The 144,179-nt window shown below is 41.5% G+C and overlaps 2 protein-coding genes, 2 long non-coding RNA genes and 1 pseudogene across 6 annotated transcripts; 4 read left to right on the top strand and 1 right to left on the bottom strand.

Moving 5' to 3' along the window:
• Positions 1-32,134: 32,134 nt before the first annotated feature.
• On the bottom strand, positions 32,135-35,078 carry LOC121970262 (transcription factor SCREAM2-like). Its single transcript, XM_042520857.1, has 4 exons — positions 33,796-35,078; positions 32,978-33,208; positions 32,516-32,686; positions 32,135-32,423 (listed from the first exon to the last, which is right to left on the bottom strand). Exons 1-4 carry the CDS (start codon positions 34,990-34,992, stop codon positions 32,340-32,342), a joined length of 1,683 nt encoding a protein of 560 aa, XP_042376791.1. The 5' UTR covers positions 34,993-35,078; the 3' UTR covers positions 32,135-32,339.
• An 11,573-nt stretch (positions 35,079-46,651) lies between these two features.
• LOC121970260 lies at positions 46,652-48,854 on the top strand. 2 transcript variants are annotated; one of them, XR_006108880.1, is made up of 3 exons: positions 46,652-46,956; positions 47,030-47,328; positions 47,536-48,854. It is a non-coding gene; the product is annotated as an uncharacterized LOC121970260 (long non-coding RNA). The 2 variants fall into 2 exon arrangements; XR_006108881.1 differs by having other exon boundaries at positions 47,024-47,328.
• An 8,269-nt stretch (positions 48,855-57,123) lies between these two features.
• Positions 57,124-120,789, top strand: LOC121972521 (annotated as a pseudogene).
• On the top strand, positions 112,783-115,357 carry LOC121970261. Its single transcript, XR_006108882.1, has 2 exons — positions 112,783-113,260; positions 115,107-115,357. It is a non-coding gene; the product is annotated as an uncharacterized LOC121970261 (long non-coding RNA).
• Positions 120,790-122,061: 1,272 nt separating the features above from the next.
• Positions 122,062-125,167, top strand: LOC121970259 (probable serine/threonine-protein kinase At1g54610). Of its 2 annotated transcripts, none has more exons than XM_042520856.1 (7): positions 122,062-122,455; positions 122,547-122,831; positions 123,330-123,647; positions 123,802-124,020; positions 124,108-124,205; positions 124,277-124,397; positions 124,671-125,167. In XM_042520856.1, exons 1-7 carry the CDS (start codon positions 122,243-122,245, stop codon positions 124,959-124,961), a joined length of 1,545 nt encoding a protein of 514 aa, XP_042376790.1. In that variant the 5' UTR covers positions 122,062-122,242; the 3' UTR covers positions 124,962-125,167. The 2 variants fall into 2 exon arrangements, with proteins under 2 accessions (XP_042376790.1, XP_042376789.1); XM_042520855.1 differs by having other exon boundaries at positions 122,063-122,455; positions 123,793-124,020; positions 124,671-125,166.
• The last annotated feature ends 19,012 nt before the right edge of the window (positions 125,168-144,179 follow it).

Here is a 144,179-nt window from a genome sequence, read left to right as displayed (position 1 = left end):
TGTTTTGAAAAATTAAAAAATTTTATTAATAATTAATTTAAAAATTAAAATTTAAGTTTGAATTAAAATTTTAAATTAAAGACAATTTAATAAAAAAATTTAAAATACATAATTTAAAATTAAGTGCTCTTTAATTTTAAAATTAATAAAATAATTTTTAAGTTTAAAATAAATTTTAATTAATTTTAATTTAAAATTAATATATTTGAAATTATTTTTAAAAATATTTTGAAAATTTTAAATTTGGGAACAAATACATAAAATTTAATTTTCAAGTTATAAAATACTAAAATTTTCCGAATGATATCGATTTTATCAATTTAAAAATTTTGATTTAAATTAATTTTTAAGTTTAAAATTAAAATTTTGAAATTAATTTTAAGTTTAAAATTAAAATTTTGAAATTAATTTTAAGTTTAAAATTTTGAAATTAATTTTTAAGTTTAAAATTAAAATTTTTTAAGTTTAAAATTAAAATTTTGAAATTAAATTTTAAGTTTAAAATTAAAATTTTGAAATTAATTTTTAAGTCTTAAAATTAAAATTTTGAAATTAAATTTTTTTTAAGTTTAAAATTAAAATTTTGAAAATAATTTTTAAGTTTAAAATTTTGAAATTAATTTTTAAGTTTAAAATTAAAATTAATTTTAAGTTTAAAATTAAAATTTTGAAATTTTTTTAAGTTTAAAATTAAAATTTTGAAATTAATTTTAAGTTTAAAATTAAAATTTTGAAATTAATTTTTTAAAATTTAAAATTTTAAAATTAAAATTAAAATTTTAAAATTAAGTTTAAAATTTTGAAATTAATTTTTAAGTTTAAAATTAAAATTTTGAAATTAATTTTTAAGTTTAAAATTAAAATTTTGAAATTAATTTTTAAGTTTAAAATTTAAAATTTTGAAAATAAATTTTTAAGTTTAAAATTTAAAATTTTGAAAATAAATTTTTAAGTTTAAAATTAAAATTTTGAAAATAAATTTTTAGGTTTAAAATTAAAATTTTGAAAATAATTTTTAAGCCTTATTCATCTCACCCGATCTATATTATCAATCAGGGAATCCTATGATTTTGTGAGATGAAATTGGTTTGATTACAGAGTTTTGGTTTAACTTGTGTTAGATTCAGACTTAGCTTTGGTTTCCACAAATAGGCATTCTTCGGATAAACTTCTAAGCTTGGTGAGTCACAAGGACATCATTAGAAGTAACCAACCTTTCGAGGTTTTCCGAATAGTCCTATCCACGGAACTTAGTACTAAATCTTGGTCTAACTGGTTAGGATTCGTTTAAGGGTAGCTTCGGTCAGTTCCACTTGGCCAAATGCACCAGATCGAAACCATATCTTTCTAGACATGCGATGCCCAAGTTTCCCTAACGTACTATCATCCAAAAATTTCACCAATACCATGATTCAAGTTAAGATTGGTCTCTAATTCTAATTGCCCTGTCGGGTTTGTTAGTTTTGGGTTACCCTGTCGGGTAAGTTAGTTTTGGAGGTGCCAGCTATTCTGGAGCCTCCCCCTGAATTATTGGCCATTAATTTAAGTTTTGATTTTAGGCTTGTGTCGATTCTTTTTATAGTTATAGTTAACTTGGTGATAATTTTGTTGTTTTTTAAACTGTTTAGATTTTGAATTTGATTTAGGTTTGTATTTTGGATTTTGGTTTGGTTTATTTAATTTTATATAATGTATTTTTTCTTTAGGTATATAATATTGATTAAGTCCTACTTGCGTGGTTAGACACGCTTTCGGAACCCAAGCTAGATTGGTTAACTTGTATTGGGTTATTAATGATTTGAAGGTTTTATTTGAATTCGACTTATATCCTAATCCGGTTTTATTATAACATGCTTTTTGATTATTTAGGATTAAGTTTAAATTTTTTGATCTTGTTGTGAATTTTTCTAACATCTCCTTTAAATTGTTTATTTCATTTTTTAATGATAAATTCTCCTCCTCAAGTGTTAGATCTTGAGTTGGACTTGAATTTTTTAATTGTACCTTGAGGTTTTGATTTTCCTCAAGAAGTAATTTGTTTTCATTTTCTACTTTGGTTAATTTACTATTTAAACAAGAAATGATTCTAAAAAACTTTTTGTTTAAATTAAAATATACCTCATTCGAGCCTTCGGAAACGAGTACGGACTCGTGGCTTGTTTCGGGTTCAGACCCGTCTTCATCTTCCGACTCATTTTCAGTTTCGGCTTCGCGGGCCATCAGTGCGAGGTGGCTTTGATGTTTCTGCTCTTCTTCCTCCGATTCGTCCGAGGGGTCGTCCCACGTTGCTTTGAGTGCCTTCTTTTTGGTTGGCTTTGGTTTTTCAAACTTTAGTTTTGGACATTCGTTCTTGTAATGTCCCTTTTTGTTGCAGCCGTAGCAAGTCACGTTCTTTTGTTCTGAGGGAGAGCTGATCTTTTGAAGATCCTTTTTGCTGAAGCTCCTCTTTCTCCTGGTGAACATTTTTCTTACCAAGTTCACCAGGTGTTCTTGGTCAGATTCTTCTTCAAATTCAGGCTTGCTTTTCTTTTCTTTGGAGGACCCTGCAAATAGAGCTATACCTTTCTCGGCTCCAGCATTAGTTTGTTCGTGTAATTCTAATTCACAAAAAAGCTCATCTAATTTTAAGTTAGAAAGATTCTTAGAGATTTTGTAGGCATCCACTATTGATGCCCACAAACTATTACGTGGAAAGGCGTTTAATGCGTACCTTATTAAGTCTCTGTTCTCCATCTGGTGGCCTATTGCATGAAGCTCGTTGAGGATGTCCTTGATCCTCGCGTGTAGTTGATTCGCCGTTTCACCTTCCTGCATTTTTATATTAAAAATTTTATTTAAGAGAAGGTCTCGTTTTGTTACCTTGGCGTCGCTCGTTCCCTCGTGCAGCTCGATCAACTTGTCCCATAGCTCTTTAGCGTTTTTGTGTGGACCGATCTTCTCTTGTCAATCCACATTGTAGAGTGTTGATCGCCTTATTTTCTGTTGATGCTTTTTCTTCAGATCTGTTGTCCGTCTTGAGGATCTACTAGATTGCGGCGTTGTCCACCGGAATTTTGTAGGGTCTCGTAATGCTCATCCACCGGTGAAGTCTGTTTGAGGTAGACCTCCATGCGCTTCTTCCAGATGGAAAGTCGTCCGGTCGCACCGTGCTAAATCCTTCTTGTTGGGACATTCTGTGCACAGGTAAATAACCGAAAAAAAATATCCCAAGACTTGGTCTTGGATTAGTAGTGCGGGAAGAGAAAAATAGTAAAATAAATCTAGATTGATATTGCAAAAAAAATGATAAACAAGTTTTGAGTGTAAAACTGAAAACAAAAAAAATCACCCCCAGTCTGATTGGTGGTTGCACCTCGCTCTGATACCACTTGTAGGACCGTTAGATTCGATAGAGGGGGGGTGAATATCGATTCAAAAAAGATGAGTATAAATGCAGCGGAAAAGTAAAATAGACACAGTTGTTTTACTTCGTTCGGAGCCTGTGACGACTCCTACTCGAAGGCCCGTGGTCCTTGACCACTTTCGTTGGGCAATCACTAGCAATTCGAAATAATGATTACAAAAGAACCGTACAGTGAATGCTAATGAAAACTAAAAACAAAATACCGACAAGAAGGGAAAAGAATGGAGCGTAGTGTCGGAGCTTTGTTGGCGTCAGATCGAGCGTTGAGTAGCAAGACCAGAGAGAAGAATTCTCACAATTGATTGATTCGAAGCTCTGCCGGGCTTCTTTTATATGCCGCCCAGCGCTGGATCCTTCCGAGCGCCTGGAATGTGACGTAACTGCACAAACCATGATGCTCCACGTGGCGACGACTCGGCTGGATAGAATTCGCCTTCCGGGCGCCCGGATCCCTTCCGGGCGCCCGGAACACCTTGTTCCAGAAAACTCCCTTTTCCTGCAAAACAAAGTTAGTCCGAGGCAAATGTATATCCTGTAAAATAGATTGTCAGCACATTTAAAGTTCAACAGATAAATAAAAAGAGTATGACTTAGATTCCGTCTTTCCGAGACCGGAATCTAGTCACGATCTCGACTTAGACATCCGAAATGGATCTAAGCCGGATCGACGCCTAATGTCCCCTTCCCGGGAACGCGTCCTCACAGTCACTCCCCTCCAGTGACTTACCTCACTTACCTGCCAGACGTCCGGTCAGCCCGTCGACCCGTCTGGACTTCTCGCCAAGCGTCCGGTCAGCCCGTCGACCCGCTTGGACTTCTCGCCAGCTATCCGGTCAGCCCGTCGACCTAGCTGGACTTCTCGCCAAGCGTCCGGTCAGCCCGTCGACCCGCTTGGACTTCTCGCCAGCTATCCGGTCAGCCCGTCGACCTAGCTGGACTTCTCCTGCACACTCGATCAAAGTATCAGACAACAACAAGACTAACTTAACCTATTTGTCATTCATCAAAACCTAGGTTAAATCGTTAGTGCTAGCCGCACCAACATGATATATGTATTCTGGATTCATATTGTCACCCGTACAGGGGAGATATTGCCGAAATTTCTTCGGGCAGGGACTACCTGGGGCGTGACAATATTTTTGGTATCAGAGCAGGTTACGATACTTGCTAGGCATTTTGGATTTTTGGGATTTTATCTGATACCAATTTATTTAGTATCAGAGCAGGTTTGTGATACCTGTTCCGGATTTTTAACTTTATATCAGAGCAGGTTTGTGATGCCTATTTGATGGGTTATGGATTTTTGAGGTTCCGATTTTGGATTTTGTGTTCTGGAGTTGGTGAGTGTATCTGGGCATTTTCGGATCGTACGGATTTCCATCGATTTTTCGATTCAAAATTCTGAGGTATTTTGACAAGGTTCTATTTGGGGGATTAAGCAGCGACAGGACATCTCCAGACGGCAAATAGGTAAATTTAGGTAATTTTATAGTTCTTATACCTGTAGTGATGTCTGGGTAACATTTTGTTTACAGATATGACACATACATGTATTCTAGTAACGAGACATGGTCGATCTCGTAAGAGGGCGATAGATTCTCCGGAGACAAAGCCTTCAGAGAGGTCTGCTAGGGTCGAGCTTGTCCGTCAGGGGCATACTTGTCAGGATATTATAGGCACGTCGGATTATAAGACCTCGACGGTTCTGACTTCAGAGGTACATACTTCGACTGTACCACTAGTGGTATCACCTTTAGTATACCCGACACCCCCTCCAGTCATGCCTACTACTGCGTACTTGAGGTATGAGATGAGGTAGAGATCTAGTGGGACACTCAGCGCTCGATTATAGGCGAGCAGCATATTACTTGGGCGAGATTTAGGGAGGCATTTGAGAGTCAGTATTTTCCCCGAGCGTATCAGATGACATGTCGACAGGATTTTCTGAGTCTTCAGCAAAATAACCGCTCAGTTATGGAATATAATGCCGAATTTAATCGGTTGGCCAGATTCTATCCTAAGTTGGTTGCCGAGGACAGATCTCGTATGCTTCAGTTTGTCTAAGGACTAGACGGGCATCTTCAGGTGAAGATTGTCGGTTTTGGTAGTTCATCATACACAGAGGCACTGGATAGAGCACCTATGATTGAATCTACTCAGCAGAGAGTGAATGCATATAAGAAGAGAAAAGAGACTGATCGGACTTCCGGACAGATCCAACAGCCACAGGCTACTGGACAACAACAGAGCAGTCGGGTCAGGGTACTTCTGGGTCATCTAGCCGACCCCAGAAGTCAGGACGATCTTCATCAGGACGCGCTCGTTCTTCTCAGCAGAATCGAAAACTATTCACTGGTGACTCTCACTGCACCCGATGTGGAACCCGAGATCACATCACCTCTGCATGCACCCTGGGGCAGTCAGTTTGCTATTATTGCAAATTGCCTGGGCACTTGAGCCGAGGCTGTTCGCTGAAGGCTAAGCATGTAGCTTCCGGGATTTTTGTTCCGAGAGGACAGTTTGGTCAGTCCGGGACTCAGCGAGGTGGGTCGAAAGCCCAATCTTTGCATCGTCAGCAGAGGACAGCTCCTCCTGCAGCAGCTGCATATGGCATGCACGGGCAGGAGCATTCCGGTGTCCTTGTGGAGAACCCCATGGTATTCCGCCTTAGTGTTCTCCAGTATTATTCGTCAAGAAGAAGGATAGTACTCTGAGATTGTGCATCGATTACAGGTAGCTGAATGCAGTGACTATCATAAATAAGTACCCCTTATCACGAATTGAGGATTTATTTGATCAACTCAGAGATACATTAGTGTATTCTAAGATTGATCTGCGGTCCGGATATCATCAGTTGAGGGTCAAAGATTCTGATATTTAGAAGACGGCATTCCGCGGACATTATGAGTTTTTTGTGATGCCATTTGGGCTTACCAATGCTCCCGCAATATTTATGGATCTAATGAACCGTATCTTTCTGGAGTATCTAGATCAGTTCGTTATTGTTTTTATCGATGACATATTGATCTATTCACGTTCCGAGGAGGAACATGCACAGCATCTTCGCTTGGTCTTAGAGACTCTTCGACGACATCATCTGTATGCGAAGTTCAACAAGTGTGCATTTTGGATATCCTCAGTTGGTTTTCTAGGACACGTGGTTTCAAGCCAAGGTATTTCAGTAGATTCTTAGAAAATTGAGGCTATCACTAGCTGGGAGCAGCCGAAGTCAGTTTAGGAGATCCGTAGTTTCTTGGGATTGGCTGGCTATTACAGATGATTTATTGAGGGTTTCTCCAGCATTGCTATGCCATTGACACGACTGACCCGGAAAGGCGTGAAGTTCATGTGGTCAGAGGTTTGTGAGACCAGCTTCCAGGAGCTGAAATAGAGATTAATATCAGCACCAGTGTTGGTTTTACCTTCTGGTGATGGCGGATTCGTACTTTACACAGATGCATCTCTTCAGGGCTTGGGCGTTGTTTTGATGCAGCACGGTAGGATAGTCTCTTATGCTTCTCGTCAGTTGAAGGACCATGAGAAAAACTACCCAGTACATGATTTAGAGCTAGCTGCTATTATTTTTGCTTTGAAGATTTGGCGACATCATCTTTATGGTATTACTTTTGAGATTCTTACTGATCATAAGAGTCTCAAATATCTTTTTACACAGAAGGAACTCAATCTCCGACAGAGGAGATAGATGGAGTTCTTGAAGGATTACGACTGTACTATTAGCTACCATCCGGGTAAAGCTAATGTGGTTGCTGATACACTTAGCAGGAAGTCCAGAGGGACTTTAGCTTGCCACCGAGTTGTAGTCACGGACTTGATTCAGGGATTCTCTGAGTTGGGACTTGAGGAGCAGGGACGGACAGAGCAGGGTATTCTTGTTACTATGGTTGCTCAGTCGTCGATCAGGATGAGGATTCGCAAGGCCCAGGCCGGAGATCAGCATTTACAGTTCATTAGCAGCCAGATAGCTTCTAGACAGCAGACCGAGTTTGCACAAGATGACAAGGTATTGTTTATTTCTGGGGTAGATTATGCGTGTCTAGTCTCACCCGGTCATGGAGGAGTTACTTTAGAAGGCTCATCGTTCTAGATTTACTATCCACCCAGGTGGAACTCGTATGTATCGTGATTTGAGACGTTCTTATTGGTGGAACGGTATGAAGAAAGACATCACAGATTTTGTAGCTAGATGTCTTGTTTGTCAGCAGGTGAAGGCCGAGCACTAGAGACCTGCTGGATTACTTCAGAGGATCCCTATTCCAAAGTGGAAGTGGGAGCACATTACTATGGATTTTGTGGTAGGATTTCCTAGGACTCAACGAGGCCATGATGCGATTTGGGTAATTGTTGACCGATTAACCAAATCCGCACATTTTATAGCGATCCGGAAGACTGATTCTCTGGATCGATTAGCAGAGTTATATTGTCGATAGATTATCAAATTGCATGGTGTTCCTTTGAGTATTATATCAGATAGAGACACACGGTTCACGTCCCGATTCTGGCAGAGTCTGCAGCAGGTCTTGGGTACAAAACTTCGTTTCAGTATGGCATTCCATCCGCAGACAGATGGACAGTCAAAGCAGGCCATTCAGACTTTAGAAGACTTGCTGAGGTCTTGCGTTATGGATTTTGGAGGTAGTTGGGAGGACCACCTACCCTTGGTGGAGTTCGCCTACAACAACAGCTATCATTCAGCTATCCAGATGGTACCGTTTGAGGCATTGTATGGTAGACCTTGTCGGACACCCACCCTCTGGGAGGAGGTTGGGGAGGCCCAGCTCATAGGACCTCAGAGAGCTCAGCATGAGGCAGAGTTGGTTCGTACTATCAGACGGAGGATGTCAGAGGCTCAGGACCGTCAGAAGAGTTATGTTGATCGGCGATGAAGACCCCTGGAGTTCTCTATTGGTGATCATGTATTTTTGAGAATTTCACCCATGAAAGGGGTGAAGAGATTTGGTCTTCGAGGTAAGTTAGCTCCAAGATATATTGGGACATTCCAGATCTTGGAGAGGATTGGAGCAGTAGCTTACCGTCTGGCGCTACCACCATCTCTAGCTGGCATTCACGATGTATTCCATGTATCTATGCTGAGGAGATACGTATCCGATCTAGCACATATTCTATCAGATATTTCTATTTCCATTCAGCTTGATGTTACTTACGAGGAGGTTCCGATGCGGATTCTGGACCATAGAGAGTGTCAGCTGCGGAATAAGACTGTCCGGCTGGTTAAAGTCGGATGGCAGTATCATTATGACGAGGAGGCTACAAGGGAGCTCGAAGATACGATTTGAGCTTGATACCCCCATCTTTTTACTTGAAGTATGTGGGTTAGATTTCCTTTCAACATTTATACTGTTTGGTTATATTCTAGTGTTTGTTGTTGGTTATAGTGAAATTTGGGAACCAAATTTTTATTAGTAGGGGAGAATGTGAGATATCAGAAAATTTAAATAAATAGGGTTATTTGAGAAATAGCCTTATAAAATTTTTCAGGAGTTTTTAGAAATTTTCTAGGGATTTTTCGAATCTTGTACGGAGGGTTTTGAGGGAATCAACTAACGGATACGGATTAAGCCTGTTTGGGATACCCATTTAAGTGAGGAAATTTTTATCCATATAAATTCCATTTCTTTTCTTATTCCCAAATGTCGATCCACCCTCTTACCCGAACCCTTCTCTTCTCCGACTCCTCTCCCTCTCATTCCCTCTTGCGGGCGGATCTGTGCTGATCGTCGACATCGCCGGAGGAGCTCATCGTCGGAGCTTGCTGGAGATCAAACCAGGAGTCCCGAATTTCCCGATCTTTTCTTCCCTAACTCCTCTTTCCCTTGTGTCGCCCTCGATCGCCATCAGCCGCCAGCAACGAGTGCCACCCGATCGCCTCTCCTCTCTGCACGACGATCTCTTTTCTGACGCCGATGCCACTAGGGGAGCGGATCATTGGCTGCTGTGCACCTCCTTTCACCGTCGTTCACCAGATCTGGTTGGAGCTGACGTTGTTGGATTGAACGAGATCCACTTGATCGCCGACGTGAAGGGGGGAAATTAGGGCTTCGAAGGGAGCGACTAATTCATTCTTTTCTCTCTCTGGTTGTTGTCGATCTTAGAGGTTAGGGCTTGTTTCTGTTTTGATCCTTGTTGGAATTGTGATCGTCTTCCGGTTCTGGGCTAGGAGGAAAGCATCGGATCAGTGGACCTCCTCCCTGTTGTTGATTGAGGTCCCGGTTGGAGGTGAGTTCTGGTTAGAATTAGGTATTGCTGGATTAGGGTTATCCATTTCTCGTTGATCTGTGATCTTTGCTTGATTCCTTCTTGGTCCGGTTGATCCAGTAGGTTGTTGTTCTGTGGTGTTCTTGATTCAGTTCACTTGGTCCAGCATTACCCCAACCAGTAGCTCCCCTAGTTCCAGCAGATCACCTTGTATTCCAATGGCTAAATTGAGGTACGTGTAGAGGTAGTTGATACATGTTGTATTAGGTATGATTTAGTTGTTATGTGTAGAATTATTTGCTTAAATTAATCTAATGGAATAATTAGGGTTATGATAATTAACCCTAATCAACCATTGGGGTTCTAATCTAATTGGTGATTAGGGATTAGGTAACTAACCCAAATTGACCGTTAGATTTAATTAAGTAGGTTGAGATTGTGTTGATTAGGGTTTTGCCCTAATTTAGTTTAGGGATTTTATTTAGCTATACATTTGGATTTAGCTAAATTTTATATATATATATATATATATATATATATATATATATATATATATATATATATATATATATATATATATATATATATATATATATATATATATATATATATATATATATATATATATTGTTTGACACAGGACTCTGATTCGAGATAGGCATCTCGACTTTGGATCGCTTGAGTGTACCTTCTATTTGAGGCGGGTACCCTTTGACTCATCTCTTGATAGTGTCTTATGATATGTGTAGTTTATATATAATTATTAGTGATTGGTAGATTAGCACTTCCCATGATTTTAGTTAGCTGATACCTGATACATGTTTCTATTGATAGCTGCTATACCTTAGACTTATATATGCTCTTGTTTATTTTTATGCGTACCCATGTGGCAAAAGGCGATTCGCTCGCCCCCAGCGCCCCCGCCAACCCGTCCCTAGGCCAACACGGAGGAGTTAATCACGGGTGACTACTAGCCATTAGTGCAAATGGCCAAGACATGGGGGAGGTTATGCTCGGTCACGCCGAGTTTCGACCCCAAGACCTCATGTGGCAACACCCCATTCCTTAACCATCGCACCGCCCCGAGGGGACTATTTTTATGCGTACCCATGCTCTTAGAGGTGATGATATGTAGTGCTTTTCTTTATACTAGATTAGTTGCTAGACATATTGTTATGTGTTTTTGGATTTGTGTTGCTTATATATATATATATATATATATATATATATGCGTTTGTCTTACTGGCACCGATATATATGGAGGAGGATATGTTCAGGTATGACATACTGTAGCATCATGCATCATTCAACATGATTACATGCTGGACGATTGACGACTCCATTATTGTTGAGCTCGTCGGCCGGCTACATGGACCTGCACACAACGTGACCACTGCATGGGTAGTGGCACAACACACAGGGTGTGTAGGTTGCTCCGTGGTGCTCCGTTGGAGGCTCCACTCATGGGTAGTGTGATAGGCAGTGTGGTAGCACTCTGGGGTGCTTCCCCATCATTGTGTACCAGGAGATGAGAGCATTGCGCTCCCTCACTATAGTTGAGGTAGGAGGGCAGGTGTACTCCGGTGCATTCCGTCCACTCGGTCACTCATCAGGAGTAGTGACAGCAGAGTGCACAGTGTCACAGCCCTACCCACTCGGTCTCACCATCATGTGTGAGATGGCTGACTGGCGTCAGGGGTGACCATGTCATATTGCATCATATGCACAGATTGCATTTATTGTAATTGTTGCATATTGGATGATGCACTTTGGTGACTGCATATGATTGATATGCATACATGATACATGCTTATTTGCTCTGACTATCTTTATCTGTGTATGTTCACAGTCATTTGCTCAAGCCTCGCAGGTGAGTTCTGTTTATTTCAGTATTGCATTTCTTATTATTCTTACAGTAGACTGTATTACATGTCTATTGTTGGTTACTGCAGTTTATTCGGTTATGCATACCTGTTATACTATTAGGAGACTGTACTATATGTTGTACTGTTATGATACTGTACCGTAGGATTGTTGCTGGTAGTTATATGTTGTTGTACATGTCTATTGAATTACCTGCTGAGTTCGTTGGACTCACACCGATATATTACTATTTTTCAGGTTGAGGCAGTCGGGAGATTCCAGTTGCTAACCCCCTTTATCGCGAGGATTCCCTATTGTCGGGATATGATTTGCTTTTACATCTTATATACTTGTGATGTGGGTTTTGTATTGTGGACTTTATGTTGAACATTCGGGTTTGCTATTTATATTTTCCGCTGCGAATAAATTTTCATTACTTCGTGGATTTCGTTTTTCTTTGTTGTAGTAGAGTAGGGTGATTTGCATATATCTCTGATGATTTCTATATCATCTTTCCTTATTTAACTGCGTGGAATGATTATATAAACTGCGTGGTTTGTTTAGTATGTGTATTGTATTGATTTCGACTGTGTGGACCGAGGTATGATATGTATTCTGGATTCATATTGTCACCCGTATAGGAGAGATGTTGCTAAAATTTCTTCGGGCAGGAACTACCTAGGGCGTGACAGGAGGGGAGTGACTGTGAGGACGCATTCCCGGGAAGGGAACTTAGGCATTGATCCAACTTAGAACCATTTCTGAACTCTAAGTTGAGATCCTAACTAGATTCTGTTCTCGACGAGACAGAATCTAATTACTATTTTTTTTTAAAACTGTGCTAACACTTTATTTTGCATGGTAGTTTTGCATTGTATCTCGGACTAACGTTTTCTTGTAGGTTGCTGGAAAACAGAGGTTCGGATGCCCGAAAGGGATCCGGGCACCCGGATTACAAATTCTATCCCTGACGCACGGCGCCATGTGGAGCACTCTGGTTGAACGGTTACATCACACTCCAGGCACCCAGAAGGGATCCGGGCGCCCGGAGCCTCCTATATAAGGATGGCGTGCCCTAGAGCAAAGAATCAACTCACGACTATGTCTTCTGACGCTTGCGATCCTGCGCTGTGCTCCTGCGACGAAGCTTCTCCGACAACTTGCTAATTTCTTTTTCCTTACTTGCTGTCGATATTTCATTTATTTTAGCATTTCTGTACTTCAAATTTTGTAATCATCTTTTTGAACTGCTAGTGGATTGCCCAACGAAAGCACTCGACGAGTGTGGGTCTTGGAGTAGGAGTCGACCAAGGCTCCAAACCAAGTAAAACGGTTTGTGTTAACATTGTGATTCTACTTTTCTGCTGCTTATTCTATGATAATTTTTTTCGATTGATATTCACCCCCCCCCCCTCTATCGACTTTCACGATCCAACAGATAGTACTAGCTACATTAGTGCAACTTCCCTCATCTATAATCATACTACATACCTTGTCTTTGATGTGGAAATGGGTATGAAATATGTTGTCTCACTATTCTTCATCTTCTTCCTTCACTTGCACATTTAGAGCACGCCTAGTGACAAGGGCTTCACCTTCAATGGGATACTCTTCTACATCACTTTCCATCAATAGTGGCAAGGCATTATCATCTTCGGACTCACTCTCAATTTCAATATCATCATTTTCTTTAAAAATCATAATTCTTTTGTTTGGGCATTGTGAAGTAATATGTCCTCTTCCCAAACACTTAAAGCATTTAATATCTCTATTTCTTGAAGATTGGATAGGTTTTTTACCTTTGACCAATGGAGAACTAACATCTTTATTCTTCAAAAACTCGATCTTACTCTTTGATGCAACTTTATCGTCTCTTTTGTTTCAACTAGATTTCAAGTGGATGAATTAAAACTTTGGCCATGCTTGATTGAACCCTTCCTTTTGAGTTGTCTTTCAACTTTCATGGGCATATGCAACATATCTTCCAGCTCCACATAATATTGCAACTCTACTATATTTACAATTTCTAAATTCAAACCTTGTAAAAATCTTGCCATGGTTGCTTCTCGATCCTTCTCCACATTGACTCGAATCATGGAAATCTCCATCTCCTTATGATATTCCTCCATAGTCTTGGATCCTTGGGTTAGACTTTGTAGTCATTGGTACAAATCTTGATAGTAATGTGATGGAATGAACCTCTTTCTCATAATAGATTTCATCTCTTCCCAAGTGCCAATGGGTCTCTCGTGGTTTCTTCTCCTATTTAGAATAATTTGATCCATCAAATAATAGTATAATCAATAAATTCAACAATAGCAAGTTTTACCTTCTTCTCTTTAAAATAGTTGTGGCAATCAAATACTAATTCCACTTTCTTTTTCCACTCTAAATGTACATTTGAATCACTTTTGCCTTGAAATGAAGGAATCTTCATCTTGATATTTCCCAAGTTTCTATCAACATAATCATTCGTCCTTCTTCTACCATTAATTCTAGCATGATGAGATCTGCCACTAGAAATTCTATCATCAATGTCCTTAGATATGCCATCATCATCATCATCATTATCATCATTGCTATCACGATTATATTGCCTTGAATTTCATGTAGGAACTCTACCAGTTTGGCTATTTTGTAATCCAAAAATTACAACATCTTGTCTCTCCTAATCTGTCAAGGATTTGATTGAATCTGATTTCCATGTGTTCCAAGTGTTGTCTCAAAGCACGTTGTTCAAGTATTTCTCTAGGTCTTGCTTCCTCTCCACTTGTCACCATTAATGCAATCTATTGCCACTCAATCATTCAACTCACTAATGTTAGCTCTTTAAAGAACTTAGAATTGTGGCAATTTCCTATAAGCGTTCATTGACTAATTGAAAATTCCAAGGGTATTAGGATAAAAGATAGGGATTGATAGAAGAATGCAAATTACAAAATTGAAAACTTAGATTAAGGATTGAAAGGAAAGTTATCAGAATTAAATCTTGGCAAAAACATAAAAGGAAATGTGGAATTGAAATAAATGCAAGTATACTAGGTAAAACTTTAAAGAAATTACGTAGTATACTAGGCAAGACTTTAAAGGAAATATGAAATTAGAAAATCAAGTATTCTAGGCAAGACCTTAAAGGAAATGCAGAATTGAAAACTGCAAGAATACTAGGCAAAACTTTTAAAGGAAATGCGAAATTGGAAACTATAAGAATACTAGGTAAAACTTTTAAAGGAAATGCAGAATTGGAAAATGCAAGTATAGAAATAACAATTCTCTACACCCACCTTTTTTTTTTCTTATTTCCTTTTTTTTCAAATTTCATCCTTTTTTTTGCTAAAAAATATTTTTAAAAATTTTGACCTCTTTTTTTCAAAAATATTTTTAAAAAATTTTGGCCTTTTTTTGCCAAAAATATTTTTTTTAATTTTGGCCTCCTTTTTTTGCCGATTTTTTTATAGCAACAAGATGACTAAAACTCACTAAGATTGAGATGATAACAATAAGTAGACAATGTTGAATAAAATATCAAAAGATTCAAGAACAAAAGAAAAAAGGATAACCAAATTGATTTTAAAAAACCAAAGCTCTGGTATCAAATGATGCAAACCCAATGAGAAAGATATTTCAAGAACCCACAACGAATTATAGAAGAAAGAAAGAAAGATCTAAATCGATAAGATTGATGAAAAGAACCTCGACCCAATGCTTAGAAAAACATGAACCTTGGTATAGAAGATGGAAATGTCACAACCTTGGGATGGAGTTTGATAAGTATTTGAATGCCACAAGAGAATACCTATAAGTTCTAGTTCAATGAAGAACCAATAAGTGAGAGCCTCACTGTACTTTCGATTAAAAATATGTCAAAAGATACATGTGTGGCCATCACCCCCTTTATTTATAGTTAAAGGATGACCAAAAAACCATAAAAGGCTAAACGAAAGCTCATTTAGTAAAGGCTTATGTAGATTATTTAGCCATTTTAAGCTTATGGTATTATTACAACACAAATAAAAATAAAAATTGAGTCTAAATTGAGCCTACATATCCCTACTATGTAAACATGAGACTTAAGTGCTAATTAAGCTCATCTAAGGCTTGAATTAGGTTGACTAAGCCAGATGAGTTACTCTTGGTCAAACCTTCTTCAATGGTAGGTTTGCCCTTCACATCTTCAATTAGCACATTAAGTGCTTCCTTCATCTTTCTAGTTTTAGCCCTTGTAATTGGACCTCCATTGATACATAATGGATCATCATTAATATCTAGAGTGGGTTGAGCATAATCCATATCATTAGCTTGTTGGGCAACCTATTGTTCTCTTTCTTTGACTCCATCACTTCCACTCGAATTCCTCGCTTGATGTGAGGGTCCATCATCAATACAATCGAGTTGTGTAGTAAAGGACACCCAGCTGCTGATTGTTGTTGCTCCACTAACTTCTGTCCTCAAGTAGTTATTAACAGCTCCAAGTCTTCTTACGACAAAGTAACTATAGTGAATCATCCAGTCTCTTCCATCTTCACATTTTAGATTCAGGTAAAGTTCACACAGATAGTGTCAAATTTGATCCTATCCAAAATTAGGGAAGATGGTGCATTAGCTAGGTGGCTTTGTTGTTGACTATGAGAAAACTCTGAGCTAGAAGGGGATGGTACCGAGCAATCCTTTTTGCACACATCACAAAGAGAGCAAACAAAAATGTTAGAGTAAGAACCAGAGAGGGGGTCCCTGTGCAGGCACTCCGATGCTCAAGTCAGAATTGTGGCCAAATGGAGAAGAAGATGAATAGTAAAACAGTAGTGTCGATGCGTGTGTATGTGTGTGTGAGCATGCGTGAGCATACTTGGCCAACTGAGAGGACCCCCAAAACCTTATCAATAATGAGGCATCAGGGAATATATGGTGTCAGAAGATGTCAAGTAAAGGAGGAGGTACAACCACCTTAAAGGAAGGTTTCGTTGCATATATATGGCAGGGTAGCAGAATATTCCTTGATGAATAACTGTTATTCTCTGACAGATTGTTACGATTCTCTAACACTATTATCTCTTGGACGAAATCTGATTGACCCTTTGGCCAACTGGCTGTATGCTGGGAGCCTTGCCCATGAGAGGAGAGTTGAGAACCAGCGAGGTCCGACTGGCTCTATGGTCTGTCGATTGTCTGCTAAGAGTTGAGCTCATGAAGTGGGGAGATAAGCCCCGAAGGTCCGATCGATGTTAGAGTCGACCAGCTATATGTTTGGAGACTTGCATATGAGAAGTGGAGAGCTAAGCCCCAAAAGTCTGACTGGTGTTAGGGTTGATCGGTTATATGCTAAGAGACACTAAATTCTCTTTCTGAAACATTAGAAGATTAATCCGAATACAAATGAAGAAGAAAAGTGTAACAATCCTACACTCCTCTTTTCCAGGATATAAAAGAAAATGTACAATAAAAGAATTCGTTGTCAATACTTAAAAGGATTGAATTTAATCAAGCTCATGTGTTGGTGCTAGTCTGCTAGTAGTGATCAGACATAGTAAAGTCACAACAATTGGTGAACAAAGCAACAGATTAATTGTTGGAGCTTGTATGAAAGTTATGTTTGAAGTGTTGTTTGAAAAAATCATTTAAAGGATGTTGAACGCACCTCCAAGGTCATTTAAAGTGCCTCTAATGGAAAATCTAATAACATAGTCTTCGGTCACTTATCAGCTCCGACGCATGTGGTTTCTATCCGCTGAAGGCGCCTCCAATGCTCCTCCAAGGCACCTCCAATGCACTCCAAGTCACCTTTACACAACAAACTCTATCTCCGAAGTTTATCTATGGGCGAGCACCTTAGCTGGGCCTAGGGCACCTCTAAGCTCTGCTTCGAGGTACCTCCAGTCAGCTCCGAGGTGCCTTGAGCATTGTTCATTTGAGACTTAACTTTTGCACTTCATTCCTACAAAATCTGTTAGTCCAAATAACAAAAAATAACCTGTAAAAAAAAAGTTAGCACAATTAAAAAATTATTATTAATTAGATCATGTATTCCTAAAACCAGAATCTAGTTAAGATTTCATCTTAGACATCCAAAATGTCTCTAAGATAGACCGCGCCTATAGTCCCACCGGGACTCGTCCTCACTAAATTACTCTCCTCTAGTGACTCACCTGTACTTACCATTTGCAATCACTTGACTTATCTCTTGACCTACCAGGTTTTCTTGCAAAATCGTACATTTAGAGTTCAACCAATCTTCTAGAATCGAACATCCCGACTGGACTTAAGCCTATTGTCTGGTCCTTACAAATCCAGTTGGATTTCTTGCTAGAATCATGCATCTAAACTTCAGCCTGGTGTCTGGTCCTCTTAACCTATCAATTTCTGCGCACTCGATAAAAGTATCAGATAAACATAATATCCAAAAAGTAAGCAAGTAAAGAAAACAAAATAAAATAAGCTAACAAATACACAATGGTTTTCAAGGAGAGTTGCAAATGTTTTTTCAAAGTTTCAAGAAAATTTTCAAAGAAAAATTCTTAAGCAAATAGTTTTCAAAAAAGATTTTAAAGGATTTTTCAAAGAATTTATCAAGAAGTTTTTCTAAGTATTGAAAGGAATTTTATAACATATTTTTCAAGACATTTGTCAAACATGTTTCAATTCTTCAAAGTAATGGTCAAAAGTGTTTTTCAAAACATTTTAAAAGTAATTTTTAGAATAATGTTAAAAGAATTTTTCAAAGTATTTTTATAGTAATTTTTAAAGTATTTTTTAAAATAATTTTCAAAATAATTTTTAGAGTAATTCTCAAAATATTTTTAAAGGATAAAAAAATTTAGTATTTTTCAACACATTTTTCAAACATAAAAAATTTACAAGTATTTTTTAAAATATTTTTCAAAAATAAAAAAATTTACAAGTATTTTTCAAAAATTAAAATTGTAAGTATTTTTTTTTAATTTAAAAGTATCTTTTAAAAGTTTTTTCAAAATATCTTTCAAAAAGGTTTTAAATTTTTCAAAACATTTCCTTCCCCTTAGCTTGATATTACTTTTAAAGATAATTATCTAAAAAATTTGTCCTTAAATATCTAACTTTTAGTTACTAACTAACTATCAAAAGATAATAGCGTTTACCAGGTTAGTCAAGTTAAGTAAAAATGATCCAGTTAATTATTTATTAAGAAGGGTTGCTTAACTTGAGCAATATGTTATGGTATTTTTTGTCTAGACTTATATTGATGTATAGATATAAGCATCTGAAGTCCAGGCAAGATCCTATGCATCTCACATCATTCTATATTTTTGAATGCACAAGGTAAACCTAATGTCCTTGTGAGATGTTGGCTATCTAAAAACTATAGGTACATGCTGCCTAAGGGTAATACCTAGACTAAATCTATAATGAATTTTTTAAACATTAGAAAAAATATTGGATTTTTAGAAAATATAATTAAAGAAGTATCCTATAATTTGAAATTTATTTGAAAGCTATTTGACTTTTAAAAAGTAAATAAAACAGATAAGTCCTAGTCTATTATGCACATTCCTAATTGTAGCCTTATATTACTAAATTCGGATTCTAGAATGGTTTAGTAAAGATGTCAGCCAGATTTGACTTGGACTTAATATAATTGAGTTCAATGTCTCCTCTTGCTACATGGTCTCTTGCAAAATGATATTTGATTTCAATATGTTTTTTCATAAATGGTGAATTATATTTTAAGTTAAGTTAATTGAGCTAATATTATCAATAAATATTTTTACATGTTTAAATTCTAAGTTAAAGTCTTTTAAAATGTGCATCATCTAAAATAATTGATTAGCACACTCACCCAATGCTATATATTCTGCTTCAGTAATAGATAAAGGAATATAATGTTTTCTACTAAACCAGCTAACAAGTGATGGTCGAAGGAGTTGACATCCACCACTTGTACTTTTTCAATCTAATTTACAATCGGCATAATCTGAGTTAGAGTAACTTATAAGTTCAAAATTAGTTATTCTAGGGTACCACATTCCTACATTAGGTGTACCTTTTAGATATATAAAGATCCTTTTTACATTAGTTAAATGAGATTCCTTATCACAGGTTTGGTATCTAGCACATATACTAACTGCAAATAAAATATCAGATCGACTTGTAGTTAAGTATAACAAACTACCTATGATACTGTTGGTGCAACCTTAGGTCAAGGTTGACCAGGTTGACCCGACTCGAGTTGACCTGACTCGAGTTGTATTTTGATGTTTGACGAGAATAGAAAAGTTGTATCTTGATGTTTGACAAGAATACAAACTTGGGAGATTGTGGGTGCAACCTTCGGTCAAGGTTGACCTGTTTGACACTACTTGAGTTGACTTGGCACGAGAAAAGTACAAGTATGGAGACTTGGCACGGAAAAGTCCAAGCAGGGAGCTTGGCACGGGGAAAAGTCCAAGTATGGAGACTTGGCACGAAAAAGTCCAAGCAGGGAGCTTGGCACGGGAAAAGTCTAAGTATGGAGACTTGGCACGGAAAAGTCCAAGCAGGGAGCTTGGCACGGGAAAAGTTCAAGTATGGAGACTTGGCACGGAAAAGTCCAAGCAGGGAGCTTGGCACGGGAAAAGTCCAAAGTATGGAAGCTTGGCATGGGAAGTCGGAGAGGGCTCGGTAGCTCGTTCTCCGGACTAAGTCAGAGAGGGCTCGGGAGCTCGTTCTCTAGACCAGACGAAGTCGGAGAGGGCTCGGCAGCTCGTTCTCCGAACTAGGTCAAAGAGGACTCGGGAGCTCGTTCTCTGGACCAGATGAGGAAGTCGGAGAGGGCTCGGTAGCTCGTTCTCCGGACTATGTCAGAAAGGGCTCGGTAGCTCATTCTCTAGACCGGACGAAGTCGGAGAGGGCTCGGTAGCTCGTTCTCCGGACTAAGTCAGAGAGGGCTCGGTAGCTCGTTCTCCGGACTAAGTCAGAGAGGGCTCGGTAGCTCGTTCTCTAGACCGAACGTGGAAGTCGGAGAGGGCTCGGTAGCTCATTCTCCGGACTAGGTCAGAGAGGGCTCGGTAGCTCGTTCTCTAGACCGGGAAGGCTTTAGGGTTTAGGGCTGGGAAGCTCTAAGGCATTGGATCGGTCTGGTGACCGATCCAGTGATACTCTGATTGTCTGGATCGGTCTGGTGACCGATCAGTAACCAAACAAAAGCGTACTGTGGGTTATCTGATCGGTCTGTAGACCGATCAGGAAGCGATGTTATCTGAGGAAGCGAGGGGATTCAGAGAAGGGGGGATCGATGTGTGGACCGATCCATCTGTATCCTGATCGGTCCACAGACCGATCAGGGATACAGGACCGATGCCTGATCGGTCTGTGGACCGATCAGGTACCTCCTGGACCGATCAGGATGAAGCCTGATCGGTCCAGGCTTAGCCGTTGTGACTCAACGGCTAGATTTCTGGATTCTTCTGTGTCTTCTTCGCAGTGCTGTTTATAAGCCTCTACAGTGAAGGTGGAAAGGAGGTTCTGGATAGTTCTTCTTGTTCCTCACTCTTGCGATCTGAGCTTTGCTGAGCTCTGTGTTTCTGAAGCTTCGTGTGAGCTTCCCTCGGCTGGTTTGCTGATCAGTTGCTGCTGGCATTGTGAAGTTGTTGCTTCATCGAATTCCAGTCGACAAGAAGGCAAGCAAAGTATTGTTACATTCATATTCTTCTTGTTTTCTTGCTCTATCTTGTACTCCTTTATTGTTGTTGCAAAAGAGTTTGTGGCGAGGTTTCTCCACCCAGAAGGAGTTGTTGTTAGCCGGTTTTCCGGGGTCTCATCCACCGACGGATTGATAGGCTTCGTCCACCTTACGGACACGCCGAGGAGTAGGAGTATCATCTCCGAACCTCGTTACATCATCGTGTTTGAGGTTTGATCTTCTCCACTTTCGTTTCTACATTATATTTCCGCTGCGCTAACCTAAATTGTAGGAAGAAACGAAAATTTGGGGTCGGCTATTCACACCCCCCCCCCCTCTCTAGCCGCTATCCGAAGGTCCTAACAAGTGGTATCAGAGCAAGGTTGCTCTTCGTCGGATTAACACCCGAGGGAGCACAAGCTAGAGAATGGATCTACTTGGAGAAGACATCACGATTCCACCCTTCTATGATCGCGACGACTTCGCGTATTGGAAGGTAAGAATGAAGTATTTTCTTATGACTAACTTAGTGAATTGGAATTGTGTACGAGTAGGTTTTACTCCTCCGGTGGATAAAAAGGGAGAACCTCTCGAGAAGAAGAAGTGGACGAAGGAACAAATCCACCAATCCACAATCAACGACGAGGTAACGAAAATCCTTGAATTTTCATTACCTAATGATATCTTGTGTAAGATAGGTGGATACAACAATGCCAAGGAGTTTTGGAACAACTTGGCTAAGTGCCATGAGGAGAGCTCCAATTCAAGTCATGAAGAGGAGTCAAGTGAGCCCAGTAGCTCACATCATGGAGGTATGGAATTAGAAGTTGAGGGCTACTCAACATCTAAGGAAGAAGAGGAGAAGAGTTCTTCTTCAAGATTGGAGCAAGAAGAAGAAGTCTCTACCTCCGGAAGGGATGAAGAAGAGAGCGTATATCCATCCTCAACCCTAGGTAACTCAAGCAACTTAATTTCAAATAAATTACATATAATGTGCTTTGAGTGTAGGGAATATGGGCATTACAAGAGTAAATGTCCAAATAGGATTAGGAAGACTCCACCGGCGCCAAAGGTCAAGGAAGCCGGAGTCCCGATACGCAAGGGCAAGGAGCACGTGGTGTGCTTCCAATGCAAGCAAAGGGGACATTATAGGAGCCAATGTTCGAGGGGGAGGCAACCTCACAAGGACAAGAGACCAAGCACATCTATAGGGGGAGCTAAGGCAAACCTTAAGGTACCCTTTAAGGCACATTATTGCAATTCTAATAAGAAACATGCTAGTAGCTTTATTGCAATTGCCAATAATGATAAGCATGATAACCATAGAATCCGATACATGTGCTTAGATGCCAAACATGTTAGTCTAGATAAGGACAATACTAGAAATGTCAACCCTAGAATTAACTCATCTAAGGTTAAGGAAAACCTAGATAGGAATCCCAAAACAACTAGACATATGCCTAGGAATACCTCAAAGAAAAATGACAAATTAAAACTTGAGGTATTAGAGAAGGAAAATCAAGTCTTGAGGTCAAGACTTGACACCTTAGAAAAGACTCTTAAGAATTTGGAGAAATCAACTCTAGGGTCTAAGGGTCAAAAGCAAAAGCCCAAGGACATGAGAGGTTTGAGTCACAAACCTAAGTCTCAAGTGGTCAAGCCCACTTACCATAATATTCCATTCGATTATGGAACAAGACCTAGGGCTAGGAAGAAAATCACCAAGGTCACAAGGGGAGTCACCCCTAGAGTTGATCTTGATGAGTCCCAAATGACCAAGGCTTTAAAGCCTAGGAGGGTCATTAGGAGGGTTGCTAGGGAAGTCATCCCTAGTGAATATTTAGTGAACCCAATGAGCTCAAATAGGTTTTGGGTTCCTAGAAGCGTGATTCCATCACGCTAGATGGGTTAGGGTGTGCCAACCTTAATTGGATAGGTAGTTAACCTAATCATGGTAAAAGGTGGCATTTTAGGAATTTTCAAGGTGTAATCAAGCCTTGAAAATGAAATTTAAAATTTTACTCATTCCTAAGGTGATTAGGATGTGCCAACCACACTTGAGGAATTTTCTAGGGTCAATCTAATTGGCACATAGTGATCTAAAAATCTTTAGTATATGATTTTAGATCTATTACACTTAGGAATATAGAATTTATGGCAAAATTATCAAAATTATCAAAAATGGCAACTAAAGCTAGAATTAGGTATTTTCTATACCTTTATATGTTATTTGTCATATATTGTTTGCCATATGCCATGTCATGACATCGTATCTAATTTACTATCATTTGAAATGTCATGATAATGCTTAGGTTAGTTATATGTCATGCCTTATTTAAGTTTCATACTTTATGCCATGACATCATGACATTAGCACATGTTTCCACTTATGATATTATTTTATGCCATGTCATCATCTCTTGCATTTATGATCAATTAAATTCATTTAAGGATAAAAACACAATTTGATATGGAGATCAAATTGTTGTTTAGAAAATGCATGAGAACTTAGCTTAAGATGACCTAAACTCATATCTCACATCAAAATTGACTTGGATGTGTTTGATACACCTTAGATGTGTGTGAGATATTAGGATTATGAGTTAGGATCAAGGTGCATAGTTCTTGTACATAGATGAGCCTAATTCGAAATTGAGGATCATAGGGAAAGCTTGAGTACAAGTCATGTACACTTAGCCCTAAGATTGTGGTCCTAAATTAAACGGTTTAAAATCATTTCAAAATTGATTTGAAAAACCTTGATGAAGCTTTTCTAGTGATAGCATTCATCATTGAGCAAGTTGATACAAAGATGGATTAACCTTGAGCTATTCAAAATTTTTCGAACTTTGTATCAAGATTTGAAAATGGAAGTTATTTTCATAGAAACTATTTTTTCATGATAATATATGTTATGAGGAATGTATCCTCAAAATTTTACAATTTTTGGAATTTTCTGTAAATTTTTAGGGGTTTCTGAATTTCGGGAGAAAAATCAGAAATTCCTATCAGAGCTTTGTGGACCGATCAGAGGGGATGCTGATCGGTCTAGGGAGGTCTGGATCAGTCACTGGACCGATCCAGGGAAGTGTGGATCGGTCTGGTGACCGATCCAGTAAAGGGCTGAGCGTGCCAAAATGCTGATTTTCGACTGATTGTCTAAAATTTCAGCTGGAAGTTGGTATTTTAGATTTCTAAAGGATTGAAACTCTCCAAGACATTGTTGGTGCAATGGTCAAGGGGGAGTTGACCTTTAGGGGGAGTTTTACCTATTGGTCAAGAAGGAGTTGACTTTTAGGGGGAGTTTTTACTCGTCAAGATGAGTGATATGGGAAGGTCACTATGTTGATTATTGTCTTTAGTACCAAGGGGGAAATTAAGGGTTTCAATGAAAGGTATGAGACTTTCATTAGGAAGAAACTCTTAACCTTGATTCACTCTTTTTGATGTGTGTCAAAAAGGGGGAGAAATATCTAGAGAATGTTCAAGGAAGAACATTGGAGTTTGGGGAGAATGTTCAAGGAAGAACATTGATTGGAGAACCATTGGAAAACCTACGTTAGGTTATCGGGTTAACCTAACTTGATTATGGTTTTTTGTCAAACATCAAAAAGGGGGAGATTGTTTGTGCAACCTTAGGTCAAGGTTGACCAGGTTGACCCGACTTGAGTTGACCTGACTCGAGTTGTATTTTGATGTTTGACGAGAATAGAAAAGTTGTATCTTGATGTTTGACAAGAATACAAACTTGGGAGATTGTGGGTGCAACCTTCGGTCAAGGTTGACCTGTTTAACCCGACTTGAGTTGACTTGGCACGGGAAAAGTCCAAGTATGGAGACTTGGCACGGAAAAGTCCAAGCAGGGAGCTTGGCACGGGGAAAAGTCCAAGTATGGAGACTTGGCATGGAAAAGTCCAAGCAGGGAGCTTGGCACGGGAAAAGTCCAAGTATGGAGACTTGGCACGGAAAAGTCCAAGCAGGGAGCTTGGCACGGGAAAAGTCCAAGTATGGAGACTTGGCACGGAAAAGTCCAAGCAGGGAGCTTGGCACGAGAAAAGTCCAAAGTATGGAAGCTTGGCATGGGAAGTCGGAGAGGGTTCGGCAGCTTGTTCTCCGGACTAAGTCAGAGAGGGCTCGGGAGCTCGTTCTCTGGACCAGACGAAGTCGGAGAGGGCTCGGCAGCTCGTTCTCCGAACTAGGTCAGAGAGGGCTCGGGAGCTCGTTCTCTGGACCAGATGAGGAAGTCGGAGAGGGCTCGGTAGCTCGTTCTCCGGACTAGGTCAGAGAGGGCTCGGTAGCTCATTCTCTGGACCGGACGAAGTCGGAGAGGGCTCGGTAGCTCGTTCTCCGGACTAAGTCAGAGAGGGCTCGGTAGCTCGTTCTCTAGACTGAACGTTGAAGTCGGAGAGGGCTCGGTAGCTCATTCTCCGGACTAGGTCAGAGAGGGCTCGATAGCTCGTTCTCTAGACTGGGAAGGCTTTAGGGTTTAGGGCTGGGAAGCTCTAAGGCATTGGATCGGTCTGGTGACCGATCCAGTGATACTCTGATTGTCTGGATCGGTCTGGTGACCGATCAGTAACCAAACAGAAGCGTACTGTGGGTTATCTGATCGGTCTGTAGACCGATCAGGAAGCGATGTTATCTGAGGAAGCGAGGGGATTCAGAGAAGGGGGGATCGGTCTGTGGACCGATCCATCTGTATCCTGATCGGTCCACAGACCGATCAGGGATACAGGACCGATGCCTGATCGGTCTGTGGACCGATCAGGATGGAGCCTGATCGGTCCAGGCTTAGCCGTTGTGACTCAACGGCTAGATTTCTGGATTCTTCTGTGTCTTCTTCGCAGTGCTGTTTATAAGCCTCTATAGTGAAGGTGGAAAGGAGGTTCTGGATAGTTCTTCTTGTTCCTCACTCTTGCGATCTGAGCTTTGCTGAGCTCTGTGTTTCTGAAGCTTCGTGTGAGCTTCCCTCGGCTGGTTTGCTGATCAGTTGCTGCTGGCATCGTGAAGTTGTTGCTTCATCGAACTCCAGTCGACAAGAAGGCAAGCAAAGTGTTGTTACATTCATATTCTTCTTGTTTTCTTGCTCTATCTTGTACTCCTTTATTGCTGTTGCAAAAGAGTTTGTGGCGAGGTTTCTCCACCCAGAAGGAGTTGTTGTTAGCCGATTTTCCGGGGTCTCATCCACCGACGGATTGATAGGCTTCGTCCATCTTACGGACACGTCGAGGAGTAGGAGTATCATCTCTGAACCTCGTTACATCATCGTGTTTGAGGTTTGATCTTCTCCACTTTCGTTTCTACATTGTATTTCCGCTGCGCTAACCTAAATTGTAGGAAGAAACGAAAATTTGGGGTCGGCTATTCACACCCCCCCCTCTCTAGCCGCTATCCGAAGGTCCTAACAGATACTTCTATAATATTTTAACTTTACTGGTTTTCCATTTGGATCACTATCTAATGTTATGTTAGTTGTCATTGGAGCTTTTATTTCTTTATCATTTTCTATTATAAAATTTTCAAATAATTCTTTTATATATTTTTGTTGATATACATAATTTCTTTTGTAGACCTAAGAAAAATATTAGTTTATCTACAAGACTCATTTCAAATTTGTGTTCCATTAAGTTTGTAAATTCTTGAAAAACTTTTGAGTTAGTTAAACCAAAGATTATATCATCTACGTAGACTTTAGCTACAAAAATATCAAACTCAAGGGTCTTTACAAAAAGAGTCGAGTCAACTTGTCCTTGATTAAATCCTTAGATATTAGGTAAGTGGATAATCTTTTATACCATGCTCTAGGTGCTTGTTTTAGACCATATAAGGCTTTTTAAAAAAAAAAATTAAATACATAGTCAGGATGGTTAAGTCTTCAAACCTAGGTGGTTGACCTTTATAAATTTCTTCCTTAATTAACCCATTTAGGAAAGTTGATTTTACATCTATTTAGTGAAGTTTAAATCATTTATGGGTTGTATAGTTTAGTAGCATCCTGATAGACTCAAGTCTACATAACTAAACCCTTTATTTACTAAGCTAACTTTGTTTCTAACAATTTTTCCTTTTTCATTTAGTTTGTTTCTAATACCCCATTTTATTTCTATGAATTTTTTTATGTTTGGGCAATGGTACTAAATTCTAGACTTAATTTCTTTCAATTTTTTCTAGTTCTTCTTGCATGGTTATAACCTAGTTTGAGTTAAGTAAGGATTCTTTTACTATTTTGGGTTCAATCTTAGAAATTAAGGCTATTAACTTAGTTTCTAAATGATGATCTAGTTTGAACCCTCAGATCTGGGTCACCTATTATTTGTTCAACTGTGTGGTCTAAACTAGCTCTTATTATTCTAGACTCAGTTTATGTTTGTTGATTTTCTTCTAGGTGAGTTAGTTTATTTTCTTATTCTTCTATTTGATTTAGGGTTTCACTATCTCCCTCTTAATTAGAGCTAGAGCTGACAAAGTCTATTGGTTCAAATTAGGTTTGACTTTAATCAGGTTCTTTAAGATTATAGTTTTCATTAAATTTTATATTTGTTGTTTCCTCAATTCTTAGGGTACTTTTATTGTATACTCTATAGTCTCTATTATTCAGTGAGTACTCTACAAAGATTTAATTTTTAAATTTTGATATAAATTTTTCTAAGTGTTCTCTTGTATTTAAAATATAGATATTACATCCAAATACCTTAAAATAATTGATCTTATGTTTTTTATTATAATAAATTTCATAAGAAATTTTATTATGTATTTTATGAATTGTTATACCAATTTTGAGTAATCTGAAGAATTCACAATGAAAAACTTATCTGAAAAAGGTAATTGTACCAATTCAGATAGATTTGAAAAACTTAAAACTGAATAGCGAAGTAAAAGAAAACAAACCTTTGCTGAATTGGCGGTTGCACCAATTCAGAGCGAACCTGACTTTGATACAACTTATAGGATTAATGCATGTGAGAGGGGGGTGAATTACGTGTATTTTAAAAATTTATCTTTTTTAGGTTTTTAAAACAAAGTGTGTAGAGGAAGAAAATAAAACACGAGAGGAGAAACGAAAACACGATCAATTTACTTGGTTCGGAGCCTTCGAAAACTCCTACTCCAAGACTCATGCCCCTCAAACTTATTAATGGACAATCCACTAAATTCTCTTCTAGAAATGTTGGAAGAGTAATCCGAATACACAAATGAAGAAGAAAAGTGTAACAATCCTACACTTATTTTTTGCAAGCATATAAAGGAAAATGCACAATAAAAAAATTCATTAATAACACTTAGAAAGATTGAATTTGATTGAGCTCGTGTGTTGGTGTTGGTCTGCAGGCAGCGATCGGACATAGTAGAGTAGTAATAGTTGGTGAACCGAATAGCAGATTGATTGTTAGAGCTTGTATGGAAGTTATGTTTGAAGTGATGGTCGAACATATCATTTAAAGGGTGTTAAAGGCGCCTCCAACCTCATCAGAGGTGCCTCCAATAGACAATTTACTAAATTCTCTTCCAGAAATATTGTAAGAGTAATCTGAATACAAATGAAGAAAAAAAGTGTAACAATCCTATACCTCTCTTTTGCAAGTATATAAAAGAAAATGCACAATAAAAAAATTTGTTACCAACACTTAGAAAGATTGAATTTGATCGAGCTCGTGTGTTGGTGCTGCTCTGCAGGTGGCGATCGGGCGTAGTAGAGTTGCGTCAGTTGGTGAACGGAGCGGCGGATTAATTGTTGGAGCTTGTATGGAAGTCATGTTTGAAGTGATGGTCGAACAGATCATTTAAAGTGTGTTGAAGGCGCCTCCAACCTCATCTGAGATGCCTTTGATGGCAATTTGATCGCGTAGTCTTTTGGCCCTTATTAGCTCCGACGGCTACAATTTCTATCTGCGCGAGGGTGCCTCTATGGGCTCCAATGCTCTTCCAAGATGCCACCAGCGCACTCTAGGGCACTTTCGTGCAACAAACTCTATCTCCGAAGTTTATCTACACGCGGGCGCCTTCGCTGGTTCCAGGGCGCTTCCAAGAGCTGCTCTGAGGAGCCTCCAATCAACTCCAAGGCGCCTTTAGCATTGTTCATCCGAGACTTAATTTTTGCACTTCACTCCTACAAAATGCGTTAGTCCAAATATTAAAAAAAATAACCTGTAAAATAGAGTTATCACAATTAAAAACCATTATTAATTAGATCATGTTTTTCCAAGACCATGATCTAGTCAAGATCTCAGCTTAACTCATCTTCACTAAATCTCTTGTTCAGGTTGGTCTCCTGTTTCTCGTTCGACTTTCACTCAGAACCATACCTACCTTTGCAAACTTTTCCAGTTTCATTAATCATTGATTAATGCATTCTTTATTTGAGCAACAAGCATGGGTTCAACATTCATCTTGCGCAGCTTGGTTCAATACATTTTGAGTCCTAAATTTGCACTCTTTCAGGCTCATGCATCAAAGAGAGTCTCTCTCTATGCATTTGTTCACAACATTAATACTTGTGAATCAATTTAAACCAACAAAAGTGTCTTAAAACTTTTAATTTAAGACTAAAGTCTTATTCATAATGGAGTTTCTTTTTTTTTCGTCTATTTTCCATTTACATATCAACAAAAAGGCGAAGCAAGCCCATACATTATGGAACTACAATGTTTGGTAGAGCAAGCCAAACAACAGGCTTCTTCCATGGGAAGGTCTGTTAATGATGCTATTCCTGAGAATGAAGTCACAGCTGATGATACTAATGAAGAAAATGTCAATGGAATTCAGAACCCGCTAACATCTGCACAGAGACTTAGCTTGCAGCCTCTTCTTCATCATTTGCTGAATTTGCACTAGATCCATTTAGGAGGGAAGCCAAACTTTTTACTGAAATTCGTGTCTTGAACGGAGACGAATGTTCTTTTGTAATTCAGTTTATGAAATTCTCCATTTGGTTTATGCCGTCGATCTTAATCTTCAAAGCTACTGCAGGTGAGAATTGTTCTTGAAGGTGTAGATAAATTCAGCAATCTAATTGGCTCAGTTTATTATCCAGATGGTGGCACTGCCAAAGACCTTGCTAGATCTGGAGCTTGTACAGAATGTATGTATGGTTATATAGTTGTATGGTAAACATCGTTCTTATTATGGAGGCTAAAACAAGTTAGCAAGGTAATACTGGTTGATTTATTGTAGTTGAATAAACATTTTTCATCACAATTAATGAATTTCAACATGATGCTGGATAGATTGAGATTGAAACTGTCGATAGGACTGGGACAACCAGAAGGTGGCTGCTATGCAGCAGCAACTTGCTGCACTAAACATAAAGGAAGCTCCGGTCATCGGTTCATTTAATCCGGCAAAGGGTGGTATGGTCCTAGCTCAGTTCAGCATGGATAATTCCTGGAACAGGACCATGGTATGTATGAACATCTACTTTTGTTTACTTTTGTGATACTCTATTTAGTGGGATAAAACACTCAGAGCAATAATAAGATTAAAATTCGAAAAATATTCTACTTTTGTCTAGTGCCAGTATAACTAGCTAGGCGGTGGACAGGAGTTCAGATCTTTTGTCCCGAAATACACTGTATCCTTGAGATGTGATCTAATTCGTCTGATCAACAAAGTGATATGGGAACATAGGAATCTCGGGACAGAGGATCTAAACTCGGTGGGTAGGCGGGCGTGCAGCAATCGTATAGTGGCGGACGATGAGGCGCACGGCACGGTGAGCAGTTTGGCCGAGAATAGAGCAAAAAAAGAGAAAAAGTAGCATTTAAATTTTTTTTTTAAAAAAAATGATATGGACTTTCCACGTTATATAATTGATATCTCAATATGAATATAAATGAATTTCATTTATAATCAGCAAGGATTAATATTATATTATGATAGTGTTTCATAATAACTACCGTTCATATGATTATAAAATTTTGTAATATGGACTCTCATCTTTAATCAATACTAATCAATATTAATCAAACATTATCAACATCATAATCAATATTAATCAACATTGATCAACATCATATTAGAACTATTAGAGTAAACGTAACAAGTGTAGTTGTCACTTTAGATGTCCCTCCACAATAACCTCATATTATATGTAATGGAGTAAATTATGGGGCATTTGCTCTGACATAGAGACATTTTTAATGAGAAAGGTTTATAACTGGTATGATAAATAGTTTATTTTTATTAATATTAGTTAATATATCATAACTATTGAAGGGGAGCTTTGGTGCAACGATAAAATTGTTACTATGTGATCAAAAGGTTACGGATTCGAATCTTGAAAATAATTTTTTACAAAAAACAGAGAAGGTAAGACTGCGTACAATGAATTTTTTCCCAGATTTTACAAGATGGGAATTTCGTACACCAGACTACCCTTAATATATCATAATTATTACAAGTAAGGGGAAAGTCATCGTTATTATAATTATATAGTAACTATAATAATATAAGAAAGTTTCAAAAAAAAAATTATATCAACCACCCTAGAGTCATATGCACTATAATTAACAAAGCAGGGATTATCTACTGTCACTACCAGTCTCTCACACCAATTGTTCCAAAGTCACATAAATAATTATGAATCTGATATCATAGTACCTGTCAATCAAAGAATATTAAAGTAACTTTCTTGATGCGGAGGAACCACCCAATGATGCCAATCCCTGGAAACACATTATTTCTTTATTCAATTCCATCAATCTCCATCGTTGTGAATAAATCCCAGCAGAAGAAGCCAATTAAACAGTTTTTTTGCAATCATGATGTCTCTACGTGAAGCCTCCGTGATGCAACGCCCAGAGGGGAAAAGGAGAGTTCTGAACTTCATTTGTTTTTGTTCCTGATTCTCACTTTTGTGTCTGAGTGTGTCCAAGCAAAAGAAGCCAATCAGGCCTTTGCAGCATTAAATTAAAAAAGAGTTTTGCAACTGGAGCAACGTAAAATCTTGCATGGGACTGTGAAAGAACTAAGTTGATGATCTACTACTGTTGAATCTGATTCAGGTATTTAAATGAAATCTAGCCACAAATGCCATTCAATCTGAAGCATAGTCTGATTACAAAATAATATATTACTTGCAAGCTAAAACAACAATAAGAACGAACATTGAATTGTACATGATTATTGCACGACGAGAAAGACCGGCAGTGTTATAAGGAGAGTGTAGCTTTGGAAACTCAAGATTCCATGTTATCGCTGTTATGCTACCGCTCACAACATTGTGCTGTCAAACCCTGCAGAATGCAAGAGCACTGCTTTGATATCTTCTGGCAGAATACTAGGGTCTTTGCATTGCTGGAAGAGGCAAAACGACATGAATATTAGGCGACATGGCCAAGAGAAGGGAATCGATTTTTGCCTTTATATACAATGAGAAGAAAGCTTGCCTCGGCTCGGAAAACATCCAAGGCAAATCCATTGAAACAGCTTATGACAGCTTGTTGGATGTCAAGCCCTAGACCATCGAGCGCCCTCATGGTCGAAAGCAATAGGCCAGGTTGACGGGCACAGAACATATGGATGTTCACTGCTCGGCCTTCTCGTAGCCTAACCTCTACCTGAAAAATTGCAACAACATTAGATACACTGAAAAATTCTAACCGGTAATCATGCTTTTGCTAGAGGAACTCCTTTTTCAATCCTAAGTTCCACATCATGATTGTTAAAGAAGAATAGGAAAGAGACATGATTTTAACATATACGGTTTATCTGGAAGCCACCCAAAAGAACTTCAAATGGTTGCTCAGTTGCATCAAATTGCAACTGTTAAAGAGAATTGCTGATAAAAATCAGGATCTTTATTGTAAGCTTTGACGAAAGAAAGGAAAGATTTGGATGAAGACACAAACCCTTGCTGGTTGATTAGTTGGGCTCGGTAAAGAGCTTGGGCAAAGCTCCTCCTTCACACGACGCGGTAGAGAGGGCAGTGTTGGAGTCAAAGGGTGAAAGCTTGCACCACTAGTACCAGGAATTGAAGAACTTGAAGGAGTAGACTCTAGTTCAGTATGAAGATCGTTGATCCTTTGCAAAAGCTCTTTTAAGTACTCAATTGCATCACCAAGTATCGAAGCTCTGTCCATCTACAAGGACGAGATGGAATTATATACATCGAAATCAGAAAAGATCCATATAGCAAAACATATTAGTTGAGTATGTAACAACGAACTATTTATCCATCCCAAAATATCAAGTCACTTAGGCGAGGGGCATCTTGTTACGTAAGCATGCTCAGCCTCACTTATCGACATATGACTAGAAGTGAAGATTGATGCCCTCTTCACTTCCTACTCCTTTCGATATCTAATTTGGCAACCATCATTAGTATAACAAAGAATTCCACAGATATATGAACAAGGTAACTTAAAACTAAAACTATAAACATAATTATGGGAATAATTGAAATTGATTGATAATAAGATAGCCGCAGTATTTCTAGTCTACATCATCCCCAAAGAACAATCTGCCATATTGCATATAAATTATCGAGCAGCTGGAAGATTTGGGTTTGGCGTGCAGAAGTGAAGTCTTTTGCTTGACAATGACTAACTACAAAATTTGAGCAGCTATCATAAAACATGTAATCACCTAAGAAGAATGCAAAATTAGATAATTTGAAGGAAATAGAACTTATTGATTGAAACCATCAAGTGAAGAATGTTCATGTCACCTTGCTGATCTTGGGAACCACAGATCTTAGCATGTAAAGCCGGTCGTTGAGCTTCTTTCTCCTTCTCCTTTCAGCCATTAAGTTCTTGGCAGGGAGGCCCTTCTTCTTCCCCTTCCGGTCTCCACCACCAGTTACCGTGCTGTGGGCAATCGAGTTGCTCCCTATGCCGCCATCCTTTGTTGTCTCATCGCCTTTGGCGTCCTCTGCTGCACCGTCATCCGTGTCATAGTTCAACCCCGACGCATCCATGCTTCCATCGTCCATCTCGTACTCCTCATCCCCTTTGCTAATCTTCTCGATCTCTTCTTCCAAAGTGAATTTCCCACGGTCGCCCTGCCCCACTCCTTCCGGGATCCACGGCCCCCAAAAGGCACCATTTTCGCCACCCACGCCCGAATTCTGCCGGACAGCAGCGGCGGTGGCGGCCCGCTTCTGAAACAGAGTCGGCGGCGCTCCCATCGAAGGGAAGATCTCCAATGGCCTCAAAACTTTGGACCCATTGAGAAATGGAGAATTTTCAAAACAGTCGAAGCCCATGGGACTGAAGGCAGCAGTGGAGATGGAACCGGAACATTGCTCGGACGTTGGAAGCAGACGGCCACCGGAGAACTCGGCCGCTGAGCTCAGATCAGCACAGTCAAGTTGGTTGCCCGGTCCGACTCCAGCGAAACCCATGATTGCTTCCCCTTCACCGCCGCCGCCGCCGCCACCACCGGCTCTATTCATCATGACAGAAGAAGCGGAGACGTGGGGAGCCGAATGAAACCCCGGAGCGTCGCACCCAAGATCAAGCCCGGTGTCGAATGGGCTCGAACAAACCGCACCAAAAAGAGAGGAAAAGCCAGATTTCGGAGTGAAAAAGGGCGGCATGTTTTGATCTAGGTCATCGACGGGTGGGAGCAGCAAGGTCTCATGCGGCTTAAGTTTCGAGGGAAAGCTCACGTCTTTGAGCTCCGGATGCTGCTGGAAGGCGTCGAAGGGGTGGTGGTGACCGGCGGCCGCGGCAGGCACCAGGTTGGAGGCGGATGCCGCGGTGGTGGCGCCAAAGTACCATTCATCGTCGAGCATGGTCTTGAAGCTCGGGAGGCCGAGCTCGTCCTTGCCATCCCCCATTACTCCGCCGGAGGCGCTTGCTCTCGTCCACGACTCGGCGTCCTCTTCGACGCCGGCCTCATCCGCCCACACGACGCCGTTCATCCTCGAGAGCACGGCCTGGCTTGGAGTCGGAGGCTCTGCTTCTTAGTAGTCCTACAGATGGCTCTCCTTCCTCTGCCACTTGTAAGAGAGGGATGGGTCGGAAACGTTACGTTTTCTTCAAAAAAGAGCGACGCGTGGCGTGCCGTTTTCCTCTGTAACTTGCCATAATTAATTACTGAGCTGTTAAAGTTCCAAAATGCCCATGGCTGTCTAATCATGCAACAAACTACCCAATTTCTTCAATTTTTCATTGTTTTATTAAAAAGGCAACCCACTTATATAAATCATCAAAAGACCCTCCTCAAAAAAAACGTCCAGTCATATATTGTATTTTTAAAATAGTTTTCTATTTTAGAATAAGAGATATTATAAGGATAAAATATTTGATAGATTTTTTTTTACTTCTTAGGGCCATTTAATATTTCGTTTAATTTGGGTACCTTTTGATTTTTTGCTTTAAAAAAATTGTGTGGCTCTGTTGCTTTATAATTTAGAAAATTTAGAGGAGCAAAAATTAAAAGAGCTTTCTGCTTTTTATTCTCCTCTTAAAAAAGGAAGGCATTTCACGTTTTTAAAAAAAAATACTTTTCCTAACTTTTTTATTATACTCACCAAAATTCTCTGAATTATAACCTTCTAAATTTTAGGAGATTCCACTTTTATACATTTTAATGACTCTAAAACTCTAAAAACATTTTTAAAATAGATATATATTATAAGGGCAAAAATATATCTTCAATCATCGTGATTATCTAGACATAATGATGTTAATATTGGAGTAAAATGAAACAATTTAATAGAGATCTAGCTAGAGGTAAAATATAAAAGCGACTTATCTTTATAATTTAAAGATAAGTAAATTAGAATTTAAAGACTTTTGCTAATAGCTGAAGGTTTCGATTCATAGAATATATTATTTGGATAAATTTAACTTTTTTTTGCTATTTTTAAATGGAAAATAATTCCACATTTAATATGATCAAAATATATTTCATGACAAAGATATAAAAAAAAAAAATATACACACAAAATATAAATATAAGTGCAATAAAAAAAATCTAAAGATAAACTCAAAATAACAACATTGCTTACAGATAAACATGTAATGCAGAGATAAAACTGAAAAACAAACAAATAAATAAAGATCCAAAAATCCGAATACACTTTAAGTTTGGTTTTGAGCTTCCAATTCACTTCATCTCACCTCGTACAATATCACAGTGATCACAGTGGTTGCATAATTGTAATAGCTATAATCTTACCATCATTGCGTTTTCATAACTACTATACTATAAGTATACAATTATAACTATTATAATTTTGTAGCTACTAGAACGTAATATTAATTGATATTACATATAAATAAACATCTATATTGTAACGGATATGATTTATAATTATTATAATATAATATTAATAAGCATTAATGAGATGGCATGTTCATAGTAAAGTGCTCATATTGTAAAAAATATTGAAATAGGTAACACTCAATTTAAGATGATCGATCTTGCTCTATAGAAATTTTTTATAGATCATTGATGATCCCGTCCAGAAGCTGAGTCGGATGGACCGCCGAGTGAGGTAGATGGAATATTGACCAAGTCATGGTGTCCCGGAGGGGGTGTGTTGAGATGGCTTCCGTGTTGACCAAGTCTTCAGAAGTCCTCTGGTCAACGCTACATGCAGCCAGCGACCGGGTTAACTCAGTCCCCGGTACTTCGGTGTTCGAAACAGATCCCACGAATATATGAGTAACAGGCTAATAATATAATAATGAAATAAATGAAGGGTGAGTCCGAAAAACGTACCCTGGCCCAGGGACGCCCTCGGATGGGACGCGGCTCGAGTTGTCGCAAGCGACTGTAGCATTATATTCCTCTTAACAAATGTCGACAGTAGCATTATTCTCGAGTTGTCGCGACCCGGAAGAGTAGCTGACTCTGATCAGGCTGGATCTAACGGTGAGGAGTCGAACATAGCACGGCATTGGAAGACAACATGCAGCCCGGGATAAGACATCGGCACGCAGGCCGAGAAGTACTAACGGGACGCAGGACGGGACACGAGGTCGGCAAGCAGGCCGGGACCCGAGATCGGCACGCAGGCCGGGAAACGAGATCGGCGCGCAGGTCGGAAAATAAGATCGGCACGCTGGTCAAGACACGAGATCGACACGTAGGTCAGGACACGAGATCGGCACGCAGGCCGGGATACAAGATCGGCACGCAGGCCGGTCGGACACAAGATCAGCACGCATGCCGGGAGAGGACACTGGCACGCAGGCCAGGATAAAATATCGACGTACAGGCCGAGAAATAATAACACCAAAGAGGCTAGGTACAAATCACATACTAAAACACAATCGCGGCTCGTAGTTCGAGATACAACGAGGCACACCCAAATAGGACCACGATGCGAGGATCGGAATGTAGCCTCAACTCGAAGGCCAGAACACAACAAAGATGGAGCATAATCTGATCGGAGTCCATTGGCGGCGAGGGCCCGGAGGCCCAACCCACATCGAAGGCCTACAACCAGGCGTACGATCCGGAGGTGGCCTACGATGAGGCGAAAAGGGAGGCAGCGCTGCAGCGTCCTGGAGGAGACTGCTGGCGAGGCTGCGTTTGGCGGTTCGGCAGTCCAAAGGGCGACGGGCGGAGGCTATGAGTGTCGGCTGCTAGCGTCGGCGGCGGTATGCACGAGTGAGAGAGGAAACAGCGACGTCATAGGAGGAGGAGTGCAGCGTCGCGAGGCTGTTCGGTGGCGGTGTCGCGGGGAGGAGAGTAGGGGTCGGTCTCTCCGGCGATGGCGTCGCAAGAAGGAAGAGTCTCTCCGGCGGCAGTGTTGTAAGGAGGAGGGAGAAAGGATGAGCTGTGGTTGTCGCCGGGAGGAACTTCACGTGAGGGAAGGGGGTTGTGGCTGTCGTCGGGAGGAGAAGGAGGAAGAAGGGAGTGGTGGCCGTCGCCGGCAAGGCGTTGCCCGAAGGTGGCAGCGAGAGAGGGAGAAGAAGACTTCTTGCCTTCACTGTGCGTCGAGCGACAGAGGAGAAGGAGAGAAGAAAGGGAGTCACCGGCGTCGGGTCTGTCTGACGACGTCACGAGGAGGAGAGGGAGAGAGGGCTTTGGCCAGCGTTCGAAGGTGGCGGCGAAGGAGGTAGACGTCGTGACGGCGCAGTGCACGCACGAAGTAGAAAAGCTCCCTCCACTCACCTTAAAACCTTACACAGTGGAATGACAATATTGCCCCTCCTCCCTCTCCTAATTACTACTTTGCCATCAGCCATCAAAGTCTATCCGTATCACAAGCCTCCCCCTCAAGTCTAGTCGAAGGAGGCGCAAGTCCGACTGACTAGACCAAGCCAACGTAAAACAGAATTGCTATTCAACGCAAACTCATATCACTAGGCTTGTTTTATAACATTGAACAATTAGCTGCAAACGATGAGCGCCCGACAGAGCGACGAAAAGAATAAGTGCCGACCGAGCGACAGAAGCAATACCAAGCGAGTGTCGAAAGAGCGATCTGGCGAATGCCGAGCGATATCGAGCAGACGATCGAGAGATGCTGAGTAAAACGATCGAGCGATAATAAATCAATTCTGAGCAACCGAAAAGTTGTCGACCGAGCGATAGTAAATCTCCCCCGAGCAATAGAGGGAATGATGGACGAGTAGAGCTGCGAGCACGAACTAGAAAGAAATTCCGATCGAGCGACCATAAATTGTGACCGAGCAATAGAGAGACGAATCAACGAGCAAAGCCGTGAGCGCGACTGAGAAAAATGTCAACCGAGCGACAGTAAACCGCGACTAGGACGTGTAAATCCATAAGTGCGATCGAAAAAATGTCGTCCGAGTACTAGAGAGAATGCGGGTCGGGCGGAATAAGAACAGGTGAGCAATGTCGAGCGCGCAACCGAGAAAATACTGACCAGGAAATAAAGACAATGCCGATCGAGCGGAATGAGAATGGGCGAGCGATGTCGAGCGCACGACCGAGAAAATATCGACCCAACGATAGTAAAATCGTGACCGGGTAATAGAGAGACGGATTGACAAGTAAAACTCTGAGCGCGACCGAGAAAATACCGACCCAGCGACCATAAAATCACGACCGGGAAATAGAGAGACGGATAGATGAGCGAAGTCGTGAGCGCGACCGGGGAGTTATCAACCGAGCAATAGTAAATCGCGACCTAGCAATAAAGAGAATGATGAGCGAGCCAAATCATGAGTGTGACCGAAAAAGTATCGACCGAGCGATAGTAAATCGTGACCTGACAATAAAGAGAGTGATCGAGCGAGTGCCGAACGAGCGACATCGGTGAGCGAAACGCGAACTGAGAATGCCGGGTCGGGCAGCAAGTGAGTCAAGCGTAATGAGTGCCGGGCAGAACGACGAGTGAAGCGGTGAGCGCCGATCGGGCAACAACGATGAGCGAAACGTGAATGATAAGTGTCAAGCAGAGCGGCGAGTGAAGGGGTGAGCGCCGATCGGGCAACAGCGATGAGCGAAACGCGAATGATAAGTGTCGAGCAGAGCAGCAAGTGAAGCGATGAGCGCCGATCGGACAACAGCGATGAGTGAAACGCGAATAATAAGTGCCAAGCAAAGCGGCGAGTGAAGCGATGAACGCCGATCGGGTAACAGCGATGAGCGAAATGCGGATGATGAGTCCTGACAAGAGCGGCGAGTGGGCGGTGAGTATGATGAGTGCCGGGCATAGCGGCCAGTGAAGCGGGTGTGATGAGTGTCAAGCAGAGCAGTAAGTGGAGTGATGAGTGCCGACCGAGAGGTCGTTGGGCGTGAGAGCATGCTCACTTATAACTCGCACTGAGGCGAGAGTCTGGGACAACCGACTAGGAAGGTCATTGGGCGTGAGAGTCATGCTCACTTATAACTCGCACTGGGGCGAGAGTCTGGGACAGCCGACCGGGAAGGTCGTTGGGCGTGAGAGCCTTGCTCACTTATAACTCGCACTGGGGCGAGAGTCTGGATGCGTGAGAGCAGAGCTCACTTATAACTCGCACTGAGGTGAGTGTCAGGGACAGCCGACCAAGAAGGTCGTTGGGCGTGAGAGTCTTGCTCACTTATAACTCGTACTGGGGTGAGAGTCAGGGATAGCCGACCGGGAAGGTCGTTGGGCGTGAGAGCATTGCTCACTTATAACTCGCACTAGGGCGAGAGTCTAGATGCGTGAGAGCAGAGCTCACTTATAACTCGCACTGAGGCGAGAGTTTGGGACAGCCGACCAGGAAGGTCGTTGGGCGTGAGAGTCTTGCTCACTTATAACTCGCACTAGGGCGAGAGTTTGGGACAGCCGACCAGGAAGGTCGTTGGGCGTGAGAGTCTGGCTCACTTATAACTCGCACTAGGGAGAGAGTCTGGATGCGTGAGAGCAGAGCTCACTTATAACTCGCACTGAGACGAGAATCTGAGACAGCCGACCAGGAAGGTCGTTGGGGGATTGGGCGTGAGAGCAGTGCTCACTTATAACTCGCACTGGGGCGAGAGTCTGGAATCCCGACCGGGAGATGATTAGGAGGCCTGACCAGTATTTGATCTGGAAACCTGACCAAGAATTGATCTGAAGGTCTGACCAGGACCTGATCTGGAGACCTGACAGGGAAAACATTCTGAATGCCTGACAAAGAAGCAATCTGAATGCCTGACAAAAAAGTAATCTGAAGGCCTGACCCGAAATTGATCTGGAGATCTAACCAGGACTTGATCTGGAGACCTGATCGAGAAACAATCTTAAGGCCTGACAAAAAAGCAATCTGAAGGCCTGACCCGGAATTGATCTGGAAATCTGACCAGGACTTGATCTGGAGACCTGATCGGGAAACAATCTTAAGGCCTGACAAAAAAACAATCTGAAGGCCTGATCCGGAATTGATCTAGAGATCTAACCAGGACTTGATCTGGAGACCTGATCGGGAAACAATCTTAAGGCCTGACAAAAAAGCAATATGAAGGCCTGACCCAGAATTGATCTGGAGATCTGACCAGGACTCGATCTGGAGACCTGATCGGGAAACAATCTTAAGGCCTGACAAAAAAATAATCTGAAGGTCTGACCCGAAATTGCTCTGGAGGCCCGACCGGGAATTGGTCTGGAAGACCGGCCGGGAATTGGTCTGGAAGCCCAACCGGGAATTGGTCTGAAAGACCGACCGGGAATTGGTCTGAAAGACCGACCGGGAATTGGTCTGAAAGATCGACCGAGAATTGGTCTGGAAGCCCGACCGAGAGATCGTTAGCGATACTCCGATCTGAGACCAGTGGTGATACTCTGGTTCGAGACTAGTGGTGATATCTCGACCCCGAATGAGGGAGGATAAGCCTTGAAGCCCCTAGAAGCAAAGCATGTAGCAACATGAGGGAATAAAGCCTTTGTCATACCTGATCGCGTATCATACCTGATCGCAGAGTGGTGTCAGCCGACTAAGGATCTATCTCGGCTCCTCAACTCTCGAATACCCGTGGAGCGAGGGGGGAGGATAAAAGGCGTGAAGCCGATATAAGGGAACAGAATCCATAACCATAGAAGGAAGCAGAGCACTATGGATGCAGGTAGCAACACCTGTAGATGAAAGAGACTGCAAAACAGGTGAAGGATGCAGGGCATATAATAATAATAGAGTGAAGCACCTATAGTAGCAAGAGGATGTAGAGCATCCTGACGAAGAGTGCAGAGCCTGTAGCAATAAGAGGATGCAGAGCCTCATGGTAAAGGGTGCAGAGCTTGTAGCAATAAGAGGATACAGAGCCTCATGGTGAAGGGTGTAGAGCCTGTAGCACACCTGATCGGGGAGCTGGACCCCTGGCCCCTGATCGGAGAGTAAGGCCCCTAGCCTGTAATCAAAGAGCAAGAACCCTAGATCCTGATCGGGAAGTGATACTGCAAGTCAATGATCAGGGAGCTGTGTCCCTAGTGTATGAGCGGAGAGCTGTGTCCCTAGTGTATGAGCGGGGAGCTGGGCCCCTAGTGTCCGATCAAAAATCGAAGGCCCTAGTCTTTGATCAAGGAATTAGGATCTTACTCTCTTATCAGGGAGTTATAACAGCTCCTATAACCGTAAAAAGAGAGCAGTGCTGGTAATCGTACCTGATCGGGGAGCCGTGCCCACCGGCTAAGGGTTTTGTCTCGGTCCCTTAAATTCCAGAATACCCGTGGAGTCAGGAAAAAACACAACGGAAAAACTAACCTATCAATCAGCTGAAGCTCCACTCGATCCCTCGACTCCCGAATACCGGTGGAGTGAGGGTAGAATATAATATATGCGTCGAGATCCTCCGGGATTGTGATAATAGCAGAGAACCTCCCAACGTCGTCCATCTTCACGTTCCAGAACAGGTGAAGGATGTTCCCACAGACGGTGCTAAATTTGATCCCGTCTGGAAGCTGAGTCGGATGGACCGCCGGGTGAGATGGATGGAATGTTGACTGAGTCGCGGTGTCCCGGAGGGGGAAATGCTGAGATGACTTTCGTGTTGACCAAGTCTTCAAAAGTCCTCTGGTCAACGCTACCTGCAGCCAACGACCGGGTTGACCCGGTCCCCGGTACCTCGGTGTTCGAAGCAGATCCCACGAATATATGAGTAACAGGCTAATAATGTAATAATGAAATAAATGAAGGGTGAGTCCGAAAAACGTACCCTGGCCCAGGGGGCGCCCTCGGATGGGACGTAGCTCGAGTTGTCGTGACTCGAAAGAGTAGCTGATTCTGATCAGGCTGGATCTAACGGTGAGGAGTCGAACGTAGCATGACATTGGAAGACAACATGCAACCCGGGATAAGACACCATCACGCAGGCCGAGAGGTACTAACGGCACGCAGGCCAGGACACGAGGTCGGCAAGCAGGCCAGAACCCAAGATCGGCACGCAGGCCGGGAAATGAGATCGGCGCGCAGGTCGGGAAATAAGATCAGCACTCAAGTCAGGACACGAGATCGGCACGTAGGTCAGGACATGAGATCAGCATGCAGGCCGGGACACAAGATCGGCACGCAGGCCGCCCGGACACAAGATCAGCACGCATGCCGGGAGATGACATTGGCACGCATGCCAGGATAAAATATCAACGTACAGGCCGAGAAATAATAACACCAAAGAGCCTAGATACAAATCACATACTAAAACACAACTGCACCTCGCAGACCGGGATACAACGAGGCACACCCAAATAGGACCACGATGCGAGGATCGAAATATAGCCTCAGCTCGAAGGCCGGAACACAACAAAGATGGAACATAATCCGATCGGAGTCCATTGCCAATGAGGTCCCAGAGGCCCAACCCACATCGAAGGCCTACAACCAGGCGTACGATCCGGAGGTGACCTACGATGAGGCGAAAAGGGAGGCATGGGAAAAGTCCAAGCAGGGAGTTTAGCATGGTGAAAAGTCCAAGCAGGGAGTTTGGCATGGTGAAGAGTCCAAGCAGGGAGCTTGGCAGGGGAAAAGTCCAAGTATGGAGACTTGGCACGGAGAAGTCCAAGTATGGAAGCTTGGCACATGGGAAGTCGGAGAGGGCTCGGTAGCTCGTTCTCTGAACTGTGGTCAGAGATGGCTTGGGAGCTCGTTCTCTGGACCGGATGGAAGTCGGAGAGGGCTCGGTAGCTCGTTCCCCGAACTGTGGTCAGAGAGGGCTCGGTAGCTCATTCTCTGGACCGGATGTGGAAAGTCCTGGTGAGTGAAGCCAGGCAGACGGATAAGTCCTGGTGAGTGAAGCCAAGCAGTGGGAAAGTCCTGGTGAGTGAAGCGGGCGGTGGGAAAGTCCCGTGAGTGGAAGCGGAGCAGATTGGAAATCCCGGTGAGGAAGCGGTGAAAATCCTAGTGAGTGAAGCTAGGTGAAAGTCCCGTGAGTGAAGCCGGGCAGGGAAAATCCGGATGGATCAAGGGTGATCGGACATCCGGTGTTGAGAAGGTCAAGTAGGTCAAGGAGTGACCGGACATCTCAAGAGAAAAGTCCAAGTGGGTCAGGATTGACCGGACACTTGGTGGGAGTCTTAGCAGTCAAGGAGTGACCGGATGCTAAGCATGATGTCAACAGTCAAGGTTGACCAATGTTGGTTTGGAAGGCTTGGGACTTGGTTTGGGCAAAAACAACCGGATCGATCGATGGATCGATCCGGTGATGATTGGTATCCGGATCGATCCGGTGACCGTCGAATCAAACAAGAGCTCTTGAGGTTATCGATCGGTCTGACCGATCAGCTTGATCGAAGGCAAGAAGTTCGGAGAAAAGGAAGGGACATGCATGCCGATCGGTCCCGACCGATCGGGGTCTTCGACCGACAGACATAGCCTCGATCGGTCCAGCTCGATCGGTCCCGGGACCGATCGAGATATGGACCGATCAGGTTGGAGCTTGATCGGTCCAGAACTATCCGCTAGTCTTCTGTCTTCTCTTCTTCGCAGGTGGATGCGGTATAAAAGAGGCCGAGGGCTTCTACAGAGGACTCTCTCTTTTTCTTCAAAAAATTTGAGCTCGAGCTCGAGCTCGAGTGAGCTTCTTCGACTGAGTTGCTTGTTGGCATTCGTCCGTGAAGTTGGCGCTTCATCCGGGACTTCAGTCGACGAGAAGGCAAGCGAGTATTTGTACATTCATTGTGTATTTTGTTCTTACTCTTCTTTGTATTTCCATATTGTTGTTGCAAGCTATTGTGGCGAGGTTTCTCCACCCACAAGGAGTATTTATTAGCCGGTTCTCCTGGGACTCATCCACCGACGGATTGATAGGGCTTGTCCACCTTACGGACACGCCGAGGAGTAGGAGTATCACCTCCGAACCTCATTACATCCATCGAGTTTGAGGTTTGTCTTCTTCCTTTTCGTTTCTACGGTTTCATTTCTGCTGCGCTAACCCTAATCGTAGGAAGAAACGAGCAATTTGGGGTCGGTTATTCACACCCCCCCTCTCTAGCCGAGTACGACGATCCTAACAAGAGTCTCTTTGGCGGCAGTGTTGTGAGGAGGAGGGAGAAAGGATGGGCTGTGGCTATCGCGGGAGGAACTTCACGTGAGGGAAGGGGGTTATGGCCGTCGTCGGGAGGAGAAGGAGGAAGAAGGGAGCGATGGCCATCGCCGGTGAGGCGTTGCTCGAAGGTGGCAGCGAGAGAGGGAGAAGAAGACTTCCTGCCTTCACTGTGCGTCGAGCGACAGAGGAGAAGGAGAGAGGAAAGGGAGTCGCCGGCATCGGGTCTGTCTGACGACGTCGCGAGGAGGAGAGGGAGAGAGGGCTTTGGCCGGCGTTCGAAGGTGGCAGCGAAGGAGGTAGACGCCGTGACGGCGAAGTGCACGCACGAAGCAGAAAAGCTCCCTCCACTCACCTTAAAAACCTTACACAGTGGAATGACAATATCGCCCCTCCTTCCTCTCCTAATTACTACTTTGCCATCAACCATCAAAGCCTTATCCGTATCAATCGGGATAAATCAGGAAACGCTTATGACGAACTATCTAAAAGTCCAATATCCCATGATTGAGTATTTCATTTGGAGAAAAAATTTCTACAAATATGTTGTACGATCCAACCGTAGATATCTAGTTGACAACTTAATATCGTTCTACTTTGTGCTTATATTGTAAAAATAATAATAATTAATTAGGTAGCATATAAGTGGTTCAATCTTACGAATTTTTTTTACTGACCATGGATAAATTAGAAAAATACATGTAAAAGTCCATCCTAATAATCATCACTCTCAAGTTAACTACGGAGAAAATTTGTTAATAATACGTTATAAATGAATCTTGAAAAAAAAAATTTAGGAGTACCGAGTACGTATATACGTTAGTGCCTGAGAGGGCAAATAATGCTTCCATGCAGCGGCATGTATATGGCAACAAATTGAGGCCAGTCGTATTCATGCCCAGTCCCTTTCATTAGGCTGTGCTCTACATACATAGCTCGCTAACCTATCAATATGGCAACACTCGAGGAAGCCTAACCCACAGTCACTCCCTTGTATTCGATCTGCACTGTACTCTCTGCAATTCCGATTAATGAAGTCACTTCACTTTAACCGATTGAATTACAATTTCTCATGAATTACTACTACCGTACGTCTTCTTAATTCCCTGGTAAATGGGGCAACAGCGACGGCACTGGAGTCTGAAAGTGAGAGTGACGACGACTGTTCTTTAACGACCGGCTGAAAAGAAGAGAAGAGAAGACTCCCTTATTAATGGCAGAATCAGACAAACGAGGAGACAGAGCAGAGAAGAGAAAGGCAGCCCAAGACTCTCGTGACTGCTTCTTCCATTCAACCTCCCTCGCTATTCCGATGCCTTCGCCCTCATGCAACGCACAGTCGTCGCAGCCGCCTCCTCCTCCTCCTCCTCCCTCAGCTTAATTATTGTTCATCATAACTCGTTTTGTCGCTGTCCCCCGGCTGGCTTAATTATACTGCCGCACACGTTACAGCGTTGAACTGGATATTCCTTTTCATAACCAGTGAGATCAGATTGCGTATCCGAGGAGGTTTAATTTGCAAGCCCAACAAGTTTGAAAATTAATCACTCTGTTTCACATTGGCAAAGAATTAATGTTCCATCATCATCCAGAAAACCAATTAATCGACGATCGACGATGCATCGATCATTCATTTAAAGCATCAGCATGAATGAGTACGAGTAGTCATAAATTCATCATGCATCAATCTGGTTAAGACCTGCAGACGGAGCCAGAAGAAGTTACCAATGGGACAATATAATCACAGAAAGCATGAATGAAACTTCTGTACATCCCTCTTTATAGTTTCCAAAGCAGCCAGTACGTACGACTACCTACTCGGCGTAAGGTTCATCAATATTGGTGTTCCTTCACTCTTCATGCCCTGCAAATCTGGGCAGCATCAGTGGAGTCATGGAGAACCGTCACTGAATGTTATGCTGAAACAAGGAACGAGGAGTAAGTACTTCAGACCTTGCTGTAGGGCAGGAGAAAGAACCAGGTCAGGAGAGGACCGTTTAGTAATTTTTTAAACTTATAGCACTTTTTTAGTAAAATATTTATTCTAGGACCAGCCCAACGCCAATTCCAGCCCAATCCGGCCCAACATTGCATTAGTCCGCCACTGAAACTACCAAACGACTTTGGTGATCGTGACGAGGCGTGGGCTTCTTTTACAAACCAATTACCGGGAGGGTAAAGCTCTGGTAGATTGAAAAGAATTAGCCAGGCCTCCGTAGGTAGCTGTTATAGTTCCAAAGTCTGCCCTTTTCTCGTTTGTACTTGTCCCTCCAACTCCTCCTCCATCACCGCCGCCGCCGCAGCCGCCCCCGCCGCCGCCGCAGCCGCCCCCGCCCCCGCCGCTTCATCGCAGGTAGATCTATCTCGTTGCTCTTCCTAATCGTGTTGAATTCTCTTTCTGTCGAAACCGTGGAAAGTTTGAGGGGTTTGTGCCCGTTTTGGGTAGTTGTTCTTCCCTCATCTTTTATAGATCGTTTCCTTAATTAACGTCCTTGAATGAATTGTGAATTAAAGTTCCAGGTTTCGATTTGAATAAAAGAATTTATTGTTCTATGTATAGTATGCCCCATGAGATGAAGATCAAATGGGATGAAAAATGCGCATTGAACTTCAATTATTGGATGGGTGTTCTGACCTAATATGAGAAACTGAGACAGCTGATTCAGAGTGGGACGGCTCTTTTATGCAGCGGATTTTGAGTATACCTAGAGTTCTTCCGCTGTTGTTGTCTCTACCAAATAAGTAGAAGGTTACATAAGATGATTCAGTGAACTATGTTTTCTATCTTGATTACTGTTTTCATTTTAGAAGCATAACCTCTTGAACTTATTTATTTCTAAGATTATGGCCAAACTGTTGACACTTTCTCAATGCCCAAGGCAAATATGGAGAGAGGAAGACATGGAGCAGAGGGAGGAGACCTCTCTGGGCTGTGGAAATTGGTGGCCTCCGCCAATGGGGAGTATTATTGAAGAAAATATCTTAACTCTAGGAAAGAAACTTTGATACCATGGAAAATTTGGAGAAGAAATATTGTATTGCCTTGAGATAATAAATTCAGTACAAATTCCTAAACCTAGAAGTAATAATAGGACACTAAACCCACTACACATAAATGCCTAATAATTATAACACCATCAACAATATGAACTCAGATGATCATGTTACCTTTTTTTGTCTTCCATGTATCACAAAAGCTCAATTAACTGATAATCTATCTTTTTCTTGTTCAAGTTATCTGTGTCCTCTTGGAGTTACACCATGCCGTGCCATGCTTGCTAACTTGTAATCTTCCAATTGATTCATTTTTGATAGTACAAATTTTCTCTTACGTATGGATTTCTTGAATCCTGAGGGTTATATTACCATAGTCGAAAATTATCTGAATTAACAATCTCTGGACATTGGCGTCCTCATACATGTGTTTCACAATGTTAAGAGATGGTTGGTTCTTTGGTTAAGTCAGCGATTCTTCCTACTGTTACAGTGAACAGGTGTCAAATTCACCTTCAAGTTTCTGGAAATGCTAAAAGGAGTGTCCAAATGATGTGTTATCAGAGAAGAGATCTTCTTCCATTGCAAGTCTTTGAAGGCTTGAGAAGAATAGATATCCTAGGCACCTCACCAAGATACAAATGTGATTTTTGTTTGGTGGTTTCAAGATATATATCTCATTCGCAGGGGGAAAGACCATGTTCGATCGTTTTACAGAGAAGGCAATGAAAGCAATAATGCTTACTCACGAAGCGGCAAAACTCCTAGGCCACAACTTTGTTGGGACAGAACAAATATTGTTGGGCCTTCTTGGTGAAGGGACACGTACTGCTGCAAAAGTTTTAGAATCAGTGGGAATTAATCTTAAAGATGCCAGGGTGGAAGTGGAAAAGATCATTGGAAGGGGAAGTGGAGTTGTTGCTGTAGAGATACGTTCGGAATGCAATTAAAATCTTATATGGGAAAGATATGAAAAAAATTATATATTTAAAAGATAAAAATATTTTTTTATTGGTACGAGACATTTTAAATAAAATTTAAAAATAAAATTATGAGGATGTATTTAGTTTAAGTTATAATGTATAATATTAATTAATTATAGTAATCATATAATCAGATAATCACATAATCAAGTTACAAAGAATAAAATAAAATCTTAGTTATGTTTGATTCAATCTAAGTAATATTATAATCTAGTTTAACATTTACTCTATTATCTTTCATTAAATTTAATATTTAATTATTTTTTAAAAATAAATTAAATTATAATAATAATATTATTATTAATTAATAAGTTGATAATATATATATAATAAATAAATATAATTGATTTATAATTTTTAAAATTAAAAAAATTATATATATTTCAAAATATAATTAAAATAAATTTATATATTTGTAGTTACTATGCTTCTCCTCCATTTGTTGGCGTTGCCTCCTCTGCAAGCTATCGGCATGTCACCTCCTCCACGAACCATCGATGTTGTCTCCCTCCTCTGCAAATTGTCAACCCCTCCTTCGTGAACTGCTAGCATCGTGCGCCTTGAGTTGTTGCTCCCTCCATCGGCGTGCCACCTCCTTCGCGAACGGCTGGCGTCGTCTCCCTCCTCCACGAACCGTCGGTGCCTCCTTTGTGAACTATCGGCACTTGTCCCTCCTCCATGAACTGCCAGCGCCTCCTCTGTGAACTGCCAGTACCGTGCGCCTTGGGCCACTGCTCCCTCCTTTGTGAACTGTCAGCATCTTGGGTTGCTACTCCCTCCGTCGGCGTGCCGCCTCCTCCGTGAACCATCGACACCGTCTCTCTCCTCCGTGAACCGTCGACATTGTGCGTCACTGCTCCCTCTTCCGCAAATCGCCGACACCTTGGGTCATTGTTCCCTCCGCCGGCATGCTGCCTCCTCCACTAACCGCCGGCGCGGTCTCCCTCCTTTGTGAATCGTTGACGCCTCCTTCGCGAATTGCCTGCTCATAGTCACCATTTGCTTGTGATCATTGCATGCTCGCCATCGCCTGCCTCGAGGATAATTTTGGAAAAAAAAAACTATTCTTAACTACAGGATCGTGAAAAACCTAAGGTTTTTAAGGTTTTCTAATTCCAGGATCGATTCCCTGATTGTTAGCATGGCGGGGATGTTACATTACCAGGAATCATTGATTATTTAAACCAAACAAGATTATCGTTGATAACCTACGAAGGTTATCAACGATAACCCCCAACCAAACGTGCTCTGAAAGTTTAGGTCCAAAGTGAATAATATTATATTATTATAGATATATGTGAATTCTTTTGGTCTCAATAAATAGTATGGGAGTCATAGTCCAGACTAGATGTCATGTGGGTGACCTTGAATAAAGTTGAGGGGAGATTTGAAGCAGGTCAGGGTGATCAGATGCTTACGGGAGGCCTGAAGTATGCCAAAAGTACTGGATGCTTACGAAAAAGTCTGAACCATGAGAGTAATAGTAATCGTTCGTTTGAGAGAAGGATTATTAGAAATATAATTAAAGTTTTATATTGGAAAGATTTGAAAAATGTCATCCTTCTAAATGGATAAAGATGCCTTTATTTGTATAAAACTTTTAGATAGAATTAAAAAAATAAAATGATAAGAAGTTATGTCTAATGTGAATAATATTATATCACATTACTGTAAAAATATATGAATTCTTTTATGCCCGAGAAGTTAGAGGAAGCTCGACAACTTGATAAGTTTGGGATCTTCAGTTATAGAGCTGTAGTAATGATCTTAATTCCAGAACTTGTTTTCATCATATTTAACTACATCTATGCTATTTTCAACTATCTGCTAACTCGTTTACCCGGTAAATCACTTGTTCAACAGATTTGGACCTTTTATATCATGTAACTTTATATGTTCTAGAAATGTAGTTTTTGAAGTGAATCGAATCGTGGCCAAAAGCATAATGTGTCGGATATGTGTGAATAGAGAAGTGGATGAGGAAAGAAGTTTTATTGTGATTAAGATTTTAGTTTTACATTGAATATTTTATGATATGTTGGTTGCTTTATATTGATTCATATGTATTGATGATGTGAATAAATGTATGGGGAGAGACTCTTTCTCATGCGTGGTGTATAGGGGATGCAAATTCAGGGCCGGATTACACTAAACTAAGTTGACTCATGTGCGAGCACGATGTACGCACGTCGAATACCGGACTGGTCTGAATAAAATTTACCTAGGTAGAACAACTAACATAAATTTAAAAATTAATGCAGAATTTAAATGACCGAGTGAAATGTTAGCATTTCACAGCTCGACGAGTAATGATCATTAATCGATTATTAACGTTGCTCATTGGCTTGAACTCATATATAAAGAGGCTATGATCACAGACAAAATACATATAAGAAGAAAGCAAAAGCTCTCCACCTTCGTTCCCCTCCTCTGTCATACATCTCTTCCTCGGTGGAGTACCCGCAATCGCAGTTGGGTACTTCTTAGTTCACTGTGACCACCAGTGCTTGGTGGGAATCACAGTTTATCGTTATATCTTGAAAAACATATGATCCGAGAAAACCTTGAAGAACAGTTGGAGGTCAAGCAAATCTGTTTCAAGGAAACTGTAACCATAGCAGGCCTTGATCCAGTCACCCACTCGGTAGCTTAGCTCGCTCGGTCTCTCTACCCGCTCGGGCCTCTCTGTCACTCGGGTAGCTCTGTTTGTAGGTCGTTCTGCCTTCTATTGTTAAGCTGCTTTGCCTGGTCAGCCACTCGGCTTGGTCGGTGTGATTTGCTGCTCTGCCCACTCGACCGCACTACCCAGCCAGTCGATTTGCCATATCAGTCACTCGGTCTGATCTGCGACTCGGTCTGATCTGCGACTCGATCACCCTGCTCACTCGACTGCTCTGCGCCACTCAGTTTGATCAGCCACTCTGTTGTACTGTTCGCTCGGAAGCTACAATCGATTGGCGACTCTGCTCCACTTGTCCACTAAGACTCAGCGTTCGACAGTCTCCACTCCTCGACCTCTCAGCCGCTTGGATGTTGGGCTCACTCGGCCAATCTGCCAACTTTGCCACTTGGTTGCTCTGCCCGCTCGGTCAATCTGCTCGCTAGCCCTAAGGTGCCTACCATATGAGAAATATGATCCCAAACAACCTAATTTTTATCTGCAACGAAGTCTGAAATTTATCCTGTGAAGGCGCTTTCCATAGCACCGAAGGTGCCTTCCATGAACAGTGTGAAGGTGCCTTCAATGCTTGAAGGCGCCTCAAGCACTATTCAACCGAAGCTTTTGTTGGAACCCCAAGGTGTTTTGATGTGATCAAATAAGCTAAGTTAGGTCCTGCGTTTGTTTAACCCTTGTGTCTAAGTGTGCAGGAGCTTAGGAACACAGGAAGTCGAGTGGAAGACGCGGCTAGCGAGAAGGACGGCACGGGGAGAGAGCCGACGGGCTCGGTGCGTCCGAGGGACGAAGTGTCTGTGGAAGAGTACACCGGTGGACGAGAAGAGCGTGTGCGACGCTCGAGGGACGAGAAACCGGGAAGGAAGGCTGCTCGAGGAGAAAGCCGGAACATGGGTTCGGGTGAGCTCTATTCCGGATGGCCGAGATCACCCAAGCTAGTGGAGCCGGAACAGAAGACCCGGACCGAGACGAGCTGAACCGAAGCGGAGCGACAGGACGGAAAAAGTCAACCAGAGTTGACTTTTGGGGTCCGGGGCGCCCGGAACGAGGTTTTTGACCAGATCGAGTCAAACTCGATCTGAACGTTGGGGGATAAAGTTTTATCCCCCCAGGGCGGCCGGAACCCCTTCGGGGCGCCCCGACCAGTACTATAAATATAGCACTGGTTTGCACAGATCAAGAACAACGAACTTGTAATCAATTCCTTCTGTGCTTTCAATTCTGTTCTTTTCATTTGTGCTGTCAACGTTGTAAAGAGGCTACTCCGCCCAGAGGAGAATCAGATAGTGCGCTTACATTGCAATCCCCTGATTGTAAACCAAGTAAAACTCTGGTGTATGCTTTTCTTTACTTAGTCTCTTCTATTTATTTATTACAAGTGTTTATTATATAGTTGAAATCCGAGAAAGGTTCGAGTTTTATTTTGTAGGGCAATTCACCCCTCCCCTCTTGCCGGCCTCCAAAGGGACCAACAAGTGGTATCAGAGCAAGGCGCTTCAGGAGGACTAACCGCCGATCGAAGCAACAAGATGACCGGACCGAGCATCGTTCCACCAAAATTCGAGGGGAACTTCGCAGACTGGAAGCGTCGTATGGAGGTATTCCTAAAAACAGATTTTGAAATTCGGTTTATTATGAAATATGGTTTTGTAGCTCCAATAGATAAAGATGGAAAAGAAAAAGAAGAGAGCGATTAGACAAAGAAGGAGCAGAATGAGTCGGTAGCAAACAGCCGTGCGGAACATCACCTGCTGAGCGTGTTATCGCCTCAAGAGGTCAACCGCATCGGAAACTACTTATCTGCTAAAGAACTTTGGGAGAAGTTCTTGGAACTCCACGAATGCACGTCCGAAGCAAAGCTCGCTAGAAGGGACATCCTCCGCAACAAACTGATGAACATCCGTCTGGAGAAAGGTGAGAAAGTAGCCGGTCTACATGCAAAGGTAAAAGAACTAGTTACTGGTCTCGAAAATCTTGGTGAAATGGTAACAAACTGGGACACTATACGCTACGCGCTCAATGCGTTTCCAAGAACTCCGGAATGGACATCAATCGTCGATACTTACTACATCTCAAAAGACCTGAAGGTAAGTACTTTGGAAGAGTTGTTTTCTACCCTTGAATTACACGAAACTAGATGTGCAGAGATATCAAAGGACACAACCAAGACTATGGCGCTGAACGCAACCAATAAGGATGAACCCGAGTCAGACTCCGAAGACGATCAAGAAGCGTACATGGTAAGAAACTTTAAAAAGTTTTTTAGATCTAATAAATTTAAAATGCAGAATAACAAGAATCAAAAAGGTAGAAGAAAGGTACGGTGCTACCAGTGTCGGAAGGAGGGACACCTAAGGGAAGATTGCCCAGAACTCAAGAAGGTCAAAATGAAGACACCCAAGAAACACAACCTAAAAGCAACTTGGGACGACACTTCTTCATCTGAATCAGAAGCTCAAGAATATGCGGGGATTGCACTGATGGCAAGCCACGAAGGACAAAGTATATCAGAACCCAGCATCGATGAAGGGGGAGCGACCTCAGATGGAAGTATCGAAGCAGGGGGAGATTCAGGCTTCAAGTCTGATATGGTAAGTGAGGTATGCCTCTTACCCCCTGATGAACTTTACTTTGGTATCAAAGCTATGACTAAATCCATGTATAAATTAGAAAATAAAAATGCCAAATTAGAAAATGAAATTTTAGAAATAAAGAGAATTTTGGCAAAATCATGTCTTATAGAGGAGTTTGAAAAATTAAAAATTGAGAATGAAAAACTAAAAGAAGAAATAGAAAGATTGAAAAAATCTAATGGTTCAAATATTTCTACTTTTAGAAATTATGGAGGTTTAAATTGGTATTATAGATTTCATCAAAATCAAATTAGAAATATATCAAAAATCTATATACCTAGGAAATACTTGGTTAATCTTGTAGGTAGGAACCTCTATTGGGTTCCAAAAACTTATTTAATTTAAAATTAAAAATTAGACTTAGCATTTTCAGCAAGGAAATTAAACAACTAATTTCTTTATGAGGCTTTGTCTAAGGAAGTAGTTGTTGCTCCAATAACCAAGAATGCCTAGTGCCTCGCCACGACCTGGAAGCCAAGTATCGAAATGAAAAGTTTAATTGACTAACTGAAAAAGCATTAAATTAAATTACTTAATGTTTTAAAAGAGTTATTCAATTTGTGTTAGAAAATATTTTTAACTTAACTTAGAAATTTTTTTTCTTAGAAATTTTAATGAAAATTGACTTAGAATTTTTTATATAAAAGTTAACTTAGAGTTTTTTTTTTATATACTATTGCCTTATCATTTTAAAAAAAAAATTTAAAAATTTTTTTAGGGGATCAAAAATTTTTTTTTAGGGGAATTTTTCGAAAGAAAAATTTTGAAGAGTGTCTTTAAATTGAATTTTACTTAGACATTATTAAATATTTTACACTTAAAGTTTTTGTTTGAATTTACCTTAGACTTATTTATAACCCCAATTTTTATGTGATCAAAGGGGGAGAAGTATGTTAAGTCTAGGGGGGGTTATATAATTTTTCAATTGAAAAATATTTGGACTTATTTGAATATAAATCGTTTTTATTGCATATGGTTACCCTAACTTAACTTGGGTTGCTCACATCAAAAAGAGGGAGATTGTTGGAACCCCAAGGTGTTTTGATGTGATCAAACAAGCTAAATTAGGTCCTGCGTTTGTTTAACCCTTGTGTCTAAGTGTGCAGGAGCTTAGGAACACAGGAAGTCGAGCGGAAGACGCGGCTAGCGAGAAGGACGGCACGGGGAGAGAGCCGACGGGCTCGGTGCGTCCGAGGGACGAAGTGTCCGCGGAAGAGTACACCGGTGGACGAGAAGAGCGTGCGCAACGCTCGAGGGACGAGAAACCGGGAAGGAAGGCTGCTCGAGGAGAAGGCCGGAACATGGGTTCGGGTGAGCCCTATTCCGGATGGCCGAGATGACCCGGACCGAGACGAGCTGAACCGAAGCGGAGCGATCGGACGAAAAAAGTCAACCAGAGTTGACTTTTGGGGTCCGGGGCGCCCGGAACCATCCGGGGCACCCGGAACCATCCGGGGCGCCCGGAACGAGGTTTTTGACCAGATCGAGTCAAACTCGATCTGAACGTTGGGGGATAAAGTTTTATCCCCCCAGGGCGCCCGGAACCCCTTCGGGGCGCCCCGACCAGTGCTATAAATATAGCACTGGTTTGCACAGATCAAGAACAACGAACTTGTAATCAATTCCTTCTGTGCTTTCAATTCTGTTCTTTTCATTTGTGCTGTCAACGTTGTAAAGAGGCTACTCCGTCCAGAGGAGAATCAGATAGTGCGCTTACATTCCTTGGATTAGCAATCCCCTGATTGCAAACCAAGTAAAACTCTGGTGTATGCTTTTCTTTACTTAGACTCTTCTATTTATTTATTACAAGTGTTTATTATTTAGTTGAAATCTGAGAAAGGTTCGAGTTTTATTTTGTAGGGCAATTCACCCCTCCCCTCTTGCCGGCCTCCAAAGGGACCAACAGCTTTTTGTGCTTCTTTTGTCCTGTAAAAAATGTTAGTCCAATAACATACAAGACAAGTGTTAGCACAGTAATAATAATAAGTAGTAATTAGATGTTGTCTCCCCCGAGACCAGGATCTAGTTAAGGTCTTAATTTAGATTTTCGAAATGGACATAAATTGGACCGACGCCTACTGTCCCTTCGAACGGGGACACGTCCTCACTTGGTCGCTCTTCTCCAATGACGTACCTCTACTTACCAGGTGTAGAGATACCTTCTAGAATCAAACATCCAGACTTCGAGAATCAAACATCCTGAGCTACCAGAATCGCACATCCAGTCTTCTCCAATCAAGAATCACACATCCTGACCCTTGCCAGAATCCTACATCTAAACTTCTCGAATCGGGAATTGTACATCCCGATCCTTGCTAGAATCCCACATCTGGACTTTAACCTATCAGGAATCGAATATCCCAACTTGTCGAAATCACACATCTGGTCTTCAACCAATCAGAAATCGAACATCTTAACTAGGTTTAGTCAACCTTGTTGGATCGAAAGCGCTAGAGGGGAGGGGGTGAATAACGCTCGTGGCTTTCACTTATGTTTCGGAAGACTTTCGAGTAAACGCAGGGGAAAAGTAAACAATACAAACGCAAACACCAAGGATTTTTTACTTGGTTCGGAGTCTGGGGCGACTCCTACTCCAAGGCCCACACTCGTTGAGCGTTTACTTTGGGCAATCACTATAAGTTCGCAAGAGTACAATTTTAGAGTACAACAATTAAGTTCAGTAAGAAAATATACCAACAACTTTAAGAATAGGAAATTCGACACTTCAGGTTGTCAGTGTCTTGCTACAACTTTATCGGGTGGTTCTTTGAGCAGTGCACGGAAGATGGATCGCATTTTTGTTGTTGTTCCTTACTGCTGCTTGAGATTGCCTTTTATAGTTTGTGGAGGGCGCCTCCAACACCATGGAGGGCTCCCTCAACCCTTCCAAAAACACAACGTCGATAAGCCTTGACTTCTTCACGGCTTATCCTCCTGAGGACGCCTCCAACTGCATGGAGGGCACCCTCAAGCTCCATGATGGTGTCCTCTGCTTAGCATCCAGGGTGCCCTCTAGCTCCATGAGGGTGCCCTTAGCCCTGTTGCACGGAGGTCTTCAGCCAGTGACCTGAGGTGCCTCCAAGCTTCATAGAGGGCACCTCAGGACTGTTCATCCGAGGCTTTTGTTTCTTTTTCACCCCCTGTAAGATGGATTAGTCCAAAATATAAAACACATCCTGTAAGATAGAGTTTAGCATAACAAAATAAATTAAACATAAGAATTTGACAGACACCGGATTATCCGGTTCTGACTTTGGATTTCTGACCGGAAACCCTAGGTCGATCCGACGCCTACTGTTCCCTCACTGGGGAACGTGTCCTCACCTACTTCACTCAGGAGAGTTTACCCGTTGCCAGTTGATCCTCCAGACCAACTGGACTTTTGCTCAGCGCCCGAGACTCTGGGACTTTCCGCTGGACGTCCGCTTCATGACCTGCCCAGTCTTTTACCTGGTTCGCGACACCAGGACTTTCCACCTAGAGTCCTCGACTCTGGGACCTTTTCCCAAAGTTCTCGACCTGCCAAGACTTTCCGCCTAGGGTTACCACCCCCTAGGATCTAGGGTTATCTCCCCCTAGGGTTTTCCACCTGCCTAACCGTAACTAGAACTTTTGCCTAAGTACACTTAGGACTTTCCTGCAAACTCATTCAAATCCATTAGATCACAAATAACCTTAACTTTAAACCCTTTGCCATTATCAAAACTTAGGTTCGATCGTCGGATGCTTCCCGCACCAACAAACCCTGTACACTCGATAACAAGGTTAGATTATGGGAACACCTAACTTAACTCATTTGTCATTCATCAAAACTTGAGTTAGACCATTAATGCAAATTGCACAACAGTTCCCGTGTCCCGTGTATTCCCCCGATCGTCAAAGGCCTATATTGGCGCGATAACTGGCCATCGAGGATCTCCTAGGAGAACTATCGGTTAATCCGTTCGGTAGAGGTATCGAGCCGAGGCACTTTCCCTTTTCGCTCATCCCGGACGGGCACGTCATCTGACAAGGAGCTGGGCTCCACTCGACCCTATTCTTCTGATGGTGTGCGGAACAACACACGGTGGTAAGGGATGGGCGTGTTTAGCGCGTCTCGGGAGACGTCGGTTGGCTAGTTGCTTTGCTTCCGACATGCTTGATCTTCCACTCGGGCTCTGGGTTCAGCGTATTAACCTGTACTCGACATAGTGGGGTCGTCCGCTCGGCGGTCATCCACTATCTACTGCTGCTCCATCATTTTCGTCGCTCGGGCTTGTATCAGCAACTCCAAGTTTTCTTGTGTTAGTGTTACCGTAGTAAGTCATCCAACGTCCTCCATCTTCACGCTTCGGATTCAGGTAAAGATTCCCACATACGACGCCAAATATGATCCTGTTCAAAAATGATGAAGATGACAAGTTGGGGATGTGATTTCAAAGTTGACGCGACGAAGACTCCACGTAACTCTGCATCACAGAAGCGTCAGTGCCGGATCAGGAAGGGGTTCCAGACGTTAATCCTCCAACACTCAAGTCACTCTCCAGTGATCTCAAGAAATGAAGAATTGTAGCTAAAAGATGTAGAAAGCGAAGTCGTACACACCTCTTCCTGTAGATGGGAACTCTCTTTTATAGCGTCACTATAGTGTTTGTGCATGCGCCCCAAAGTGTGGTATCCTAGGAAAAGACAAGTCAAAATGTGTCTCAGATGTCATTCCTTAAACAACCATGCAGTTCTCTGATGTGACAGTCTGGAAGCTTCTAAAGTACGGTTGCTTGCTAGACATGCCTTACTATTAGCGGTACAAATTTCCAAAAGGATACGATAAGATATTTGGTAGAGTCATGCGTAGCCGGTCGGAGTCCGCTCAGCTGGGCTACCTCCACTCGACAGTATCCTTAAGGTCGGCCGACCTGTCTCTTTCCTTGCTTCCTGACCCTTGTCGGTTATCCCTCTCTGACCGAACGCAAAGCCCGGTCGGTGAGACCGCCTACTGCTTAGCACTCTTTATTATCGGAGGACAATCGATCTTCTTTACTTTAACCTATCTTTAATAGAATGCCATTACCGGATTATACCCCAAATCATTACTAAACTTTGTTCTAGTGCATTGGAGCCACTACACTTGATGAATACAGAAAACACATAGAGCCAGGATCTTACTTTGTAAAGACTTTCAACCCGTCAAAGGTAGATCCACTATCTTAGCGGCTCCTTTAGTGTCGACCCCATGGATATAGAGAAAGATACATGCAGGTACACAAGTTATAGGCATATGGTGGGGTAAACCTCAGGGCGTTAATTCTTGAGAATCAACCCTTGACTATTATGCTAGAGATATCATGCGCCCACCATTTACACTACATCCTGAGGCAACTTTCAACCCATCAAAGATCCAGAGCCAATGGTGCATAAGACAAGACATACTGTTAAGGAGTATTTCTAAATATTTCATACTTTAGCTTCCACGTTAACATTATATATAGTATGAAATATTTAGCAATAAAAGTTAAAAGTTAATATAAGGTAAAATTTAAGTATTTAATGAATAATTATTTTTAAAATTATTTTTTAGTTAAATAATAATAATATTTTTAAACTATATAAATTAATATTTTTTAATTATCTAAATATAATTTTAATATATATATATATATATATATATATATATAAAATTTATATAAATACATAAAATATGTATATTTTTTAAAAAATACAAATTATTTAAAAATATAAAATACTATTTGAAAAATAAATATTTATAATAAAATATGATTACCGAAATAAAAAAAATAGTTTCATTTATTAAGGACTTAAATGTTAACTTTTAATTTTATACTTAAAAATAAAAAAATAAAAGTAAAAAAAATATCAAAATTTTTCCTTTAGCTTTTAAATAAAAATTATAGAAGCTAAAATAAAATTCAACATTTATAAACATTCAAAACTACTTCTGTAGTTACAATCTAAGAAACATTAGTAGAAGCTCGAGATTCATCACAAACTTCATTATTCAGATGAGGTTTTAGTTGTTGCTGAGTTGTCACATCAGTCCATTGGGTTTGCGAATTGTATTTTAATGCCATCTTCTTTTTTTTTTTTTAATCGTAGACGCTACATTATAATACTACTCCCTCATTCTGTATTGAGCATCATTCAAGATCTGTTTTAGAAAGTTTTATTGTTTAACTAGGCTATTTTATACGACCTAACTTGAACAGAAACTCTTGTTTTCATTGTCCATTATCTTGTTATCTCTCTATTCTGTCCTATTTGATTTGCATTAGCTTTTTTCTTACCAAAGGAATGACTATGAAAAGTATAAACATTATTATTTCCAAGTGATTCTTTGTATCCTGCTATTAGCTATCGTTGCAGTTATTCATTCCCGTTTGCATTTATTTCATACACATTCCGCTTTCTTTTTAGTGATCGCTTCCTCCCTGACAAAGCAATCGACTTGATTGATGAAGCTGGATCGCATGTCAGGCTTCTCCATGCTATCATGGTGTTCTGTAGAAAATGCGACCATGTCTATGTAGACAGTGTCTCAACGTCTCAACAGGAGTCAAATTGGATGGATCCCACTGCCCTTCGAGCGGGTCCACTAAACCCCTTAAATCATGTTGGGATATTATTTGCATAGGTAGGGGTCAAATCTTCCTTTGAGAAAAATTCGATCATGCCTGTATAGGCACTGCCCCAATAATCCTTCATGTAGACTCCATCGACCCTCGAGTGGGCCTCATTGATCCCTTTAAATTACATTGGGACATTATGTGTACAGACATGTTCGAATCTTCCTCCACCAAAAATTCAACCTGTGTAGGTAATGTCCCAACGTGACTCAAGTTGGGTGGATCCTATTAACCGCAAATGGATTCCACTAACCCCTCAAGTCACGTTGGGGCACTAGCTTAGTCGAATCTTCGTCTACAGAAAATTTGACCTGTCTGTGCAGATAGTACCCCAATATGACTTAAAGTTGGGTGAGCCCTAAGTCACGACTTTACCAGTACCTATAGTGTCCCAACGTGACTCAAATTGGGTGAGCCCCACTAACCTCGGATGGACTCCATTGACTCCTTAAATCACGTTGGGACACTGTAGGATCGAATCTTCCGTGTTCTTCCATCTTCCCTTCAATTTAATATTTCGAACAGCTTCCAGTCCCAGAGGAGGCCAACGAAACAAAGAACTCTGGCAGATCACCATAGAAAAGGATGAGACAGTCAGCGACCAAGATTTCGAAAAGGTACATTCATTCCAATTGAAGTTTGAGTCTATAGCTTTTTGATGATCTTTAATAGGCAGGAGAACAGCGTGATCGAGAAATGGAATTGTAGGGTCAGATATCAGCGCTGATTGACAAGAGCAAAGAGATAAGAAAAGCAAAGTGTGAAGCTGGCGGTGCTTGTTATAAGTATCCTGGATAAAATTTAATATGATCAAACGGATAAGTTAGATCCAATTGTATTTGATCTTTGTATGTAAGTATATAAGCACTAGTGAAAAGAATGGTATGAGAAGGAAGTCGACGGACTCGGTGCATTCGAGGGACAAAGTATTACGAAAGAATATATTGACGGACAAAAAAGACGTGCACGATGTTCGAGAGATGAGAAATCTAGGAGGAAGTCTACTTGAGGAGAAGGTCGGAATTGGGTTCGGATAACCTCAACTCCGATTGGCTGGATAACCACCCACTCGAAAATCAGCTTGGAGTAAAGGCACCTCCAACGGTCGACAGCGAAGTTGTTGTTTACGGGACCGAAGATGCCTTAGAGGAGTACGAAGGCACCCTCGCATCATATGATGGAGGCGGCTTGGACAAAGCTGGAGGCGCCCTCAAGGAAGTCGGAGGTACCTTCAAACGTAGAAAGTCGTTGGCTAACTGTTGTGCAGTGGATAAGATTCTATTCACTTGGATGCGTCTTGGAGTGTTCTTGAGACACCTCAAACCAACGATAACTTTTTTTAGGAGGTTATAAAAAATCCCCTGGGAATTCAACAACTTTTGTAAATAATTCCTAATTATTTAACCAAATAATTTATAAGTTTCTTACTTTATATTTTTAAATAGTTATTTATTTAATTAATATTTTTTATATTTTTAAATAGTTATTTATTTAATTAATATTGTATCTGATGTGGTGATGATAAGAGGCCCCGCCTCGCTGCCACGGAGGATGTCAATGGAGGTCAAAGTCAAGATGGTCAACAGTCGGATGGTCTTGGCCGGTCGGGCGGGGCGTATCCTGACCGTAGGTTAAGCACCAACCCACCATCTCCGACACGAAATAATCAAACCGACGCTCAAGGGATGCATAGAAGTCGAGCCAAGTGGCTCTTCCACTCGGCACGACGTCGGACGACATGGACCGAGGACTTTCAATAGAGCGGCTCTCCCACTCAGCGCGACAGTGGGCTTTCGGCCAAGTAGCCATCCCGCTCGGCCCAACAACGGACGACACTTGGAGAGGGGACTTTCAACCGAGCGGCCATTCCGTTCGTCCAAGCAACATACACAGTAGGATATCCTTCAACATCCTTTTGGGAGTTAGTGTCGTCGACAGGCAACATGGTTAGACAGAGGATAGTACGGCGGAAGCTTCCACTGTCACTTCAGAGATATGCTCAGCCCGTTAAGGTACTGTGTCAGAGACACTTTACTGACATGTCTTTTCAACGAAAGTTTGGGATAGCGTGCCCATTTTGAGAAGCGTGCATACACGCTACAGGAGCCCTATATAAAGGGGGGTCCAGGCATTGGCGGAGGTATGCTTTTCTCATGATTTCTACTATTGCGCTATAGTTCTCTTTGCTTATTGCCTCGCCGAAGACTGACTTGAGCATCGGAGGGTCATCGTCGGGGACCCCTTCCTTGGCTCAGCACTGACGCTGCTTGTGTTGCAGGCGGGAGCGAAGTCCATCGAAGGTCAGCAAGAGCGCCACATCCCCAGCATCCATCTCTCCGAATTTCGAACAGGATCATATTAGGCGCCGTCTGTGGGAATGTCACCTGAATCTGAGCTGAGGAAATGGAAGACGCTGGACGGCTAACCACCGTGACGCTCACTCAAGAGGAGTTGGAGATGCTTGTACAAGCACGGGCAGCAAAAATGATGGAGCAGTAACAACAACAAGCGATAGCCGATCAGCTAGCATCGGAACCTGCCACCTCGGCGGCCGATAGGTAAGCGGGGCAATAAGACCGAGCGGAGCAACTCTCCGTATGGGGGCAGAACCGAAGGTCGACCGACACTCAAGGGGAAGCGTCGCCTGCGCCGATCCCCTTCCATCGGGCTCTGTTCCAAACCCCTTCGGAGATAGCCCAAACGCATCAGGAGCGGGGATCATCTTCCGACGAGACCCTCATTCGGGATGCGCGGAAAGGAAAATCACCCCGAAACACCGCGCCCCCGAACGGATCAATAGGCAGTTCTCAGAGGAGATCTTACAAGACCTTCTATCTCGACACTACATCTCGTTGGTGATCAGAACGTACAACGGGATGACCGACCCAGACGATCATCTGGATCGGTTCGACAATGAAGCTACGCTGCACTAGTATACAGATGGAGTAAAGTGTAGAGTCTTTCTCACAATCTCTCTGAATTGGCGCAGCGCTAGTTCAGAAGACTGCCGGATGGCTCGATACGAAGTTTCAAAGACTTTCGAGCCGCCTTCCAGCACCACTTCGCCAGCAGCCGACACTACCAGACAACTAGCGTCAGCCTCTTCACCCTGAAACAAGGGCCCAAGGAAGCGCTCTGAGTGTACATCCAGCGCTTCAACCAAGTGGCTATGGATATACCCATGGTCTCGTCCGAGGCCATGATGAATGCCTTCATCTAGGGGCTCGCCGAAGGAGACTTTTTTCGGTCACTCATCAGGAAGCTGCCCTGGGACTTCGACCACATGATAAAAAAGGCCAACGAATACATCAACGTGGAAGAGGCTCAGGCGGCCAGAAGAAAGGAGGCACCAACAGAGCATTCAGCGCCGACTAAGAGTCGACCGGCTAGCAGCCATCTGCCGCCCAAGGGGCCGAGGGCTGAAGGAGCACGACTACACCAAGAGACCAGGGTGCATGCCGTATAACATGTGGCGTTCAGTCAGCCCAAGGCGTCAAAGGGAAAGGTATGGACGACCATGTTTTGTTCATTCCACCAGTCGGTGACGCACAACACATAGGATTACCGAGAACTGACACCAATCGTCAGCCGACTAGCCCCCAGGGGATATCACCATCGCTCTCCATCTCCTGATCGGCGGGATCGTTGCCGCTCGACCGAGCGACGAGAAGAGAGAAGGGAGCCCGAGCGCCATCACCATCATCAAAGGGAGGAAACAAATCCCTCCAAGATCCCGACAGAACGAAATAGGCCATCTGCTCGGGAAGAGGAAAATAGAAACAACGTTTTCCGGGGAGAGATAGGCATGATCGCTAGAGGGCCGACCGACAGGGCCTCCAACCGAGCCAGGAAATCATACGCTCAACGGTTGGAGATCCATGCCGTCGGATGCAACAAGGAGAAGGCTAAAGGGTCTCAGATCAGCTTCGACCCCATAGATCTAGAAGGGGTCGAAATCCCTCATGATGATGCTTTGATCATCCGAGCGGTGATCGTCAACTACACCATTCACTGTACCTTCGTCGACATGGGGAGTTTGGTGAACATCATTTTTAAGAAGACGTACGATCAATTGCAGATCAATCGCAGTGAGCTGCTGCCCATGGCGACCATGCTCTACGAGTTCACAGGCAATGAAGTATTGCCGATCGGCCAGGCAAGATTGGTCATCTCTCTGGGAGAAGAGCCGTTGAGGAGGACCCAGACCACCAACTTCATAATTATGGACGCACCATCGACCTATAACGTTATTTTGAGCCGACCGACCCTCAACAAATTCCAAGCGGTAGTATCCACTTACTGCCAAAAAATAAAGCTCCCAGTGGACGACTAGGTGGGCGAGGTCAAGGGCGACCAACTGGCCGCTCGACACTGCTACATGGAAATGGTCAAGACCGAGGCCAAGGCCGCTCAGAAGACTCCACGGCTAGAGGTAAATGCTATCATAAAAAAACCTCCCACTTTGGTATATGAAGAAAAGGAGGAGGTTCAGATCCACCCGAGTCGGTCAAAAGCCACGACCTTCGTTGTCGCCGACCTGGAAGAAGAGAATAAGGGAGAGTTGATCGCCTACCTCAAACAGAATCACGATGTGTTCACTTGGTCGACACATGAGCTGCTTGGCATCTCCCCAAGCATGGCCCAACATGAGCTTCACGTCCGACCGGACGCTCGGCCGGTCAAACAAAGAAAAAGGGCTTTCAGCGTAGAGCAAAACATGATCATCCGGGCGGAGATAGAAAAGCTATTGGAAGTCGGCCACATCAGAGAGGTCCAGTTCCTGAGCTGGCTAGCCAATGTGGTACTAGTCTCTAGGCCGGGCAATAAATGGCGGGCCTACATTGACTTTTGTGACTTAAATAAGGCGTGCTCAAAGGACTTCTATCCGCTGCCCAGGATAGATCAATTGGTGGACTCGACGGCGGGCTGCGAGCTGATCTGTATGCTCGACGCATATCAAGGATACCATCAAGTGCCGCTCACCCACGAGTATTAAGAGAAGGTCAGCTTCATCACGATCGACGGAACATACTAATACAACTTCATGCCGTTTGAACTAAAGAACACCAAAGCCACTTACCAAAGGCTAATGAAAAAAGTGTTCTGATGGCGGATCGGTCGTAATATGAAGGTGTACGTCTATGACATACTCATCAAATCCCTCTGATCTGCTGACCTATGCGTAGATATCAATGAAACTTGCCGAACATTAAGAGCATATGGAATAAAGCTGAACCTGAGCAAGTATCTGTTCGTCACAAAGAGTGGTCGCTTCCTAGGCTACATCGTTACCGAGCGGGCCATCGAAGCCAATCCTAGCAAGGTCCACGCTTTACAAAATATGCCTCCGCCTCAGAATTTGAAGAAAGCTCAGAGGCTGGCCAGTCAGATCATGACATTATCCTGGTTCATATCTAAGTCATCCGATCGAAGCCTGCTATTTTTTAAGATACTCTGCCAAGCCATAAAATTCCAATAGGATGCCGAGTGTGACCGAGCGCTGGAAGAGATGAAAGAGTATCTGAGCTCACAACCTGTGTTAGCCAAGCCAGTCGCGGGTGAGCCACTCTGGATATATTTGTTATCCAACGAACATGTCGTTGGATCGACTTTAGTCAAGCAGAACGGCCAGGATCAGCATCCTATATATTTTCTGAGTCATATATTAAAGGTTGTTGAATCTCACTACACCGGTCTCGAAAAGTTAGCCTATGCACTGGTACTCACCGCACGGAGGGTCCACCCGTACTTCCTAGCGCGCTCAATAATAGTGATGACTAACAACGCTCTTGGAAGAGTCCTCCTCAATCCAGAAACATCCGGACGGTTAATCAAGTGGACGACCGAACTTAGTGAGTTTGACATCCAATATCAACCTTGAGTGGCGATCAAAGCTCAAGTCCTAGCGGATTTTTATCATAGAAGTCCAAAGTGACGAGCCAACGTCGACATGGAATATATATATGGACGACTCGTCCACTCGATAGGGCGGCGGGATTGGTTTCATCCTCATCTCACCTCGGGAAGACCGAATGCAGCTGTCCGTCCGGCTGGACTACCGAGCTACTAACAACAAAGTAGAGTATGAGGCATTAATAGCTAGCCTGCAAGCAGCTCATCACCTGGGTGTGGATAAAGTCCTCATTCACTCAGACTCCCAACTCGCTACCCAGCAACTATCCAGAGCCTTTGAAATAAGCAACACACGGCTAAGGCTTTATGCAGAGGCTTTTGAAAAGCTGAAGGCCAACTTCCAAGAAGTGGTTATATAGAAGATCCCTTGATCAGAGAACCAAGCGGCAGATGAGCTAGCGAAACTGGCCAGTTCGTTAACGCCGATCGTCATAGGTCAGCCGATCGAGCAAGTCTCACTAGTGGCCCACATCGACCGTATGGAGGAAATCACCTTCCCAAAAGACTAGAGGCCGACCCTAACAGAGTTCTTGCGTTCGGGAAATGCACCTGTCGATCCGAAGGATGCTCGCCTGATAAAGAAGAGGTAGGTGTTGGAACCCCAAGGTTGTTTTGGTGTAATCAACAAGTTAAGTTAGGTCCTATGTGTTTTTAACCTTGTGTCTAAGTGTGTAGAAACTTAGGAGCACAGGTAGTCGAGCAGAAAACGCAGCTAGCGAGAAGGACGGCACGCGGTGCGTCAGAGGGACGAGGTGCTACTGAAGAGTACACCGGCGGACGAGAAGGAACGTGTGGTGGTTCCGAGGGACGAGATGTAGGTCCCTTTGGAGGCCAGCAAGAGGGGAGGGGTGAATTGCCCTACAAAAATAAATCACAAACCTTTCTCGGATATTCAACTAATTTAAAAGAACTTGTAATAATAAACAAAAGAGACTAATTAGAAATAAACTCAAACACAGAGGGTTTACTTGGTTTGCAATCAGAGGATTGCTAATCCAAGGCAAAGATGGCGCACTATCTGATTCTCCTCTGGGCGGAGTAGTCTCTTACAACGTTGACAGTACAAAAGAATAGAAAGCACAAAGAAAATGAATTACAAGTTAGTTAAATGATCTGTGCAAACTAGTGCTATATTTATAGCACTGGTCGGGGCGCCTTGGGGGGGGGGGGGATAAAACTTTATCTCCCAACGTTCAGATCACGTTAGAATCGATCTGGTCAACATCTTCATTCCGGGCGCCCGGAAGGGTTTCAGGCGCCCCGGGCTGCTCCGGGCGCCCGGAATGGTTCCGGGCACCCTAAGCCTTAAAGTCAATAGAAGTTGACTTTTTCGTCTCCGGTTCAGCTCGTCTCGGTCCGGGTCTTGTTCGCTCCAGCTCCAATAGCTTGGGCGATCTCGGCCATCCGGAATAGGGCTCGCCCGAACCCAAGTTCCGACCTTCTCCTCGAGCAGCCTTCCTTCCTGGTTTCTCGTCCCTCGAACGCCGCACACGTTCTTCTCGTCCACCGGTGTACTCTTCAGCGGTCACCTCGTCCCTCGGACGCACCAAGCCCGTCGGCTCTCTCCCCGTGCCGTCCTTCTCGCTAGCTGCGTCTTCCACTCGATTTCCTGTGTTCCTAAGCTCCTGTACACTTAGACATAAGGGTTAGACAAAACATGACCTAACTTAACTTGTTTGAATACATCAAAACACCTTGGGGTTCCAACAATCTCCCCCTTTTGATGTGAGCAACCCAAGTTAATTTGCAAGTAATTTGCAAATAAGTCTAAAGATTTTTTAATTTAAAAAAAATGTACCTCCCCCTAGACTTAACATTTGTCTCCCCCTTTAATCACATAAAAAATGGGGTTCCTTTTAACAAGTCTAAGGTAAAAAAAAAATTCTTCCGGAAAAAAATTTCTAAGTTAAAAACATGGGAAAAAAATTTAATTTCAAATAATAATAATAATATATATATATTTTTTAAACTGAATATTTTTGAAAATATTTTCTAAAACAAATTGAATAACCCTTTAAAGCATATTTGCATCAGAAATATTTTCTAAGTTAAACAAAAATTTTCAAAACAAATGTTTAACAACTTTTAAGCATTATTTAATTCTAAGTTTAATACTTTTTCTAGAAAGTTAATTAAACATTTGATTTCAGTATTTTGGCTTCCAGGTCTTGGCGAGGCACTAGGCCTTTTTGGTTATTGGAACAACAACCACTTCCTTAGACAAAGTCTCATAAAGAAACTATCTGTTTAACTTTCTTGCTGAAAAATGCTAAGTTTAATTTAAAATTCAAGTTAAACATGTTTTCAGAACCCAATAGAGGTTCCTTCCTACAGGGTTAATTAAATATTTTTTAGGTACATAGGCCTTTGACATTTTTCTAATTTGCTTTTGGTGAAACCTATAATACCAGTTTAGTCCTCTATAATTTTTAAAAGCAGAACCATTTGAACTATTAGACTTTTTCAACCTTACTATTTCTTCTTTTAATTTATCATTTTCAAATTTTATTTTATCAAAGTCTTCTATTAAACAAGATTTTGCCAAAGTTCTTTTTATTTCCAAAATTTCATTTTTAAATTTGGTATTTTCATTCTCTAATTTATACATGGATTTAGCCATTGCCTTAATACCAAAGTAAAGTTGATCAGGGGGTAAGAGGCATACCTCACTTACCATATCAGACTTGAAGCCTGAGTCTCCCCCTGCTTCGCTGCTTTCATCTGAGGTCGCTTCCCCTTCATCGATGTTGTGTTCTGATATGCTTTGTCCTTCGTATCTTGCCACCAGCGCTAGCCCGACATATTCTTGAATCTCAGACTCGGATGAAGAAGTGTCGTCCCAAGTAGCTTTTAGGTTCTTGTGCTTCTTGGGAATCTTGCCTTTGTCCTTCTTTAGTTCTGGGCAATCTTCTTTTAGGTGTCCTTCCTTTTGACACTGGTAACAATGCATCCTTCTTCTATTCCTTGAATTATTTTTATTCTGCATTTCTTTAAATTTATTAGATCTAAAAAACTTTTTAAAGTTTCTTACCATGTATGCTTCCTGATCATCTTCTGAGTCTGACTCGGGTTCATCTCTTTTGGTTGCGTTTAGTGCGATCATCTGGCTTGATTCCTTTGTTCCTGCACACCTGGTTTCATGCAATTCAAGAGTGGAGAACAGTTCTTCTAAAGTACTTACCTCCAGGTCTTTCGAAATGTAGTAGGCGTTGACGATTGATGTCCATTCTGAAGTTCTGGGAAATGCGTTGAGTGCGTAGCGTATAGTGTCCTGATTTGTTACCATTTCTCTGAGGTTCTCAAGACCAGTAATCAGTTCTTTTACCTTCGCGTGTAGATTGGCTACCTTCTCACCTTTTTCTAGACGGATGTTCATCAGCTTGTTCCGGAGGATGTCTCTTCTAGCGATCTTCGCTTCGGACGTGCCTTCGTGGAGTTCTAGGAACTTTTCCCAGAGTTCTTTAGCAGATGAATAGCTTTCGATGCGGTTGACCTCTTGAGACGGCAACACGCCCAACAGGTGATATTCCGCACGGCTGTTCGCTACAGACTCATTCTGCTCCTTCTTTGTCCAATGACTCTCTTCTTTTTCTTCTCCATCTTGATTCATCGGAGCTACAAAACCATACTTCATAATAAACCGAATTTTGAAATCAATTTTTAGGAATACCTCCATACGTCGCTTCTAGTCTGCGAAGTCCCCCTCGAATTTTGGTGGAATGATGCTTGGTTCGGCCATCTCGTTGCTTCAATCGACGGTTAGTCCTCCTGAAGCGCCTTGCTCTGATACCACTTGTAGGTCCCTTTGGAGGCTGGCAAGAGGGGAGGGGTGAATTTCCCTACAAAAATAAGCCACAAACCTTTCTCGGATATTCAACTAATTTAAAAGAACTTGTAATAATAAACAAAAGAGACTAATTAGAAATAAACTCAGACACAGAGGGTTTACTTGGTTTGCAATCAGAGGATTGCTAATCCAAGGCAAAGATGGCGCACTATCTGATTCTCCTCTAGGTGGAGTAGCCTCTTACAGCGTTGACAGTACAAAAGAATAGAAATCACAGAGAAAATGAATTACAAGTTAGTTAAAAGATCTGTGCAAACCAGTATTATATTTATAGCACTGGTCGGGGCACCCCGAAGGGTTCCGGGCGCTCTGAGGGGATAAAACTTTATCCCCCAACGTTCAGATCGCGTTAGAATCGATCTGGTCAACATCTTCATTCCGGGTGCCCGGAAGGGTTCCGGGCGCCCCGGGCTGCTCCGAGCGCCCGGAATGGTTCCGGGCGCCCCGAGCCTTAAAGTCAACAGAAGTTGACTTTTTTGTCTCCGATTCAGCTTGTCTCGGTCCGGGTCTTGTTCGCTCCGGCTCCGCTAGCTTGGGTGATCTCGGTCATCCAGAATAGGGCTCGCCCGAACCCAAGTTCCGGCCTTCTCCTTGAGCAGCCTTCCTTCCCGGTTTCTCGTCCCTCGAACGTCGTGCACGTTCTTCTCGTCCACCGATGTACTCTTCCGCGGCCACCTCGTCCCTCGGACGCACCGAGCCCGTCGGCTCTCTCACCGTGCCGTCCTTCTCACTAACCGCGTCTTCTGCTCGACTTCCTGTGTTCCTAAGCTCCTGTACACTTAGACACAAGGGTTAGACAAAACAGAACCTAACTTAACTTGTTTGAACACATCAAAACACCTTGGGGTTCCAACAAGAGAAGCCAGAGCGGAAGACTGCTCGAGGAGCAAGAGACGCAGCTAGCGAGAAGGTCAGCACGGGGTGTGACAGAGGGACGAAGACTGCGGATGAGTACGCTGGTGGACGAGAAGGAAGCACGCGGGGATTCCGAGGGACGAGAAGCCGGAGCGGAAGCCTGCTCGAGAAGACCGGAAGTTGGGTTCGGGTGAGCCCTATTCTGGATGACAGAGATCACCCAAGCGAGCGGAAGACTCGGTCTGAGGCGAACGTAGCCGGAGTAGAAGACAATGGCTAGAAAAAGTCAACGACGTTGACTTTTCCCTCCGGGGCACCCAGAGCTGTCTAGGGCACCTGGAACCCTTACGAGCGCCCAGAGTTGACTTTTTGATCGGATCGAGTTTTGACTCGATTTGAATGTTGGGGGATAAAGTTTATCCCCCCCAGGACGCCCGGAACCCTCAGGACGCCCCGACCAAGGCTATAAATATAGCCTTGGTCCAGAAGCTTTTTCAATAACTCAAGCAATTCATTCTTTCTACACTTGTATGCTTTCTCCATAGTTAAGCTTCTGTTTTCTGCGCTTCATCGTTGTAAGAGGCTTCTCTGCCTGAAGGAGTTTTTAGTACGATCATTCTCCTTCGATTAACAACCTCCGCGGTCGTAACCAAGTCAACTCCGGTGCCTCGTATTTTCTATTTTAAGTTATTGATTTTCGATTTTATGCAAGTGTCAGTTTAACAGTTCGAGAAGGGTTTACATTTTATTTTCAAGCTATTCAACCCCCCTTCCAGCCGGCCACCACGGTCCATCAAGTAGTATCAGAGCCAAGGCGCTTCAGGAGGACTAGCCGCCAATCGAAGCAAAGATAATGGCCGGACCAAGCATCTATCAGCCGAAATTCGAAGAGGATTTCGCTACCTGGAAAAAGCGAATGTAGGTATTCTTTACAACTGATTTTGAATTAATTTTAATAATGGAATTTGGCTTTGTAGCTCCAGAGGGCAAAGAAAAATATCAATGGACGAAAAAGGAACAGGTCGACTACGTGGCGAACGGCAAAGCAAAATACCATCTGCTAAGCATTCTTCCGCCACAAGAAGTCAACCGGATCGGGAACTACGACTCGGCAAAGGAACTTTAGGAGAAGTTCTTTGAGTTGCACGAAGGAACGTCCGAAGCTAAGCTCGCTAGACGGGATCTACTTCGCAATCAGCTCACCAGCCTGCGACTTGGGGAAGACGAGACAGTTGCGCATCTACAGTCGAGAATCAAAGAGATCATCACCGGACTGTCAAATCTTGGAGAAAAGATAAGTAACCGAGATTCGCTAAGGTACGCTTTAAATTCTTTTCCGAGAAATTCAAAATGGGCATCACTAGTAGATTCCTTTTACATTTCGAAAGATGTAGAAAAAATTACACTAGAAGAATTTTTCTCGACATTTGAAGTGCATGAATCAAGATGTGCAGGTATGAAGGAGCCCAAGAACAACGCCACCCTCAAAGCATTGAGAGACGAACCTGAGTCGGAATCTTCTCTCGACGACGAGGAAATGGTGATGATGGTAAGACGATTTAAAAAGCTTTGTAAATCTAGAACTACTAACCATCCGCTGGGCAGAAAGAAAAGGATCATCCGCTGCTACCACTGCGATGAAGAAGGGCACGTCAAGGACAACTACCCCAAGCTGAGGAACAAGGACAAGTAAGAAGCCTGTCTAAAAGTGCAAGGTCCTAAAGGCGACGTGGGACGATACGTCGTCCGAATCGGAAGTCGAGGCATTCTCCGGACTCGCATTAATGGCGAGTCATCAAGACTACGACTGCAATTCAAGCTCTTCCGAGATGAGCATCGAGAGCATCAATGAAGGGGGAGCTACGTCGGAAGAAAGCAGTAGTTCAGGGGGAGACACAGACAACGAGATCGACAAGGTAAGTGAGGTACGATCTCTTCCTCCCGATAAACTTTTTAAGTTTGTTAACTTTCTAACTAAAGACTGCTGTAAGTTAGAAAAAGAAATTAAGAATTTAAAAATAATATTAGTTAAATCTTGCCCTTTAGAAGAATTAGATAAAGTTAAATTAGAAAATGAGAAATTAAAATCAAAAAATGAAAATTTTAAAATTCAAGTAGATAACTTGAAAAACCGTGCATGTTCATCTAATACAAATTTTAGAAAGTTTAATAATTTAAATTGGTATTATAGATATCATCAGGGACAAATTAGGAATATTTCAAGAAAATATGTCCCTAAAAAATTTTTTGTTAATCTAGTAGGCTGGAACCTATATTCGGTTCCTAAATCTTGCTTAGCCTAAATTTTAATCAAAATTAGCGCTTTCAGCGAGAAAAATTAAAAAGTAAATTTCTTTATGAGGCTTTGTCTAAGGAAGTGGTTATTGCTCTAATAACCAAGAAGGCCTAGTGCCTCGCCACGACCTGGAACCCAAAATACTGAAATTAAATGTTTAATTAACTTTCTGGTAAAGCATTAAAATAAGAATTTAATAATGCTTTAAAAAGTCTATTTTTTTAAAAAAAATCAAAAATATTTTTTAGATTTTTTTTTAAAAAAAGTTAAAGGTTCTTCTGAAATTAAAAATTTTTGCTTAAATTTTCACTTAGAAATCTTTGTTGCAAAATTTCCTAAGTCAGAATTTCTTAAAATTCTCTTTAGAGTTTTTCCTTAAGAAAATTTTCTTACCTAAAGTTTTTTAAACTTAAAATGTTTTTTGCTAAAAATTATTACAAATTCTTTAACTTAGAATTTTTTTAGAAAGTTAGAAACTTTTTTTAAAAACCCTTAGATTTTTTTCAGAATCCCAATTTTTTATGTGATTAAAGAGGGAGAAGGAAAAGTAAAAGTCTAGAGGGAGGTAGACCCAAATTTAAATTTTCTATATTTTTCACTTTATTGAAAAATTAGTTAGTTTATTTTTTATGTCTATTTTACCCTAGCTTAACTTGGGTTGCTCACATCAAAAAGGGAGAAATTGTTGGAACCCCAAAGTTGTTTTGGTGTGATCAACAAGTTAAGTTAGGCCCTGTGTGTTTTTAACCTTGTGTCTAAGTGTGCAGGAACTTAGGAGCACAGGTAGTCGAGCAGAAAACACAGTTAGCGAGAAGGGTGGCACGCGGTGCGTCCGAGGGACGAGGCGCTGCGGAAGAGTACACCGGCGGACGAGAAGGAAGCGTGCGATAGTTCTGAGCGACGAGAAGCCGGAGCGGAAGACTGCTCGAGGAGAAAGAGACACAACTAGCGAGAAGGTCGACACGGGTGCGACCGAGGGATGAAGACTACGAATGAGTACGCTGGCGGATGAGAAGGAAGCACACGGCGATTCCGAGGGACGAGAAGCTGGAGCGGAAGCCTGCTCCAGAAGACCGGAAGTTGGGTTCGGGTGAACCCTATTCCGGATGACAGAGATCACCCAAGCTAGCGGAAGACTCGGTCTGAGGTGAACGGAGCCGGAGCAGAAGACCCGGGTTAGAAAAAGTCAATGGGGTTGGCTTTTCCCTTCGGGCGCTCGAAGTTGACTTTTTGACCGGATTGAGTTTTGACTCGATTTGAACGTTGGGAGATAAAGTTTATCCCCCCCTAGGGCGCTCGGAACCCTCAGGGCGCTCCGACCAAGGCTATAAATATAGCCTTGGTACAGAAGCTTTTTCAACAGCTCAAGCAATTCATTCTTTCTACACTTGTATGCTTTCTCTGTAGTTAAGCTTCTGTTTTCTGCGCTTCATCGTTGTAAGAGGCTTCTCCGCCTGAAGGAGTTTTTAGTACGATCATTCTCCTTCGATTAACAACCTCCCTGGTTGTAACCAAGTCAACTCCGGTGCCTCGTATTTTCTGTTTTAAGTTATTGCATGTGTTAGTTTAAGAGTTCGAGAAGGGTTTGCATTTTATTTTCAGGCTATTCAACCCCCCTTCTAGCCGGCCGCCACGGTCCATCAATAGGTTCACATTGATCAGTGACCAGCTCTATAAGAAAGCCTTCTCCCAACCCCTACTCAAATGTGTTGGACCAAAAGACGTCGATTACATCCTGAATGAGTTGCACCAAGGCTCCTACGGAGGTCATCCGGGCGCCTGTGCATTCGCCCGAAAAATACTGTTGGCTGGGTACTTCATGTTGGTTAAACCTAGGAAAACGTACCGGTTCCACTGTACAAAATTTTTGTACAAGTGTCGAACCTTTCCTTAAATAACCTATTGTGTTCTTTAGAAGTTAAATAAGGAATCGCAGACGGAACTTAACATCATTGATTCCAAATTTAACTTATCTGTTCTTAATGGTTTAGATTTGAATCACAAGCGGAACATAACACTATTGATTCAATTCTACCTAGGTTATTAATTCCATAAATATTAATTTCCAAAATTAGCTTCCAGGACTGCATGGCGAGGCACATGGCCTTCTTGGATATGGGAGCAACCACCACCGCCTAGGCAAAGCCTTTTAAGGAAAGCTAATATTTATTTCCTTAAATAACTCTAGGTTAACCAAAAGGAACAATCGAATCACAAATTCGAAAAAGAAGAAAACACAAAATCAAAAAATAAATTCGATAAACTAGATCTAATTGCCTCTTGTATTTAGAATTCACACAAAGAAAAATAACTAGTATGATGCGGAAGAAAACTACTAGTTATACCTTCTCTTTGTAAGCTAACGACCTCGAGATCTTCTGCCGTATTCCTCGCCTCGCCTTGGACGTCGTGTGGGCGACGATCCTCCAAGATGAACACCACCCAAAAGCTTCCTCCTTCTTCTTCTAAAATCTGGCCACCACCACCACCAAGGAGAAGAGAGCAAAGGGAGAGGAAGAAGGGAGAGGGTCGGCCACCAAGAGATCACCCAAGTAAAAGAATAAGAGTTGTGTCTCATGAAGCCCCCTCACCCTTTCTTTTATATTACTTGCCCAAGGCAAATAAGGAAAAACCTTTTACAAAAAATAAAATCATCCAAGAGTTTTTCCTTTTTCCTTTTTATTTTTTCTTTTCTTTCCTCTTGATTGAATCAATCACCAATCAATGGTTGAGATCAATCCAATTTGGTTTAGGATTGGGATTGGTTTAATCCTATTGGCCGACCCTTGCTTGGGCACTAAGCAAGGTGGCCGGCCACAATTAAAAAAGAAAGGAAAAATAATTTTTTAAAAATTTTACAAGAAGAAATCCTCTTATAAAATTTACAAGCTCTCTTTCCTAAAGTATGAGTTAAAAAAGGAAAGTTTCTAAAAATTAAAACCATGTTTTAAAATTTAAAAACTCTCTTATAAAATTTCCTTTTTTAACATGGTGATAGAAAATTTAAATTTTAAAACTTCTTTTCCCTTTTTTCTTAAACCATAAGGATGGTTAAAAAAGGAAAGTTTTAAAATCTTTTAAACTCTCTATTTAAACATGTGGCCTAATTCAAATAAGGAAAGTTTTAAAAAATAAAATCTCTCTTTTAAAACTTATAGTTTTCTACAAAGAGAAGATTTTAAAAATTCAAAACAACCCTCCCTTTTTGAATTATTATGGCCGGCCTCTACAAGCTTGGTCACCAAGCTATAGGGCCGGCCCCTTTCAAGAGGATGTGGCCGGCCATTGCTTGGTCACCAAGCAATGGTTCGACTCCCTTCTTGGACACCAAGAAGAGCCTTACATTTGGATGGACTTGAGGCTATAATGAGGCTACGACAGGGACCTAGAGGAGAAATTGGTTTTGACCTTCCGATGAACTTGAGTATCCTGTGTTCGCCCCGAACACACAACTCAAGTTCATCGATAATAACTCATTCCACTAGAGAGTTATTACCGCACTACCGCACCAATCCCAAATTACATTATGGGCTCCTTCTTATCATGAGTGTGTTAGTCTCCCTGTGTTTAAGATTATGAATGTCCACTAATTAAGTAGGTTACTGACAACTCACTTAATTAATATCTAGCTCCAAGAGTAGTACCACTCAACTTTATTGTCATGTCGAACTAGGTCCACCTGCAGGGTTTAACATGGCAATCCTTATGAGCTCATCTTGGGGACATTCTCAACCTAGATAACTAGGACACAGATTCCTTCTATAATCAACAACACACACTATAAGTAATATCATTTCCCAACTTATCGGGCATATTGATTTATCGAGCTAAACCTCACCCTTTGATAAATCAAAGAAATAAATATTAAATATATGTGCTTGTTATTATATTAGGATTAAGAGTACACACTTCCATAATAACTAAGGTTTAGTTCTTTTACTAAGTCAGTACAAAAAGAACATACCTAAATGATCATACTCAATACACTTAAAGTGTATTAGTGTAATTTATTAGTCAAGATAAACTAATACTTAATTACACTACGACTATACTGATAGTTTGTTCCTTTCTATCTTAGTCGCGAGCAACTGTTTATAATTTATAGAGAACCGACAACATGATCTTCTGAGTGTGACACCACACTCCATGTTGTCTACTATATAAATTAATTGAACAATTACATTTAATAAATAAATGCAGATATTGACCAATGTGATTCTTTTATTTTAACAAATAAATGTTTACAAAAGCTAGGCTTTTAGTATACACTCCAACACTTCGGGCCGACCCTCCAGGAGGATGCCGCTCGAACGGTGGCGACTTGCTTATCTTGCCAGAAGTACCACAACATGCCGCACCGACCGACCAAGGAGATGAAAGCATCCACGGTATCGTGCTCATTCGATCAATAGGGCATGGACATCGTGGGTCGTTCCCCATGGCAACCGATCAGCGAAAGTTTCTACTAGTGGTGGTGGACTACTTCTCAAAGTGGGTAGAGGCCGAGCCGCTTGCAAGAATCACCGAGCGGATGGTTACCAAATTTATTTGGTAGAACATTATCTGTCGGTTCGGAATCCTGCGCCGTCTCGTGTCCAACAATGAGAGGCAATTCATCGGTCAGGAGCTCAAAGAATGGTGTGAAGGTTATGGCATCCAACAATCCTTCACCTCGGTGGCCTACCCTCAAGGCAATGGGCAAGCAGAAATCGCCAATCAGGAGATCCTCAGAGTCTTGCACGCTCAGCTTGACCACAAGGGAGGCAGCTGGGTCGAGGAGCTCCCCAGTGTGTTATGGGCTCTCCGTATGACTCTGAAAGAGGTGACCGGCATAACCCCATTTCAGTTGGTATACAGCGGCGAAGAGGTTGCCCCCGTGGAGGTCGGGGTAGAATCCAATCGAGTGTATCACTACGATGAAGGGAACGTCAAACGGAGGTTGATGGAGCTCGACTAGGTAGACAAAGCAAGGGCAAAAGCTGTTGTTTGGAAAATGGCCTACCGACAGCAAATGAAGCAGAATTACAATCGACGAGTGATCCCAAGGTCCTTCCAGGTTGGTGACCTCATCTGGAAGAAAGTGAAACCAGTTGGCAACGTCGCCAAGCTCGAGGGACCATGGGTGGGACCATTTAAGGTCATGTAGAAGCTCCATTCAGGCGCCTACTATTTGGAGGACGAAGAAAGGAGGCAGTTCGAGAGGCCCTGGAGCGTGAACCACTTTCAACCCTACAGGGCTAGATGAGAGGTGTGCAAGTAAATCCTGTATTTTGTAGCTGTTGTATGTTTGCCGAATGCAGGGTAAAGTTTGAATAAAAAAGCAAAAGCCGCTTAAGGGCATCTCCCCCAATGGTTGAGCGGCGACCTTAAACTCGAGTCCTCATCGAATCGTCGAGCGACGACGTTAAAACCTTGTCTCCACCAATGGTCGAGCAACGACCTTAAACCTGGGTGCGAGTGCATACCAACCGTCGAGCGGCGATGTTAAACGCGTGTCTCCACCAACGGTCGAGTGGCAACCTTAAACGCGTGTCTCCACCAACGATCGAGCGTCGACCTTAAACGCGTATCTCCATCAACGGTCGAGTGGCAACCTTAAACGCATATCTCCACCAACAGTTGAGCGATAACCTTAAACCCCCATCTCCACCAACAGTTGAGCGGCGACCTTAAACCCTCATCTCCATCAACGGTCGAGTGGTGACCTTAAACCCCTGTCTCTTCCAACGGTCGAGTGACGACCTTAAACTTGGGTCTTCACCAAATCGTCGAGCGGCGACGTTAAACGCGGGTGATATGGGTTAGGTTTTAAGGGTCTTCAGAGGAGGAAAGAAAAGGAAGAGAGAGTCAAAGGAGGAAGGCCAATATCGGCCGATACATTCCTGCCGAACGAAGATAGGTCAATATCGGTCGATACATGCTTGCCGTATGAAGGTAAGTCAATATCGGTCGATACATGCTTGCCGTATGAAGGTAAGTTAATAACGACCGATGCACACTCCAGAGAAAAAATAGACCAATATCGGCCGATACATTCCTGCCGAACGAAGGTAGGTCAATATCGGTCGATACATGCTTGCCGTATGAAGGTAAGTCAATATCGGTCGATACATGCTTGCCGTATGAAGGTAAGTTAATAACGACCGATGCACACTCCAGAGCAAAGATAGACCAATATCGGTCGATACATGCCTGCCGAACGAAGGTAGGTCAATATCGGTCGATACATGCCTGCCGAACGAAGGTAGGTCAATATCGGTCATACATGCCTGCCGAACGAAGGTAGGCCAATATCGGTCGATACATGCCTGCCGAACGAAGGTAGGCCAATATCGATCGATACACGCTTGTCGTATGAAAGTAAGTCAATATTGGTCGGGACATACCTTCAGAACAAAGGTAAACCAATAACGGCCGATACATGCCTGCCGAACGAAGATAGACCAATATCGGCCAAAAGGGTAAATGAATACTTTAGAAACATGTTGGATAAAATATTATTTCGACACAGTAAAGATACAAATAGAAGTCACGTGAAGAAGAATCATACATGAATACATAGAATAGAATAATTCATGATAAAGAATATATATTTTGGCGGGAAATATGCTTTCAGCTTGTCTTGCAGGCACTAAACGACAAAGAAGGTACATCTGGGGTACAAAAAAGATTCCTTAAAAATCATCTTCCCGAAGTACGCAGCTGATGTCATAACGAACTCTAACAAACCGGGGTCCACTTCATGACTACGGAGGTTATATGAAGTGGTATAAAAGGGGGAATCCTCTTCGTTGGCTAGGTAAGTTGACATCCCTAATTTTCTGGCTACGGTTCATCTTCTTTCTTCTTCCCTTCGGGACATCGAGAGAGATCACTAACTTGAGCATCGGAGGGCCTAGCCAGGGATTCCCACCCCGGTCTTAGGTCACTGACGATAGTGTTGGTTGGTCTCTTGTGCGCAGGGAGCTTCGGGAGCTTGAAAGTTCGGTTTTCTCCCATTTGGACAGGGATTTCTTCCTACTTATCAGATTTCCTTCGGTGATTCTAGTTTTCTTCCGATCCGCTTTGGGTTTCTCGGGTCGAGATTTCACCGGCATTATTCTTCGTCATTACAGGGGGTTTCCTTCTTCCGGATCTCCTTCACGGTCAGCTTCTCAGACAGGATCAAATTTGGCGCCGTCTGTGGGAAATTCACCTGAATCTGAGACTACGTGATGGAAGAAGCTGGGAAGTCGAACCTACTTACTATCAGTCGCGAGGATTTGGATCTCCTCATTAATTCTCATGTTCAGAAAGCCCTACAACAACAGCAGCAACAACTGCAAGCTCATACTGGGGCCACTTTGCCGACGGCTCATCATCCGGCGATATCAACCACTGAGCATCAGAAAGGAAAAGAGATGGAAGAAGAAGAACCTTTGTATTTTCCTCCAGCTACTGTTTCTCCAACCAGGCATCCACGAGCCTTCCTTCGCACTCCCTTGGATCCAGGGGGTAAGAGGCCTGTGTTCCAAGAGTCCTCTGGTGAGGCGCCTGACAGAGAGAAGCGTAAACTTAAAATGATAACTAGTGATAGTTCACCAGAAAAGGTCATCTCCCCATTCTCACAAAGTGTATTAGATGACCCACTTCCTAAGCGATATCAGAATCTGCAAATTGGAGAATATACCGGAACCACAGATCCGGAAGATCACTTGTTAAAATTTGAAAATGTAGCCTTGTTGCAACAATTCTCCGATGGGGTGAAGTGTCGGATGTTTCTCACTACTCTTGGGGGAGCAGCGCAGCGCTGGTTCAAGAGATTACCTGAAAAGTCTATTCGAAAATTTAAAGATTTCAAGAAAGTCTTTCTACATCATTTCTCCAGCAACAAAAGGTATCATAAGACCCCGTGGAGCCTATTTTCAATTAAGTAGACGTCTAAAGAATCCATTCGGGCATATATTAAAAGGTTCAATCAGGTAGCTATAGATGTACCTAATGCTACTACTGAAATATTAGTAAGTGCTTTCTCTCAGGGTCTAAATGATAATGACTTCTTTAAAGATTTGGTAAGAAATCCTCCTGTTAACTTTGATTCCCTGATTGAACGTGCCACTGAGTTCATTAACGTAGAAGAAGCTCAAGCTGCTCGTAGGAAAGAAGGTGTTCCCTCTTCTCCTACTCATGCGAAGGAGAAGGCTCCGACCTCGGTACCCCCACCAAGAGGACCTAGAACCACTCATCCACCTCATCGGCAACCAGATTATCGTCCACAAGCTGTACAACATGTAGAGATGCAGCCGGAGGCACCGAGGAGATGGTGCACTTATCATAAAACTAGCAGTCATCACTCTGATGACTGTTTTGTTTTGAGAAATAGGCGAGTCAATAAAGAGCGCTATCAGAGGCAGAACTATTACCGGCAATAGTACCCCAGGCAGCAAAGTCCGCTCAAACCGGAATATCACCCGGATGGAACCCGGCAAGAAGCAATGCCGGTCCCAGCTGGTACCAGCCAAGTATCAGATAAAGCACCTTCCGAAACTACAATGACTCGGCAGGAGGAGAATAGAAACAATGCTGCTCGGGGTAATATTAACATGATTACGGGTGGACCCACCGATGGGGATTCTAACAGAGCCAGAAAAGCACATGCCCGAAGATTGGAGATTTATGCAGTAGGATGCAGCATGGAACGAGCAGCCGGTCCTGAAATAAGTTTTGGGCCCAAAGATCTAGAGGGGGTAGAAATACCTCATGACGATGCATTGATCATCAAAGCTGTGATAGCCAACTACGCCATCGCTCGTACCTTCATAGACACTGGCAGCTCAGTCAACATTATATTCAAAAAGGCTTTTGATCAGCTGCAAATTGATCCAATGGAACTTCAACCGATTGCAACTCCTCTGTATGGATTCACAGGCAATGAAGTGCAACCTCTGGGGCAAATAAAGTTGGCCCTTTCTTTGGGGGAGGAACCCCTGATGAGAACCAGGAGATCTTATTTTATGGTGGTAGATGCTCCATCCTCTTATAATGTGATATTGGGTCGGCCCGCCCTGAATGAGTTCAGGGCGGTCGTTTCTACTTTCTGTCAGAAGATTAAGTTTCCCGTGGAGGATCAGGTCGGAGAAGTACGGGGCGATCAAAAGACAGTCCGAAAATGTTACGTAGAAATCATTCGAACTGAAGCCAACACCGCTCGGAAGATTCAAAGAATGGAAGTTAATGCCATTCATGAAAAGCAGCCCGTCTTGGTTTATGAAGAAAAGGAAGAAGTTCAAATCCAAACTGGGCGGCCAGAAGCTACCACCTACGTTGCAGCCGATCTTGATCCTGATCTTAAAGCTGAGTTGGTGCAATGTTTGAAGAAGAATAATGATGTGTTCGCCTAGACTCCCAAAGAAGTTTCAGGCATTTCTCCTGCCGTCATGGAACATTCCTTGCATGTCTTCCCGGATGCCCACCCAGTCATGCAAAGAAAGAGGAGTTTTAGTGCGGAACAGAATCAGATTATCAAGGAAGAAATAGCCAAGCTTATGGAGGCCGGATACATCAGGGAAGTGCAATTCCCAAGCTGGTTGGCTAATGTGGTGTTAGTCTCTAAACCTGGGAATAAATGGCGAGTGTGCATTGACTTTCGAGATCTCAACGAAGCTTGCCCGAAGGATTACTATCCCTTACCCAGGATTGATCAACTGGTTGATTCTACTGCCGGATGCGAATATATTTCCATGCTGGATGCGTATCAAGGTTATCATCAAGTCCCCTTGGCCAAAGAGGATCAAGAAAAGGTTAGTTTTATAACATCTGAAGGCACTTATTGTTATAATGTTATGCCCTTTGGACTAAAGAATGCAGGAGCAACTTATCAAAGGCTTATGAATAAGGTCTTTCAGAAGCAGATTGGTAGGAATATGGAAGTATATGTTGATGACATCTTAATTAAGTCTCTTCAAGCTGCTGATTTGTGCAGGGATATAGAGGAGACTTGCAAGACATTAAGACAGTATGAGCTCAAGTTGAACCCAAGCAAATGTTTGTTCGGCGCAAAGGGAGGAAAATTCCTGGGATATATGGTGTCCGAACGGGAGATAGAGGCTAACCCGAGCAAGGTCAAGGCATTGTAGAGCATGGAGCCACCCCGCAACCTGAGGGAAGCTCAAAGATTGACAGGCCGAATCACAGCCTTGTCTAGATTTATTTCTAGATCAGCTGATCGTAGTTTCCATTTCTTTAAAATACTCAGAAAAGCTAATAAGTTTCAATGGAATGAGGAATGTGATAAGGCTTTCCAAGAATTGAAAGATTATTTTGCTACCCTCCTTGTATTGGCTAAACCTATAGCAGGAGAAACTCTGTGGGTATATTTGTCGGCTAATGAAAACGCCGTAGGCTCTGTATTAGTCAGACAGGAAGGAAAAGAGCAACAACCTGTATATTTTTCTAGTCATTTATTAAAAGGAGCGGAGTGTAGATACACTACACTAGAAAAACTGGCCTATGCTCTAATATTGACTGCTCGGAGGTTGCGCCCATATTTCTTGGCGCATGATATTATTTTCTTAACCAATAGCACTCTCGGACGGGTATTGCTCAACCCAGAGGCATCAGGACGGTTAGTCAAATGGACAACCGAGCTTGGGGAATATGACATCCAATATCAACCCCGCTCGGTCATCAAGGCACAAGCTCTAGCAGATTTCATCATAGAGGTTCAAGGCCCAGAAGAAGATACCTAGAAAGTTTATGTGGATGGCTCTGCAACTAGACAAGGCAGTGGAATTGGTATTCTTCTTATATCCCCAAGAGAAGACAGACTTCAACTCTCCATTAGATTAAATTACAGAGCTACCAACAATGAGGTTGAATATGAAGCTCTAATAGCTGGTTTACAGGCTGCTCGGCATGTAGGAGCAGCTCGAGTCCTTATATATTCTGATTCTCAGCTAGCAGCTCAACAATTATCAGGTAATTTTGAAATCAATAATGACAGGCTCAAGTTATATGCTGAGGCATTCGATAAGTTGAAATCTCAATTTCAAGATGTGAGCATACAAAAAATTCCCCGATCGGAGAATCAGGTGGCAGATGAATTAGCTAAACTAGCCTCTGCTGTAGTACCATGGAGTCTTGATCGACTAGTGGAACAGACCCTGTTAATTTCTTGTATTGAAAGACAGACTGATATAGAAATTCAGGGTGATTGGCGAGCTCAAATTATATTATATTTACAGCAAGGTATTCTTCCGAGAGATACAGAGCAAGCCAGGGTATTTAAGAAACGAGCTGCTCAATATACCATGGTGGGGGAGCAATTATATAAAAGGGCTTTTTCTAGACCTTTGCTCAAGTGTGTAGGCACAGAAGATACCCAATTTATTTTACAGGAGGTGCATCAAGGCTCTTGTGGTAGTCATATAGGAGGAAGATCTTTGGCTCGTAAAATCCTCTTAGCGCGATATTTCTGGCCCACTTTACATGAAAATGCCGCTAAACTGGTAAGAACTTGTATTTCTTGTCAAAAGCATCAGAATATATTACATCACCCTACCCAGTTATTAAGAACCTCTATAGTCTCGTGTCCCTTTGATCAGTGGGGTATGGACATAGTAGGTCCATTTCGTATGGCTGCTGCACAGAGGAGGTTCCTGTTGGTGGCCGTGGATTATTTCTCTAAATGGGTGGAAGCAGAACCACTTGCTAGAATTACAGAAGACGCGGTCATTAAATTCTTATGGAAAAATATAATCTGCAGGTTTGACATTTCTCATAAGTTGGTCTCTGATAATGGAAGGCAGTTTCAAGGCGATAGAATCCTAGACTGGTGTCAGAGTTATGGGATTACCCATGCCTTTACCTCTGTAGCTTACCCGCAGAGCAATGGTCAAGCAGAAGTAACTAATAGGGAGATTATTAGAGGACTAAAAACTAAGTTAGATCATGTCGGAGGTAGCTGGGTAGACGAGTTACCCAGTGTTCTCTGGGCATATCGTACTACGCCTCGTGAAGCTACAGGAATCACTCCTTTCCAGTTAGTCTATGGAGGAGAAGCAGTAATCCCCATTGAGGTAGGAGTAGAGTCTGACAGAAGACAATTGTATGATGAGGATAATAGAGACCGACGACTTATGGAACTGGACCTGATCGAGGAAATAAGGGATAAAGCTGCTACTCGTCTTATATCATATCGACAAAGGATGAGACAGAATTATAACAAAAGGGTCATCCCCAGATTCTTCCAAGTAGGGGATTTGGTACGGAAACGAGTTAAGCCTGTGGGAGATGTTAGCAAGTTGGCACCACAATGGGGAGGGCCTTATAAAGTGATAGAAAAGCTCGCGTCAGGCTCATACTATCTCCAAAATGCCGAAGGAAGAATGTTGGAACGCCCTTGGAGCGCTAATCATTTGCAACCCTATCGAGCTTGATTTGATAATATTATTTTAAATATATTCACAGTTATTGGAATTCACAGGCGAATTAAGATACTTGCAGTTTATGTACTTTGTTTCTTTGATGAAAGTCAAGCAAGATAAATATTGACACAGGAAATAAATGTGGTTCATATAAATTGATAAGTATCAGGAGAAGCCTCCTTTCTATTTTTTAAGCAGTAAAATAAGGGGAAATCATAAAGGCCTATTCAGCTCCCCTCAAGGAATTACAAGCCAACACAAGGTTAGCCCAAGTATTATACTTTTGTATGAGTCAAAGTCGATCGGGAAGGTTCTATGAAGTAACCCGGCGGGCCTTCATAGGAAAAACCGGAGACTATAAACCAAGACAGATCAAAGTCGATCGAGAAAAGCCTATGAAGTAACCCGGTCGGGCCTTCATAGGAAGACTCGGAGACTATAAACCAAAGTCGATCGGGAAGATTCTATGAAGTAACCCGGCGGGCCTTCATAGGAAAAATCGGAGACTATAAACTAAGACAGATCAAAGTCGATCGAGAAAAGCCTATGAAGTAACCCGGTCAAGCCTTCATAGGAAGACTCGGAGACTATAAACCAAAGTCGATCGGAAAGATTCTATGAAGTAACCCGGCGGGTCTTCATAGGAAAAATCGGAGACTATAAACCAAGACAGATCAAAGTCGATCGAGAAAAGCCTATGAAGTAACCCGGTCGGGCCTTCATAGGAAGACTCGGAGACTATAAACCAAAGTCGATCGGGAAGATTCTATGAAGTAACCCGACAGGCCTTCATAGGAAAAACCGGAGACTATAAACCAAGACAGATCAAAGTCGATCGAGAAAAGACTATGAAGTAACCCGGTCGGGCCTTCATAGGAAGACTCGGAGACTATAAACCAAAGTCGATCGGGAAGATTCTATGAAGTAACCCGGCGGGCCTTCATAGGAAAAACCGGAGACTATAAACCAAGACAGATCAAAGTCGATCGAGAAAAGCCTATGAAGTAACCCGGTCGGGCCTTCATAGGAAGACTCAGAGACTATAAACCAAAGTCGATCGGGAAGATTCTATGAAGTAACCCGGCGAGCCTTCATAGGAAAAATCGGAGACTATAAACCAAGACAGATCAAAGTCGATCGAGAAAAGCCTATGAAGTAACCCGGTCGGGCCTTCATAGGAAGACTCGGAGACTATAAACCAAAGTCGATCGGGAAGATTCTATGAAGTTACCCGGCGTGCCTTCATAAGAAAAACCGGAGACTATAAACCAAGACAGATCAAAGTCGATCGAGAAAAGCCTATGAAGTAACCCGGTTGGGCCTTCATAGGAAGACTCGGAGACTATAAACCAAAGTCGATCGAGAAAAGCCTATGAAGTAACCCGGTCGGGCCTTCATAGGGAGACTCGGAGACTATAAACCAAAGTCAATCGGGAAGATTCTATGAAGTAACCCGGCGGGCCTTCATAGGAGAAGCCGGAGACTATAAACCAATACGAAGCAGAACCATCGGGAAATTATATGACACACATCAGATGAGTCTTCACAAAAGAGATCAAAGATTCTAAACCCGTGCAAGATATAAATAATCAGAGAATCTCCTGGCTTCGAAGCCTAATTTCGAGAGGGGATTCCATAGAAGAGCCCAGATATGTGAAAGTGAAAGTCTTTACTCAAAAGTCGTCCGGGATATTATATTCAGCTCGGAGGCCAATAGTTTTATACAATTTCATATCCAGTCTCAACCGAGACTATTCATCCTCGGGGAGATACGAAGCACGCGGGAGGTTACTGGAAAAAAGAATCCATCAAGATAAGGCTCCGCTTTGAAGGATGAACAAGGAATTTTTTAATAAAGTTTATATTCAGCAAGCAATAGCATTCCAAAAGGGGTATTCCCAAACTAGCATGAAGAAGAAGCAAGTAAGTGTTAAAATTTCCTTATACCTTGCAAATACTTAGTTACTCAGTACCAACTGCACCTTTTTTTTTCTCATTGCCAATTCTTACTTTACAAGTTTTTATGAATACATTCTTTAAACATTCGGGAAAGGGCCTTTCAACTCTGAGGGTAGTTCTTCATTAAGCCTGCGGCGATTTATGAAAGAGAGGGGAGGTTCCCTGGGTAGATATCCACCCTCTTTTAGTTGTTGAAGAACCCCCGATACGGAATGATTTAGCGCACCCACTATCCTGCGAACAAATTCCCTGGCAAATGCCGGTGACTTTAAGAAAGCTTGCCGCCATTCTTCCCATCGACTCTTTTCCTGCTCCTTATAACGCTGGAAATCAGCTTGCAGTTTTGAGTTTTGTTCTTTTAAAACATCCTTCTCCGATCTTAGCTGTTCCAATTCCTTCTGGAGCAGTGATAATTCGTTATCTTGAGCCTTCCTCAGCTCTTGTTCCTGTAGAATAGTGAAATCATGAGAAGACAGGTCCTGAGCTTGGTCAGAAAGACAGGCATTATGAAGCTGCTCTACTTTCTCTAAGATAAGACTTTTCTGAGAAGCATCTAAGAGAGCTTTCTCTTTTAAAGCGATCTCCAATCGAAGACCTGAATGCAGTCGATCCACCTGTAATTCTAAGGTTTTTCTAGCAAGCTCTTTGTCTTTCAACAGTTGTTGACATTCCTCCAATTCTTGCTTCAGGGTTCCCAATTGTTGATTTTGCAAGGCCACCTGCTCTTGCAACTGAGCCCTATCACTACTAGAAGAGGGCGAGGCAGCCTTCAATGTCTCTAGTTGAGCTTTCAACTTAGTGTTCTCATGATCTTTAGCTGTGAGTAGCTGATCGATATGCAGACTTGTGGCTAGGAACTAAATAAAAGGATAATGTAGGTTAAAGATAAAGGTACAAAGCTAATAAACACATAACTGGGGACACTTACAGCCACTGCCTGACGACTATGGCGATCCGCTCGATGTGGGAGACTAAGGCCTCGTAATTGTTCATAACCTTGCAACCAAGATTCAGCCAATAAACCTTGCAGTTGCAAAGTGTCATAGCCAGGAGGACTAGAAGGCTGTCCCAATTGAGAAGGTAAGCCCGCGGCCACTCTAAATAAAGGAGGGGGATTAGAGGAAGCCGGAGATGGAGAAGAAGAGGAGGCAATGGAAGGAAAAGGGATAGTAGAAGCAGGAGGAGCAGAGTAGGAACTAGATGGAATAGAAAGTAGTAGTGTGGGAGGGGTTATTGCAATTGTGGAAACACTAACGGTTGAAGGGCTGACAATGGGAGAAGATCTCCGGTAAGGTGTTCATTTTGCTCGAGGCCTATAAGCCAAGGGAGGCAAGGCCAATGCCAAGGATGTAGAAGGCACAGGAGAGATAGCGGCCATCTCAGAGGCAGAAGCAGGAGAAGTTGAAACAATAGAAGAAGAAGAGATAAGCAGACCAGACCTCATCAATCGAAGAGCAGGATTGGAGATGATATTGGTGGGAGTCATCGGTGCCTTACCTCTTTCAAAAGAAATAGGCGCCGGAACAAGAGGAGTTTGTACAAAAGTACCAAAGAAATCACCAAAGGGAGAATCCTTGGTAAGATTTGGCTTTTTAACTAAAGTAACAGAAGGCTCTTCTTCTTCCTCTTCCATGAGTGCGACACCCTCTGCTTGTCGTTCTTCTTCGGAAAGCAAGCCCAAGGTAGAGGGATTGGGATCGGATCGGCGAGCCAACAACCATTGTTCTCCAAGATTATTGATAAAGGACTTGGTCATAGCAGAATTCCTGTACATAAAAGTCGGAAGAATAGCATCGGCTGAAAAACAGAGGATAAACATCATTATTATAGAGATATACTAATCAACAAAGGCGAAGTAAAATAATTATACTCACCAAAGGAACTATCCAAAGGAGTGTTAATGTTGCCTATCCCGAAGGGAAACATTAAGCCCTCTTCAATTAGATGTGGCAAACTGAATTTCGCTCCCCGCAGTTTAGGTAAGGCAGAGGCAACAGAGGGATCATTGAGGAGACCTTGAGTGTCAGGAAGCGGGGGCAGATCATGTATCCATTGAATTGGAGATGGAGGTGGAGAAGGTAGACGCATATAGAAAAATTTACGATACCATTCGCCTTGAGGAGGAATGCTGTTAAATAGAATGGCCTTAGGACGAGACTGAAATTTAAAAACGCCCACATCTACTCGGCGAGGAATGAAGAAGTGATGAAAAAGACGGGGAGACAAGGGGAAATCCAATAGTTTCGATACCCCAATGAAACCCATTAGAATAGAAAAAGATTGAGGAACAAGTTGGTTCAGCGGGATAGCAAAATAACGGCTGACATTACAGAAAAAAGGATGAAGGGGAAATCTAAAACCTTGTAAGACTTGGTCCCTGAATATGGAAATGCATCCTAGGGGGGGAAGATGCGGACCCTCATGAGAAGCAGGACGAGTGATATAGGAAGGAAAACCATAAGTTGCCTGTAAATCCACTTCTTCTGTATCCGTGAGGTCAGAAGAGCATGAAAGAAACCATGCAGGAGAAGAAACTGCCATGGGGAGAAGCAATCATAGAAAAAGGAATCAAGGAAGAAGACGAAAGATGAAGAAAAACAAGAGAAAACCTTGTAAGCCCTTATCTTTCTTTTTGCCTTGAGCTAAACCCTTAAGATGAAACAACAAAAGGGGGAAAAAGGTGCTTGGAGTATCAATCGTTATAAATAGGTAATAATATTAAAGAATAAAATCAAGAGGAAAAAGCTACCTCGGAAACAGGTGTGAGTTTCCTCAGAAGTGTTCTTAGGAAATCCTGACAAGGACAGATAGAAATTAGTATGATGAACTATAAGGAAGTCATGCATCGGATAGTAGTTAATAAAATGGAAGTCAAGCGTCAGATAATAGTTAATAGACAAAACCCGTAGACGAAAATCGGACGATTTTGACAAACCGGCCGAACTAAAGATCGTTCAAAATTTATTGACCAAAGGCTTATTATAGTGAGGCAAATAATATACGTTATGATAAAACCCAGTGAGACTCAATTACTATGCGAAAAAAGACATATGAAGATACAATGATAAACCAGTCTAGCAGAACAAATCGACCAATATCAAGGATAGCATGACGAAGCCGTGTTAAATCGGATGGGATGTAACTAAGCTATAAAATATCGGGCGGTATCTATCAATCTTAATATATATCGGGCGATCATTAAGAAAAGACTCATAGGGAAATCTCGCGTCGTAACATTAGATACATTTACAGAAAACAGATATTTATCCTAAGAAAGAGTAAAATTTACAACCCAAGAAGAGTAATCAAAGTCACACAAGCTTATCAGTACTGAATTGCAATAACTCGAACCTAAGTTAGAGTCAGCTTGGGGTACAGATCAGGAGGTTTGTTTTCAATCAGTTTACATTTGTTTAAGAAATTAGGAGGAGGATCGCGAGATAAATAATGCTCTTCTTTTAATTGTTGAATCGCCCCTTGAGCTCCTGCAGTAAAAGCAGATAGAATGGACCTCACGATCGGTCTGTTGAACTCGGGAGATTCAATCATGGCTGTGGCTCGCTCCTTATAACGAACATCCTCACCCCCTTTGTAGACTACCAGCGCCATCTGAGAGGTTTTTAATTCATCTTTTCTGGCAGAAGCCTCGGCTTTAGCCGAATCAAGGGAGGTGGTCAAAGAGGCTACCTCGTCCTCTTTCAGCTGTAAGGCTTTGAGTTCCTCAGTCAGTTCTGCTTCATAATTCTCTTTTAGTTCGCCAAGTTTTGAGGTCAGCTCTTGATTGAGGTCCGTAACCAATTTGAATTGGGCTTCGAGGCTCTCAATTTGAGTTTCAAATTACTTCTTGGCGGCAGCAGAAAACTCGGCAGAAGACAATTCGATAACCTGCTGTCGCAACCCCTTGTTCTCCGATTTCAATTTCTCGTTCTCAGTGTACAGATTGTGCAATAGTCGGGAGAAACCCATGTTCTCTAGCCACCGCTGGGAGCATATTCAAAACCGTAAGATGATACTTCATAAACAGAAAGCAGGAGTATGTAAACATACCTTATTCTCTTTATTAGAAAAGCGGTCAATCGCTTCAGGAATGGAAAGCCCCTCAAAAAGGGGACGAACCTCGTCCCAGGAACTAGCAAAAGAACCCCCCAGTAATATGGGGAGGACAGGAATGGCAGAAGAGCCAACTGAGAAGGAAGAAGTAGGGATAGATGGTGGAGCAAAAACCAAGTAAGAAGAAGACGAAGAGGGTATAGATCCTGAAGTCGGAATAGACAAAGGAAAAGTAAAAGAAACGTCATCAGAAGTGCTAGTTTTAGGAAAAGGAGAGGTAGGAAAATTCAAGGAAGGATAAAGTTCTGCTAATGTGGGCTCATCGGAAAGAAGGTCAGTTGACACAAAATCTTCTGAAGCAAGCTCATCAGCAGAAAGAATGAGCCTCCTTTTTGGAGGAGGAGCCCTGGTTAGCTTGCGTCCAGGACGCTTGCCCGCAGAAATCTCAGTTATGGGTTTATCGGAGCTACCAGGGGATGTATGCTCGATAAGAGGAATAGAGGAAGATGGGGAGACAGTAACAGCTGCAGGAGATGTAATAGCGGGAGCAAGATCAGGGAGGATCTGCGCAGCAGGATCCCTAGAAGAACCTCCTGGAATCTCATGAAGCCCAGAAGAGCTAGGTATTTCGGCTAAGGGAGCCGGCTCTTCAATTGACGGTGGAGGGGCGATAGCGGCCAGAAATTCGGCCTCCTTGGCGCGAAGCAATTCTTCTTCCACGCGTATTTCTTCGTCAATCAAAGCATCATAAAAACTCTCCACTGTATAGAGCAGAAAAATAATTTAGCCAATTATAAGCAAAAATAAAAGAACAAGACGTTACCTAAGGAAATGTGAGTATCGGGTTTGACGGGGCTTAAACCAAATAGGTATAAAAGCTCGACCTTCAACCATTTCGGGATCGAAAGCCGGTGACCTAATAACTTCTCACAATAAATAGGAAAAGTAGGAAGGAGATGAAACTCTCTAGCATCGGGCAAGGGAGGCAAGAAAGATTTCCAAGCATGAGACCAAGGAATAGGTCCCGGAAACTTCAAAAAGAAAAAACGAGATTTCCAGGCTTTGAGAGACGATGGCATATCTCCAAAAAGGACCATTTTAGTTCTCGACTGGAATAAGAAGACACCAGGTTCCGAGAGCTTGGGGTAGGAAAACATGAAGAAATTTTGAGGAGTAGGAGGAATATCTCGTAGACGAAACAACATATAAGTACCGCATAGATAACGAAATGCATTAGGACCAAATTATTGCAAAGGAATATCAAAATATCGACTTATTTCAATTAAGAAAGGAGGAATGGGGAACCTTAAGCCCCCTATCAACTGGTACCTGAAAAAAGTCACGCAGTTATCAGGGGGATGATGAGGTCGATCATTTGGTGCTGGAAGTATGATTTTATATTCCTTAGGAATTTCTGTTGGATCGAGACGTGCTAGAGGGGGGGTGAATAGCACTCGTGGCTAAATCGTTCGATTTGTAAAACACTCGAGTAATTAAAACGCAACGGAATAAAAAGGCAAACACACAAACACAGAGGAATTTACTTCGTTCGGAGCCTAAGGCGACTCCTACTCGAAGGCCCGCGATCCTTGATCGCTTCCGGTGGGCAACAACTATAAGCTCGATTATTACAATCTAAGTATTACAAAAGATGCGATAAAAGAAATCTATACCGACGACGAAAAAGAGGAATCTTGGAGCTCTGGGTCGTCGTAGACTTGTAGCAGCACTTCCAGGAGTCTTTCGGAGCAGCACGTTGAGTAAAGAAGACTTGGAACTCGTTGGTTGGAGCTGCTGGTCGAACCCCCTTTATAAACAGTGTTCAAGGCGCCTCCAAGCTGTCTAAGGCGCCTTAAACCCCTCCAAGGCGCCTTAAGCCTGCTCCTCGCGCCAGCTCAGGATTTTGAACCCGAGGAGCCTCCAAGCCTCATGGAGGCGCCTCGGACACTGTTCATCCGAGTTCTTCTTTGTGTTTTTGGTACCTGCAAGTATGTTAATCCAAAAATACCTGCAACACAAAGTTAACACAAAATAATAGTGTGAATATGAAATTATGACAGTCTCCGGACTGTCCGGGTCTGACTTCGGATTTCCGACCGGAAACCCTATTCCCTCTACAGGGAACGCGTCCTCACCTACTCCACTCATGAGATTTACCTGCTGCCAGTGCGATCCTCCAGATCGACTGGACTTTTGCTCAGCACTCGATACTTCCGGACTTTCTGCTGGACATCCGCTTCCCGGCTAGTCCAGTCTTTCACCTGGTTCGCGACACCAGGACTTTCCACCTAGGGTTACCACCCCCTAGGACTTTTTGCCTGAAGCCATCGACCTGCCAAGACTTTCCGCATAGGGTTACCACCCCCTATGACCTAGGGTTACCACCCCCTAGGGTTTTTCCCTTTGCCTAACCGCAGCTAGGACTTTTCTCCACCTAGGGTTACCACCCCCTAGGACCTAGGGTTACCACCCCCTAGGGTTTTTCACCTGCCTAACCGCAGTTAGGACTTTTTCTGAAATACTCATTCAACATGTTAGATCACAACACACCTTAACTTTGAATCCTTTGCCATTATCAAAACTTGGGTTCGATCGTTAGATGCTTCCCGCACCAACAATCTCCCCCTTTTTGATTATGGCAACCCAAATTCAAAGTTAAGTAAAAATAACTACATAAAAGGTTTTAAGTGAGCAAGCTTAAGTATATAAAATCAAATCAACGCCTAACTTAAGCTAACACTTAAACTCTTTGTGAAGCTCCCCCTTAATACAGGGTTTCCTTTTTAAAATAAAGTTTCTCCCCCTTAATAGAACACTTTTTACTTTTGATTTTGAATTTCCTTATTCTCCCCCTTAATGCAGGGTTTCCTTTTTAAAATAAAGTTTCTCCCCCTTAATAGAACACTTTTTACTTTTGATTTTGAATTTCCTTATTCTCCCCCTTTGCCCTTATCAAAAATAAGCCAGTTTCAATTTTTCTTTTTGAAAAATAAATTAGACTTAAAAAACAGGATAAGTGCTAAGTTGAAAGACAACTTTTCACCTAAAACTTTGAAAACACTGAGTTAAAATTTTGCAAAACTATCTGAAAGGTAACCTAGAAAATATCTTAGCAATAATATATAACGTTAGGTTTCCAGGTTGGCTAAGTTTGAAAAAATTTGAAAGTTGCTCTATGAACCACTTAGCTAAGCCTTTTGCAAACATTGAACTTTGAAAATTTATCTTAAGTGAAAAAGTGACTTAGCTTAATTAAAAAACTTGTTAATTTTTAAGTTGAAGAGAGAGAGTAGCTAAAAATTTAATTTAGGTTATTTATTCACTTGGTCCTTAAGTCCAAGCATGAGTCAAGTTGAATAGCAATGTAATTGTTGTTGATCAGGTATCAGAGCCCTAAAGTATAGGCATTTTTTAACTAAAAGATTGAGTATCCTTTGCCAACTGTCTAACCTTGAGTTACTTGCTGAATGTCTACAGGACAATAGCTTTCACTTGGTTAGTCAAGTTAAGTTATTTTGGTCCAGATAGACTTGACTAGAGCTGGAGAACTTAACTTGATTAATGTTTATTGCATATTTAACGCCCAAACTCATATCGATGCACAGATATAAGCATTCTTGAGTCCAGGCTGTACCCTATGCATCTCACGCCGTTCTATATTTTACAAACACAATCAAGGTAAATCTAGGTGTTTGTGAGATGCTCTGGCTGAGTCCTAGGGGAACATGATTTCTAGGAGAAAATTCTAGGCTAAGTCCAATTTTTGAAATTCTAGAAAAGTAGGGATTTTGACACAATCAAGATTTTACCTAGAATTTATAAAAAAATGTAAGAATATAATGTTATAGTATCTATTCTACCCAACACATACCTATTTGTCTTCTAAGAGAGCTGAACTCAAGTTCAGGTAAGGGTTTTGTGAAAATGTCAGCTAGGTTTGATTTTGACTCAACATAGTTGAGTATAATATTACCCTTAGCTACATGATCCCTTACAAAATGATGCTTCACCTCTATATGTTTAGTCCTTGAGTGATGAATTAGGTTTTTTGTTAAATTTATTGAACTTATATTATCAATTGAAATTTTTGTTTTATGATATTCTAGTTGATAGTCTTTAAGAGTATGCATCATCCATAGCAATTGAGATGCGCATTCACCTAAGGCTATATATTCAGCTTCAGTGGTAGATAAAGCAACACAATGTTGCTTTCTACTTGACCAACTGACAAGGCATTGCCTTATAAATTGACAACTTCCACTTGTGCTTTTTCTATCTAACTTGCATCCAGCGTAATCTGAGTCAGAATAGCCATGAAGGTCAAGAGTGCAAGTTCTAGGGTACCAGAGTCCTATATTTAGAGTACCTTTAATGTACCTAAGTATTCTTTTAACATAGGTTAAGTGTGACTCTTTTGCACAGGATTGGTATCTTGCGCACATACCTACAGCAAATAATATATCAGGTCGGCTTGCAGTTAGATACAGTAAACTACCTATTATACTTCTATAATATTTTGGGTCTACTGGTTTTCCAACTGGGTCAGAGTCAATGTTGATGTTGGTTGCTATTGGAGTATTTATTATTTTTGAATTTTCCATACAGAATTTTTTAATTAACTCCTTAGCATATTTAGTTTGATAAACATAACTTCCATCTTTAGTTTGTTTTATTTGTAGGCCTAAGAAAAAATTAAGTTCACCAACCATACTCATTTCAAATTCATTTTCCATTAGTCTAACAAATTCTTTTAGAAATTTAGAGTTAGTAGATCCAAAAATTATATCATCAACATAGATTTGGGCTATGAAGATGTCTTTATCTACAGTTTTTACAAATAGAGTTGGATCTATTTGACCTTGGTTGAAGCCTTTGGATATAAGGTGATTGGATAACCGTTCGTACCATGCCCTAGGGGCTTGTTTAAGTCCATACAAGGCCTTTTTTAACTTAAATACATGATTAGGATTGTCTAAGTCTTCAAATCCTAGGGGTTGGCTTACATAGACCTCTTCTTTGATGAAACCATTTAAAAAGGCTGACTTAACATCCATTTGGAATAATTTAAACCCTTTATTTGCTGCATAGGCTAATAGCATTCGAATGGATTCGAGTCTAGCTACTGGTGCGTAGGTTTCATCGTAGTCTAATCCTTCAACTTGACTAAACCCTTTGGCTACTAGTCTGGCTTTGTTTCTTATGATATCACCCTGATCATCCAACTTATTTCTAAAAACCCATTTGGTGTCGATTATTGATTTATCTATGGGTTTAGGTACAAGGTCCCAGACTTGGTTTCTCTCAAATTGGGCTAATTCTTCCTGCATTGCAATAATCCAGTCTGGATCAGGCAGGGCTTCTTCTATAGTTTTAGGTTCAATTTTAGAAATTAGAGCGATCTGACTAAGGTTTCTATAGGATGATCTTGTTCTGACTCCAAGGTTTGGGTCACCCAAAATTTGGTCAGGTGGGTGAGAAGTGCTTTTTCTAGTTGGTCTTATCTGTGAGTCAGAACCTTGTTCTTTAGACTCATTAAGATTAGGTTGGATTTCATCATCGTCTACTACTCTTGAATTAGTGTCAATATTTTCATTAGTTAAATTATTTTCTTCATCAAATATTACATTAGTTGTTTCTTCAACTTTCAAGGTATTTTGATTATATACTCTAAAGGCTCTACTGGTAGAGGAGTATCCTAAGAATATTCCTTGGCTAGATTTGGGTGTAAATTTTCCTAAGTAATCTTTAGTATTTAAAATGTGAACTTTACAACCAAATACTTTTAAATAATTTAAGTTAGGAATTTTATGATAATATAGTTCATAAGGAGTTTTCTTGTGATATTTATTGATTAAAATTCTGTTTTGAATATGATTTGCAGTATTTATGGCTTCAGCCCAAAATTGGTGATTTAAATTATATTCATTTAACATAGTTCTGGCGGCTTCTTGTAGTGTTCTATTTTTACGTTCCACCAGGCCATTTTGCTGAGGGGTTCTAGGATATGAAAATTCATGTAGATATCCATTTATTTTACAAAATTGAGTAAATCTATGATTTTCAAATTCTCCCCCGTGATCACTTCTTATTCTTTTAATTTTAGTATCTTTTTCATTTTCTATTAATTTGCAAAAATTACTAAATGTTTCATAGGTTTCATCTTTTGTTTTTAGGAATCTTACCCATGTAAACCTGGAATAGTCATCAATTATTACTAAGCAATACTGGTTCTTGCTTAATGACTTGGCTCCATGTGAATCAAATAGGTCAAGGTGAAGGAGCTCAAGTAATGAGTTGGTTCTTTCTAGATTTGTTGGTTTGTGTGTTGACTTAGTTTGTTTTCCTTGTTGACAAGCATTACAGATTGAGGTTTCAATGAATTTTAGTTTGGGCAGACCTTTAATTAGACCGTTATGACTCATTCTTGAAATGAGTCTAGTGTGAGTGTGACCCAGTCTTCTGTGCCACAAGTCAGTCTCCTCTTCTTGTGTTATTAAACACTTTATTGAGGATGTGGGTAGATTAATTGAGTACATATTATTTTTCCTAAGTCCCTTAAGTGTAATTTCAGGATTTTCAATATTTTTGACTAAACACCTAGTTTTGTCAAAAGTGACTAAGTATCCGCTATCACATAATTGGCTTATACTTAGTAAGTTGAAATTGAAATTATCAACTAACAGAACTTTTCTAATAATAAACTCGGAGCTGAGTTCGATATTACCTCTTCCGATTACTTTAAGTTGACCATTGTTGCCGAATGCAACCGATCCTAAATTTTTTAATTTGAGCTTTGAAAACTTCAATTTATCTCCAGTCATATGTCTGGAGCATCCACTATCCAACATCCATTGATCCAACTCCTACACATGAAGTAGTTGAATTGGTTTAATGGATTAAAGATAGCGTGATTGAAGCAGGCACTATGTTTTCTAATCCATTGTAAAAAAAATTACTTTGCATTTTAAGTTTTAAAATAAATTTTTAAAATAAGTTTTGAAAAGATTTTTCAAATAATTTTGAAATAGATTTTGAAAGGATTTTTAAAATGATTTTGAAATTAATTTTAAAAGATTTTTTAAATACTTTTGAAATAAATTTTGAGTTAATTACTTTGATGATAATTTAAGATAATTAACTTGATTAATTTAAATTCAATTCAATTTTACTTTTAATTTTTAGTCATCTCACCCAATCTAAATTTTCAATCAGGGAACCCTATAATTGTTGTGAGATGAATTATGGTTGAATTTTAGGGTAAGGTTTAACTTTATGTTAGATTCAGGTTTAGCTTTGGGTTCAACAAGTAAGCATTCTTTGGATAAACTTCTGGGCTATGGTGAGTCACAAGGAACTCATTAAAGTAACCATGCCTTCGAGGTTTTCCAAATAGTCCTACCCACTAAACTTAATACTGAACCTTGGTCTAACTAGTTAGGATCCATTTAAGGGTAGCTTCGGTCAGTTCCACTTGGCCAAATGCACCAGGTCGAAGCTATATCTTCCTAGACATGCGATGCCCAAGCTTCCCTAACGTACTATCATCCAAAAACTTCACAAGTACCGTAGGTCAAGTTAAACCTCGCCCATTTATCTAACCTTAATTACCCTGCCGGGTAGTCTATTCTTGTTTACCCATTCCGGGTAGATTAAGTTTGGTTACCCAGTCGGGTAATTTAGTTGGGGGTGCCAGCTATTCTGGATCCTTCTTCTATTGACTTTTGAATTTTTGAATTTTAAATTTTGAATTTTAATTTAATTTCGAATTTAGAATTTATAATTTGAATTTTAAATTTTAATTTAATTTCGAATTTAGAATTTATAATTTTGAATTTTGAAATTTAATTTCGAATTTAGAATTTATAATTTTGAATTTTGAAATTTAATTTCGAATTTAGAATTAGAATTTTGAATTTTGAATTTTTGAAGTTTAATTTAATTTCAAATTTAGAATTTGTAATTTGATTTTTGAATTTTATTTTAATTTTGAATTTAGAATTTGTAATTTGAATTTTGAATTTTAATTTCGAATTTAGAATTTATAATTTTGAATTTTGAAATTTAATTTCGAATTTAGAATTTGAATTTTGAATTTTGAATTTTTAAAGTTTAATTTAATTTCGAATTTAGAATTTGTAATTTGATTTTTGAATTTTATTTTAATTTAATTTCGAATTTAGAATTTGTAATTTGATTTTTGAATTTTATTTTAATTTTGAATTTAGAATTTGTAATTTGAATTTTGAAATTTGAATTTTAATTTAATTTCGAATTTAGAATTTAGAATTTTAATTTTAATTTGGTTTGATTAATATCGTTTTTCTTTTTGCTCCCCCTGGATCATGGCCTCGATGTGGTCTATCGAGGTAGTATATTTGATCCTTCGGGACCCAGTATTGACCAGATCCAACTTGATTGATCAATTTGGACTTGGGGACCCATGCTTGGACTGATTTACTACTTTGTTTGTTTATTAAAGATAAATAGGATTTATATTTCTTTTTACTTTTGTATCCTAGCTCAGTTCTATTGTAGACAGCTCTTTGTGTCCCAAGAATTAGATCCAAATTCTTGGAACCCAGAGAGAACTTTTCTAGAGTAATTTCTAACTTGTTTAACTGATTTTTCAGATTTGAATTTTCTTTCTCAAGTCATTGTACTTGAGTTGAATCTTCAGTTAAAGATTTTGAGTTAGTTACTCCTTTAAGAGTGGTTATTTCTCTTAAAAGTGACTTAATTTTCAAATTTGACTTAGCTAATTTGCGAAGTAAATAATTGACTAAATTATTGAGTCTAGGAATACTTACAGCGGAGTCTGGTCCTTCGGAAACGGATGCGGATCCGTGGCTTTGCTCAGAGTCGGCTTCTGACTCGCTCTCGGATTCGCTGATCTGGTCCCGGGCCATCAATGCGAGTAAACTTGTTTGGTTGAGTTCGTCGTCTTCGTCCTCCGAAGAAGATTCGTCCCAGGTTGCCTTTAGAGCCTTCTTTCTTCTTTGCTTCTTGGCTTCCTTTTGATTAAGGCAGTTGGCCTTGATATGGCCCTTCTAGTTGCACCCGTAACATGTGACTTCAAATTTTGTCTTTGATTGGGCCTCCTTGGATTGAACTGCCTTCTTCAGATCTTTCTTGTTGAATCCCTTCTTCTTCTTGTAGAGTTTCTTTACAAGATTCACAAATTCGCCGGCCAGTTCATCTTCTGAATCTTCTGAATCGGATTCATCTTCTGATTCCGATTCAACTTTTCACCGTCCTCTTGATTCCCGTGTTCGACTCGTTCCTGCAACCAAAGCAATCCCTTTCTCGGATGGCCGTGCATTAGTCTGTTCATGGAGTTCGAATTCACTAAACAATTCATCTAATTTTAAGGAAGACAAATCCTTAGAGACTTTATAGGCATCTACCATTGATGCCCATAGTGTACTCCTAGGGAATGAGTTAAGGGCATACCTTATTATATCTCTGTTTTCTACCTTCTGCCCGATTCCATGTAGAGAATTCAGGATATCTTGAATTCGAGCGTGCAAAGAGCTTGTCGTCTCGCCTTCCTGCATTTTCAAATTGTATAGTTTATTTAATAACAAATCACGCTTACTTACCTTGGTTTCCGAGGTGCCCTCGTGTAGTTCGATCAGTTTCTCCCATAGTTCGCTGCGGAGGAGAATGGACCGACTCTGTTGAGCTCTTCTTTGGTTAGACCGCATTGGATGGTGCAGGTGGCTTTAGCGTCGGCTTCACCTTCTTGATAAATCACGGGCTCCCGGTTTCACGGGATGTAGGCTTACCATCGGTACGGTTGGTAGTTGTAGTCTGTTACGGCGATCATCCAGGTGTCGAACTGGATCTTTAGATATATTTCCATTCGCCCCTTCCAATATCCGAAGTCTTCTCCGGAAAATAGTGGGGGGCGAACGGTGCTATATCCTTCTTGTTGGGCCATTTAGATCTAAAAGAACAAAAGACAACAAGATCTATTCCAAGACTGAGTCTTGGATTAGTAGTGTGGGAAGAGTATAGTAATAATTACGAGCTCGAGTGGTGTTGCACCAACTTCGGGCAAAAAAAAAAAAAATCGATTCGTAAAAAGGAATTAGAATATAGCTATGAGGCTAAATTCTAATTGACTCCGAACAAAACCACGAAAAGAAAATTGTCTTGAATAGTGGTTGCACTGATTCAAGACGACCCCGCTCTGATACCAATTGTTGGATCGAGACGTGCTAGGGGGTGAATAGCACTCGTGGCTAAATCGTTCGATTTGTAAAACACTCGAGTAATTAAAACGTAGCGGAATAAAAAGGCAAACACACAAACACAGAGGAATTTACTTCGTTCGGAGCCTAAGGCGACTCCTACTCGAAGGCCCGCGATCCTTGATCGCTTCCGGTGGGCAACAACTATAAGCTCGATTATTACAGTCTAAGTATTACAAAAGATGCGATAAAAGAAATCTATATCGACGACGAAAAAGAGGAATCTTGGAGCTCTGGGTCGTCGTAGACTTGTAGCAGCACTTCCAGGAGTCTTTCGGAGCAGCACGTTGAGTAAAGAAGACTTGGAACTCGTTGGTTGGAGCTGCTGGTCGAACCCCCTTTATAAACAGTGTTCAAGGCGCCTTAAACCCTTTCAAGGCACCTTAAGCCTGAATTTTATCCCGTTCTGCTCGCTGGGATAATCCTTTGACTGCCGCGACCTGAAGGCGCCTTAAACCCATTCAAGGCGCCTCCAAGCTGTCTAAGGCGCCTTAAACCTCTCCAAGGCGCCTTAAGCTCCTCGCGCCTTGCTCGAGATTTTGAACCGAGGCGCCTCAAGCCTCATGGGCGCCTCGGACACTATTCATCAAGTTCTTCTTTGTGTTTTGGTACTGCAAGTATGTTAATCCAAAATACCTACAACACAAAGTTAACACAAAATAATAGTGTGAATATGAAATTATGCGATCTCGGATGTCAGATCGACAGTTTCGGCAGGAAACCCTAGGTCGACCGCGCCTCTGTTCCCTCTACGGGGCAGCGTCCTCCTACTCCACTCAGGAGATTTACCTGCTGCCAGTGCGATCCTCCAAATCGACTGGACTTTTGCTCAGCACTCGATACTTCTGGACTTTCTGCTGGACATCCGCTTCCCGGCTAGTCCAGTCTTTCACCTGGTTCGCGACACCAGGACTTTCCACCTAGGGTTACCACCCCCTAGGACTTTTTGCCTGAAGTCATCGACCTGCCAAGACTTTTCGCATAGGGTTACCACCCCCTATGACCTAGGGTTACCACCCCCTAGGATTTTTCCCTTTGCCTAACCGCAGCTAGGACTTTTCTCCACCTAGGGTTACCACCCCCTAGGACCTAGGGTTACCACCCCCTAGGGTTTTTCACCTGCCTAACCGCAGTTAGAACTTTTCCTGAAATACTCATTCAACATGTTAGATCACAACACACCTTAACTTTGAATCCTTTGCCATTATCAAAACTTGGGTTCGCTCGTTAGATGCTTCCCGCACCAACAATTTCATATTGATGACGGATGGATAATCTAGCATTCTTATCAAAAATAGAAGACATATGGACATACCAAGGAGCAATTGCTTCTTCAGCCATGGACAAAGGTATGGGCTAGAGCAATAATGGATTACTTACTGAAGACAAGAAAGGGGATCGTCGTGAAACGGCGAGCACGAGGACTGGTTGAAGACAGCAACAGGAAAAGAACTCTAGAGAAGGAAAAAGGAAGGACGAGGTTTAAAGAGGAGACGAAAGGTTTAGGGTTTGAAAAACGCAAGACGGTCGTCAGATTAGGACGTTGGTAGCTCAGCAGACGCTGAGGATCGCAATAGAAAGACAAAAGGCCTATGTGACGTGGTAATCAGAAAAGGCATGTGTCAGGTCATCATAAAAAAAAAAAAGGGGGGGGGGGCATTTATATCAGACGTGACGAATCGGATCGCGATGGGGTTGGTAGTGCTTCGAACATTCTCTCACCCGAGGGAAAGCCAATCACCAGTTAGAAAATTTTGAGAGAAGACGTGATCGGCTGGGCCTAATGAAATAGAAAGGACAGAACTTGTTGACCATACCCAGGCTAAAGACAAGAATATTTTAAGAGTAAAAGTTTAGAAGAATGACAAATGTTAATTTGTCTGTGCAGAATATGACTTAGTATTTATTGAAAATATTTTTATTAACGAGGGCAATTGTGGTTATGTTGGATAAATATGATATTGACTTCAGTCAATAAGATAACATCAGTTGATATAACATCGGTTATAATATCAAACTATACTAATAGTTAAGATAACCTTAGCTATAATAAATGATACATAGGATACATGAAGAAATGATGAACACAACACCACATTGTAAATGATAGAGGGATTCAATAAAAGTCTTTGATTAGATACAAAAATTTATCTTTACACTTAGAATCTGATCAAATACATAGTGTCACATTTCCTCAGGAACAGCAAACCCCAAATAGATAACAAATATTACAAGCATAAACTCTTAGGGCACTCGGAAAGTTTTAGTCCCACTGGATTCAAACTTACCATGGAGCAGAGATAGAAATAGCCCACTTCGTCCGAGCTTGCCAAGGCTCATAAGAGGCAATATTTTGCCCTGGATGAAGAAAGCAACAAAAAACAAAAAAGCTCAAGGGCGACGAGACAGGGGAACGTTGATTCATTCCATGATGGCAAAGTAAATACCACTTCCCCTCTCAAGCCGTGTGAGCTCAGCGAATGGAGCAATCAAATTCGGCCCAAGGGTGACATGTGTTGTGCCCTTCACACAACACCCATGGGTCATTTGGCTGGCCCTCTATAAGTAGAAAAAATTTCTCTGAAGTTTCTTGGGTCCTTCAGAGCACCTGCATCTTTGGATAGAAGATTTGAACTGTGAAGCTTCCTCTCTTAAGACGATCCCTTGTACCCCTGGAGTAACCGAAGCAAAAATCCCAATAAACTCATACATAGATCTCACCTGGTCCAACAAAAGTTGCCTCCAAAGAGGAGGATCCACGACCATGGCCTTAGCAACAAAAAGTGGCAAGGAAGAAAAAGAACTGAGAAGAGTTGTGGGTGAAGAGAAGGTTGTAGGCTGGTAGCCCTATTTAAAGGAGAAAAAGGCTCACAGGATTGCTGTACTTAATTTATTAAGACAATGGCACACAAAATCTGTGAGGTCATTTCAAAATCTGGAGCAGAGGCACGGGTAGGAAAAGACAAGACCATACTTATGTCTAGTCAGTCGTCTACACCTCCTTCGACTAGACTTAAGGGGAAGGCTAGTGATATGGGTTAGGTTTTAAGGGTCTTCAGAGGAGGAAAGAAAAGGAAGAGAGAGTCAAAGGAGGAAGGCCAATATCGGCCGATACATTCCTGCCGAACGAAGATAGGTCAATATCGGTCGATACATGCATGCCGTATGAAGGTAAGTCAATATCGGTCGATACATGCTTGCCGTATGAAGGTAAGTTAATAACGACGGCACACTCCTCTAGAAAAAAGGTAGACCAATATCGGCCGATACATTCCTGCCGAACGAAGGTAGGTCAATATCGGTCGATACATGCTTGTCGTATGAAGGTAAGTCAATATCGGTCGATACATGCTTGCCGTATGAAGGTAAGTTAATAACGACCGATGCACACTCCAGAGCAAAGATAGACCAATATCGGTTGATACATGCCTGCCGAACGAAGGTAGGTCAATATCGGTCGATACATGCCTTCCGAACGAAGGTAGGTCAATATCGGTCGATACATGCCTGCCGAACGAAGGTAGGCCAATATCGGTCGATACATGCTTGCCGAACGAAGGTAGGCCAATATCAGTCGATACACGCTTGCCGTATGAAAGTAAGTCAATATTGGTCGGGACATACCTTCAGAACAAAGGTAAACTAATAACGGCCGATACATGCCTGCCGAACGAAGATATACCAATATCGGCCAAAAGGGTTAATGAATACTTTAGAAACATGTTGGATAAAATATTATTTCGACACAGTAAAGATACAAATAGAAGTCACGTGAAGAAGAATCATACATGAATACATCGAATAGAATAATTCATGATAAAGAATATATATTTTGGCGGGAAATATGCTTTCAGCTTGTCTTGCAGGCACTAAACGACAAAGAAGGTACATCTGGGGTACAAAAAAGATTCCTTAAAAATCATCTTCCCGAAGTACGCAGCTGATGTCATAACGAACTCTAACAAACCGGGGTCCACTTCATGACTACGGAGGTTATATGAAGTGGTATAAAAGGGGGAATCCTCTTCGTTGGCTAGGTAAGTTGACATCCCTAATTTTCTGGCTACGGTTCATCTTCTTTCTTCTTCCCTTCGGGACATCGAGAGAGATCACTAACTTGAGCGTCGGAGGGCCTAGCCAGGGATTCCCACCCCGGTCTTAGGTCACTGACGATAGTGTTGGTTGGTCTCTTGTGCGCAGGGAGCTTCGGGAGCTTGAAAGTTCGGTTTTCTCCCATTTGGACGGGGATTTCTTCCTACTTATCAGATTTCCTTCGATGATTCTGGTTTTCTTCCGATCTGCTTTGGGTTTCTCTGGTCGAGGTTTCACCGGCATTATTCTTCGTCATTACAGGGGGTTTCCTTCTTCCGGATCTCCTTCACGGTCAGCTTCTCAGACAGGATCAGCGGGTTTACTCCAAATCATTTAGCGGCGACGTTAAACTCGAGTCTTCACTAAATCATTGAGCGACAACGTTAAACGCAGGTTTACTCCAAATCGTCGAGCGACGACGTTAAACTCGAGTCTTCACTAAATCGTCAAGTGGTAACGTTAAACGCATGCCTGCTTCGAATCATTGAGTGGCGACATTAAACCCGGGGCTTCATCAAATAGCCAAGCATCAACGATAGACCTGAGTCTATGTGGGTTGTCAAACGGTTGACTGTGAATAAGGGTTACCCAAGCCCCCGAATTTGCAGAGGAACGACCCATTCAAGAGAGTGTACCAAAGTACTTCAAGCTTCGCGACATGAAAAGAAAGGCAAATTGAGCAAACATGCATACAAACCACGACCGAGTGAAGGAGTCATAAGGCTACAATACGACCAAAGGAAGACCAAAAAGCAAACACAATAAGAAAAAGACATGCCAAACGGCCTGGTATGCATTAATACTTCAAAAGTCGGAGGTTACAAGCATGCATTGATACTTCAAAATTTACAAGGAGAAGATTACAGAGATAAAGCCCTTAGCTTCACTCTAGATAATCTAGTACGTCATCGGGCAGAGCGGCTATGAGCTTATCCTGGCTTATGACTTTACTAGTCACAGCAGCCGGCAGGTGGCCCCCCTCACGAAGCTAATCGATCATCCCTTCGATCGCCAAGTCAAACAATCGAAGGGTCCGATCGGTGAATTTGTCGCAGAATGTGTCTTAACGGAGATAGGCTTGCTTCAGGGTTTCAAACCTACTCCCTTCGGAATCCTGGTAAATCCTCAATGCCGCACGAGATCCTTGGAGGTGATTTGATCATGGAGGGGCTTTTCTTCACTCGAGTGGCTGTTCCGCTCGACCACAAAAAATCTTCGGCCTCCTTGTGCTTCTGGGCAAGGCCCCGGGCCTCCTTCTTCTACAATTCCAGGTCGTCGATGGCCCGTTGCTTCCTGGTAGTAACCGACTCTATCTTCTTGTCGAAGGTGGTGACCTGCTTGTTGAGCTGAGCCAACATCACCTTCTGATCTACAGATTTTTTTTGCTCGGCTTCCAGCAGTTTATTGCTCTTCTCTAGGTCGACCTTAAGCTTCTCGACCTCAGAGGTTGATGGCCCTTTGGAGGAAGAGGCGCTGCTTGAGACTTTGAGTTTCTTGAACTCATCCTTTAAGAATGCGAGCCTGTGGCACATGACCAGGCTCTCCACCCAGTATTGCGGGTAAACAAGAAAAGGTTATAGCCGAACGGAGGTAAGCCATGAGTTTACATTAAAAAATTTACTCTGGTGGCCATTTGGGTATGACTGTTGGCCAGGGCGATGCAACAATGGTCCCCTGCGGTAGCTCGGCCAGGGAGGGTGTCCGGTCGGATGAGGAAGCATCCATAGTTTCTGGGAGTAGAGCAGGAGTCGAATTTCCAACCCTCTCGGTCGGTTGCCGCTCGAGGTAGCAGAACGTGAAGATGGTTCTATTGGTCCCTTTGGAGGCTGGCAATAGGGGAGGGATGAATTGCACTGAAAAATAAATTAACCCTTTCTCGACTTATAGCTAAATTAAGAATACTTATAATTAAAAAATAACGAGACTAATTAAACAGGAAATAGACATAAAGGAGTTACTTGGTTTGCAATCAGAAGATTGCTAATCCAAGGAGAATGAAGCGCACTATCTGAAGATCTCCTTCGGGTGGAGTAGCCTCTTACAGCGTTAACATCACACAAAGAGAAACAGAGCAAATAGAAATGGATTATAAGTTGTTGTTTAGCTTCTTGTACCAAGGCCATATTTATAGCCTTGGTCGGGGTGCCTAGAAGGGTTCTTGGATCATCAACTACTTCTAGAAAAAGCCTTTTAATGAATTCAAATATTCAATTTTCTACCTGAAAGCCCTTAGTTTTTTAATTTAAACATGTTTTTGGAATCCAATAGAGATCCCTTCCTACAGGGTTAATCAGGTATTTTCTAGGTACATAAGCTTTTGATATTTTTCTAATATGACTTTCGTGAAACCTATAGTACCAATTTAATTCTCTATAGTTTCTATGAGCAAAAATATTTGAATAAGTAGAATTTTTCAATTTTTCAATTTCTTCTTTTAATTTATTATTTTCAAATCTTACTTTATCAAAATCTTCTATCAGACATGATTTTCCTAAAATTCTTTTTATTTCTAAGTTTTCATTCTTTAATTTATTATTTTTACTTTTAAATTTGTACATAGATTTTGCCATAGATTTAATACCATAATAAAGCTGATCAGGAGGTAAGAGGCATACCTCACTTACCATATCAGACTTGAAGTCTGACTCTCCTCCTGCTTCGCTGCATTCATCTGAAGTCGCTCCCCCTTCATCGATGCTAGCTTATGATGTACTTTGCCCTTCATAGCTCGCCATCAGTGCTAGCCCGACATATTCTTGTATTTCGGACTCAGATGATGAACTGTCGTCCCAAGTAGCTTTCAGATTCTTATGCTTCTTGAGTATCTTGACTTTATCCTTCTTGAGTTTTGGGCAATCCTCTTTTAGGTGTCCTTCCTTTTGACATTGGTAGCAACGAACCCTTTTTCTATTTCTTGGGTTTTTCTTATTCTACATTTCTTTAAATTTGTTACATCTAAAGAATTTTTTGAAATTTCTTACCATATAAGCTTCTTGATCTTCTTCTAAGTCTGACTCAGGTTCATCTTTCTTGGTTGCAGTTAGCGTCATAATCTGACTTGATTCTTTCATTGTCCCTGCACATTTGGTTTCATGTAATTCAAGAATAGAAAAAAATTCCTCTAGGGTACTTACCTCCAGGTCCTTTGAAATGTAGTAGGCGTCGATTATTGAGGTCCAATCTGGAGTCCTGGGAAAGGCATTGAGTGTATAGCATATCGTGTCCCGGTTGGTTACCGCTTCTCTGATGTTTTCAAGTCTGGTGATTAGTTCTTCTACCTTTACGTGTAGGTCGGCTACCTTCTCATCATTTTCCAGATGGATGTTTATCAGTTTGTTCCGAAGTATATCTCTCCTTGCAAGTTTGGCTTCGGATGTGCCTTCGTGGAGTTCCAGAAATTTTTTCCAGAGTTCTTTGGCCGACAAATAACTTCCGATGCGGTTGACTTCTTGAGGTGGCATCATGCTCAACAAGTGATATTCCGCTCGGTTATTTGCTATGGAATCGTTTTGTTCTTTCTTCGTCCAAAGACTTTCTTCTTTTTCCTCTCCATTTTGATTCATAGGAGCTACAAAATCATATTTTATTATTAAACGAATTTCAAAATATGTTTTCAGAAGTTACTCCATACGACGTAACCAGTGTGCGAAGTCTCCCTTGAATTTTGGTGGAACGATGCTTGGTCCGGGCATTGGTTACTTTACTTCGGTCGGCGGTTAGTCCTTCTGAAGCGTTCTCGCTCTGATACCACTTGTTGGTCCCCTTGGAGGCCGGCAAAAGGGGAGGGGTGAATTGCCCTGAAAAATAAATTAACCCTTTCTCGACTTATAGCTAAATTAAGAATACTTATAATTAAAAAATAACGTGACTAATTAAACAGGAAATAGACACAAAGGAGTTACTTGGTTTATAATCAGAAGATTGCTAATCCAAGGAGAATGAAGTGCACTATCTGAAGATCTCCTTCGGGCGGAGTAACCTCTTACAATGTTAACAACACACAAAGAGAAATAGAGCAAACAGAAATGGATTACAAGTTGTTGTTCAGCTTCTTAGACCAAGGCTATATTTATAGCCTTGGTAGGGGTGCCTGGAAGGGTTTCAGATACCTAGGAGGGGATAAAACTTTATCCCTTTTTGCATAGATCGTGTTTGCCCGCGATCTGGATAGAATCCTGATCCGGGCGCTTGGGCCAAGAAAATCAATAGAGTTGACTTTTTTGGTTCGGACCCTCTACTTCGGTTCAGCTCGCCTTGGTCCGGGTCTTCCACTCCGGCTCTGCTAGCTTGGGTGATCTCGGCCATCCGGAATAGGGCTCACCCGAACCCAAGTTCCGGCCTTCTCCTCGAGCGGCCTTCCTCCCTGATTTCTCGTCCCTCGAACGTTGTGTATGTTCTTCTCGTCCACTGGTGTACTCTTCCGTGGCACCTCATCCCTCGGACGCACCGAGCCAGTCAGCTCTCTCCCCGTGAGTCCTTCTCGCTAGCCGCATTTTTTGCTCGACTTCTTGTGCTCCTAAGCTCCTGCACACTTAGACACAAGGGTTAAAGCAAACAGAACCTAACTTAACTTGTTTGATCACATCAAAACACCTTGGGGTTCCAACAATCTCCCCCTTTTTGATGTAAGCACCCAAGTTAAGTTAGGGTAAACTAATGCAATGTAAAAACAATTAATTTTACAAATAAGTGCTAAAACGATTTTTCAATTGGATTATACCATACCTCCCCCTAGACTTAATATATATCCTTCTCCCCCTTTGATCACATAAAAAATGAGGTTTCTTAACAAGTCTAAGGTTAACTCTAACACTTAAAAAAAATTGCAATAAATTAGAAAATTTTAAGTGTTAAAAAAAAATTAAAAAAATTTTAAAGCAGAAATAATTTCTAATTAAGAAAATTACTAAGTAAGAACAATTTAATTTTCTAAGTTAAAGATAAAATTTTTGTGCAACGGAATTAATAATTTTTAAAAAAATATTTTTAACAGAAATAATTAAATATTGAATTTTTTCTAAGTGAAAATTTTTTAAAGAAATTTCAATAAGTGTTAAATCATTGACAAATATTGAAAGCAATTAATTATTTTATGCTTATCAGTTTGTCAATTAAATATTTTAATTCAGAAATCGGCTTCCAGGCTATGGCAAGGTACTAGGCCTTCTTGGTTATTAGATCATCAACCACTTCTAGATAAAGTCTTTTAATGAATTCAAATATTCAATTTTCTACCTGAAAGCCCTTAGTTTTTTAATTTAAACATGTTTTTGGAATCCAATAGAGATTCTTTCCTACAGAATTAATCAGGTATTTTCTAGGTACATAAGCTTTTGATATTTTTCTGATCTGACTTTTGTGAAACTTATAGTACCAGTTTAATCCTCTATAGTTTCTATGAGCAGAAATATTTGAATAAGTAGAATTTTTCAATTTTTAAAATTTTCTATTTCTTATTTTAATTTATTATTTTCAGGTATTACTTTATCAAAATCTTCTATCAAAGATGATTTTGCTAAAATTCTTTTTATTTCTATGTTTTCATTCTTTAATTTATTATTTTTACTTTTTAATTTGTACATAGATTTTGCCATAGATTTAATACCATAATAAAGCTGATCAGGAGGTAAGAGATATACCTCATTTACCATATCAGACTTGAAGTCTGACTCTCCCCGTACTTCGCTGCATTCATCTGAAGTCGCTCCCCCTTCATTGATGATGGCTTCTAATGTACTTTGCCCTTCATAGCTCACCATCAGTACTAGTCCGTCATATTCTTGTATTTCGGACTCAGATGATGAACTGTCGTCCCAAGTAGCTTTCAGATTCTTGTGCTTCTTGAGTATCTTGACTTTATCCTTCTTAAGTTCTAGGCAATCCTCTTTTAGGTGTCTTTCCTTTTGACACTGGTAGCAACAAACCCTTCTTCTACTTTTTGATCTTCTTCTGAGTCTGAGTCAGGTTCATCCTTCTTGGTTGCGGTTAGTGCCATTGTAAAATACGATAATAAATAATAATTAAATAATAAGGTTTAATAGACGAAAAGCCTTAACGGAATTTTTAGAAATTTTCTGGGATTTAATTGGAACTCATATGACGCATTTAGAGGAGATGCACTAATGGGCCCGATAAAAGTCTGTTTAGAATACCCGGAGGTGGGAATTGATTGATAGGTTTATCTAGGGTTTAATTTTAAAAGTCCTAAGTTATAAAGGTTGATTTCCCGATTTTTCTTTTCCCCACTCGATCGAAGCAGATCTTCTCCCCTAAACCCTCGGCGCTGAACCCTTTGCCCCTGCCCGTGCCCTAGCTCCCCACACGGCGCCGAGTTTCTTCTTCTCCGCCGATCTCTCCCTCACGCGAGCCACGCGTGCTGACTCCTCCCCGAGCCCTCTCACGACGCTGCCTCCTTCACCGAGCCTCTTCTCCCCAGGCTGTTGCCGGTTCTCTTCTCCGTCGAGCCATAGCCGCTAAGTTCCCACACCTGAGCCGACCTTTCTTCCTCGCTCAAGCACCACATACAGCCGCCGACCTCTCCTCACACGAGCGTCGCGGCCGACGATCTTCCTCCTCTTCTCCCTCGAGCCACGGCCGCAGCTCCCTTTCCCTCAGGCGAGCACCAGAGCCGCGACCCTCCCCTCTCCTCCATCTCTCTCGGATCAGCCCAGGCAGAGCCCTGTCGCCAACAGAGTTGTGCCCTAACTGACCAGTAGGTTTGGGTTTCAGAAAAAGGAATAGGAGTAGGCATATACACAGTTTTCTTTGATGAAGTTCTAGTTCTTTATGATGTTTCGTGTTGGTTTTCGATTTCGGATTTGGGGAGGTCGTGATTATTTCTTTTCCAATGTTGTTTCATTCTTCTGTAGTGGATTTTAATTGCTAGAACAGATTTGAGAGCTTGTAATTGATTGTGGGATTTTTGAATAGATTTTTGGTGTTTAAAGATGGTTTTACAGTGTGTTACACCTCTTGGCTTAGCTGTGGTAGTTTCAGAAAGAATCAAGGGGCTTAGACGGGCTATTCATTGAGCATTGCTATCTTGTGTTGGCTTCAGATTTTTGGGATAGATTTTGGTGGATTTTGAATCAGTTTGGAGATGGTCTTTGCCTTTTCATGTTAGTTCAATGTCTTAGACACATTTGGAGCGGTTACAGTGACTTTTCATTGTGCTTTTATTTCTTGTGTTGATAGTGGAATTTTCGGACATATTCGAAGGGTTTAAAGATGGCTTTTCGTTGTTCTTTTTCTTTGGAGGTTATGAGATCTTGATTAGATTTCAGGGGTTTGTGTAGTTTTCTCTCGATGCAGCTGATTCTTTGAACAGAACCGAGGTGTTTGGGTTTGGTCATTTTGTGCATCTATTTCGAGATAGGCTGATGGTTTTGAGGGTTGTTCTAGGAGTGGGTTATATATGGTTGAGAGTTGGTATTAGCTATTTGATTCATGTGAAGATAGCTAATTTGTGTGCACCGGTGCGGGACGTTGATTGAGACGGTTGACGTGACAGGACGTGATTTGGTTCAGAATACATATTAGAGGCGGGTACTTCTTACCTTGATTCTGTAGTTCTTTGAACTTAGTGCATGAACTATTTTGGATAAGGACTGTTTTACCTTGACTCCACTCTCATTTTTCCTACGCTTGATACTTCCACGTGATCTTTGAGATATTCATTTCCATATCTATACAGTCTCTTGTTGTTGTCCATGATAAGTAGCAGATATTAGATACCATGTTTGTATGTTTTAACTATTGTTTATTTATGTACTATATTGAGCATGCTGGCTTCATGTAGCATACCTAATTTCTGCTTATATTTTATGATAACTGTTGCATTTAGCGCATCATGTCATGACATGTATGTCAACGACCAATTCTCCCTTGAGGTCGAGAGAGTCGTTGACCAGGACCGCATCTTCGGCCACTCGAGAGAGTGGTAGCTGGAGTTGATGTCGCTTGTCCTGTCGTGTCGCACTCGCCCACTAATGGGAGTGGTAGCTGGAGTTATGAGCAGCAGGGATCCCGTCGCAAATGTAGCTAGTTAGCTACTATCCAACTGTCCCCTCGGCCACTCAAGTGGAGTGGTGTATAGTCTGTCACTGACCCGGCCTCTCGACCATACAGGGGTCATGGTGTAGAGAGGTGGGCGGGAGTGACCATCCGTACATACGCTGTTATTATACTTGTTTTGGCTGCTGCTGTTTACATATGCTATTATTGCTTACTTATGTTGCCATCGCTTACTGTTGTTGTTCACTTATGCTGATATGCTTACTTATGTTGAGATATACATCTCACATGTTATCCTTGTAGTTATAAGTAGCTCTATAGCAGAGTTGTATTACTTCTGATCTTCTATTACCTAACCTAGGATATGGTTTCAGGTATGAGCACATATTATGATTTTATTTTAGTATCTGTTATTTCCCTCATGAGACTATATATCTTTGGCCTACTCTTTATTTATATGTTATGTTCATGCACTATCTTTCCTTTACCCGTTGAGTTCCAATACTCACCACCTCGCAAATTGATTTTCTTTCGCCAAATAACAGGTAGATGAGTCATGGATGCTTGGAGAGTTCCGGCTGCCAGTCCCACATCACACTCGAGGATAGTTTTCTTTTTGGTTTTGTTATCGTTCGGGTGGTATGTTGATTTTGTGTATTTTGCTTTTCAATAAGTCGATGTGAGTTTTGGAGTCAAGTCTGGTGATTGTAGGTATTTTGTTAGTGTCGTTGTTGGTCTTACGTTCATATTATTTTGTATTTTCCGCTGCGTTTACTAATAGTCGTGTGGGCTGTTATTATATATTGCGTGGTTGTGTGTTTACTTCGTTGTTGTCCAGCCGGGTAGGCTGAGTATATTAAATTGCATAGTTATGTTGTTTCTATTGTGTGTATATTCCAGCCGTATGTGGCTGATGTATTTTGTATGTATATATACCTCAGATTGTCTCTGGTATAGGGTAGATGTTGTAGAAATTTTTTTCGGTAGAGACTCCTTTGGGCGTGACAGTCATAATCTGACTTGATTCTTTTGTTGTCCTTGCACATCTGGTTTCATATAATTCAAGAGTAGAAAAAAATTCCTCTAGGGTACTTACCTCCAGGTCCTTTGAAATGTAGTAGGCGTCGATTATTGAGGTCCAATCTGGAGTCCTGGGAAAGACATTGAGTGCGTAGTGTATCGTGTCCCAGTTGTTTACTGCTTCTCTGAGGTTTTCAAGTCCGGTGATTAGTTCTTTTACCTTTACGTATAGGTCGGCTACCTTCTCACCTTTTTCCAGACGGATGTTTATCAATTTGTTCCGAAGTATATCTCTCCTTGCAAGTTTGGCTTCGGATGTGCCTTCGTGGTGTTCCAGGAATTTTTCCTAGAGTTCTTTGGCCGACAAATAGCTTCCGATGCGGTTGACTTCTTGAGGTGGCAACCTGCTCAGTAAGTGATATTCCGCCCGGTTATTTGCTACGGAATCATTTTGTTCTTTCTTCGTCCAAAGACTTTCTTCTTTTTCTTCTCCATTTTGATTCGTAGGAGCTACAAAATCATATTTTATTATTAAACGAATTTCAAAATATGTTTTCAGAAATACCTCCATACGACGTTTCCAGTGTGCAAAGTATCCCTCGAATTTTGGTGGAACGATGCTTGGTCCGACCATTGGTTGCATTACTTCGATCGACGGTGAGTCCTTCTGAAGCGTCCTCGCTCTGATACCACTTGTTGGTCCCTTTGGAGGTCGGCAAGAGGGGAGGAGTGAATTGCCCTGAAAAATAAATTAACCCTTTCTCGACTTATAGGTAAATTAAGAATACTTGTAATTAAAAAATAACGAGACTGATTAAACAAGAAATAGACACAAAGGAGTTATTTGGTTTACAATCAGAAGATTGCTAATCCAAGGAGAATGAAGCGCACTATCTGAAGATCTCCTTCGGGTGGAGTAGTCTCTTACAGTGTTAACAGTACACAAAGAGAAACAGAGCAAACAGAAATGGATTACAAGTTGTTGTTCAACTTCTTGGACCAAGGCCATATTTATAGCCTTGGTCGGGGTGCCTGGAAGAGTTCCAGGCGCCTGAGAGGTGATAAAACTTTATCCCTTTTCGCATAGTTCGCATTTGATCGCAATCTGGATAGAATCCTGGTCCGGGCGTCCGGACCAAGAAAGTCAATAGAGTTGACTTTTTTTTTATCCGGGCCCTCTGCTCCAGCTCAACTCGCCTCGGTCCGGGTCTTCCGCTCCGGCTCTGCTAGTTTGGGTGATCTCGGTCATCCGAAATAGGGCTCACTCGAACCCAAGTTTCGGCCTTCTCCTCGAGCAGCCTTCCTCCCTGGTTTCTCGTCTCTCGAACGTCGCATACGTTCTTCTCGTCCATCGGTGTACTCTTCCATGGCACCTCGTCCCTCGGACGCACCGAGCCGTCGACTCTCTCCCCGTGTCGTCCTTCTCACTAGCCGTATTTTTCGCTCGACTTCCTGTGCTCCTAAGTTCCTGCACACTTAGACACAAGGGTTAAATCAAACAAGACCTAACTTAACTTGTTTGATCACATCAAAACACCTTGGGATTCCAACAGGTTCCGCTCGGCGCCTCTTACTCATGGTCAGCGGCACATCAGAGGAGGTCGAACTCGATGGCTCCTCAAAAGGAATGATGGGGCGTTGTACGGGCGGAGGCTGTGAGCCCGGGGTGGCTCCGCCGCTTGGCGCATGGCTGGCCTCGCCTTCGCCCACCATCACGGGCGTTTCCTTGCTCAGGCTGAGCGGATCTTCATGTGAGCCGAGCGGTTACAGACCTCGGCTCGTCAGCTCTTCGATAGTCGTCACCTTGATCGTAGAGTCCGTAAGCTTCGCCTTACCGGTCATTCGCGCTCGCATCATGACTTCGACTGCAGGAGAAAAAGAAAATTCAGTTAGCATCATAGGAAAAGGGTAAAGTAGTTGCATACCTAGGCTGGTCGGGAGGCGGGTGTGGATCGGATTGAGGCCAAAGATGTAGAGGACACCCTCAAGCAGCAGCTTGTGAATGTCGTACTTCTGACAGGTCAGCATCGCCGCAGCAACCAAGTAGTCCGATCGGCTCTTGTAGCTTTTCAGTGGGGGTTGAGGTGCTACTTCAAGCTGCCAACGGGTCGAGAATTCTAGCCGCTCGGGAAGACGCATGAAAAAAAAGTACTCCCTCCAATGTTTATTGGAAGTTGGTATTTTATCAAAGAACACTAAGCCGACCCTATATTGGAAAAGGAAGGTCCCCGGCTTAGATAGCTTCGGGTAGTAAAAATAATGGAAGATTCGAGGGACAAGAGGGATGTTGTGCAGCCGAAACAAAATGATGACACCGCACAGAAGACAGAAGGAAAACGCACAAGTTGAGGGAGGAATATGCGGAAGTATTTACAAACTGTGATAATGAAAGGATGGATAGAGAACCGCAGACCGACGGAGAAATGGTCCCTGAACAAACAGTTGCATCCGATCGACGGGGTATTTGACCGATCGGACGTGGAAGGCAAAACAATCTCGTAGTCAAGTGGAATTTCATAGGCATTTCTAAGGCCCTCAACGTCACCCTCGTCAAACCTAGAATCCATGGTGGTATTCCAAGGTCCAGGGACCGGGGCCGACGACTGTGAAGAGCTGGTCATTGCGAAAACACAGGAAAAAAGGGGGCAGTCGGAGGAAAGAAATACAACCGATGGAGGAAAGAACTGCTAGAGGTTTCACCGGAACCTGAAGACGAGTCAAAATGCCCAAAAGCAGACACGAGGGGAAGAGAGCTTACTGGAAAGCAAAGGAGGTCGCCGGAGAAAAGGGAACGAAGGATTGCTGGGAAAGGTCACCGGGAAAACACCGAAGTAGCGCAGCCGGAGAGCACGAGAACAAGGATGCGCAAAGAAGCGGCGACGAAGCGGGTTTATTAACCCCGAGCTCGGCCAACTAGAGTCGTCGGATCTAGGTCGCAGAAACCTAGGCCAGGATCTGACCATCGAATTTAAACCGCCAAACATCGTAATTAATGTCTATCGTGTCAGGCGTGTGACGGCGGTGGGCGTGACACGTGGCATGCTACCACGGGTCGACAGTTAGTTCAGGCGTGGGAACCTGTTTTGCCTTAATGAGAGGGGATTTGCATGATTCCCAAGAAATCAGGATGACGTCAACATAGTCCACGCTCGCCCGAGACAACCCGAGGAAAAAGTTCTACAAGTGCAAACCTTTGTCCCTCCGATCGGATCGAGGGAGCATGCTTGTGACCGAACGACAAGCTTCAGAAGGCTGATCGACGAGGATCGGACCCACCCTGAGCAGAGTCCATACAGTGACGAAGGTCGATCAGGAGGAAATCCGCTCACACTTGTCCAGTCAGTCGAACTACAACTTCCTTCGAGTAGAATTGAAGAGGATGCTTGTGATGTGGTAATGATAAGGGGCCCCGCGCCGTTGCTACGGCGGAGGTCAATGGAGGTCAAAGTCAAGACGGTCAATGGATGGATGGTCTTGGCCGGTCGGGCGGGGCATATCCTGACCGTAGGTTAAGCACCGACCCACCGTCTTCGACACAGAGTAATCAAACCGACGCTTAAGGGACGCGTAGAAGCCGAGCCGAGCGGCTCTTCCGCTCGTCGCGACGACAGACGATACGGACCGAGGATTTTCAACCGAGCGGCTCGCTCGCTCGGTGCGACAATGGGCTTTCGGCCGAGCGACCATCCCACTCGGCCCAGCAGCGGACGACACATGGATAGGGGACTTTCAGCCGAGCGGCCATCCCGCTCGGTGTGGCACCAGACGCAAGGATATCAGAATCTTGGCCGAGCGGTCATTCCGTTCAGTCAAGCAACAAACACAGCAGGATATCATTCGACATCCTTTTGGGAGTTAATGCTGCCGACGGGGGCGGCATGGTAAGACAGAGGATCGTACGGCGGAAGTTTCCACTATCACTTCAGAGATATGTTTGACTCGTTAAAGTACTGTGCCAGGGACAATTTATTGACATGTCTCTTCAGGGAAAGTTTGGGATAGCGTGCCCGCTTTGAGAAGCGTGCACACACGCTACAGGAGCCCTATATAAAGGGGAGGTCCAAGCATCAGTGAAGGGGGGTCTCGTCGGAGACTGACTTGAACGTCAGAGGACCATCGCCGGGGACCCCTTCCCTGGCTCGGGATTGACGCTGCTTGTGTTGTAGACGGGAGGAAAGTCCACCGAAGATCAAAAGTGCTATATCCCCAGTATCCATCTCCCCGACTGTTGGACAGTATCCATGTTAACAAGTTAGCTCGAGATTATTAATTTTAATTATAATTTATTCATCCCTTTACCGGACCATCAACACTCATTCCGTTGTGAGTAACTTCATGGACTGGAATTCCCGTGGAGAAAGTCTCGAGTGACGAGACCGACCGTCTTCTCAAAATGGAGGAAACTCTCAATGCGCGTGTTATTGGCCAGGATGATAAGAGCCATAAGCCGTGTAGGTCTGAAGGATCCCAGTCGCCCTGTCGCCAGCTTCATCTTTTCTGGTCCAACTGGCGTTGGCAAATCAGAATTGGCAAAGGCACTGGCCTCTTACTATTTTGGGTCCGAGGAAGCCACGATCAGGCTCGACATGAGTGAGTTCATGGAGAGGCATACCGTCTCAAAGTTCACTGAAGCAGTCCGTCTGCCGGCCTCACACTGTTGTCCTATTTGATGAGATAGAGAAAGCTCACCCCGACATATTCAACGTGATGCTCCAGCTTCTGGAAGACGGGAGGTTGACCGACAGTATGTGCCGGACAGTGGACTTCAAAAACACTCTCTTAATCTACCTCAATGTCGGCATCAGCGTGATCGAGAAGGTAGGACGTAGGAACGGATTAGACCTTAACTACAATTGAAAGGACAGACTCTACAACCGAATCAAAAGCCTTGTCAGAAGAGTTGAAGCAATACTTCCGTCCAGAATTTCTCAATCGGCTCGATGAGATGATAGTCTTCTGACAGCTGACTAAATCGGAAGTCAAGGAGCTAAGATTGCTGATATACTGCTCAAGGAAGTCTTCGACAGGCGAGGAGAGCAATAGTGATCAGGCTCCTGGAGGATACCTTGGCCAAGAAAATGCTGGCTGAGGAGATCAAGGAGGGAGACTCAGTTATTTTGGATGACGACTCTGATGGCAATGTGATCGTTTTGAATGGTGGGAGGGAGCAGTTTGCCTGAGTCAGTGCCACCATCAATTCTTGTATAGAAAATTTGCTTGTCTTGGGATCACTGAGTGTTTGATAATTTTTAATACTAAGCAATCAGGTGAGATTCGTTTGATTTTTTAGACAATTGCCAGTGGCATTCCGAGTATATATCTATATGGTTTTCTGAAAACAGATCAGACATTTTTTTCCTTCTGAAAAAGATCAGGATACCTGTATGTACTTCACATATGAATTGTGCCAAGCACTCGAATGAAATCCAATTATCTTCCCTATGACTGCAAAAGATTTCTGGAACAAAAAGCTGGACCTAATCATTTAGGGAACTGAAACTAGATTCTTGGTTGCATAGATGGCAATGGCATTGTGGTTTGAAGAGCAGTAGCCTGCTACTGACTCTGAGCTGTTTAGGTCGAACCTGGGGAAGAGTGCAAAAGAAGTGTCAGAGAGCTTGCACAGTAGAGCAACAACAGCACTGTTAGTGCAGAAGAGCAGCAAGCAGTAGAGGTTTGAAAGGCAGAAGTGATGAATGAATCTATGACCACCCAAATTGCTCAGGCTCCACGGCCATTGAGTTAATATATTTAAACGGAGATCTAATCTCCAAAATAATTTTTCTATAGATCTCCGTTCATATACTTGTTACTTGAGCTTCTCAGCTATACTCCTTTCGAATGGTAGTGGATAATGTGATGATTCTATATTTTCTATAACAATAATCTTTTAAAAAACTAAAATTCTTCTCATCTAGAGAAGTTATTCGATCATGATGATCTTCTTTCTTCATCTAGTATTGTCGGGCTGTCAATAAAACATATTTGAGATAAGCGAATCCTCTTTTACCGTATTAAAGGCGTTAAGTAAAATTTTGTAGGTAAACAATTTTATTTTAAATTCCATTTTTTAAAAAGTCTTTTTTAAATATTGTCGAACTAAAAAATAGTATTTCTAAGGAGATATATTTTTTGAAATTGGAGTTTGCTGTTTGAGTGAAGACATGGGATCTGGACGAGGTGATCAGGGAGACAGGGACCGTTTGGAAAGAGGTTGGGAACCGGTGAGGGATATGAATGCGATGGGCAGGCGCATTTAAGCGTCCTCATACGCGGCGTGCTCTGGGATGAATTGCAGCTTCTTATTCGGCACGGCCTCTTGAACGCCATCCAGTTAGTTTGTCCCAGGATTTTTGCTGTTTGAAAAGGTAGTATTCTAATGACCTCTAACTTTGCTTTATCTACGAGTTTACCCTTCTGGAAACTCAAGCTCTTATTTAATGTTCACTCTTCGCAGTTAAAGAGTGAGTGGCAATCCTGCAATATCAACACGGTTTGGTGCTTTCCAATTTTGCCACTCTTTATCTCCCTCTGTCTCGCCTTCTCCGTCTTCTCTTCTTCCAGAATCAAGCTTAGCAAACTGCAGTTAAAGTAACTCGCGCAGGTTGCAGCCACGACAAGCCGGTGAGCCATTTACCGCCCTCCATGTAGGCGGCCGCCCATGGGTTGCCCTATCAGCAAGCGGAGCGCCGCCGCCGCCTCGGCTCCTTCCGAGAAATTGCACCATCAGCCGCCCTCCGAACGCACCCGCATCCCTCCCGCGCTCTCCCCTTCCGACGCCTCCACCTGGCCGACCTGGCTCCTCTCTGTCGCCGGAGATTCCCTCCTCGGATGGAATCCTCGCCAAGCGGACTCGTTCCGTAAGGTTGCCAAGGTACGGTTCCTCCCCCTTCTTCCCCCCATTCTAAAAATGGAGTTTTGGAGTGTTTCGTTGAGGAAAGCTCCGGTCTTGGTGCGGCGTTCAGATCGGGTCGGGGACGTATAGCAACGTGTACAAGGCGTGGGACGTGGAGGCGGGGCGGATGGTGGCGATGAAGAAGGTGCGCTTCGACGTGGTGGAGCCGGAGAGCGTGCGGTTCATGGCGAGGGAGATCACGGTGCTCCGAAGACTCGACCACCCCAACGTCGTCCGGCTCGAGGGGATTGCCATCTCCCGCGTCTCCTCCGCTCTCTACCTCGTCTTCGAGTACATGGAGCACGACCTTACTGGCCTCGCCGCGGCTCCCGGCGTGCGCTTCACGGAGCCCCAGGTCGGCCCCTTTCTTCCTATTTAGGTTCTCAGACTTTCGGAATGTGAACTTGCATCTTTTTCCTGATGATTTAATTCAGTCAATTCATGGAATTAAATGCCTTCCTTTCTTGGCTAAGCTCTGTTCTTCTCCTCTACTGTTCTATCAATGCTGCAGAATCTCCCAGTAACTTTATAATCTTCAGATTGAAATTTATTAAGTGCTGCCATTTTTGTGCAATTGTTGATGAATGATGCATGCTACTGTTCTTTGAAGAATTGACCAATCTCGAGGGGAAAAAATTAAAAGGAGAAGCTCTATAAATGTAGAAGGTTCAAAGAAGTTCAACAGTAGATGCAGCTTCAACTATTGTGCTTCGTTCAAATGTTGTTAGAAATCAGCATGAAATACAAGATTCTACTAAAATGAGAGTCTTAGTGCCACCAGAATTTCTATATAATATATATTTCGTTTTGGTTTACAAGCACTTGATGTTCGACGTTCTGTAATTTGCCCCAGGTCAAATGCTACATGAAACAATTACTATCTGGTCTCGAGCATTGTCACAGTCGTGGAGTCCTTCACCGCGATATTAAGTGTTCGAATTTGCTTCTGGACAATGAAGGGATACTCAAGATAGCTGATTTTGGACTTGCTTCTACCTTTGATCCTGACCATAAGGCAAGAATGACCAGTCATGTGGTCACATTGTGGTATCGTGCCCCAGAACTCCTCCTCGGTGCGACAAATTATGGTGTCGGTATTGACCTTTGGAGTGTTGGCTGCATTTTAGCAGAGTTGTTAATGGGGAAACCAGTTTTCCCTGGAAGGACTGAGGTAATGTCATAGTATTCCATTTACCTACATGTCTTTGCTTACTCGAGTTGTTTATTATCCTGAATTGGAGAGTTTTTTTATATCTGTTCTTAATGTTGTTCGATGCTTGTGCTGACATACTTCATGTATTACAACTAAACTGGAGGTGGAGCAGCTGCACATGATCTTTAAGTTTTGTGGATCACCTTCAGAAAAGTACTGGAAGAACTCAAAATTGAGGCATGCTACTATCATAAGGCCGAAACAAAACTACACGCGCTGTGTACGAGAAACTTTTAAGGAACTTTCACATTCTTCTCTGTCGCTAATCGACTCACTCCTTGCACTTGATCCAGCTGATAGAGGCACAGCTACTACTGCTTTGAACCACCAAGTCAGTACTTCAATGATGTATCGATGCACCATTGAAATAGTTATCTATGGACAATTTTGTCGATAACCATTTTGTTTGTTTGTATAGTTCTTCACAACAGAGCCTTATGCCTGTGATCCATCAAGCTTGCCTCAGTATCCACCGAGCAAGGAAATGGATGCAAAATTGAGAGAAGAGGCCAGAAGGTAACCTGCTCCTTAAACCAGAAGAAACTCTTCATCTACTAACCGAACTTTCTTTCTTCTCACCATCACAGACAGATCAGTGTTTCTAGGAAAGGCAATTCGGAAGCATCAAGAAGGTCTAGCGTCCGCAAATGCAATAGCAGAGCAGTCCCAGCTCCAGAAGCCAATGCAGAGCTGCAAGTAAACTTGGAGGTACTTTAGTCGATGCCCTTCATTCTAGTCCATGGCTAAACCATTTTTTATTTAAACTAGCTATCAAATTGTAGCTTGCATCTTAATTGTCAATTACAATAACCAGTAAAAAAACCTTTTTAAATTTCATGTTTTGTTCCCTCTTCTAATTTGGTTGATATGGAGAAAAGAAGCTTGAAGAAAAACATCTTCAAGATCAAATCTTTAACATCTTGTGAAACTTTTTAGGCATGAACTCAGATATGTATCTTTTCCTCTCTTGCTAACTTACAGAGAATGCGGTTGATGATGACTCACATAAACATGACCAGCAAAAGCGAGAAGTTCCCACCACCTCATCAAGATGGAGCTGTTGGAGTCCCATCGAATGGGCTGATGTCTTTTGCAGGATCTGATACATCTTTTGCCTCGTATTCTGGTAGAGGATTGATTGCAAGTAAAGAGGAACCAAGAACGGAAGAGCATGGTTTGAGGAGATTGTTGGAGATCAAAAGAAATCGAAGAGTACATGGAACCAAAAGAAAAGAATTGGTAGCTCTTGGATCAGTCAAACACAATAGTTAGCCTTTTGTATAAGAAAGTGAAGTTGTAATATGTACAGAGAAGAAAGACTTCAGTTCAGAGTTTTAACAGTAGGAGTTAAGAATCAATTGTATGGTAGACATATTGACTTCATTGGACAGCGATGGCACAATTTGCGTTGGATGAAATTAATAACAGAAGGCTCGCAAGTCAGTTGGTGACCCAAGAAATGGTTTGTTTGATAGTGAATGAGTTCGATGGCTACTAACTCAAGTGGGCATTCAATGTGGCAAAGAGTTGCCGACTTTAGTTTAGAGATGGTATTTAATAGGATGATAATAATCATGCAGCTCATGCTGAAGTAGAACTTCAATGAAAAGCTCCGCGTGCTTGGAAAACGTTGCGTACTTTCACACTGAAGTTGTTACCATGAGAATGCACATTTCTCACACAGACTAGCCTACGCTGGACAGAGGGCAAGGGTGTTGCACAAGGACAAGGCAAGCAACTTTTATAGAAAGCGCGGTGAATGAATATATATAATGACGTGGGAGAAAGTATAGGCTCCACGTGGCATGTCAACTTAGACACGTGATGGTGGCATGATAGAGACTCGATCAACATAGACCCTGAGTCAAGGCAGAACTGGGGTGAGGTCAACCTAGATGCGAGTTAGGACGGTTTGACGAGTAGTAAGCTCGGATCAAGTCAGATCAACTGATTTGAGGTCATCCTAGCATGAAGTTTAATCCAGATTGATTGAGCCTGTGATGAACTACAAATACGTCAGGTGGTCTTTTTTGGGACACGCTCAGTAAATAGCCGAGTCTTTAACAAGCCTCTCCGAGTTACTTTCGGAGTACACTCAAGCTCAGGTATGATAGGGAAGTTAGGGAGAACGTTAAGCACCGGTTACAGTCTTGACAAGAGACACGTCCGCCATCAACCAAAATAGTGCCACGGAGAGAGGCGCATCTAGTTAGAAGAGGGGTAATAATAGGGCGTGACTGTTATAGGAAAGAGAGGCGATGCGGTTGCAAATGGGCGCCCGTTAAGATTGCTATGGGTCTTTTGATTTCATACTCTATATAAGATGATGACATCAGAAAGGGCAAATTCCACTGTGCTTTTATTTTTTTTTACTTTATTTCTTGCTTTGCTATTAGGCATCTCCAAGGGTGATTTAAATTTGTAGGACTCCTATCAAAAAGAAAGAGAGATTAAAAAGTTTGGGTTCGATCTTTTTTTCATTTTGACAATGCATAGAAAAGAGAAAGATAGAAAAGAGAAAGATACAGAAGATGGAAAAAATCTCGGCGGGAGACGTGCTTACTCCATAACCAACTTGAACGTCAGAAGTATCATATTAACTTATGCATTGACTCCTAATACGGGTTGTTACAAACGGATTCAAATATGACATAATAATTAAAGTCAAGAAAATATGACAGTCAAAATCAAAATTAGGTGACAGTCAAGATGTCTCTCTCAAGAGAGTTTAGTTCCTCACCTAACACTAAAGCCCTAAGTATAAAGACATCCGACCAACAGGTTAGTCGAACCAAAGGAGTCTAGTGCTCCCCGCATGTAGTAAGACAGCTAATATATACCCAATCAATCATCCTTTGTTCAGGTTCAAGAGAGTCTCGATCGACCACGAGGTCGATCGGGAATAATATTCGGGCAAGACACAGGGACCTAGTGTCCCGCTTTGGGTGCCTAGTATAAAGTGGATTGATCTGGCAACCGGTTAAACATACGAGCCTTCATTGTTCATTCTCCCATCCTCCTGTATATGGGCGGCCGGATATACAATTGTCTTCGCCGAGCAAATATACAAAGCAAATCTCAGAAGAAATCTGACCAGATTTCCAGAGCTCAGATATCGCTTTAGAGACAAGCCTCCCAATGCATGGACGATCGACGGAAAGTACCAGTCGGGCCTCTCGAAGCTCAGTTCCCCATTCTTCAGAAACAAGTATCCTTGCATATGGCTAGTCGGTCTTAAGAACCGTCTGGACCTAGGGGACTTGGCTTCCCATTATTTCATAATCAGATCTTCAGTATTAGACAACATATATTCAAACTATTTTAAGGGTTGAACGTCCTACCATACTAGTACTCTACTTTTATATATACACCTAATCGGCTAAATATCTGGTCGGAATATCTTCGGGGGACCACATTGTCAGAGAATCACAATAGTCTATTAGAGAATAACAACCGCTTATCAGAGAATATTCTTCTGTTATTACATAGACATTCAATGGAATCTTCCTCAAAGGTGACTCTACATTTTCATTAGCCGACACATTATGGTAGCATATTTCTTTAATCGCCTCATTAATGGTGCTAGTTACAAAAGGGTACATACGAGTAATGGAAGATTTCTCTGATAGTGACTATACGCCCCCCAGAATACATATTCTCTTAATCACAACTTCTGACACCTATGTTCTCTGCCACCTCCTGATTGTAGATGTTATTAGAGGTGGTATATAAAAGGAGTCCTCTCCAATGGTAAGATACGCTTTAGAACATATTTTACTATGCACACACTTTGCTAGACATCTACTATTCAATTTCCCGCTCGGGCATTACACTGACTTGAGCGTTGGAGGGCCTTCGCCATGGACCCCTTCCTTGGTTTTTTGCACTAACATTTGTTTGCTCTCTTGAGTGTGCACAAGAAGGATTTTCGCTCCCGTTCGCAACCCCTGCTCCAATTTAAAGTCTTCGTTTAGTCAACCTCGCAGCCACTTGCCCAGCGTACCATCTATCCAGCTTTTAGATAGGATCATATTTGGTGTCGTCTGTGGGAATCTTCATTTGAATCTGAAATGTAGGGATGAAAGAAGCTGGATGAATCACCACTGTCACCTTGACCCAAGAGGAGTTAGAAATGTTAATCAACGCCCGAGCGCAGAAATTGATGCAACAACAAGCAGCAACAACCAGCGGTGCTTTGTCGCACAACCCCACTGCATCAACAATAGACCCTCATATTGAGTGAGCGGCCCAGGTGGGAGGTCCAACGGAGCGCCAGCCAATTCCTCTGGTGGTTGGTTTGGTGCCGCTATATGTTCCTCCAATCAACTTATCCTTCGTGCCTCAATCGCTTACGTATCACCGGGTGCTATTTTGCACGCCACTTGAGCATATGGGACGAGAGGAGTGACCCCAAGGATCGTCTTCTGGGGATGCCCAGCTCAAGATTTACGCAAAGGAAAAGCCCCGATGACTAGCAGCTCTCCCGAACAGATTAGTACGTCGTTCTATCAGGGGGTGTTGGACGACAAATTACTTAAACACTACTATCCCCAAGTAATAGGGGAATATGCAGGGTCTACAGACCTAGAGGATCATCTCCTGAAGTTTGAAAATTCCACCTTTCTTCATCAATATATGGATGACATAAAGTGTTGAGTATTTCCCATAACCCTCGTGGGACTTGGCACAGAGGTAGTTTAAACAATTGCCCATTGAATCCATCTGTAGTTTTAAGGATTTCCATAAGACCTTTCTCCATCATTTTGCCAGCAATCTTCGTTACCATAAGACTCCTTTAAGCCTCTTTTCGCTCAAGCAGGTGTTAGAGTGTATACTGAAAGCCTAAGCTTTTGTAAACATTTATTTTGAATAAAGAATCACATTTGGTCAAATTGTCTACATTTAGTTGTAGTTGTTCAATTAATTTATATTGTAGATAACATAGTATGTGGTGCCACATACAAGAAGATGATGTTATCAGTACCTTATAAATTATAAACAGTAGCTCACGACCAAAATGGAAAGGAACAAATCATTGGAAGGTCGTAGTATAATTAGAAATTAGTTTATCTTGACTATATAATTACACTAGTACACTTAGAGTGTATTGAGTAGGACCATTAGAGGTTGTTTCTTTTATACTGACTTTATAAAGGAACAAAGACCTCAGTTATTATGGAAGCGTGTGCTCTTAATCCTAATATAATAACAAGTACATATATTTGATATTTATTTCTTTAATTTATCAATGGGTGAGATTTAGTTCGATAAATCAATAAGCTCAATAAGTTGGGAAATGATATTACTTATAGTGTGTGTTGTTGATTATAGAAGGAAACTGTGTCCTAGAAATCTAGGTTGATAATGTCCCCAAGATGAGCTCATAAGGATTGTCATGTTAAATCCTGTAGGTGGACTCAGTCTGACATGATGATAAGGTTGAGTGGTACTATTCTTGGATTAAGATATAAATTAAATGAGTTGTCAGTAACTCACTTAATTAGTGGACATTCGACATCTTAAACACAGGGGGACTAACACACTCATAATAAGAAGGAGCCCAAAAATGTAATTTGGAATTGGTGCGGTAGTTCAATAATAGTTCTCTAGTGGAATGAATTATTATTGATAAAATTAAGTTGTGTGTTCGGGGCGAACACGGGATGCTTAATTTTATCGGGAGACCAAAACCAATTCCTCCTCTCGGTCCCTATCGTAGCCTCTTATTTATAGAGTACTATATCCACCCATACCCACCTTCGTACCCATGATGTAGGGGCCGGCCAAGCTAGCTTGTGGTTCAAGCTAGGGCCGGCCAAGCCTTGGTTCATGGGTGGCCGGCCCTAGCTTGAACCCAAGCTTAGGTGGCCGGCCCCCATTAAATTTAAAAGAATTTTAATTTTAAAATTTTCTTATGTGGAAGATATAATTTATTGGAGAGAATTAAAATTAAAATATCTCTTCTACAAAAGATTAAGAAAAGAGATTAGATCTCTTTCCTTATTTGTAGATAGGAAAGATATTTTATTTTTTCTCTTTGTAAATTATTCACATGTTGAAAAATTAAAATTATAGAAATTTCTTTTTATCAACCATGAAGGGATTTTAAAGGGAAATTTTATTTTTTAAAATTTTCGAAGACAAATAGGGAATTTTAATTGTTGATTGAAATTACTTTGTTTGCCCTTGTTGATGTGGTCGGCCAAGGCATGGAGTTTTAAGAAATTTTGTTTAATTTTTCTTAATTAATTCATGTCAAAGAAAGTTAAGGAAATTTTATTATAATTAAATTTCCTTATTTACCAAAGCTAAGGAATATAAAAGAGAGGGTTGGGATGTCTTCATGAGACACAACCTCTATTATTCTCTCCCTCTTTTCCTTGGTGTTGTGGCCGGCCATCCTCTCTCCCTCTCTTCCTCTTTGTGGTGGCCGAAACTCTACCTTGCTTGGAGCTTTTGTGGTGGCCGGATACTACTTGGAGAAGAAGAAGAAGAAGGAGAGAAAGCTTGCATCCCTTGGAGCTTAGTTGGTGGAAAAAGTTCTTCATCCTTGGATTTTGGTGCTTGGCCGAAACTTGAAGGAAGAAGAAGAAGGTGCTAGGTGGTCCTCATCTTGGAAGATCATTGCCCACACAACATCCGAGGTTAGAAGAGGAATACGGTAGAAGATCAAGAGGTCTTTCTAAAAGGTATAACTAGTATTTTTCCTTTCCGCATCATACTAGTTATTTTTGGAAATAATACCAAATACAAGAGGCATACGATTCTAGTATTTTGAATTTGTTTTCGATGTTGTGTTCTTTTGTTTTTTCTTTTCCTTGTGATTTGATTGTTCTTTTCGGTTGACCTAAAGTTATTTAAGGAAATTAAATATTAACTTTCCTTAAAAGGCTTTGTCTAGTCGGTGGTGGTTGTTCACATATCCAAGAAGGCCATGTGCCTCACCACGTCAGTACTGGGAGCCAATTTTGGAAACTAATATTTAATGAAATTAATAACCTAGGTGATTTGGATCGAACGTGTTAAGTTCCGCAGGAGATCCGAGTCTAAACCTAAAAGAACAAATAGATTAAACTTTGGATCAAACGTATTAAGTTTCGCAGGCGATCCAAGTTTAATTTAAAAGAACACATGGTAGCTAGGAAAAGGTTTAAACCTTTGTACAAAATTTTGTACAGTGGAACCATTAAGTTTTCCGAGTAGCAACCAACAATTGGTATCAGAGCTAGGGTTTTGCCTCTGTATATTTGGTATTAGTTTAATTATACACATGTCATACATAATTTAGGCAGGTTAATAGTAGGATGTGCTAACTTTGTGGATGCAGGATCCAACTATTATGACTTTTAGTTATTATGTGTGTGATTGGACCCTTGGACATGTCAAGGGCATTTATATGTGTGTGTATGATTGTATTATAAAATACAACAGGAGCTGTATTTAGTTTTATTAGGATTTTATTTTTGATATAGTTACATGTACATTCCTTTTATGGAATATAGGATCGATGGATGTAAATTTTTATTTTATGTTCGATCTAGTTTACATGTACATTCCTTCGAGGAATATAGGATCGAAAAATATAAAATTCTATTTGTGTCGCGGATCGAATCTTGCAAGGCGTAGAACCTTTTGAGGACTAGAGGCGCAGCGGAACAAGTAGCAAGATGGATGCGACAGCAAGACCCGGTGGCGGTGGCCAAATATGGCAGCAGCTTGGGATGACAACACACGGAGGACAACCATAGATAAAAGCCATAATAGTTGAAAATTAGATTTTCTATTTATTGCTTTTATATTATGCTGTGTGTGTATGTTAGTATACATGTTTAGTAGGCTAGCATAGTTAAAATTCCTCATTTATAAATAACTAAGTGGGAGAGGGATTTTAAATAAATTCCACGGTCTCCATTACTGGTTTGTAAGTGATGCAAACAAGCTTGCACGTTGGCTCTGAGTGCCTTCCTCCATATCAGATGAGCTTGTTTGTGGATCACCAGAACAAACTTCCATTTGGGATGACTATAGGAAGTTAATTAAGAGCGTGTGATCTTCCCCATCGGAAAGGGCACAATCTTATTAATGGACTTAGTGTCAAGTAATGGTATACACTTAGGCACAACTAATAGTATCCTCCCCATCGGAGTCACTGCTATTATTTGTGTGACCAAATGATACCAACTATTAATTTTATTTGTCAAAAAGTTAGGTTGACAAGATAATAAAATTAATGGCTTAAAACCCTCCTTTTACAAATGTTGAATTTGTATACGTCCACACTAACGTGGCATACAAAATTCACGGTGTTATGAGGTGTTGGTTAATTTAAAATAGTATTGTTTGAGGAATCAATATTATTCTAAATTTAGAGTTCGACCAAAAGTTATTTGTGATTCTTAGGATGTCTTTCAACCCATATCCATCATACTTCACAGAATAGACTTCTTGGACCAAACTACATAGATTGGAAAAGAAACACGGACATTGTTCTTACTGTTGAAAGCTATAAATATGTCTTGTTGAGCAGTGCCCTGATGCACCTACTGGTGAATCTACCCAAGAGGAGATTGAATATCATAGGAAATGGGTAAAGGGAGATGAGATGGCGCGGTGTTACATTTTGGCTTCAATGTCAAATGTATTGCAACATCGACATCAAGATTTACCAACGACCTATGATATTATGAACAATCTCAAGGAACTCTTTGGTCATCAAGATAGGGCTTCTAGGCAAGAAGCCATGAGAAAGATAATGACCACCATGCAAGAGGGTACTCTTAAGATCATATCCTAAAGATGATGGCTTATCGGATATAGATCCTTGGAGGAGAAATTGATGGGAAACCCGGATCGATATGATCCTCCAAACGCTACCTAAGTTTAGAGCGGTTTCGCTGAACTATAATATGAATAAGAGGGTTTATTCATTAGCGGAACTACTGACGACAAGCAGCAGAAGGATTATTTCATCATAATGCTCAAATTCACTATCTTGAAAATGGTTCTACTTCTAAACCGAAGGAAGAAGAAGAAGAAACAAATTGGTTCAAGAAAGAAAGTGAATAAATCTCGAGTACGGGACCTAAAGCTGAAGAAGCTGAAGGCAAGTGCTTCATCTGCAAGGAGTCCTCGTAGGAATCAGAACAACAAAGGTATATCTCATGCTCTAGTTGTTGAAACATGTTTAGCGGTGTTATCTACCAGCACCTGGTGTGTAGATACGGGAGCCACTGATCATGTCTGCAATTCTTTGCAGGGGTTCCAGGAAACCCGACGACTAACTGAAGGAGAGATTACCGTCTACATGGGCAATGCTACTAAAGTGGCGGCTGTTGCAGTGGGAGATGTCTACTTATCTTTTAATAGGAATAGAAATTTGGTTTTAAGAAATTATCTTTATGTACCCAGTTTTAGAAAGAATTTAATTTCAGTTTCTAAACTATTTTTGGATGGATATTTAGTTTCCTTTAGTAACGATGTAGTTATTAAGAGAAATAAAGTGATTATCTGTTCTGGTGCATTAGTTGACAATTTGTATACTTTAAATCCAATTTCTCCCACAAAGCAAAACATGGAAATTTATAACTCATCTTCTAACTCTAATAAGAGAAAAAAACCTTCGGAAATGAACCAAGCATATCTTTGGCATCTAAGGCTTGGCCATATTAACTTAAGTAGGATTTAGAGGCTTATAGCCGATGGACTTCTGAGTTCATTAGAGTTGGAAAATTTTCTGACTTGTGAATCTTGCTTGGAAGGTAAAATGACCAAGAGGCCTTTTAAGGCCAAGGGGTATAGAGCCAAAGAAGTGTTAGAATTGGTTCATTCTGATTTGTGTGGTCCTATGTCTGTCTAGGCAAGAGGTGGTTTTGAATATTTTGTCTCTTTTATAGACGATTATTCAAGATACGGATACATTTACCTAATGCGCCGCAAGCCCGAGTGTTTTGATAAGTTCAAAGAGTACAAAGCTGATGTGGAGAAACGACTAGGTAAAAGTATCAAAACACTACGGTCTGATCGTGGTGGCGAATATCTCTTAGGAGAGTTTAGGAATTACTTATCAGAGGTCGGGATTCAATCCCAACTGTCTGCACCTGGTACACTCCAACAGAATGGTGTGGCAGAACGAAGGAATAGGACTCTTATGGAAATGGTTAGATCGATGATGAGTTATTCAGAATTACCAAATTCGTTTTGGGATACGCTCTGGAAACAGCAGTGTACATTCTGAACTTAGTACCTTCTAAATCAGTTTCTTCTACTCCCACAGAATGGTAAGCCCAGTCTGAGTTATATTCGGATTTGGGGTAGTCCAGATATCTTTGAAACCAGATCTTGGTAGTTAGAATCTCGTCAGAAGTTCGCATGTTTGTGGGGTATCCCAGAGGAACGAAAGGTGGTTTATTTTATAGTCCTAAAGACCGGAAGGTCATTGTTAGCACTAATGCCCGTTTTAGAAGAAGACTATATAATAGATCACAAGTCCATGTAAAGTTGTTTTAGAAGAACTTAGAGAGGACACGTCTACTTGAGTACCAACGATACAAGATGAAGTACCACAAGAGACGCAACACGTGTCACACATGATACACAACCACGAGATAGTGCCTCGTCGTAGTGGGAGGGTTGTAAGACACCTGAAAGATTCATGGTTTTGGGAGAGTCTTGGACTTGATCCGGGTAAACATGAACCGATCCCCGAACATATGATGAAGCACTCCAAGATATAAATGGACATCTTGGCAAAAGGCAATGAATTCGAAATAGAGTCTATGTACTCTAATAAGGTGCGGGAGCTTGTAGAACCACCGATGGTGTAAAAGCCGTTGGATGCAAGTGGATCTACAAAAGGAAAAGAGGGATAGACGGGAAGGTAGAAACCTTCAAAGTTAGGCTTGTTGCGAAAGGGTACACTCGGAAAGAGGGAATCGACTATGAGGAGACCTTTTCACGGTAGCCATGCTTAAGTCTATCCGGATACTCTTATCCATTCTTGCTCATATGGATTATGAGATTTGGCAAATGGATGTCAAGGCAACTTTCCTTAATGGAAGTCTTGAAGAGAACATCTATATGAAGCAACCAGGGTTTATTGAAAAGGCAAAGAGCATCTAATGTGCAAGCTCAATCGATCCATTTATGGACTAAAGCAAGCTTCAAGGTCTTGGAACATCGGTTTAATGAAGTAATCCGTCATATGGATTTATTCAATGTTCGGATGAGTCTTGTGTATACAAAGAGTATCGAAGCGTGGTGGTATTTCTTGTACTATCGTAGATGATATTTTGTTAATTGACAACAATGTCAAGGTATTATCAGATGTAAGGGTATGGTTGTCCAAACAATTTGATATGAAGGACTTAGGAGATTGTGCACACATTCTTGGGATCAAAGTTATAAGGATCACAAGAAAAGAATGTTGTGTCTGTCCCAAGCTTCATATATAGATACAATCCTTGCTCGTTTTAGCATGCAGGATTCCATGAAAGGTTTCTTACCTTTTAGGCATGGAGTAGCTCTATCTAAAGAGATGTCTCCAAGACATCAAAGGAGATAGAGGACATGAAAGCGGTTCCTTATGCGGTAGGAAGCCTAATGTATGCAATGCTATGTACGAGACACGATATCTGTTTTGCTAGGGCATAGCAGATATCGAGTAACCTGGACAAGGACATTGAATGCGGTAAAGCATATATTAAAGTACACGAGAAGACTAGAGATTATATGCTAGTTTACCAAGCGGACGATTTGCTCACATGGATTCAGATTTCCAATCAGATAGGGACAACAGTAAGTCTACATCAGGCTATGTGTTTAATTTGGGAGGTGGAGCCATTGCATGGAGGAGTGTTAAGCAGAAATGCGTTTCGGACTCAACCATGGAAGCTGAGTATGTAACAACCTCTAAGGCAGCTAAAGAAGCAGTATGGCTCAGGAGCTTTCTAATGGACTTAGATGTGATTCCTGGTTTGCCCAAAATCATCACAATTTATTGTGATAATAGCGGTGCAGTTGCAAACTCGAAGGAACCACGAGCCCATAAGGCAAGTAAACATATAGAGGGCAAGTACCACCTGATACGAGATATCGTGAAGCGAGGAGAAGTTGTCATCGCCAAGATTGCATCAGCAGATAACCTGGCAGATCCTTTTGTTAGAGTGTATACTAAAAGCCTAGCTTTTGGTATAAACATTTATCTAGAAATAAGAATCACATTGGTCAAATGTCTACATTTATGATAAATGTAGTTGCTCAATTAATTTTTATTATAGATAACATGGTGTGTGGTGTCACATACAGAAGATCATGTTATCGGTTCCTTATAAATTATAAACAGTAGCTCACGACTAAGATGGAAAGGAACAAACCATTGGAAGGTCGTAGTGTAATTAGGTATTAGTTTATCTTAACTATATAATTATACTAGTACACTTAGAGTGTATTGAGTAGGACCATTTGAGGTCGTTCCTTTTATACTGACTTTATAAAGGAACAAAGACCTCAGTTATTATGGAAGTGTATGCTCTTAATCCTAATATAATAACAAACACATATATTTGATATTTATTTCTTTAATTTATCAATGGGTGAGATTTAGTTCGATAAATCAATAAGCCCGATAAGTTGGGAAATGATATCACTTATAGTGTGTGTTGTTGATTATAGAACGAAACTGTGTCCTAGTGATCTAGGTTGAGAATGTCCTCAAGAGGAGCTCATAAGGATTGTCATGTTTAACCCTGCAGGTGGACTTAGTCCGACAAGACGATGAAGTTGAGTGGTACTACTCTTGGAGCTAGATATTAATTAAGCGAGTTGTCAGTAACTTACTTAATTAGTGGACATTTGTTATCTTAAACACAGGGAGACTAACACACTCATAATAAGAAGGAGCCCAAAATGTAATTTGGGATTGGTGCGGTAGTTCAATAATAGTTCTTTAGTGGAATGAATTATTATTGATGAAATTAAGTTGTGTGTTCGGGGCGAACACGGGATGCTTAATTTCATCGGGAGACCAAAACCAATTCCTCCTCTCGGTCCCTATCGTAGCCTCTAGTATATAGAGATTTATACCCACCGCATACCCACCTTCTTACCCATCCAATGGGGTCGGCCAAGCTAGCTTGGAACCCAAGCTAGGGCCGGCCAAGACCAAGTGGATGAGCCATGTAGGTGGCCGGCCACTAGAATATTAAAAGGATTTTTATTAAAATTATTTCTTATGTGGAGATCATGGTTTTAAAAGAGAGTTTAAAAATTTCCTTTTATAGCTTTCTACAAAAGATTAAGAGAAGAGATTAATCTCTTTCCTTATTTGTAGATTAAAAGGATGGTTTTAATTTTTGGTAAAAACTTTCCTTATTTGTAAATCATCTACATGTTTAAAAGAGAGTTTAAAATTTGAAATCTTTCCTTATTTGTTGATTAAAGGAGGATTTTAAATTTTAAGAAAACTTTCCTTTTTAACCATGTTCATGATTTAAAAGAAAGTTTAAAAATTAATAATTCTCTTTTATTAGTTTCTACAAAAGATTAAGAAAAGATTTGATATCTTTCCTTATTTGTAGATTAAAAGAGATTTTAATTTTTAGAGATAACTTTCTTTTTATCCACATGTTTAAAAGAAAGATTTTAATTTATTAAATTTCCTTTTTATTAACCACCATGAAGGGAAAAATTATTTGAGAAATTTTTATAAATTTCCGGAAGCAAATTAGGAAGTTTTAATTCTTGTGTGAATTAAAATTTCCTTGATTAAAGGGATTAAGGTGGCCGACCATTACAAATAGAAAAGAAAAATTATTTTTAATTAAATAAATTTTCCTTTTTAATGGCAAAAGAATTAAGGAAGTTTTTATTAAATTTTCCTTATTTGCCAAGACCAAGGATTATAAAAGAGGGGGTAGAGGAGGCTTCAAGGTGAAGGTCTCTATTTATTTTTCTCCCTCTTTTCTTCTTTGGGTGTGGCCGGCCCTTTCTTTTCTCTCCTCTCCTTTGTGTGGCCGAAACTTTCTCATGGTGGAGTTAGCTTTGGTGGCCGGATCTAAGAAGGAGAAGAAGGAGAGAAAAGAAGCCTCTTTTCTAGCATCCCTTGGAGCATGGTGGTGGTGGCCGAACCTCTTCATCCTAGAAGAAGTTTTCATGGCCGAAATTTACAAGGAAGAAGAAGGTGCTTGGTGGTTCTCATCTCGGAAGATCGTTGCCCACACAACTTTTGGTTGCTACTCGGAAAACCTAGAGGTTCCACTGTACAAAAATTTTGTACAAAGGTCTGAACCTTTTCCTAGCTACCATGTGTTCTTTTAAATTAAATTTTGGATCGCCTGCGGAACTTAACACGTTTGATCCAAAACTTAACCTATTCATTCTTTTAGGTTTTGACTTGGGTCTCCTGCGGAACTTAACACGTTCGACCCAAATCACCTTAAGTTATTAATTCCATTAAATATTAATTTCCATAATTGGTTCCCAGTACTAACGTGGCGAGGCACATGACCTTCTTGGATATGGGAGCAACCACCACCGACTAGACAAAATCTTTTATAGAAAGCTAATATTTAATTTCCTAAAATAACTTTAGGTTAACCAAAAAGAACAATCAAATCACAAGGGAAAAATAAAACAAAAGAACACAACTTCGAAAAACATATTCGAAATACTAGAACGTAAGCCTCTTGTATTTGGTATTATTTCCATAAATAACTAGTATGATGTGGAAATAAAAATTACTAGTTATACCTTGTAGAAAAACCTCTTGATCTTCTATCGTATTCCTCTTCTAACCTCGGACGTTGTGTGGGCAACGATCTACCGTGATGAGAAACCACCAACCACCTTCTTCTCCTCCAAGCAAGGTTCGGCCACAAAGGAAGAACTTCACCAAAGAAGAAAACCAAAATACTAACCAAGCTCCAAGAGATGCTAGCTTTCTCTCCTTCTTCTTCTTCTTCTCCAAGTAGTATCCGGCCACCACAAGAACTCCAAGAGGGATGAAGTATTCGGCCACCACAAGAGGAAGAGAGGGAGAGGATGATGGCCGGCCACAACACCAAGGAAAAGAGGGAGAGAAAACAATAGAGGTTGTTCCATGAAGCCACCCTCACCCCTTCTTTTATATTCCTTTGCCTAGGCAAATTAGGAAATTTAATTACAATAAAATTTCCTCAATTTTCTTGTCATGATTTAATTGAGAAAAAATAAAATAAAATTTCCCCAATTACAATCTCATGGCCGGCCACATCATTGGAGAACAAATTGGACAAGTTTTAATCAACAATTAAAACTTCCTAATTTGTTTCCGGAAATTTTAAAAAAATAAAATTTCTCTTTAAAAATCTCTACATGGTTAATAAAAAGAAATTTCTATAATTTTAATTTTACAATATGTGAATAATTTTTAAAGATAAAATAAAATATCTCACCAATCTACAAATAAGGAAAGAGATCAAATCTCTTTCTTTAATCTTTTGTAAATTTTACAAGAGAGATAATTTTAATTTAAATTCTCTTTAATAAATTATTTCTTCCACATAATAAAAATTAAAATTAAAAATTCTTTTTAATTTTATTTTGGCCGGCCCTACTAGCTTGGGTTCAAGCTAGGGCCGGCCACCCAATCTTATACCTAGGCCGGCCCTAGCTTGTTTCCCAAGCTAGCTTGGCCGGCCCCTATTGGCTGGGTATAGAAGGTGGGTATAGGTTGGTATAAAACTCTATAACTAAGAGGCTACGATAGGGACCGAGAGGAGGAATTGGTTTTGGTCTCCCGATAAAATTAAGCATCCCGTGTTCGCCCCGAACACAAAACTTAATTTTATCAATGATAATTCATTCCACTAGAGAACTATCATTGAACTACCGCACCAATCCCAAATTACATTTTTGGGCTCCTTCTTATTATGAGTGTGTTAGTCTCCCTGTGTTTAAGATATCGAATGTCCACTAATTAAGTGAGTTACTGACAACTCATTTAATTAATATCTAAGTCCAAGAGTAGTACCACTCAACCTTATCGTCATGTCGGACTAAGTCCACCTGCAGGGTTTAACATGACAATCCTTATGAGCTCCTCTTGGGGACATTATCAACCTAGTATCTCTAGGACACAGTTTCCTTCTATAATCAACAACACACACTATAAGTAATATCATTTCCCAACTTATCGGGCTTATTGATTCATCGAACTAAATCTCACCCATTGATAAATTAAAGAAATAAATATTAAATATATGTGCTTGTTATTATATCAGGATTAAGAGCACACACTTCCATAATAACCGAGGTCTTTGTTTCTTTATAAAGTCAGTATAAAAGAAACGACCTCAAATGGTCCTACTCAATACACTCTAAGTGTACTAGTGTAATTATACAGTCAAGATAAACTGATACCTAATTACACTATGACCTTCTAATGGTTTGTTCCTTTCCATTTTGGTCGTGAGCTACTGTTTATAATTTATAAGGTACTGATAACATTATCTTCTGCATGTGACACCACAAGCTATGTTATCTACAATATAAATTAATTGAACAACTACAAACAAATGTAGATAATTTGACCAAATGTGATTCTTTATTCAAGACAAATGTTTACAAAAGCTTAGGCTTTCAGTATACACTCCAACAACAACGTCCGAGGTTAGAAGAGGAATACGGTAGAAGATCAAAAGGTCTTTCTAAAAGGTATAACTAGTAATTTTTCTTTCCGCATCATACTAGTTATTTTTAGAAATAATACCAAATACAAGAGGCATGCGATTCTAGTATTTCGAATATGTTTTTCGATGTTGTGTTCTTTTGTTTTTTTTTCCTTGTGATTTGATTGTTCTTTTCGGTTAACCTAAAGTTATTTTAGGAAATTAAATATTAGCTTTCCATAAAAGATTTTGTCTAGTCGGTGGTGGTTGCTCCCATATCCAAGAAGGCCATGTGCCTCGCCACGTCAGTACTGGGAACCAATTATGGAAATTAATATTTAATGGAATTAATAACTTAAGGTGATTTGGGTCGAACGTGTTAAGTTCCGCAGGAGACCCAAGTCAAAACCTAAAAGAACGAATAGATTAAGTTTTGGATCAAACGTGTTAAGTTCCGCAGGCGATCCAAAATTTAATTTAAAAGAACACATGGTAGATAGGAAAAGGTTCAGACCTTTGTACAAAATTTTTGTACAGTGGAACCTCTAGGTTTTTCGAGTAGCAACCAACACCTTTCACTAAGGCCCTTCCAGCAAAAGCTTTCGATCGGCATGTGGAGGGAATGGGAATCAGATGTATGGCAGAAGATATGGAAGCTTAGTCATTAGTATAAGTGGGAGATTGTTAGAGTGTATACTGAAAGCCTAAGTTTTTGTAAACATTTATTTTGAATAAAGAATCACATTTGGTTAAATTATCTACATTTAGTTGTAGTTGTTCAATTAATTTATATTGTTAGGGCTGTAAACAAGCCGAGCCGAGCCGAGTTTTGGGGTGTTCAAGCTTGTTTGATAAGATAACTGAGCCGAGCCGAGCCGAGCTTAAAATGAACCAAGCTTTTGAAATGAGTGTTCAAGCTTGGCTTGGTTTATTTTTTATGAGCTTGAACTTGTTTGAAGCTTGGCTTGAGCTTGGTTCGTTTAGATGTTATCAAGCTCTCAATTCAAGCTTGGCTTGAGTTTGGTTCGAGCTTGGCTTGAGCTTGGTTCGTTTAGATGTTATCAAGCTCTCAATTCAAACTTGTTTGATTGTTTGAACTTTTAATTGTTTGATTGGTTATTAAGATTGATAATTTAAATTTATTTATTTATTTTATTTTATTTTATTATTTATTTAGCATATTGAAAAGAATTTTATTAATAAATATTGTTCGTGAACATTGTTCACGAACGTTGTTCACAAACATTGTTCACGAACGTTGTTCACGAACGTTAACGAGCTAAACACATATGTGTTCAAGCTTGTTTGTTTAGCTTAACGAGCTGTTCAAGTTTGTTTGTTTAGTTAATCTAATGTATATTGAACGAACATAAACAAGCTCTTACCAAGCCGAACACCAAGCTTGTTCACGAACGCTTGGTTCATTTACAGCCCTATATATTGTAGATAACATAGTATGTGGTGCCACATACAAGAAGATGATATTATCAGTACCTTATAAGTTATAAACAGTAGCTCACGACCAAAATGGAAAGGAACAAACCATTGGAAGGTCGTAGTGTAATTAAGAATTAGTTTATCTTGACTATATAATTACACTAGTACACTTAGAGTGTATTGAGTAGGACCATTAGAGGTCGTTTCTTTTATACTGACTTTATAAAGGAACAAAGACCTCAGTTATTATGGAAGTGTGTGCTCTTAATCCTAATATAATAACAAGCACATATATTTGAAATTTATTTCTTTAATTTATCAATGGGTGAGATTTAGTTCGATAAATCAATAAGCCCGATAAGTTGGGAAATGATATCACTTATAGTGTGTGTTGTTGATTATAGAAGGAAACTGTGTCCTAGAAATCTAGGTTGATAATGTCCCCAAGATGAGCTCATAAGGATTGTCATGTTAAACCCTGCAGGTGGACTCAGTCTGACATGATGATAAGGTTGAGTGGTACTATTCTTGGATTAAGATATAAATTAAATGAGTTGTCAGTAACTCACTTAATTAGTGGACATTCGACATCTTAAACACAGGAAGACTAACACACTCATAATAAGAAGGAGCCCAAAAATGTAATTTGGGATTGGTGCGGTAGTTCAATAATAGTTCTCTAGTGGAATGAATTATTATTATTGATAAAATTAAGTTGTGTGTTCGGGGCGAACATGGGATGCTTAATTTTATCGGGAGACTAAAACCAATTCCTCCTCTCGGTCCCTATCGTAGTCTCTTATTTATAGAGTACTATACCCACCTATACCCACCTTCGTACCCATGATGTAGGGGCCGGCCAAGCTAGCTTGTGGTTCAAGCTAGGGTCGGCCAAGCCTTGGTTCATGGGTGGCCAACCCTAGCTTGAACCCAAGCTTAGGTGGCCGGCCCCCATTAAATTTAAAAGAATTTTAATTTTAAATTTTTCTTATGTGGAAGATATAATTTATTGGAGAGAATTAAAATTAAAATATCTCTTCTACAAAAGATTAAGAAAAGAGATTAGATCTCTTTCCTTATTTGTAGATAGGATAGATATTTTATTTTTTCTCTTTGTAAATTATTCACATGTTAAAAAATTAAAATTATAGAAATTTCTTTTTATCAACCATGAAGGGATTTTAAAGGAAAATTTTATTTTTTAAAATTTCCGAAGACAAATAAGGAATTTTAATTGTTGATTGAAATTGCTTTGTTTGCCCTTGTTGATGTGGTCGGCCAAGACATGGAGTTTTAAGAAATTTTGTTTAATTTTTCTTAATTAATTCATGTCAAAGAAAGTTAAGGAAATTTTATTATAATTAAATTTCCTTATTTATCAAAGCTAAGGAATATAAAAGAGAGGGTTGGGGTGCCTTCATGAGACACAACCTCTATTATTCTCTCCCTCTTTTCCTTGGTGTTGTGGCCGACCATCCTCTCTCCCTCTCTTCCTCTTTGTGGTGGCCGAAATTCTACCTTGCTTGGAGCTTTTGTGGTGGCCGGATACTACTTGGAGAAGAAGAAGAAGAAGGAGAGAAAGCTTGCATCCCTTGGAGCTTAGTTGGTGGAAAAAGATCTTCATCCTTGGATTTTGGTGCTTGGCTGAAACTTGAAGGAAGAAGAAGAAGGTGCTAGGTGGTCCTCATCTTGGAAGATCGTTGCCCACACAACGTCCGAGGTTAGAAGAGAAATACGATAGAAGATCAAGAGGTATTTCTAAAAGGTATAACTAGTATTTTTCCTTTCTGCATCATACTAGTTATTTTTAGAAATAATACCAAATACAAGAGGCATACGATTCTAGTATTTCGAATTTGTTTTCAATGTTGTGTTCTTTTGTTTTTTCTTTTCCTTGTGATTTGATTGTTCTTTTCGGTTGACCTAAAGTTATTTAAGGAAATTAAATATTAACTTTCCTTAAAAGGCTTTGTCTAGTCGGTGGTGGTTGTTCCCATATCCAAGAAGGCCATGTGCCTCACCACGTCAGTACTGGGAGCCAATTTTGGAAACTAATATTTAATGAAATTAATAACCTAAGTGATTTGGATCGAACGTGTTAAGTTCCGCAGGAGATCCAAGTCTAAACCTAAAAGAACAAATAAATTAAACTTTGGATCAAACGTGTTATGTTCCGCAGGCGATCTAAGTTTAATTTAAAAGAACACATGGTAGCTAGGAAAAGGTTCAGACCTTTGTACAAAATTTTGTACAGTGGAACCATTAGATTTTTCGAGTAGCAACCAACAGTAGGGGCCCAAGGAAACACTTCAGACTTACATCAAGAAGTTCAATCAGGTGGCTATGGTCGTTCCCTCGGCCATCCAGGAGATTTTGGTGAGTGTCTTTTCCCAATGGCTCACTGATAATA

This window comes from Zingiber officinale, chromosome 4A (assembly GCF_018446385.1).
Source record: "Zingiber officinale cultivar Zhangliang chromosome 4A, Zo_v1.1, whole genome shotgun sequence".
In the NCBI taxonomy this organism is placed as follows: domain Eukaryota; kingdom Viridiplantae; phylum Streptophyta; class Magnoliopsida; order Zingiberales; family Zingiberaceae; genus Zingiber; species Zingiber officinale.
Note: the sequence above shows the minus strand (reverse complement) of the source record. Positions and strands in the feature narration are given on the sequence as shown.

Excerpts from the sequence above, each read along its gene's own strand:
- LOC121970262 (XM_042520857.1), bottom strand. The coding sequence starts at position 34,992 with ATGAACGGCGTCGTGTGGGCGGATGAGGCCGGCGTCGAAGAGGACGCC. Across the intron at positions 33,209-33,795 it reads TGGTTCCCAAGATCAGCAAG|ATGGACAGAGCTTCGATACT; the intron begins GTGACATGAACA and ends TCGTCCTTGTAG. Across the intron at positions 32,424-32,515 it reads TGGATGTTTTCCGAGCCGAG|CAATGCAAAGACCCTAGTAT; the intron begins GCAAGCTTTCTT and ends TGCCTCTTCCAG.
- LOC121970259 (XM_042520855.1), top strand. The coding sequence starts at position 122,243 with ATGGGTTGCCCTATCAGCAAGCGGAGCGCCGCCGCCGCCTCGGCTCCT. Across the intron at positions 122,832-123,329 it reads TGCGCTTCACGGAGCCCCAG|GTCAAATGCTACATGAAACA; the intron begins GTCGGCCCCTTT and ends AATTTGCCCCAG. Across the intron at positions 124,021-124,107 it reads CTACTGCTTTGAACCACCAA|TTCTTCACAACAGAGCCTTA; the intron begins GTCAGTACTTCA and ends TTGTTTGTATAG.